Source organism: Myotis myotis, unplaced genomic scaffold (genome assembly GCF_014108235.1).
Source record: "Myotis myotis isolate mMyoMyo1 unplaced genomic scaffold, mMyoMyo1.p scaffold_m19_p_17, whole genome shotgun sequence".
NCBI lineage: Eukaryota > Metazoa > Chordata > Mammalia > Chiroptera > Vespertilionidae > Myotis > Myotis myotis.
The window spans coordinates 13,843,137-13,982,339 of NW_023416321.1; the positions used below are offsets into that span (position 1 = coordinate 13,843,137).

Consider the following 139,203-nt stretch of genomic DNA (forward strand, 5'->3'; position numbering starts at 1 on the left):
CCTGGGAGGTTGGCCAGACCTAAACTGATGGCTTGGGGCTTTCCCAGAAGCAACCTGCACAGGACCTCAGCCCCTGGGGAAAAATACATCTCAAATGAGGTAGCATTTGACCATTTGCTGATCAAATGCCCATTCATTGGTTTTACGTTATGAATATTCTTGTTAAAAGCTATGGAGATCAGTATTGGTTTATTACTGAAGATTAATGATTTTCCTTCTTCCCTTTTTTGGGTAGAGGCCTTACGAGTGTAGCCAGCATTTGGTGGGCCACAGCTGTGACAGACTCTGAGGGTGGGAAGGAAAGCTCTTTTAACTTTCTGGGCCCTTGACCATCCTGTGGATCTACACAGTTCAGAATATCAGGCCACAGAGGGGCTGGAGAAGAGGGGAAGATTAGATGCTAGCTTTTGCTCTGAAGATTTCAAGTTGAGAAGGGAAGTCGGTATGGGCTTCTTAATACAATTCTGCGGAGCCCCCAAGGTAGCCAAAACATGCTGCCAGTGACCTCTGGGGGCCTCGGAAGATAATGGCCCCATCAATCCACTTGGTACAACCCTAGCAGTTCTTGTAGGAGACTTTCCTCCTCCTGGAGCCCACCAGGCTGCTCCTCCAGACCCTGCTCCTCCTGGCTGAGCCCCTCCTTCGTGGGTCTAGGGGTGCCCATGGCCTGCAGCTTCTGAAACAAGCTTCTGCAGCTCTCTCTCTCTGCGTGGCTCATCAGGCTCAGGTTCAGGGCAAAGCGCCCGGTACTGGCCAGGCCGCGCAAGATCCCCAGCACCACCAGCCGGTCAGCCGGCCTCACATGATCAGCCAGTGCCATCAGCAGCTCCCCCAGGAGTCCGAACCCCACGTCCGTCTGGAAGAGGTGGCCCAGCTTGGGACCTCCGAGCTGCAGCAGGGCCTGGTAGCGCTCTGGCCCACGCCGCAAGTATCGCCGCCAATCACGGTAGAACTCTGCTGAGGTCGCGGGCTGCAGGAGTGTTTTCTCCTGGATGGCAAAAGCAGAAAAGGGAACCCAGAGCTTTTCCAGCTGCTCTATGACAGTGAGAGTGAGGGAAGCCTCTGGGTTCTCAGCTGAACTCTGCTATTGCTCTCTGAGCACTGGAAAGCCTGTGGTCCACGGCGGCCGCCTTTTCAGACGAGGGAGGGTCTCAAAGAACCCAGGCCTGGTTTGAGATTCTCAGTTGTACCAGGATATTCCTACTGAGGAATGTGAGAGTAGGGGTTTTCACTCTGAGCAGAGCAGAGGGGACGACTGAAAACCTCAGGAAGAGAGAAAGAACTCAAGGGGAGTGTTAAGGATCTGTCAGGCTAGGTCTCCCTGCCAACACTGCCATAGGATTGTTATACTATACACCAGGGGTCCTCAAACTACGGCCCGCGGGCCACATGCAAATACAAATATTGTATTTGTTCCCGTTTCGTTTTTTTACTTCAAAATAAGATATGTGCAGTGTGCATAGGAATTTGTTCATAGTTTTTTTTTTTAAACTATAGTCCGGCCCTCCAACGGTCTGAGGGACAGTGAACTGGCCCCCTGTTTAAAAAGTTTGAGGACCCCTGCTGTACACCGTATAACCCAGAGCGACCCCAACCTGACCTGTGAATGCAGGTTAAAGGACAGAGACCTGCCTAGCTCAACTTTCTGATTTGTTCTGCCCAATTTAACTCCCCTCACCATCCGATGGTTGTTCTTTCTGGGATCAGAGGCAGAAGCCTGCCTCTGTTGGGTTAACAGGAGAAACAAGGAGAAGGTATGTGTTGTAAGAAGACAGGACTGGAGCTTTACGGCAGAGAAGCCTGCTGGGCCTCACCTACCGGGGAGATCTCAGTGGTTTCGTCCTGAGAGGTCCTTCTTGGAGTAGTGTGACAGTTCCAGGGCACAGTCCTCTTTCCTCCTATCTTGTCCTTCCGCTCCAGTGGCTTGAGATGCGATGCAAGGACAATACCCCTGCAGGCAAAGGGCAGAGATGAAGGGATAGACCTGATGATGTCTGTGGGTGTGAGGTGGCTGGACTTTGCATGATAGAGGCTGAACCTGTTGGCAGGTCAATCTGACAACAGTAACAATAACAGCAGCAGCAGCAATAGCTGACAGCTTTTAGGTACTTCCCATGTCCCAGACATTCTCCTCAAAAATCTTACAGGTAATAACTCGTGTGATCATAGTAATGGTTATTCTCTCTTACGGATGAGGAATAGAGGCTCACAGAGGTTAAATAACTTGCATAAGAGGACACAGGTAGCAGAGGACAGGACCAGGACTAAGCCCAGAATTGTCTGACTCCAAAGCACATGCTCTTAATCCACTACAGTCCACCATTCCAGGGGGACCTGAGAAAAATGACATTGAGCCAACCTGAACTCCTCATAGGAAGCCACCCTCTGCTCCACGGCCCGAAACTTGGCAGCATTCTCCCTCTGGTACTTCTCATCAGCAGTAACGGCAGCCTGCAACTCTTTCTCCAAAGCTTTGAAGTCAATGATGTCATTCCTTTCCATGGCCTGTGCCTGGGAAGGAACAGAGAATGGACATCACTGGAAGGTCAGTAACAGGGGAAGGAACGTGGATTCTTCGCTGGCCCACAAAATGACCCAAAAGCACTCCGGACATCTTGTCACTTATATTGAAGGGTTTACAAAATCTAGTTCTCTACTTTATAGAGTTACACAGTGAGGGCGTGCTTAAGATTTGTTGTCACTGAAAAGAGACTGACTTTCAGTGTGGAGCTGTACCTTAATTTCGTATTCTGCCTCTAAGAATTGGCGCTTTCAGTGAGGAAGTGTATGGATCTCAGAATTCAGTCCCTTCACTCTTCCACATAGCGAGTTGCTGGGATTGAGGAGAACCTCACACAAAAGCAGAACTATGGTTAGCTACTCTTGAGCCCAGGGATAAATTTTCATCCATCATTAAATGTCTTTAATGAGAAAGAATACTTTTCACCCAAACCAAATACAATGACTGAGCAGGAAATCAAGTAGAAGGGGCTTATATGATCCCTGTCCCAAATTCCTCGGTCCAGCCCAGGGCTGGAGGACTAGGTACTGAGGAGACCTATTTAGTTCTGCCTCTGTACTTCTGTAGCCTCCATGTAGGAGGCCGATTGGCCTGTTCTACAGGGAGATCACCTATATGGGTTCTAGTTTTGGCGCTTGCTTTTACCTGTTGTGAGACCTCTTTGAGCCTCAGATTCCTGGTGCTTTGAGCAAGATGTTATGCCTGAGTCATCATCAACAGCCCTAGGGCAGGGTAGCGGAATGTCTGCAACCAAGCCTAGAGCCCTCCCTCTTCACCCCAACCAAGAAGGGGGCTGGGCTGGCCAGGAATTGAACTCAGATGTTCTGGCTCCTGTCCAGTTCTGAGCCCTACCCGGTCGGTGAATAAACAGAACTAACCCTATTGCTCCCCTGACTGTCACCCCAGCAGCCCTGGCCTTGGTTCCCTTGCTTTCTCTGGGGACGCTCAGATACTCCGCAACAGAACAGCTCAGTGCAGACCCGGCACAGCCGCTGTGGTTGCCTAGCAACTGCTCCCACAGCCTGCCCACGTGATCGGCTCGAAGGCCCCCTTTCAGTGTGGTCCCGACGCGCCTGATCAGATTCAGGCCCCTTCAGGCCCCACTCTGTTTAGAGTAGCCCACGCCTCAGTTTGGGGGCCTGCAGCTCCAGCTCTCCCGTTCCTGTGTCCGCGGACGCCATTCCTCCGAGCTAGTGCTCAGGCAGAGGGCTGTCCGCGGCAGAAACGCGACCGCGGCGTCTGCGGGGTCCTTCGGGGCAGCAGGCGCAGGCAGCGGCGCGGCGTGGGCCGGAAGCGCGGGCTCCGTCGGGCTGCTCGGAGGCTTTGGCTGAGCCGGAGGGAGGTGAGTTGACGCGCCACGGGGTGGGAGAGTTGCTCCGGGTGGGAAAGGAGACTGTTGTCAGATCTGGGAGGGAGTTTATATGCTATCGCCTCTTTTATTTTACAGATGGGTAAATTGGGGTGTGGAACGGGAAAGGAATGAAAGCGCCCCCTTCCCTAGGCAGGAGTCATTCTCTCACTGTTCAGCCCCCTCTCCGGCTCGATCTGTGCCATCTTCACTCCTGTGCCAAACTCGCTCCGTGCTTATTCCGTGTTCCTTTGCGAGCCTGCGTTATAGCGGGAAGCTGCAGTGAGGTTTGATGCCTGAAGTTACCAGTTTTGTGCAACTGTAGGCAAGCCAGCTATCTTCTCTGTGCCTTGTTGGAGTCATTCATTCATTCGTTCATTCAGCAAATACTTATTGAGGCCCTGTATTGTGCCAGGCACTAAGTGAAATGGAGTCCTCGCTTCAATTGTGGTTGGGGAGATGACAGTAAACGCATGTATAAATAGATTTCAGCTAGTGGTAAGTGTTAATAAGAATAAAACAGTGTGTATGGAGGACTTTTATAGAGTGGCAATTGAAGGTTTCGCAGAAAACGTGACATTTTCATAGAGACCTGAGTGAAATGAAGGAGCAAGGTATAAATATCCAAAGGAAGAGCATTTCAGAGGAGGATAGCCAGTACCATGGCCTTGAAGTAGAAATTAGCTTGGTTTGTCCCGTGAATGTCTTTATATAAACATTTCTGCTGTAACTTCATGGTTTTGGGAGAATGAAATTGGCATAGATGTGATAGCTCTTTGGAAGTGTAAAGAATCTCTATGCATATTTAAAGTTATTGTAATAGTTTATATTAGTTACTGGTCCTTGGGGCTCTTCTCTATTTTGTCTACAATCAACACTCTCAACAGGTTGCATTAGGGATTAACCTATTGCAAGAAATAACAGTATCTCAAAATTTAACATTCCATTTACTTAATATTTAACAGTGCCTACTTAGGCATTGTCAGGTAGGCGCAAAGAACACAGGGTTCCTGGATTTAAGAATAGCCAAAAATGCCCGGCCAGCATGGCTCAATGGTTGAGTGTCAACCTATGAACCCGGAGGTCACGGTTCAATTCCTAATCAGGGCACATGCCCGGGTTGTGGGCTCGATCTCCAGTAAGGGGTGTGCAGGAGGCAGCTGGTCAATGCTTCTCTCACATCATTGATGTTTCTATCTCTCCCTCTCCCTTCCTTTCTGAAATCAATTAAAAATATATTTTTAAGAAAGCAAAAAAATTGAGAGGGTTAGGGGGTCAATGGGGAAAAAGGGGGCCATCTGTAATACTTTTAACAATAAAGATAAATTTCTTAAAAAGAATAGCAGCCCAGCTTCCGTGGCTCAGTGGTTGAGTGTCAACCTATGAACCAGGAGGTCATGATTCGATTCCCAGTCAGGGCATATGCCTGGTCCCCATTGTGGGGCGTGCAGGAAGCAGCCAGTCAGTGATCCCCTATCATCACTGATGTTTCTATCTCTCTTTCCCTCTCCCTTCCTCTCTGAAATCAATAAAAATATATTTTTTAAAATAGCCAAAAAATAATGCTGACTAACATTTATTGCGTCTGGGACGCTGATAAATTCATGCAATGGAAATTATGCACTCCATTTTCCAGTTAAGGAAACAGGTTTAGAGAGTTGAAGTAGCTTACCTGAAGTTACATAGTTATTAAGTGACAAAGTTAGGACTCACATCCAAGTCTTCCAATTCCAGAGCCCAAGCCCTTAACCCATGTTCTGATCTATTTATGACTTGTAAGCTATAGAGTTGTTGGTGAGGGTAATCAGTATAGTTAACTGCCATGCAAAACAATTAAATACTGGTAAAGCTGCAGAAGACGATAGCAGCATAGGGGAGTGAGAAATTGAGGATCCAGAAAAGCTTGAAAGGGGCGGCATTTGAACTGTACTTTGAATAGAATTTCAGTAATTGAAGTAGAGAAAACCACAAGCTACGTATTAATTAAAAAGAGAAAACAAGTAACTTTACAATAGAAAAGCCTGTCAGACACCACTGTAATCAAGTGATTACAGTAACTTCACAATTAATGGGACAAATTAAAATCCGATACCACCTGATAGGAGATGCACTAAAAAGAACACAGCATCACCCTAGCCGGTTTTGCAGAGTGGATAGAGCATCGGCCTGCAGACTGAAGGGTCCCGATTTGATTCCGGTCAAGGGCACATGCCTGGGTTGCGGGCTCAATCCCCAGTAGGGGGTGTGCAGGAGGCAGCCAATCAATGAATCTCTCATCATTGATGTTTCTATCTCTCTCCCTCTCCCTTCCTTTCTGAAGTCAATAAAAACGTATCTTAAAAAAAAACACACACAGCATTACATCTGTGATGTCCCTGCTAGAAATGCATAACCTTAATCTAATCATTAGGAAACATCAGGCAAACCCAAGTTAAGGGACATTCCACAAACTTACTAGCCTGTAATCTTCAAAAGTGTTAAGTCATAAAAGTCAGAGAAAGACAGGAACTGTTCCAGAGCAAGACGAAAGGCATGACTGCTAAATGCAAACATGCAATCCTAGGTTGGATCCTTTGCTGTGCAGGACATTGTTAGAACAGTTTGTGAACGTTTGAGGGTCTGTGAATTAGGTGATAATAATGTGTCTGATTTTGATGGTTGTATTTGTTTTGTTCTGTTTTTGTTTATTCTCACTTGGGGATATTTTTTCCATTGATCTTTAGAACAGTGGAAGGAAGAGAGGGAAGGGGGAAAAGAGAGAGAGAAACATTGATGTGAGAGAGATACTTGATTGGTTGCTTCCCGCATGGGGATTGAACCTGCAACCAAGGTGCATGCCCTTGACCTGGAATCGAACCTGAGACCCTTCAGTGCAAGGGCTGACACTCAAACCGCCAGGGAATGTTCCTGTTTGTAGGAATCACACACACGACAGCAGTCGTTGGCAAACCTTTTCTATAGTAAATATTTTAGGCTTTCTGGGCCATATGGGCTCAGTTGCAGCTACTTAGCTCTGCTGTTACAGTGTGAAAGCGGCTATAGACAATATAAATGATTGCGCATGGCTGTGTTCCAATAAAGCTGTTTTTATAGGCATTGAAATTTGAATTTCATTAATTTTCACATATCATGAAATATTATTCTTTTGATTTTTCAACTATTTAAAAATGTAAAATTCTTGCCCTAGCTGGCTTCGCTCAGTGGATAGAGCGTCAGCCTGTGGACTGAAGGGTCCCAGGTTCGATTCCAGCCAAGGGCACATGCCTGGGTTGCGGGCTCAGTCCCCAGGAGGGGGTGTGCAGGAGGCAGCCGATCAATGATTCTTTCTCATCATTGATGTTTCTATCTCTCTCTCCTTCTCCCTTCCTCTCTGAAATCAATAAAGAAATATATTTTTTTTAAAAAAATGTAAAATTCTTAGTTTGAGGCTTTATAAAATCAGGCAACAGGCCAGATTTGGCCACAGGCCATAATGTGTCAACTCCTACAGTAAACCTTTAAGGGGTGATGAGGCATTGTGTCAGCAACTTATCCTATCCTATATAATAAAAGCTCAACGACCTAACCACAGAACGACTGGTCAACCAGTCACTATGACGTGCACTGATCACCAGGGGGCAGACGCTCAACACAGGAGCTGCCCCCTTGTAATCAGTGCGCTCGCACAATGGGAGCGCCACTGGGCTGACCGGGATGAGTGGCGCTCCCACTGCAGGAGCAGCCGCTCAGAGGGTGGGTCCACAGACCTCAGCTGACCGGGAGGAGCCGCACTCCCATAGCAGGTGGATTCCCACAGGCCACGCCCCCACCAGTGCACGAATCCCATGCACCAGGCCTCTAGTTCTCAGATAATTCAAGAAAAATAAAGTTATTTATACTAGTTTTGAAGCCTTCTGGTATTAAGTTATTTTTTTAAATTAGTATTAAAAGAAGAAGAGTATGTAAACAGACAATGAGTTGGTGTAATTGGAAAGGAAATGTGTGAAGGGATATGGTCAACTATAAGCTTTGACATATAAAGTTTATAAATTTGCATGTGGGGCCATGTTGTGGAGGCCTTGATTACCTTGTCTGAATCTAACTCCTCTTCTTGAATTTTAGCATCATGGATACTGACTTGTATGATGAGTTTGGGAATTATATTGGACCAGAGCTAGATTCTGATGAAGATGATGATGAATTGGGCAGAGAGACCAAAGATCTTGATGAGGTAAGACAAATATATTGCTTTTTTCTTCTCTCTCTGTTTAAAAACAAAAACACAAAACAATAAAGTACTGAATCCTCTATGCTCCCATAATATACCATGGTACATTATAATATGCCCTCCTGGGGTCTCATAGTGCCCTAAGAAAACTTAGCTACTAAAGTTCCAAAAGAAAATATAAGGTAGTCACCTTTTCCAAGTGCAGCTGCACTGGGAACTCCCTCAGAAGCTCAGGTTTTGAAAGAGGAATAAAAGCAGTAGAAAGAGAAAGTGCAGATTCCTATGACTCCCCTTCAGGAGAGCTATGGAGGATGAAGTCCAGAGTGGTCTGAGACTTGCAAAAGACACTGAAGATGCTCCTATGTTTTAGCAGTGTTCAAAACCAGAAGTAGGTAGGCCCACTGCTCATCGGTGGAGGTGTGACATTAATAAAACAGCAGAGAACCAGAATCACAGTCCTGGCTGCCATCTGTACTCTCCGTCAGGAAAAATGTCCTTCAAAGTAGAAACAATAGAAAAAACACTAGGAAAAGAAAATTGAAGCCATATATGTGAGGGGAAAAGAGAGCATCTTGGGGCCTTAGCTGTGTTCGAGTCTCCAAGTCCAGATGCATTAGGTCCTGGATGGGGGAGACCTTGTGGAGGTCACCTGAGAGCCACTGTGGTCATCTGTAAGAAACAGGACTGGCTGTGGTGCTAGAAAGTGAATCGGGCAACTCGTCCTGCTTTTCAGAGATGGAGATAAGGCACTGCATTTCAGAAACTACAGGCTAGAAGTGTGCTATGCATGCATGGTAAAAATTATGGAAGGAGTTTTAAAACAGATGACTTGAAACACTTAGAAAGCTTGTGTGAGTTTTATAAAAATTTCCTCTTGCCGAAACCGGTTTGGCTCAGTGGATAGAGCGTCGGCCTGCGGACTGAGAGGTCCCAGGTTCGATTCCGGTCAAGGGCATGTTACCTGGGTTGCGGGCATATCCCCAGTGGGAGATGTGCAGGAGGCAGCTGATCGATGATTCTCTCTCATCGATGTTTCTAACTCTCTATCTCTCTCCCTTCCTCTCTGTAAAAAATCGATAAAATATATTTAAAAAAAAAAAAATTTCCTCTTGATACAATTACTAGATTGAGATATAGGTCAGGTATATGCTGTGGATACTATATATCTTGATTTGAGCAAGGCATCTGATATATTATTTTTCTTATAAATCAGTTATTTTTTCTTAAAAATATTACTTTAGCCTGGCCAGAGTGGCTCAGTGGTTGAGCGTGGACCCATGAATGAAAAGGTTGCTGGTTTGATTACCAGGGTCAGGGCACATGCCCAGGTTGCCGTTTGATCCCCAGTAGGGGGTGTGCAAGAGGCAGCCAATCAATGATTTTCTAAAGATATATTTAAGAATATCATTTTAAAGCAGTGGTTCTGAACCTTCTGGCCCTTTAAATATAGTTCCTCGCCAAACCAGTTTGGCTCAGTGGAGAGAGCATCGGCCTGCGGACTGAAGGGTCCCAGGTTCGATTCCGGTCAAGGGCATGTACCTTGGTTGCAGGCACATCCCCAGTAGGAAGTGTGCAGGAGGCAGCTGGTCGATGTTTCTCTCTCATCAATGTTTATAACTCTCTATCCCTCTCCCTCCCTCTCTATAAAAAAAATAAATAAATAAAGTATATTAAAAAAAATATATATATATATATATATATATATATAGTTCCTCATGTTGTGACCCAACCATAAAATTATTTTCGTTGCTACTTCATAACTGTAATGTTGCTACTGTTATGAATCATAATGTAAATATCTGATATGCAGGATGGTCTTAGGCGACCCCTGTGAAAGGGTTGTTCGACCGCCAGAGGGGTCACGACCCACAGGTTGAGAACCACTGTTTTAAAAAGATATTATATACGTAATTAATGAACACATTCTCATTCAAACAAAATAGAAAGTATATTTTGATTCTTATTCCATTTCACTCCCCTTCCCAAAGTAACCACTGTAACTCATGACATCCTTGTGGAAAGTATAGGGCAGTGATGGTGAACCTATGGCATGCATGTCAGAGGTGACACGCAAACTCGTTTTTTTGGTTGATTTTTCTTTGTTAAATGGCATTTAAATATATAAAATAAATATCAAAAATATAAAGCTTTGTTTTACTATGGTGGCAAATATCAAAAAATTTCTATATGTGGCACGGCACCAGAGTTAAGTTAGGGTTTTTCAAAATGCTGACACGCCGAGCTCAGAAGGTTCGCCATCACTGGTATAGGGGCTGGGTCATAACAGGAGACAAGGTCACAGCCATTGAATAATTGGATGGAAAGAGTTTTGATTATGAGTCACTGCCAGAGCTCTTATGACATGCCCCGGGCATCTGTGCTCGGGCCCATCCTTTTCAACCTTCTTCTCAATGACTTAGGTAAAGATAAAGTAGTTTATAAAATTTGGACCTCACATAAGCTAATATATTGGATAACAGAATCTAAATTCAAAATGATCCCAACAAACTTGAATTGCAGGCTAAATAAAGCCCAAGAAATCATTCGTTAAGAATTTATAGAGCACTTATTATTTGCAAGGAATCATGAGGCAGGGAGAGCCAAGGCATTATCTCTGCCCTCCAGGAACATATGCTTGCCAGGGGAGATGAAGCACATACAAAAGTGTTTTTAATATGAGACAGGGAGGGACAAGAGCCGTTTAAGACATATTAACTTATATCCATGGTAATAGGATAAAAGGAGAGATTACTCCTGGTGGGATGACCAAGAAAAATATCGGAGGAAAGCACATTCAAAGTGAAGCCAAATAAAGGGTTGGCATCTCTAGAGACAGGAACTAGAATGATTAATGATTGTCTAGGTTGGGGCATGGAATCGGGAAGTGATGGCTGAATGATCTAAAATTGATTGCAGTGATGATTGCACAACTCTGAGTACACTAAAAAACCATAACATTGTGCACTTAAAATTGGTGAGTTGAGAGAAATGTGAATTTTATCCCACTAAAGCTGTTAAGAGCAACAAAACCATATAGTTAGGCTGTGTGTGAATGTTCTGGTCAAGGTCACCAGTGACCTCTGTTCTGGATCCAGTCCCCATCTTACTAGGCCTTTCTGTAGCATCTGACTAGCCCAGCTGATCACTTCCTCTTGCCTTGGCTTCCAGGGAATCCCCAGGTTTTCCTCCTCTTCACTGGCTGGCCCTTCTCAGTCTTTGCCGCTGGTTTCTCCTCATCTCCCTGACCTATAACCGTCGACAGGTCCCAGGGCTCCATTCCTGATACCTTTTCTCGGCCTATACTCGGTCCCCTGGTGATCTCATCCAGTCTGTCAAATACTTTCTATTCACTGAGGACTCTCAAATTTATATCTCCAGCCTGGACCTTTCTCTTGAACCTCAGCTTTGTACGTGTAACTGCCTTCTTGGCTTCTCTACTGGATGTCTAATAGGGCAGCGGCCGCCAACCGGTGGTCTGTGGACCACTGGTGGTCCATGAGTCCGAAAGATTGGCGACCACTGTAATAGGGCATCTCAAACTTAGCAGATCTAAGACCTAAATACTGAGCCTCCCCACCTCCCTATCCCCACCCCCCACCATTAGAATGCACTTTTTTTTTTAAAATCTCCTATTCCACCTCCCTGCTCCAACATCCCATGTAATATATTTATTGTCCTCGGGCAGAGAGGCTGTAAGAGGCCGATATTAAACTGACAGGAGCAGACATTGTGCTTGAACTTACCCAAAAGGCCACGAAGTGATTAGAATACACTTTTTTTTTTTTTTAATATATTTTATTGATTTTTCACAGAGAGGAAGGGAGAGAGATAGAAAGTTAGAAACATCGATGAGAGAGAAACATCGATCAGCTGCCTCCTGCACATCTCCCACTGGGAATGTGCCCGCAACCCAGGTACACGCCCTTGACCGGAATCAAACCCAGGACCCTTGAGTCCGCAGGCCGACGCTCTATCCACTGAGCCAAACCGGTTTCGGCAGCTTTTAATTTTTTTAATCTGTAAATTCTTTATTAGTTAAGGAATTACAAATGTGTCCTCATCCCCGCCCCCCCCCCCCCATTATCCCCCATCCCCACACACACACACACTCATGCTCTCATCCCCCTGTTGTCCATGTCCATTGGTTTGGCTTATATACATGCATACAAGTCCTTTGGTTGATCAGTGTGTTTAACATTTTAAGGAGCTGCCAAATAGTTTCACAAAGTGACTGCACCATTTTACATTGCTAGCACCAGCAGGAGAGTTCCAATTTCTCCGCATCCTCACCAACACCTGTTGTTTTCTGTAAGAAAGTCTTTTTCTAGAACAGTTCAGTGAATCTAAGTGAACATTTTAAAGGTAGGGGCTTATTCCCAGTTTCTATCTCTGCTTCCTGGCTTCTGCCCTTGGAAGGAATTATTTTCCCCTTAAAAGGGCGTGTTGTGAAAAGCCACTTGTTTTCTCCCATCTTGATCCACTTGTGACCAGTGGCTCACACTTAGGAAGGAGCTCGTTCGAATGAGCAGAGCCATCTGAAGCCTTGGCTTTATAGTCTTCTCTTTGTGAAGGATCTTGCAAGAGTAGAACCTGCCCCACTGACTCGAGCACAGAACTCAAAATCAGAGGCTGTCACACATGTGAAGTCATTGCTCTTAACTCGTGAAATGTCAGTTATTGAGCAGGAAGAGTGTGTGCCTCTTACAGCCTCTCTTGCTTTTAGATGGATGACGATGATGATGACGATGATGTAGGCGACCACGATGAAGACCACCCCGGGATGGAGGTGGTGCTGCATGAAGACAAGAAGTACTACCCCACCGCTGAAGAGGTGTACGGTCCTGAGGTGGAGACCATCGTTCAGGAGGAAGACACCCAGCCCCTCACGGGTATGTCAGGAGGCTCTGAGTTGTGAGAGCAACAGTGAAACTAGAACACTTCATTTCATAGCCATCCGCAAACTTGAGAATTCAGTGAATGAACTGATTAATTTTTCTTTACCTCCTTCAGGTACCATTTCTGGATTGAGAGTCACTTAACCCTGGTTTTTTGTTTATTTGTTTTAATCCTCACCCGGGGATATTTTTCCATTGATTTTTAAAGAGAGTGGAAGGGAGGGGGAGAGACAGAGAAAGAGAGAAACATCTATGTGAGAGAGACACATCAATTGGTTACCTCCCACACGAACCCCAACCAGGGCCAGAGATCTAGCCTGCAACCGAGGTACATGCCCTTGACTGGTATAAAACCTGGGACCCTTAGGTCCATGGGCCAACACTCTATCCACTGAGCCAAACTGGCTAGGGCAATCCTGTTTTAATATTCAATAAAACTCATAGCTTTTTTTCTAGGGAAATAAGAGTTATTTCTTCATTTATCTAATATCTGTTTAGGTGCTTGAAGACTGTATTTAAGTTCTCCCACCAAATAATCCCAACTCCTTGAACCAATCCTCGTGATGCTTATTTTCTAAGGAGCTGCGTTCTGTAAGTGCAAGGAGAGGTTTTGAACTGGCATTGACCTCAGCCTATATCCAGTCCCTCTCCCTGTGTCCCACAAAATGAAGTTCAAACTCAGCCCACAATTCTCCTCTACTGTCTTGTGCAAAACAGCATTCCCAGAACTTCCTCAACATCTGAGTGATCCTTGAAAATAACAAATTGATATCACATATCATGCATTCCGAAAGCTAAGCCTAATGGAACAGAGCTCTGTATTTTTATGTTTTCTGCCTACCTGCACATCATTACTTTTTTTCCCCCCAGAACCTATTATTAAGCCAGTGAAAACCAAGAAATTCACTCTGATGGAGCAGACGTTACCTGTCACGGTGTATGAAATGGAGTAAGTTGTAAGGCCTCTCAGCCTCTCTTCATGGGTAGTGTAGGTTCGTTATTTCATGGGGGTATAGGAAGTGGTTTGGGTTGAAGTAGCCACTGAATTTCAAAAGCAGAATCTCTCTCTACAATTTTCCAAGATTTCCTTTCAGTTTATATGGTTTCTGGGATATTTAGTTTCATTCTTAACTTTTCTCTTGGCTCTCATCCATATCTCAGCTGTTTTCTCTTCTTCCAAATCTCTAGTTTGGTATTGAAAGCCGTAGTTCTCAGAGAGTACTAAGTATTATAATTGTCAGTGTTGGGCCACCAGAGCCTATTTTGACTCAGCAAAATTGCTAAGTGTTTTGGAAGCATAACGATTCTATTTTGAAAAGGAGGGCAAAAGTAGGTAGGTGTACAGGGTGGGCAAAAGTAGGTTTACAGTGTGAGTATGTGAAACAGTTTATTCCCTCTTTTTTTATTTTTTTTTAATAATTCTTTATTATTGAAAGTATTACATATATCCCCCTTTCTCCCCCATTAACCCCCTCCAGCCCATCCCCCCATCCTCGCCCCAGGCCTTCAGCACCCTATTGTCTATGTCCATGGGTTATGCATATATGCATACAAGGTCTTTGGTTCATTACCTACCACTCACCCAGAAACAGTTTATTCTTGAATTATTATTTATTGATTATTATATTATTTTCCATACAAATACTGTAAACCTGCTTTGCCTAACCCTGTATGTATGGAATAATTTAGACTCTTCAAACTGTTTTTGCAAATATTTAAACTGATTAATTCACTTGCATGGCCCTCGTATATTAAAGTGTTTGTGGCTCACTATTAGATAATGAAGCTTTTTTTAGCCACATTGTCATCTCGTATGTTCAAAAGAGTGGAGTCCCTCATCAAATGTTCAGCTCACCTACCATCATTTAGACATTTTTGAAGCAACTTTTCAGTTATCTTCAGAACTTGCTTCATATTCCTTTCTGTTCTCAATGGTGATTATTTTAAATCTCCAGTCTTTGAAAGTAGACTTGATCTTTTTAAAGAGCCAAAGTCATCTGAAGGCTACTTACCATAAATAATGTGGGTGATAAGCAAGAAAGACAATGCTGGTTTTGGTAAAGATGGAAGTTCTCTGCTCCGCATTGTTAGATGCCGTTTGTTTTGTTAACTAGCTCTGATGACAGTTTTAAAAGAGAAACTCCCAAAGTTATTTTAAGTCCCTTTAGCATCAGTGGAATAAATGGATAGCATTCAGTCTGAAGATTTTGAAAGGGATAGTACTTGTTTATGTGTGTTAGTTCTGGTATTGGTTTTGTTTCTTTTTCCCCTTGCTTTCTAACTCTTATTATTTTGCTGTTGAAATCCTCGTGAGACTTTGCAGATTGTGTCACTTTCATGGATAAGTCTATTCCATCCCCAAAGCCAGAACTATGTAGGTGTAGAAATTCGCATCTGCCTCCAAGCACTGTTGGTCTGAAAGTTGTTCCTGAGCAACTAAAAATTCCTAAAACGCTTTTGCGCCCCTCCCCACTTAAAACCTTTTCAAATTTCCTTCCTCCTTTCAGTTTCTTGGCAGATCTGATGGATAACTCAGAACTCATCAGAAATGTGACCCTTTGTGGCCATCTCCATCATGGCAAGGTGAGAGAACTTTTAGCTGCTTGGGACAGGATTTCTCTTCGTTCCTGCTCATTTCTTCAGCCCTCAGCGTCATAGGTTGGGGTTTGAGCCCGTAAGGCTGGACCTCCTGACTCTGGGACCTCTGTGCTTATTGTGGAACCTCAATGTGAAATTCTAGCTTTTCCTAATCAGCATGCGGAGCCTGTTAGTAAACCACTTGCATGCCCAAGCCTTGTGTCTGCAGCTGGACAGAAAAGGGAAAAATGAGCCTTACTCTGATTTTATATGACTTTATTTCCCTGGGGATGCTTGTCCAAGAAAGATTGCATCTTTCATTTGAAAATAATCCTGTGGTTTCGGTGTTGATCCTTTGCTGTCCCATAATCCTCCTTGTTCTCTTCCTCCTCTCCTTATCCCTAAATGATGTGTTGTATTGGGAGCCGGGGGAAGAGTAGAATAGATTTTCCTCTGTGGTTGGCAGGTTTTAACCTTCTCTTTCCTTTCAGACGTGTTTTGTAGATTGTTTAATAGAGCAGACTCACCCGGAAATCAGAAAGCGCTATGACCAGGATGTAAGTAGAAGTTCTGTTGAGGGTTTAGGATAAGCCATTCAGAATATACAGGGGGTCTCTCTCTCCCACTCCCCTCAGCCTTCTCACTCACTATAAATAATGACGCCTTCAAAGTGCTGCTTTATGCTTGTAATCTCTATTAATTGCCTTTAAGAAAATAATTACAACTTTATCAGGAGCATAAAGAATATTAATCTGCAGTATTTTGAGATGATCCGTTCTGCACTTGGGATCCCTCCTCTCTTCTGATATATTCTGACTTTTTTTATTGTTGTTAATCCTTACTCGAGGATATTTTTCCATTGATTTTTTTAGAGAGTAGAAGGGAGGGGGAGAGACAGAGAGAGGGAAACATTGATGTGAGAGAGATACATCAGTTGGTTGCCTCCTGTTCGCACCCTGATCAGGGCTGGGGATCGATCCTCTAACCGAGGTACATGCACATGGCCAGGACCTTTCAGTCCACAGGCCGACGCTCTGTCCACTGAGCGAAACCAGCTAGGGCTTTTATAGCCACTTCTTTTTTCTTTCTTTTGTTTTTATTTTTTATTGATTTTTAGAGAGAGGGGAAGGCAGAGGGCTAAATAGAAACATCAATAAGAGAAAAACATCATCAACTGACTGCCTCCTGGGCATATGCCCTGACGGGGAATTGAACCAGCAACCTTTGGGTTCATGGGTCAATGCTCAACCACTGAGCTATACTGGCCGGCTATAGCCTATTTTTTCCTGTCATAATATTAAAAGCTTCCTCTATAAATATAATACAATTGGACTGTGTTGTTTTCATGATAAATTTACATGCCTATGAGTGAGGCCAAGTGTGGCTGCAAGTCTCAGTGTAATAATTGTTCAGTCTCTGCCAGATTGACTGTTTTGACATGGGCGGGTTCCATGAAGGCTGGATGGGTCTCCCTTTACCACGCTAAGAATTGGGTGCATTTGGTATAATTTAGTTTTCCAGCTATACCTGGTCTTCAAACACACATCCCAGAAACACACATGCAGGGGCATTTTCCATCTGTGAAGGCACTGGTCTCATTGTCTGGAATTTCTGTAGGGAGACCCTGCTCTTTTCATATATTTTCTTCCTGAGGCAGAAACCTTGAGTTGGGAAGTGGTGGGGGAAAGTTTGATCATTTGTGTGGGAGAGGAGTCTGAATTCAGTTGGTAACAACAGTTTATTTTTTTCAGCTATGCTACACTGACATCCTCTTCACAGAGCAAGAGGTAAGCTTGCTTTGGGAACTCTGACTGTTCCCACACCAGACCCAGCAATAGTTTTGTAGGGAGAATAGGGAGTCTTTATGATAACACTTCGGTCCATACCACAAACCCCTCTCTCACTCCCAGCTCTTTATCTCCTAGCTTCTACCTTCCAGTCATCCCAGGATTTCTAACTTAAAAGAGAGCTGGCTAGGCAAGCTGTAAGATAAAAGGGAGGAACCCTCCTGTCCTTGACTGGATTTGATGTGGTCTAATAGGGCAAATACTAAGAGATGATGTGTACGTTTGTAAGTTATGCAGAAGCCAACATGATTTTTAAAATTATGCTTAAAATCTGTAAGATGACTTCATCCATATGAAAAGGCCTTTCTGGGAGTAGCTTCTCTCTCTTTTTTTTAAACCTTACTGGGGATCAAGCCGGAAACCCAGGCATGTTCCCTAACCAGGAATCAAACCAGCAATCTTTTGGTCCATGGGTTGATGCTGAACCACTGAGCCACACTGGCCGGATGCTACTGTTGTTTCTTAATATATTTATTTGACTAGAGTTTAATAATTATTCCCTATTATAGTTTTTTTATTGATTTCAGAGAGGAAGGGAGAGAGACTAACATCAATGATGAGAGAGAATCATTGATTGGCTGCCTCCTGCACACCCCCCATTGGGGATCAAGCCCACAACCTGGGCATGTGCCCTTGCCTGGAATTGAACCTGGGACTCTTCAGTCTGCAGGGTAATGCTCTATCCACTGACCCAAACCGGCTAGGGCCCCTGTTATAGTTTTTTTTTTACTGTTTTTAGCCTAAAATGCCCCCGATTGTTTCTTTTTACTTACCTAATGCTTGGTTATTATTTTTGTTTCCAGTGTATGAGGAGGATAAAACTTGTTTTACTTTTTTGGTATTTGAACCAACCTCCCTCCCCAAATGCTGTTTAACATTAAGATATTTCATCTTCAAGGTCATTCTGGTTGGATGGCTAGATACAAATTATACCTACCACAAAGAGATAAATGCGTGTAATTTACTAGCAACTGGCAAACCCCAGGAGCAGAGTGAACCCCTCTTGTATAGGAAGAAGACTTGAACACTCTCTTTTTGTGGCTTTCAGAGAGGTGTTGGCATCAAAAGCACTCCTGTGACAGTGGTTTTGCCAGATACTAAAGGGAAATCTTACCTCTTCAATATCATGGACACTCCAGGTAGGACATTCCTTGACCCCTCTTTGCTTCTGACTAGTTAATTAGCAAGTGCTGTGCTCCAGGCTTTCCATTTGCTCCTCTCTTTATTCTTCTCTAGAATATTGAAATTTTAGGAAATTTTATTCATTTATTCACTGGAGCCTGCTCAGGCCCCATGCTGGACGCTATGGTAACAAAGGTGAGTCAGACATGGTTCCCCCCTCAGGCAGGCTCAGTCTTTTGAAGGAGATTATGGCAGCAGCACACCAACTGCTTGCTGGTGGGCACGCAGGTTACCGTGGGAGCAGGGTGCCTTGCCCCGTGTCTGGCTCTTTCTCTTTTGGAGAAGACCAAGTGGGGCAGAGTTTTAAACAGGAAAATTTGAATTTTAACAGGCTGGTCTTCCTTGCCCAATGCCCTCATACCTGTCAGCCCTGCCCCCCACCAGCATCTGGCCAGGTACTATCTCCCTTGCTCCTGGCCTTCCTTTGCTTTTCTCCTGCGGCCAAACTGTCTTCTGTTCCACAGAACTCTGCTTACTGCTGAGTAGACTAATGTGAATGTGAATATGTTATGCCCTCCTGGCTAAAACACTTTCTTCTTTTTGTGGGACCTCTGTATACAAGTTTAATCCAAGGATGTGACTCTACTGGTGGAATTTTATTCACCACAGATTGCTGTGGGGAGAAGGGGAAGGGAAACTGGGAGTTTGCAGTACCCCCCAGACCACCTACCAGTTATTGTGCTCATCCTGCCACCACACAAGTGGCAGCTTAGTGACTTAGTTGTATTTGCTTTACAGGACATGTGAACTTCTCTGATGAGGTCACGGCTGGCCTGCGCATCTCAGATGGAGTGGTGCTTTTCATCGATGCTGCCGAGGGCGTGAGTCTGGACCCCTACTCCCTGTTAGGTTTGCCCACCCACAATGCCCAGAGCACTGAGCAAGCTGGGAATCAGAGAACATGAGAGTCTGTGGGATTAAGGCTCATATTTGCTCTAAAACTAAGGAAATAAATGAAGTTCAAAATTAGTTCTCAGTCCAGGGAAGTTTAAAATGAATGATAAGGACCCATTGCTATTCAGAAAAATATAAAATGACAAATGTAAATAAAAGGAAGGGAGGTGAGCATATTCATATAAATGGATTTTAAATATTAATGAATGTTTTTAATCATAAGAGAAATTGGAGTTAAAGGACCTAGGGTGTCTTTTATATTTCTAAATTGAAAGATTAGATAAATTGGCTAACTTCATTCATGTTGTCATTAGTGAGAGAGCCAGCAGAGGGAGCCAGAATTGCCTTTATTAAATTGATTTTGTTTTGGAAAAATTTCAGATTTATTGAAAAGTTGCAAGTACAAAGAACTCAGCTTCATTTGCTTTGTAATTCTTTCTGTACGTGTATACGCATACTCACACGTGTGTGTATTCTTCCCTTGAACCATTTGAAAGTAAAATATTTCAGAATGTATTTCCTAAGAACAAAGACATTCATTTACATAACCATAGCACAGCTACCAAAATCAGGGACTTTAACCTTGATACATTTTGTTGTACAGATCTTTTTCTATAAAACTTAGTCTTACTAGTTGTCTCATAATGTCTTTTATAGAATTTTTTTCCTGGCATGCTGCATAGCATTTAGTCTTCATGTCTCTTTAGTTTCTTTTAATTGGTTAGAACTCTTCTGTTACCTTCTTGGTCTTTTATGAATTGACATGAAGAGCACACACCATTTATTTTGGAGGATGTCTGTTTGGGTGTGTCTGCTGTTTCCTCGTGATGATGTTCAGGTGACTTTTGGCAGGAATACTACCCAAGCATACTGTGTTCTTATTAGTCCATCCCATCAGGAGGCCCATGATGCCACCTTATCGCATTGGCGATGTTAACTTTGATCACTTGATTAAGGCAGATCTATCAGCTTTTTTCAATGTAAAACTACAGTGTTCCCCTTTGTAATACATAATTTGTGGAGGGATACCCTGAGTCTGGTATACATTCTATTCCAGTTTTTATCATTTAGTCATCATTCCTAGCTTGTTTTTATAATAATTGCAGGTGGTGATTGTCTGACTCGTATTATTCTTTCTGTATTTATTGGTTGGAATTCTGCTGAAGGAAGAGCTTTCTCTTCTCTCCGATTTGCTCATTTATTATCAGTGTGGATACATGGATTTTTATTTTACTCTGTGGGTTATAATCCATTGTTTTGATACTCTAGTTATCCCAGATTTGGCTAGTGAGAGCTCCTTCAGGCAGACTTCTTTATCCTTTTGACCTGTCCCATCCTTTTTTTAAAAAAGTACTTCCTTACTTTTAGGCACAAAAAGATGTTCTAGAACAGTGATGGCGAACCTATGACACGCGTGTCAGGTGACACGCGAACTCACTTTTTTGGTTGATTTTTCTTTGTTAAATGGCATTTAAATATATAAACTAAATATCAAAAATATAAGTCTTTGTTTTACTATGGTTGCAAATATCAAAAAATTTCTATATGTGACACGGCACCAGAGTTAAGTTAGGGTTTTTCAAAATGCTGACACGCCGAGCTCAAAAGGTTTGCCATCACTGTTCTAGACTCATCTTGTACTTTCCCTGCCCCAGTCCTTGGATCAGCCACTTCTCCAAGGAACTCTGACTCTTTATAGTGGGGACTGGTATTTAGAAACATCAGGACATGTTCCTCGCTACTGGGGTACGTTGCTTCTTGGTCCTTTCACTGAACACAAATGATATATATCATACATATCTGTAACTATTTTTACTCATATATTAGAAAATCATTGACACAGCAAAAATGAAAGAACGCATTCGTTTATCCTAATGCCTGCACTTCCAGTTTAGCACCACGGGTTCTTTCTAATTCTCCTGTCCCTTCTCCAGCACTGAGAAACCTGGCTCCCAACATCATCAGTGTATTTATTCGTGAATCTGCCTTCGGGCAAGATGCCATCTGATTGCACCCAGCAGTCTCGGTCCCCTCTTTTCCTCGTGCTTCCTGTTGTACAATAGCGCCCTCTTTGACTTCGCTCTGGACTTTCCTGCCCTCTTGGCTCTGACCGCCTGTGCCTCCCAGGTGATGCTGAACACGGAGCGGCTGATCAAGCACGCGGTGCAGGAGCGGCTGGCGGTCACCGTGTGCATCAACAAGATCGACCGGCTCATCCTGGAGCTGAAGCTGCCGCCCACGGACGCCTATTACAAGCTGCGCCACATTGTGGACGAGGTCAACGGATTGATAAGGTAGAGGGACCCTGGCAGTGTCCTCAGGGACTCTGATGTTTATAAATTTTAACCTTGAACTCTGGAGGCAACTTGGATTTCTTGGCGTGTGTTGATGAGCGTATTGGATGGGGCTAGAAGCTCACTGCATGGCTCTACAGCAGCGGTTCTCAACCCTCCTAATGCCGCGACCCTTTAATACAGCTCCTCCTGTGGTGGTGACCCCCAATTTCATTGTTACAAATTGAACATAATTAAAGCATAGTGATTAATCACAAAAACAATATGTAATTATATATGTGTTTTCCAGTGGTCTTAGGCAACCCCCTGTGAAAGGGTCGTTCGACCCCCAAAGGGGTCGCGACCCACAGGTTGAGAACCGCTGCTCTACGGGAACTGACTCCACAGCCTGGCTTCCTTCACTTTCTGCCTTAACCACTTGTGCACACATCTTCACACATCTTCAATTTTGTATTGTGGTCAGTTCCTTGAGCTCTAAAAACAGTCTCATCTTCACCTCATACCAGGCATGTAAAGTTGGGCAAATTACTTAAGCTTTTAGAGCCTCAGTTTCTGCTTCTGTAAAAGGGGATAATAATAATATTTGCCTTATGATATGGTATAAGAAATTAAATTGATATCTGATGGAACACGCTGGGCACAGTGCTTAGCAGTAACTGATCAGTGAATAATGCTAGCTGCTCTTACCTTATTAGCACTCAGTAAATGAGGGGGCTGTTGGCTGTTGTTTCTGGATATAGCTGCTTTATGAGATAGGTTTACAAGGGCTTACATTAATAAGTATGACATTAATAAGTATGATGGTTGGAAGACATAGAATACAGTATCAAGGTGGCTTTGAAGAATAGGTTAAAGGTGAATTAAAGACAGTTATCTGTAGGCTGAAGAATGTACTGGATGACTTCTTGAGGCCCCTCAAAGGGCCCAGGAAGAGACCATCCTACAGAGAGGACACCTCTCCAGCTGAGGATTGCGGGCACTACCTCCATGGCCAGAGACTGATTGACGTGCAGGAGCTTCTCTGGTTGCAGCACTGATTACTACCAGGGATACCTCCTCCCTGTCTCTGGAAGGGCTGAGAATGACTAGAGCCTAAAATAATACCAAGAATCCCAAATATGAAATGATAAACCTCTTCGGAAAGGGAGATGGGGTGGGATAGGACTAAATCCCGATCAGCCAAAATAGGAAGTCACGAAGTCATGTTTAAGCCTCTAAACAAGAAATAGCCATGTTAAACATATTATTTAGGAATATGGGGGTAAATGCTTTAAAAGCAGCTTTGAAAGAATTGAAAGCAGTTGCCTCTGGGGAGCATAACTTGGGAGTGAAGTAGGGGACTGCTCTTTATAATCCAATACTTTTATTTCTAAATTAAGAAACTCCATAAAACATTGTGTAGTAAGGATAGGGTTGTGGATTTGATCCCTGTACAACTAATTTTGTTATAAATATTAGTGGACTTGTGATGCTGTTGCTTCTGCATGACTTTTAAGACATAGTTCTTTTTAAATAATTTATTGTTGAAATTATTACATATGTTCCCTTTTTTCCCCCATTGACTCCCGCTTGTCCGCCCCGCCCCCCTCCACCCCAGGACTTAAGCACTCTATTGTTTGTGTCAATGGGTTATGCATATAAGACACAAAGTTTTAACACACATTTTTAAAATAAGCCCTAGCCGGTTTGGCTCAGTGGATAGAGCATCAGCCTACAGACTGAAGGGTCCTGGGTTCAATTCCGTCAAGGGTACATGCCGGGGTTGTGGGCTTGATCTCCAGAAAGGGGTGTGTAGGAGGCAGCCAATCAATGATTCTCTCTCATCATTGATGTTTTCTCTCTCCCTCTCCTTTCCTCTCTGAAATCAATAAAAATATATTTTAAAAAAATAAAATGAAAATAAAACAAGCCAAACAAAATAGAAGCAAGATCTTTAGGGCGGTGAGAATGGGGAGCAAAGTTACTTTTCTTTTACTCGTGCATTCGTTCATTTACACTGGTGTATGTCTATTTGTGTTTGTAAGATTGAGATTTCTCCAGAATGTACTTCTCTCCGATCGCATTAGACTCATTTCCTGTGTTCTAAGACCTTTGTCTCTATCCTCCAAGTTTTCCCTGTCTGTCCGGTGCAGTTAACTTCTCCAAGATCATGCAGTGTTCCCAGCTCTGGGAAGTCCGCTTGTTACTGTGAGTTAGCGGACAACTTCATCATGTCACTTTCTTGGGCCCGGCTGTTGGCAAAGCTGACTGTATTATGTAAGCCCAGTGGAGGGCAAGGGCTGGAGAGGCTGTGATACTGAGTCTCTGCCCTCTGCCCTTGGTGTGTGTCAGCCTGGCTGTGCACTCATGACCGTCTCTGTTTCAGCATGTATTCCACTGATGAGAACCTGATCCTGTCCCCACTCCTGGGCAACGTCTGCTTCTCCAGCTCCCAGTACAGCATCTGCTTCACTCTGGGCTCCTTTGCCAAGATCTATGCTGACACGTTCGGTAAGTCTGGCTGGCAGTCTGTCTCGCCTGTCTCCCCAGAGTCCTGTGTGTCTTTCCTGCTGAATCGTTTAGAAATTGGCTTCAATCAACTGTTATTCTCACATTTCGGGCTTTTTTTTGGCCCCTAGACTCTTTCTTTAGGCTCAGTGGTTTCCAAACACTAGAACAAGAAAGGTAACTAGGAAGAATGAAGAAAGAGCTCCTTTAGGAATAAGACTCTCTCCTAGAGGAATTATCTACGCTCACAAAGCCCCTTCAGATCTCTTCCCCAAAGATGAAGCCTCTAAAATAATAATAATAATAATAAAAAAAAAGATGAAGCCTCCCTCATTAGTAGTGTCTAGGCAGGTAGAAAGTTTATAGACCCACTTAAGAATTCATGATATGCAGTCAGTGCAGGTGATTCTCTGCTGCGATGCCCAGTTGAATGATCTTATAGGTTCGTGGAGCCTCGACCAGCTTCCCATCTCAAGAGGCTCCTGCACTCCTCTGTACCTCTCTGCCTCCTTCAGATTCCAGTAGGCACCATGTCCTGTGTCGTGTGTCAAATTCTGTGCTTCATTAGAAGGGTCATATTACCCTGTTTTTATTTTATTTTTAATCCTCACCTGAGAATATGTATCCATTGATTTTTTTAGAGAGAGAGGAAAGTAGAGAAACATCGATGTGAGAGAGAAACATCAATCGGTTGCCTCCCATACGCGCTCCAACTGTGGGTGGAACCTACCACCTAGGTATGTACCTTGACTGGCAATCAAACCCGCGATCTTCTGGTGCATGGGACGACACTCCAACCAACTGAGCCGCGCGGCCAGGCGGTCCTCCTGTTTTCAGAGCTGAGGGGACAGGCTCTGTTAGAGGTCTCACAGCTGGCAGGCGCTGGAGCGCCAGGGCTTCTGTTCCCGCCAGTCAGCTGTCCTGCCTCACACTCAGTGTGCATACGCTTGCTCATGTGAAAAAAATGGGTACATAAAACTTGGTCTTTCTTTTGAATATATGCATACATATTTACCACATTGTCATTGCAGAAAAGTGGAAAATAGAGTAAAATCTAGTCAAGAAAGCAAAATTCACCGATAGCCTCATTATCATAATCATTATAAACATTTTGTTAAAGTTCCTTTTTTCTCTGTTTAGTGTCTTAGGTAAATGAGGTCATATTTTACATACACTAACACAGGATAAATATTCACACAGCATTAGATCATAGCAATTTATTAAAGTTTATTTATAAAAATTATTTTATGTAACTGCCCATTGGCCCACTGTATAGATGTACTATAACTTAACAATTTTCACATTATTAGGCATATATTTTTGTTGTTTCCAGATGATTCTTTAAAAACAAAAAAGGATAAATGGACAATAAGTGAATTCATCTGAACAGGATTCCAGTTTATGTTTCTGGATGTTTTTGTATCAGCATGTAAAGCAAAATCCAAGACCTTTTCTATAATTATAATGTATTAGTGATTCGATTTCTGATTGAAAATGGAGAGCCTCAGGAGAATAATTATCCTTAGAAGCCACTGTTATGAAGGAGCCATCTCTGTGCTCCAACATTGTTATCATGAAAAGCCATGTGTAGACTTTCAGAAAGTCCGCCTGGCAGGAATGTCAGAGATCACTGAGTTTTTCCCCTTCATTTACATGTGGGAAAACTGTGCCCGGAAGTTATTGATGGCATTAGAACTAGACTCTACTTTGGTACTTTTTCTGTCTATCGCCCCACACTGCCAAAATTGATACCATGTCCTCCTGCTAGGAATACCACAAAGCATGATGAATACTCTTTGACTTCTAGGAACTTCATCCTGTGGGTACTGGATGGCAGTTGGAAGGTGGTGTGGGCTGAGCTCCAGGTAGCTGCGGTAGGGAATTCAGAAGGGGAATAGGCTCCAATGACCTAGGGGTCAGGAAGGCTTCAAGGACATGGGGCTTAAACAAGTGGACAGTAGGAAGCCAGGAATTCCAGACTTACAGGGTTGGGAAAGGAGTGCAAAGGCAGGTGGTGGTAGCCCAAGGCTACCTCTTTCACCCAGGAGAAGAGTTGGAGTAAAACTGCTGGCAGGTAGGGTGGGACCACATTGAAGAGGGTTTGGAATGTAAAGTTAAGGAATTTAGACTTTACCTGTAGGCAGTTAGGAGCTATTCAGTATCAAAGATTGGGGTGGGGTAATGTGTGCAAAGTTGATGGAAGATAGGCCAGACACAGGAAGGGATGCAAGAAGGGACACCTGTTTAAACATCTCTTGCCAATACTCAGGCACAGGATTGTACGTATTGGGTTAATGTTATCTGTGAGACTGAGAGGGAGGATATTAATTAGAGAGATGTTTGCTCATTATTTCAACTTTTATTCAACTTCTGTTAGGCACTAGGCCTAGTTCCTGTGAGTACTCAAGCAGCTCAGTCCAGTGATTATAATACAACATATGTTGAGTGCAGTTATGGAAGTGTGTAAAAGGCAGGGTGGTTCACAGAGGAGGGAGAGTTTCAGTAACTAATAATGTGGTAATTAACAAAGCGGTTTGAGCCTGGATGAAGTGCCAGTGGTAGCTGAAAGATAGGAAAGTTTGAAGGGGAATGGGACTTTCAGAAAAAGGTGATGAATTCTTTTTATGCCATCTCAAGTGAGAGAGAACAGTGTCTGGGTAGAAATATCCACGAGGTAGTTGGTGATATCAGTGACCTATTTGAATGTTATAGGAGTTCTTGACTCAGAAAATCTTGAATTTTAAAGGCCACAGTTGTTTGGTTCAGTCAGACCAGGATTAGCAGTTGGAGTCAAACTAAAAGTATTGTTAAAAGATGAGACAGCCCTGACTGGTTTGGCTCAGTGGATAGAGCGTTGGCCTGTGGACCCAAGGGTCCCAGGTTCGATTCCGGTTATGGGTGCCAGAAACAAATTTTAAAAAAAAAGAAAAGAAAAAAAGATGAGACAAAGATGTGGCTCCGTGGTTGAGCGTTAACCTATGAACCAGGAGGTCACAGTTCAATTCCCAGTCAGGGCACATGCCGGGCTGTGGGGTCGAGCAATGATTCTCTCTCATCATTGATGTTTCTATCTCTCTCTCCCTCTCTGAAATCAATAAAAATATATTTTTTTAAAAAAAGAAAGATGAGCCGAAACCGGTTTGGCTCAGTGGATAGAGCGTCGGCCTGCGGACTGAAGGGTCCCAGGTTCGATTCCGGTCAAGGGCATGTACCTGGGTTGCGGGCACATCCCCAGTGGGAGATGTGCAGGAGGCAGCTGATCGATGTTTCTCTCTCATCGATGTTTCTAACTCTCTATCCCTCTCTCCCTTCCTCTCTGTAAAAAATCAATAAAATATATTAAAAAAAAAAAAAAAAAAAAAAAAAGAAAGATGAGACAAAGGTTGGCTTTGTTGTTTTCTTTCCAGAAGGCTAGGTACCTGCCTTGCGGAGGCTTGGGGCAAGTCAGAGCCATAGTGTGACACTGCAGCTGGGAGGTTGCCCACACTGGCAGCAGAAGAGAGCTCCAGTGGATCGGGAAAGAATGCGGGGCCCACTGGGCTCCACTTGTGGAAGGGAGGGTGTTTAGGTGCAGACGGAGGATAACATATAGGCAGTTGAGCCTGTTCCATCAAAGGAGGAATAATAACTGTACCCTTGTCTGCAGCTCAGTCCTATGCTTGCTGGAGATGGATGCCACCTGGGTGCTCGTTTTGGCTCCAGCATAGCCTTGTCTTGTCAACTTTGGGCCCGCCTTGTCCTTTGTGTCTCTGTGTCCTTGTCTGCCTGCCTGGGTAGAAGGAAATGTCTGGACCTTGGAAAGAAAGGTGCTAGAATTCCTCAGCTACAAACCACCTGTGGCACCGGAAAGAAAATTCTGAATCATAGTTTGCTTTGCTAAGTAGATTGTAATTGTATGGTTCTCTTACAGGTGACATTAACTACCAGGAATTTGCTAAAAGACTTTGGGGTGACATCTACTTCAACCCTAAGACGTAAGTAGGGTGTGGGAAGTGACACTAGAGGGGTTATCCATTTTCCCAGGAGTGAGGACAGACAGGAAGAGTTCTGAAGATTCAAACCTACTTTTTCTTAGACGTGAGCTACCATGTTTCCCCCTCTAAGAGAGCTGGTTTCATGAGCTCTGACAAGGTGAGAGGATGTTTCAGCTCAGTGCAGGCACTCATGAGAGTCATATCCATATGCCCTGTCAGGAGTCTGGACATGTTATGCTCTCACACACACATTTCTTCCCCTTGGCCCTGCTCAGAACTTGGGAAATACACCCTGAAGGTCAGTGGCACTGACTTCTTCCTGGATCACCCATAACTCTTGTTTTATCTTTAGGCGAAAGTTCACCAAAAAGGCCCCAACCAGCAGTTCACAAAGGAGCTTCGTGGAGTTTATCTTGGAGCCCCTGTATAAGATCCTCGCTCAGGTAAGGGTGTCGGGCCACCTGGGTTAGGTCTGCCCCTCTAAGCACAGGGTGAACTTGGACTCCTTCCTGCCCCTTGACCTGCTCAGTTTTGTATTGCTAAGTCTGAAGATGGTTGGTCACCAGTCTTCTGGATCTGGAACACTATAGTCCTCTAAGTGCTGTGGAATTTAGAATGAAGGGGCAATGTACGAAAGAAAGAAAAGGCACAACCTAAACAGATTTGTGCAAAGATTTTGACTATTTAAAAGAACATGACACTTGAGAATTTATAATTTCAGTTACGGAGATTTAACTTACAGATATAATTGTGAAAGTCCTCCAGTTTTTATATATATTTATTTGTTAGGGCATTATTTATAACAGTAAGGAAAAAATTTAAAACCTGGAAATCAGTTAAATGTTCTTCAGGGATAATCTGATTAAATGAATTCTGGTACAGCCCATGAAAGGAAGTATTTTGCAGCCATTAGAACAGCGGTTCTCAACCTGTGGGTCACGATCCCTTTGGCGATCGAACGACCCTTTCACAGGGGTCGCCTAAGACCATCCTGCATATCAGATATTTACATTACGATTCATAACAGCAGCAACATTACAGTTATGAAGTAGCAACGAAAATAATTTTATGGCTGGGTCACAACATGAGGAACTGTATTGAAAGGGCCGGAGGGGTGAGAACCGCTGCCTTAGAAGGATGGCAGCATGGGCTTGTATTGAATGCCTCTTCTGGGCACATATGTATGTGATGTTTGTCAGATTGAACAGGAGGCACCAGACAGTTAAACGTACGGGAGGCTCCAACAAAAAGAGTATAATGTTATATTTGTATGAATTTGCTCCCTAAAAGGCAGAACTAAAAGTAATAATTTTGTACAAGAATTTCCATACAGTTATAAAATATGCAAGTGTTGAGTAAGTACTGTGCACAGTGAACACACGCACATACACAAAATGTGTGTGGTCATTCCAACTTTAAAATAGTGAAACATAGCAACAAGACAAAAATAACATGATTCAAATTTATTAGTGCTAAAAAAAAACACTTAGTATCTTGTGTCAGGCCGGAATGGATTAATAAAAGAAATTTATAGAGTCTGTCTTGGTAGAGACCTTGAGTCTGCTGAGGATGGTTTAGCTCGGCCCTGCCTGACAGCCGATGGAATGCTAGGTGACCTTTTTTGGTTCCTTCCAGAGCAGCGATCCTCTCAGTCTGAGAAGTCTCTAAATAGGGGCAGTTAAGGGACTGCCTGAGTGGAAAGAGATGCTGCTTTTCAGACACAAGGGGGCAGCACTGATAACTCATCTGAGAACTCCAGGTTTATTGGCTGGTGTGGGCATTTACCAAGCCTGCTTCACCCAGGGTTGGTACCAAAGGTTTTCTTGAAACTAAATTGTTCTTGCCAAAAGCTCTCCCTTTAGACAAGAACCTAGTGCAGTTACCCTTCAGATTGCCCATTGGCCTTCCCTTCTCCTCCATAGCACCACAGTGGGGCTACCACTACTGCTGATGTGTCTGGTATTGTCACAGGTTGTAGGGGATGTGGACACCAGCCTCCCGAGGACCTTGGACGAGCTTGGCATCCACCTGACCAAGGAGGAGCTAAAGCTGAACATCCGCCCCCTGCTCAGGCTGGTCTGCAAAAAGTTCTTTGGCGAATTCACAGGTAATGAAGAGCTCATGGCCCCCTTAACGTCACTATCATTATGTCCTGCCACATGTGTCGGGGGAACTTTTCCCTAACCCACAGTGGGTCAGAGATCTGAGGCCCTTAAATAAGGTCAGGATACAGAGCACCTGGGTTTTTCCTAGCTGCTTTCCTTAGTGGGTGGTACCAAGAATTCTGTCTTGGAAAACAAAAGCAATTACATTTCCCTACCAGGAGGAGCATGCAAGTAAAGAAATGGGGAAGCAGATACTGAGGTTCTGGTATTTTTGCCAGGGGACCGTCAGGAAAGTGGACTCATCGGTGATGTGCAATAGTGGGAAAAGCACCAGGCGAGGACTTGGGAGACCGTTTGTAGACGCAGATTTCTCTTTCCCCTGAGCTTGTTTCTTCTGTAATTTAGTTACACAAAAGGCAGGTGATATAGGAGAATGAGCCCTGGACTGGTTAATGAAAGACCTGAGTCTTGATCCTGCTCTTCCGTAGGATGTCCCTGGGCCAGTCATTCTATGACTGATTTCTCATCTGTAAAATAAAGGCGAGGAAAAGGTGATGGCAAAGAGGCCCCTCAGCCATTTCTGAGTCTGAGTCTAGTGGGATATAGGTGTGAGTCTGCAGAGTGCATCATTTTAAGAGTCACTCTGGGCTGGCCCTCAGTCTAACATGGAGACACCACTGAAAGCAGACATGCCTACCCCAAGGTGCTAATGGAGCTTCTTTTTTGCATGACTTATTGACTGTTAGAAAACCAGGATAACTTACTGAACAGAAACATATGCAATGTTTGCCAAAGGGGGAGAGATGGGGCCCTTACTGTTCGGTGTAAGTGTGCAGTAAGTGCTTACATTCAATAAAAGGTCATGGATTGATAGAGATACTTGAAAATCTTTGTCAGCTGAGTTCCAAGGAATCACTGAGACCTGCTGCTTGTGCTTCCTGGCAGCAGTGTGACTCCAGCCTTTTAGCATCATACGCCCAGGAAATAGGGTATCACTTCCCCCTAAAATCTGAGTGGATGAGTACGTCACCACTCCCCCTCCACCCCCCGTGAGGGTGTAGAGTAACGGCCTTCTCTCCTCCACAGGCTTTGTGGACATGTGTGTGCAGCATATCCCTTCTCCAAAGGTGGGCGCCAAGCCCAAGATCGAGCACACTTACACCGGCGGCGTGGACTCCGACCTCGGCGAGGCCATGAGCGACTGTGACCCTGATGTAAGGGGATGGAGCGCCCCGGCAGCTCTCTGAGTCTTCCCTCCTGTGCAGGGACAGTGTTTTCTGGTTACAGGAGTAATACCTTCTTCCCCCTTTTTTGCTTGCCCTCCACCTGAGCACAGGCAGGCCTGAATTCAAAGCCTGATGTTACTGCTGCTAATGGTATGATCTTGGCAACATTATTCAGTCTTTCTCAGCCTGAGGGTCTTGGTATGTGAAATGAGGATAATAATAGGTGTGGTCATTATGAGAATTAAGTAAGATTAAGCAGTGTTATGGTGCCTACCGGTTATTAAAGATGCAACAAATAGTTGCTAATCTGATCAGCCCTGGCTTTTCTAAAACTCTTTCCCAGCCATTCCTTCAGCAGTCTAGTTTCTTAGCATAAACATACAGCCAGTTGAGAATTGTGAGTTAAATCTTTGGAGGAAATTTGGGGCAAATCCGTTTTATAATCTTGCAAGTTAACAGTGCCATCTGCCATCCTAAACCTGCTTTCTCCCCCTATTTCCCTCATCTCCCCAGAGAAAAGGAAAATAGCTTTTTTCTCCTATGCCTTTGACATCTATTAATAAGCAGAGAGAAAGCGTGGTTGGAATTCTCCTAGGAGGTCGACACATCTAGGTCTGGACTACCTCATAGAGCTCATGTCATTGCTATGAGGGGAGGCACTTACCTAGAGAGTGTGTGTGGCTGAGGCTGCACTCTGTCCCCTCCTCCAGGGTCCCTTGATGTGCCACACCACCAAGATGTACAGCACAGATGATGGAGTTCAGTTTCATGCCTTTGGCCGGGTGCTAAGTGGTACCATCCATGCTGGGCAGCCTGTGAAGGTGCTGGGGGAGAACTACACTCTGGAAGACGAGGAAGACTCCCAGATATGCACCGTGGGCCGCCTTTGGATCTCTGTGGCCAGGTACTGCTAAGAGGGCCTCTCGGGGCCTGCCTGTCCGCCATACGAACTCCCCCGGCAGCCGCAAGGGTGGTCCTCCCCGGAAACACAGTTGCTGCCTGGCTCCCTCCAGCAGGGGCTAAGTTGACCCTCCCTCAGCAGATCTATTGACTTCTAGTTCTTACTACCCGACGTGGCGAGGGCCAAAAGGCAGCTATTGTTGGGATAATGCCCAGAGCCTTGCCTTTGTGTTTGGATGGCTTACATTAATTTTTATAGCAGCATTTCTGTTTTTACTCATCTTAATCCCCTCTTCCTCTTCTGTGTTCCTTAAGTCACAACTGTAATGTTTCTTCCCAAGAGAAATTGTTTCCCAACCTCCACTGGTTATTCTTTAACCCAGAGAGAAGACTTTGCCGGATTCCTTGTAGCGTCCTCATCTGCAGAATAAAATTTAGCTTGGGCTTCTGGGTAGCTTGTCGGCTCCTAAACGTAGCATCCCAGCTAGGAAGCAGAACTGGGCAGTCCTGTTCCTCTTGTGGCTGCTGCGCCTCGCCAAGGCCCCTTTCCCTCCTCCAAATCCACCCCGTTCACTGGAAGGCAGGAGAAAATCCAAAAGCTAGGACAGCTGCAATATGTTCTGTGGTGCTTTTGGCATCTCCTTACATCCCATGCCTTTGAGAGCGGCTTGCTTACCACCAACATCCAACTGGAATTAGGTTTTCCTGTCTGTTCCTCATTTAGTCCCTTATACTTCTTTTCATGACACTTACCAGTTTGTAATGACATATATGGGTGGTTATGTGACTGATTGTTTATTGCACCCCTCCCTGCTAGAATGTATCTGTTCGGCTGACCACTGCTCCTGGCTCAGGGCCTGGCACACAGCGGGCACTGAGTACATTCTTATGAATATTCTGCCCAAGTGTCATTGCTGCTTATTGGATGTTGCTCCAGGTACCACATTGAGGTGAATCGCGTTCCTGCTGGCAACTGGGTTCTGATTGAAGGTGTCGATCAACCAATTGTGAAGACGGCAACCATAACTGAACCCCGAGGCAATGAGGAGGTAAAGTTCTCAGGAGGCCACAGCACATGTGAGCTATAAGCAGCAGAATGGGCAGGGACTAACTCAGAGTCACTGCCATTTCCTGGTTCCAGGCCTCAGCCCAGGCTCAGCCTTCTAGATCTGAGCCTGCTGGAGTCTCCCTGGAGTGTCTGCTCAGGTGCTGGGAATTAGGAGGAAGGCCTTTTATTCTTTCCCTTCTCTCTGTTCTGCCAAAATACACAGCAGTGAATGGCCCTTCAGGTTGCCTTCAAGCAGCCCCGAGGCTCTTGTTTGGAGAAGAGTCTGTCCCTAAGTAGGTCCTCAGCTTCTCTTACGTCCACACTTTCTGCGCCTACTCAGGCCGGGTGTCCTCACTCCTCTGCATTTTGGATCTCAGGCTCAGATTTTCCGGCCCTTGAAGTTCAACACCACATCTGTTATCAAGATTGCTGTGGAGCCAGTCAACCCCTCGGAGCTGCCCAAGATGCTGGACGGTCTGCGCAAGGTCAACAAGAGCTATCCGTCCCTCACCACCAAGGTAGCCCGAGGCCTGCAGCTGCCACGCCCTGCTTGCCCCCCCTGAGTGGTCTGTGCTGCCTACTGCTTCGTGCCCATCGGGTGCCTCTGATTTGCTGCTTCCAACGGCCTGTATCAGGACTTAATCCCTGTTGCTGTCATTTAAAGGCAGGATGAGACCCATGTTGCGGGGAGGGAGGGTGACACTTGTGTGTGCAGCGTTCACAAGTGTATAGATAGGAAAGAGATGTTTCTTGTAGAGACACTTTGAATTAATTTGTCCAGCCGATAGAGAGGAAAAAGTGAGTCACTCTGACCCTTCTACACTCTTGGGCCTGCCAGCATACCTTTCTGAGTAGTTGGCCAGGGCTAAAAAAAAAAAAAGGTCAGCTTATGTCCACAGACATAGGGCATGGTTTTCTCTAAATTTAGAAGATGGTAGTAAAATTGGTGAGCTCATCACATCCAGTAGCACTGTCCTGAGTGAGCTGGGGTCTTGAGGACTTACTCATAGGTCACTGATCCTTCTTGAAGAGGCTGGAACCGACAGTGAGCAGTGGCTGTGTGTGATCGTGGATTCAGGCACCGCCTCCTGGGTTCCCGCCTTGATTCTGTGTCTCTCTGCTGTTGCTGGCACAATAGAGTCCAGGCTGTGAGAAGCAGGGCTGTTGCATTTCAGGTGGAAGAGTCTGGCGAGCACGTGATTCTGGGGACTGGGGAGCTCTACCTGGACTGTGTGATGCATGATTTGCGGAAGATGTACTCCGAGATAGACATCAAGGTAAAGCAGCAGCCCCTTTCTTTCTTGAGTGCCTTGCCTGCCAGGAGGCTTGGCTCACAGCTCCAGGCTGATTTTACAAGCAACTAAACCCTAGATTCCCCTGGAAGGCCCACGGGAAGAGGGGTGCCCTACCAGAGGAGATCGGTTTCAGAAAAGCGTGATCTGTTGCTCCCTAAATGGGAAGGTATTTGAGATCTGGTTTGCCCCCTTTTGCAGGGTAATTCTCAGTGTCATGCGTTTAAAGTCAGTGCTCCCAAGCCAAAATTATTCTTGGTTATTTGTTTTAAAAAAAAAAATAGTTGGACAATTAATTTGTCTGTGGTGATTAAAGCTCAGAGTATATAGTTTCAAGGTGAGAGTGGGCCTGGCTCTCCTGGATTCATTGTCAAGCCTGACACATCCCCTCAGTTAAACTGCCCTTTCATGGCCTCGGTGTCCCAGTTGAGAGACACATTTTCTCCAAGGCCCTTAGGTGGTGGGAATGAGTACCCTCAAGTACCCCTCTTAGATTCTTCTACTGATGTGCCCGGGACTGGTGCTCTATAACACGTTGGGTTTCCCAGGTACAGGCCAGGGCCAGTGGGAGCTTCAGGGAGAAGTCCCAGGCAGAGAACAGAAGGGGTGTTCCCCAGGAGGTCTGTAGTACCCGCTCTGACGGACCTGCAGGGTGATTCAGTGAATGGTGGAGGGACGGCTAAATGGATGGTGAAGGATACCTTGGGGGACTAGTTCAGATCTGGATTTGATCCCATGTACTTTTGACTCCAGAACATAGATACCGCACTACACTGAGTTTCCGCAGGCTTCTTAGTGATGGCAACTTTTAGCTGCGATTGTATTTGTCACTGATGCTGATTAAGAGGGGGGGTTCTCACAGGGGTAATGTCAAGGGGCCCTCGGAATTCCCTTTGGCAGGAGGTCATCCTTCCAACAAAATGAGACCTTGCCCGGTAATTTATCTTGTTTCCCAACAGGTGGCTGACCCTGTTGTTACCTTTTGTGAGACTGTGGTAGAAACATCCTCTCTCAAGTGCTTTGCTGAAACACCCAATAAGAAGTAAGCTGGGGGTCATAGTGTCCTTGGACTGACACTCTCCCCTCCCCACCAACTCCACCACAATCACAACACTGTGGAAATAGAGACCCCGCAGTCTGGGGATGGGGGTGCTTAGAATACTTGAGTTTAGCCCAGGCCTCTGATCCATTATGCCTTTGGACACGATCCTATGAAGTCCTTTGCGATAAGACTTTCTATGCCAAGATGACTTGCAATTGTCACTTCTCCTTTCTATGTAAATGTTGCCCCAAACCTACTTTCATAAAGATTCACCCTAGCTGGTTTGGCTCAGTGGATAGAGCATCGGCCTGCGGACTGAAGGGTCCTGGGTTCAATTCCGGTTAAGGGCACATGCCCGGGTTGTGGGCTCAATCCCCAGTGTGGGGCATGCAGGAGGCAGCCGATCAATGATTATCATCATTGATGTTTCTGTCTCGCCCTCTCCCTTCCTCTCTGAAATAAATAAAAATATATTTTAAAAAAGAGAGAGAGAGTAGTAGATTCTAATGAGAGAAAAAAGATAAGCTCCTTTGGCTTCCTCGGCTCCTGTGGTTTCACTGATGTCATTGCCGTATCTGTTCCTTTGTCCCCCTTTTCTTAGAAGTGACCCTTCTGCTAGTCCTGCTCACCCACCTCGTTACTCATTTCCTCTCTCACTAGGAACAAGATCACCATGATTGCTGAGCCTCTTGAAAAGGGCCTTGCTGAAGACATCGAGAATGAGGTGGTCCAGATCACGTGGAACAGGCGAGAACACAGCTCTCATTCCAGGGCTAAAGGGAGACAGGGCAGGGCACCAGAACTTACTGCTGGATCTCTAATACCCCGCACTCTTCTGGGAAGTCACTTGTTTCTCCCACTTTGCTGTCGTCCTGGGCACAGTGTGGGTGGGGTGAGGTGACTGTCTCCAGAGAGGCAGGACTTTACAAGAGCTGGCTGAGCCCTTCGTTGTCTCCTCCTTCCCCAGGAAGAAGCTGGGAGAGTTCTTCCAAACCAAGTACGATTGGGATCTGCTGGCTGCCCGTTCCATCTGGGCTTTTGGCCCTGATGCCACCGGCCCCAACATCCTGGTGGATGACACCCTGCCCTCTGAGGTACAGGAGAACTGATGGGAGCCTTGCGATGGTCTGTTAGCTCAAGTGGAAGAGACGACAAAGTGTCCTTTTTCTCCTGGAAGTGTTTTGTGTCTTCTGGTGAAGGAGACTGTCCTCTTACCAGCCTACCTGCCTTCTCCTCCCTCTAAACTCTGGCTATTGCCAGGGTCCCCACTAAAGAACCCTTATGTTCTGTGCAGGTGGACAAGGCTCTTCTTGGCTCAGTGAAGGACAGCATTGTTCAAGGTTTCCAGTGGGGAACCAGGGAGGGACCCCTCTGTGATGAGTGTAAGTCTACCAGTTTCTCCGCCTCCCCCACCTGAGTCCTCTAGGGCCCTTGCTCCTGGGTGTAGGCGGTGGGGTGGGCTCATCCTTGGGACCTGGCAGGACACGCAGCAGGGCCATCCCATGTCCTGAGCCTGTTTCCTGCCTCTCTCCCTCCCTTTCCTTTGCCACCACTTAGTACCTCCTAGAAATGAAGTCATTGCTAGTTGACGTTCGTTCCTCATTCCTGAGAAGAAATAAGTTCGAGGAGCTGTATCAAAAGGAGGATGGGATTGGAGTGATTTATAGACCAGGACTGGACTTAATGGGAACAAATACGCAATTCCTAGAATTTCTTCTCTATCCAAAAATAATTAAATGTCTGCAGAAGAAGCACGTAAACTTCTAGGGAACCTTTATGATGTCTGAAACAAACACTATAAATGTATGCTTGACTGCTGACTTCTTTGCTCTCCTATCAGAATACCCAGCTGCAGGGCAATTTTGTACCTTTTCTTTTGTGGCCGCAGATAGCTGTAGAGCTACAGGAGGCTCCTCGCTGCTCTGGCCGTGAGCACTCCTTAATCAACTGTCTATCTCCTTTTCAGTGATTCGAAATGTCAAGTTTAAGATCCTAGATGCAGTGGTTGCCCAGGAGCCCCTGCACCGGGGCGGGGGCCAAATCATCCCCACGGCCAGGAGAGTCGTCTATTCTGCCTTCCTCATGGTAAGTGAGGGGCTCTGCTACCCCAGGGCATTAAGTCCTCAGCCTTCCCCAAGCTGAGGAACCCCTTCTTGTTGCTCTGTTGCAGGCCACCCCTCGCCTGATGGAGCCTTACTACTTTGTAGAGGTCCAGGCCCCTGCAGATTGTGTCTCCGCTGTTTATACTGTCCTGGCCAGACGCAGGTGAGCAGCCCCGCACGTTAGGGAGACACAGAGGACGGGCAGAGCAGGAAGTCACTCGGCTACCATGGAGGGACCAGCCACCCACACGCTCCACTCCTGAAACCTAATGAGCTGATTTCTTTCAGAAGGAAGTAGGAGTAGGAATGAGGAAATCCCCAGCTTTCCTGCAGATTAAGATTTGAGATTCCTTATTGGGCAGCCCTCCTCAGAGAGCTCCTGGGGAAAGTTCTGTAAAACCTTACGCAGCAACGTTCCCACTCTGGCCCCGAGGTTGCTCTGCGTGGGCCTCCACAGTGTGTCAGACAGAGACCCCAGCCCCTCTGTCTCCGGCAGTGCGTTCACAGTCATTCTTTAGGGTAGCTCCGGTTTGGGGTGCATTTGAGGGCAGATGGCTTCTCTGCTTTTGACTCAGCCCTTGTTGTTCTGTCTCAGGGGGCACGTGACTCAGGATGCACCCATTCCCGGCTCCCCCCTCTACACCATCAAAGCTTTCATCCCGGCTATCGACTCCTTTGGCTTTGAGACTGACCTGCGGACTCACACCCAGGGGCAGGCCTTTTCTTTGTCTGTCTTTCACCATTGGCAGGTGAGAAAATGGTGCAGGCTGGCCGGCTTGGCCTCCCACCTGTACGAGGCCAGTCCTTTAGGACCCGTTTCCCTTCCAAGTCCTGACTGAGATTTTCCAACCTCCTCAGAGTCCTGCTTCCAGACCCAGATAGAGGGCTGCCTGGACCTTCTGAAACCCCTTTGCCTTTCAGATTGTTCCTGGGGATCCTCTGGATAAGAGCATTGTCATCCGCCCCTTGGAGCCACAGCCAGCTCCTCACCTGGCCCGGGAATTCATGATCAAAACCCGTCGTAGAAAGGTGTGTGTGCCCTCAGACCTATCACCAGCCCGCAACCCCTAGGGGTTTCAGCAGGAGTTTTTTCTCTCTTCATTTCTTACTCTTGGACCGATCTCCCAAAGACTAAGCGATTTACTGTACAGCATAGAGATGCAATCTGTACAGGCCTCAGGCAGTCAGACCTGCTCTCCAATGACAAAGCCCTAAAGGCAGGGCTCCTGAAACAGCCTGGCTAACAGTCCACCCCCCCCCCACCACCACCACCACCACCACCACCACCACCAGCTTCCTACTCAACCACAGGTCTCCAATGGCCCCACCTCATTCAGACACCACACAGGACTCATTCTTTGATTTGCCCCCACCCTCTGCAGGGCCTGAGTGAAGACGTGAGCATCAGCAAGTTCTTCGATGATCCTATGTTGCTGGAGCTCGCCAAGCAGGATGTGGTACTCAATTACCCCATGTGAATGTCAGGGCTCCTAGCAGCTCCTGCTCCCTGCAGTGGGCTGCAGCCTGGACTGGAAGCTGGGACCTCATGTGACTTGGACTCCATGTGGTCAGAGTGTCTGGGAGCTGCTGTGGCCGTCTTGAACAACCCAAGAGCCTCCAACCCAGAGCCCAGTGAGGGAGGCCCATTCGGCCTCCTGGTTCCTTCTGTGGCCTGTGCCTGGCTCTATTCCCAGGGAACAGAGAAGAGTCTGGCTCAGGGAAGGAGGAGGGGATGAAAGTGTTTAACCCCAGGAGGCCCTGTCCTCAGAATTTACATGGAATTTTTTTTTACAAGTCTGACCTTAGACATGGTTTATAAGTGAATAGAATATTCTAACCTCTGCCTTTCTCTATTGCTTTCATTCAACCCTCCACCCCCTCTCCTCCAGCACAGTCCAGTCCTGGCCCTTGGGTTCTAAATCTATGTCGTCTCCCATGAGGCTTCACTGCCTCTGCTTCCAGCTGCAGCCTTCTTCCTGCCTGGGTCTCCAGGGAAGCAGCCTTCTATTTATTTATTTTAAATATATTTTTATTGACTTTTTTTACAGAGAGGAAGGGAGAGGGATAGAGAGAAACATCAATGAGAGAGAAACATCAATCAGCTGCCTCCTGCATACACCCCCCTGGGGATCGAGCCTGAAACCAAGGAACATGCCCTCCACCGGAATCGAACCCAGGACCTTTCAGTCCACGGCCCAACACTCTATTGAGCCAAACTGGTCAAGGCAGGGAAGCAGCCTTTTAATCCAGTGTTCCCATGAGCGTGGAGGCTACTAATGCCCCCACTCCATTCCTGGCGTCCTGTCTACCATGCTTTTCCAGGTGGGCCTGAGCTGGCTTGGGAATTGTTGGGTTTCTGGGATCGGAGGTCTACTGCACCTCTCTTTCTGCCCCGCTGAGAGTTTCTGTTGCCCTGAAGTTCAGAGCCACAATTCTGATCTCCAACCCTTTGCTCTAAGCTCCCCCACCAGCCACTGCCAATCCCTTCATCTTCTATCCCAGGTGAAGAAGAGACTGTCAATTTTCTGCAAAATTCCTTTATTAGGAACATACCAGGGATTGCTGTAAGAGGGTCTGACTGCCCTCGGCTGTAGAAACCTACTTCTCCCCCGAATCCTGTGTTGCTCTCTTGATATAGTCTCTGTACATTGTGTACACAGCACCTGTGTGAGGGAGAAAGAAAATACCCCTTAGCAGCGAAAGCTCCACCCAGCCTCTGATTCCCAGGTGTCCCAGAGAGGAGCAGCAGCTGCAGAGCCCCCGGGGTCTGGCTCCAGCCCATCCCTTGAGAGCCCAGCTTTCTGCCCGAGGGCTCAGCAGCTGCCACAAGCACCTGACCACACAGCCTGGGAAACACCCCTTTTGACAATTTGCAAAGCATTGCAAGTGCATTTCTATCTAAGAAACCTCACGGCAACCTGTGATTCAGGCCAGAGGTGGTTATCACGTTACACATGGGGAAACCAGGGATCAGAGAAAGGGATTTGTCCACTGTCATACAGCCAGTAAGTAGCTGTCTGCCTTTTGATCCAAAGAGGAAGAGACATTCAGCCTCTGTCTGGGTGCATGGTTTTTCTCACCTCTGGACAAACTGCCATGAAGCAGACCACATTGTCCCCACAGGCCTGGGACAGGAGATGAAACGGAGCCCTGGCAATGTCTCGGTATGGGGGCTTCACCAAGGACTTGATACAGAACCTTGTATTGGGAATAGGGCCTGAGATCACGGTCCCTTAACTGTCAGAACTCCCAGCTCTCCTTCTGTGACGCCACTCACCTAGCATGATGGCACCCACAGCACAGGCCTGCGCTGCCACTCGGGTGTGAATCAGGTGTATGGACATCTTGGTGGAACCGCGAGCCTTCAGCCGGTAAATCCTGTATGCTGCCACCACTAGGCAGCCTCCTAAGCCTGTAGTCAGAGAACATGGCCCCTGGACCTCATCTACCAAGCACATCACTCTTGATGAGAGACACTAGGAAGACTGGGCATCTGGATGAGCAGCTGCTCTGGTGGGCGTGGGAGGGTTATTAGACCACTGAGTTTTCTTCTGGATGGCATTTTCAAAGTAGCTGCCCCCTCCAGTGACTCCCTGCCCCCACATACAAACAGCCCATCATCAGGACTCCCCTACCCCCATTAGGCCCTTCTCCAACCACCTTGGCTCCCACATCTGTTACAGCTGTTTTCCTACTTTCCCAGGGCCTAGAGGAAGGAAGCCCTAGGGGACCCCAAACCGCTCCTTCCCCTCCTGACTGGTGTTTCGCTATATCCCGTGCACTCAGTTGGCCGCCACCTCCCCCCAGCCAGACTCCCTCGTTTCATTGTAAGGCCGTGTCCCTTTATCTTCTGGCCCCTCTGCTACTGGTTCACTCTTCTAGCTGTTGATGGTTCAGTGGGTAGGACCAATGGAGTTCTCTGCTTCGTTCTTTGAAAGGACTGGGAGAGATGTTCTCTAAGAGAAGGCCCCCCATCCCTTCCTCTCCCCACTCACCTATAGGCACCAGTGGAGACTCCCTGGTCTTCCTCAGGAACTTCTCAGACACGCTGTCTTCACCTTCGGGTGGCACCCACCAGCCTTTGTTAGCGGACATGATCCTGCCCCCAGATGTTGGCAGCAGGGTTCCCAGGCTTCAGCCCAGTCCTAGAAGGAAGCACCCCACAATCAGGACTCCAGTGCTCCTCAGTTTGGGGTGGAAAGGAGAAAGTTGCCTGCTGAGACCTCCTCACCATTCCCTACACAGCCACTACTTAAAAAGATGCCCTGCTTCAGATGGCTGGACCACTAGCGCCATTTCTCAGCTTAATTTCTCTCTTCCCTAGCTCGCTCTGACTTCACCGTTTTCTCTGCTTCCCCTTCCCCCATTTGCATCCCTGTGGGTATCGTCCTTGGGCCAAGAAAAGCAGCTGGAAAAATCCACAGATGAGGGTGGGACGAAAAGGCCTTGAGCCTTGGGACCACCCCCCCTCCCCTGGTCTTGAGTTTGTGACAGTTACTCCTGAGGGATCCACAGAGCAGGATCCGGCCCCAGGGAACCAGAGCCATCCCGACAGTTACGCCATGGTTACCCAGCCACCAGAGCCGGAGATTAAAGCGATTGGACCTGGATTTGTGATTCTTGAGCATACGTTCCAGACACCTCCGTCCCTGGGCGGTGACCTTGTTCTACTCGCTAACCCCTGTAAATGTCTGCTCTGATCACAACTTCGATGGAGTCCCAGCGTCCTGGTCCTTAAACCAGGGGTTCTGCCTGTGGGCTGCTTTCTAAGTCTAATCATGAAACAAACTCCCTGCTTGAGGCAACTTCTATACCTAGCTGTCCCTCCTGTCCCCGAGGAGCAACAACCTTGGGCCCTATAGGTCCTCAGCATGCTGGTGCTTACCGCAGGAGGTGGCCTGGACGTGGGCTGTGAGCAGCCGGGCCAGGGCTCAGCGTCTGTTTTGAACTGGCCAAGAGCCGATGATGAAGCTGCCACGACGGGGTCAGGGAAGCAACAGCGGGCTTTATGGAGACTTTGAAGTCAGGAACGGAGAGGGGAGGAGATAGGACAGGGCATCGGTCTTAACCCCCGATCTGCTGAGCTTCAGGATGGACTCCAGGCACTGGAGAGTAATGAAAGACCAAATGGAAAAGGGCCCTTCGCCAGGTTTAATGTTTTAATTCTCATGGACATAAGTGGCCGGATCAGAGATGGACTTGATATGGAGAACAGAGATGGAAATAGAGAGGCAAGGACGGGGAGAGCTCCTGGGTTCTTCCTTGAGTTATACGGCCTCAAATAATCTTATGAACAATGTGAGATATAAATTTAATGCTCCAATTGTGGGAGGCAGGCTGTCTGGTCTTGGTGTCAATACCTTCAAGGATGCTTTCTGGACCAAGGAGATTTGTTCAGGAGTTTGAAGCAACTGGGACTTCCCTCACATCTCCAGAGCTCTTTATACTGCCTGGGGGATTACAGAAATGACAATTACCAGCATTGGTGCCTACTCTGTTTTGGTATTTACGTTTCAAACCTCTCTACTATATGGTAAGGAGCAGTTTGTTTACAGACCAGGGAACTGAGCTTCCCCAAGGCTAAATGGTTTGTCCAAGGGTACACAGCTAGGAAATGGCAGTGCTGAGATCTGAACCCAGGTCTGGCTGGCTCCAAAATGTGTACTCCTATTGTCCAGTGGGTATCCCTGGACAGTTACTCTGCTTTGCAGTGGCTGGCCAAGCTGAAAGCCTCACCAGGTTGATACTGAAGCTTAGGAATGCTCATTGATCCTTCACCCTTGATTAGGAAAAGAAAAGTACCTTATGGCTTCCCAGAGGGAGAAAATGTGGGATACACTCTGGAGAGTCCCCCTTCATCCCAAGCCTTTATTCCTTCCCTAGATTACTCTCAGCCCCAATGTGTCTGTCCTAACGGAGCTTTTCTGCACTGGAAATTTGTCCAGCAGCTGATGTCTCTCTCTCCCCAGCACTCACTGCTCTAGGAAGAGACCCAGGGTCACAGCAACTCCCCTGGGCCTTCACATATCCCCAGCGTCCATGGGAACTCTCCTCCCAGTCATTCACACACTCTTCCATGCTGCCTTTCCTGATCCCAACAGTGGCCTGAATTCTCAAGAGGAGGAGGATCCTGTCCAGAGGTGGGGAGGGTGGGCGGAAATGTCTGGATGAGACGGCAAGAGTCAAGATCAACTCCTAGCCCTTTAGAGAACAGGGACTAAGCTCTAGAGAGTGAAGTTCAACTTCTCCCTGTTGAGATCATGTTTGATGCTCCATAGCATCCCAGCCCAGAACTGAGAAAATAATAATAGTTGCTATGATTTACTGAGCACCTAGGAACCAAAAAGTGTGCTAATGGCATTAAGTAGATTGTTTTACTTAATCCTTACAATAACTATGAAGAAAGTACTATTACTATTATTCTCCCCATTTCACAGATGAACAAACTGAGGCTTGGGTTAAATGTCTTGCCCAAGATCACAGTGAGAAAAAGATCCAGACTTCTCACCATTCCTAAAATCAAATCTCACTACTCTGGACTAACAGGAGAATGACTGTAAAGTGGAGAGGAAGTCCTGAAATAGAAGAAAAAATTTATTTTCAAAAGTTTCTGAGAACACACAGAAATCTTTAAGGAACAAATTTCTGGAGCATCCTGCTTTAGTACAAAGATAAGATAAAATTATGATAACATTTTTGTTAATATGCCAAGTCTTTAATAATTATTTTGGTTTCAGCATTTCTACATTAGTAATTTGCTTAGTAAACTTCTTCCTTCCAGATCAGGTTCCACCGATAGAAATTCTATTTTTCAAGGCTTTAAATGAATGATGCTGACAGACTTAGTAAGGGATCCAGAGTGTAGGCCGGAGTTAGATGTAGGGTCAGTTAGCTGCTTGACCAACCACCCTCTAAATACTTGGCCTTCTGCCACTCAATTTCTGTGAGTCTATATCATCTGTAAATGGACATAGTAGGTACCCATAGGATCATCGTAAGGGTTAAATAAGATGATTGTTAGAATGCCCCCGAACACTGCCTGCTCCCTCTCTAGAAGGAGAAAGTGGCAGGGAATGGCTAGCAGGCTGGGAGAGAAGTGGCGAGTCCCTGATAACAGATGGGAAGGGCACATGTTCTGGATGGTCCACAGTGCAGCACACCCTTTCCTGTCCCTCTCCAACTCCTCCCTGCCTCCTCTTGCTGGGCTTCCCCACCCTGCCTGTAAGCTCCAGGCTCCCTATTCTGCTGGGGGAGGAAAAGGGGAGACTAGGACTTGAAGCTCCACACAATCTAAGGCACAGCTGTGCTATATATAGCTCAAGGGAGTTGAGTGACTAGACAGGGGAAGGGAGGACGTGCAGCTTTTGCCTTGAGCTCTTGAGCTCCAGAGCGCTGTGAGTGGGGGATGACAAAGAATGAACTGGACAAGGAACAGAGGGTGCTCCAAGTTGGGGTTGGAATGGAAAGAACCCAGGCTGAAGGGGGGAGTCGCAAGGGAGAAAACAGGCCATATACTAGTGTCTCCAGGACTAGAACGGCAGAGAGTGGGAACAGGCAGGGGCAGTGGAAGCTTCCAGATAGGTGTCGAGGCTGAGGCAGCCTCTAAAAGTGCCTGAGGTGGGGAGGGGTAGCACCTCCTTCTAAACACAGGCACTGAGTTCCAAGGACCTTGCAGCAATTGTCCAAGGACAGTCCCAAGAGCCACAGGCCTGGGGCCAGGAAAATATTTTTGGTGCCCACTATCTCGGGGCAGGCCGGGCTTCCGGTGGCCAACAGGGAGCTTTCTCAAATCCGACCTCTCCGGGGAGACCGCTCACATATTTGAAGAACTTCTAAGAGGGTGTGGATAATGGTGATTAGAAGGCTGAATCAGACTGAGGGGATGCTGATGTTACAGAAGAATCATGTCTTGTGAAGGAACATGTCTGAACTGCAAAAGACACCAGTAGAGACCACTCTCAGATGACGAACGGATGATGCAGAGATTTGAACTGTTTGGCGAAGGTCCTTGTGTTGGGTGCTTTTGAATACCCACAGACCCAGCTTCCTCTCAAGCACACTATGGGAAGGATCTACTTGTTAGGTCTGATCAAGCAATTGAATCGATGCCCCTCCCCTGGGAAACTGACCTTTAGATCATTTCGCAGCTGACATTCCCTTTCACTCAGACCACATTCCATGTGCTAAAACCAGTAACTTTCTTTTTTTAAAAAAAAAAATATTTATTATTATTTTTTTTAATCCTCACCGAAGCATCTTTTCCCTTGATTTTTTAGAGAGCGTGGAGGGGGTGAGAAGAGAAGGGGAACGAGAAAGAGAGAGAGAAGTCAATGTGAGAGAGACACATTGATTGGTTGCCTCCTGCTCACACCTGGACCAGACGGAACCTGCAACTGAAGTATGTGCCCTTGGCTGGGAATCAAACCCATGACCTTTTGGTCCGAAGGTCGACACTTTAACCACTGAGCCAAACCCGCCAGGGCAAGGCCGATAACTTTCCCTTTGGGACTTGCCCAGGATCTGGACCACCCAGAGAATTCCCTGCCTAAAAAGCCCGCCTAGAGACCTTTATTTTTTTTTTAATTATTCTTTTTAATCCTCACCCGAGGATATTATTCCATTGATTTAGAGAGTGTGGGAGAGAGAGGGAAAGACAGAGAGAAACATTGATGTGAGAGAAACACATTGATTGATTGCTTCCTGCAGGAGCTCTGACAAGGGCCCAGGCCCAGGAAGGAGCCTCCAACTGAGGTGCATGCCCTTAGCTGACGCTCTATCCACCGAGCCAAACCGACCAAGTCTTGCCCAGAGTCCTTTAAAATCTCTGACTCCCTGTCCCTGGGTGCTGGCAGCATTTTAGGTTTTCCAGATGACCTAATAAATTTATAATTCTCTACCCCTTTTGGCCTCATGGGTACCTCTTTCCGAGACCCTAACACTACTGTCTTGACAGCCTACAACAGTGGTTCTCAACCTTGGCTGCACATTAGAATCACCTGGGAATCTTTTTAAAATCCTGATTTCTGGGCCTCATCCTCGGGAAATTCTGTTTCTTTGTTACTAATGTTGTGGCCCCACCCCATAACAAAGAAACAGAATTTCCGGAGGATGAGGCCCAGAAATCAGGATTTTAAAAAGATTCCCTGGTGATTCTAATGTGCAGCCAAGGTTGAGAATCACTGCTTTACATACTCATTTAATCCTTACAATAGTCCCAACAGGTCGATCTCATTATCCCCATTTACAAATGAGGAAAGCAAAGCTCAGAGAGGTAAAGTAACTTAGCCAGGTCACACAAGTAAATGGCTGAGCTATTTAACCAATAATGATAACCACTATAAACCACGTGACAATAGGAAATGAACAATAATAACTAATAATGTAATTTCACGTACATCTCATCATCTCATTCTCACACCATCGTAGAAATATGAGTAAGCGAGTGTAATTGAAGTATGGTAGCAACCATTTCAGGTGGAAACTGTAGTTTAACTCTAACCCTGTTGTTTGGCTTAACAATATAAAAGTTACTTTGATTTTCTAAATTGTATAAGTCATCCCATTCGATTGAATGCCTTATCGATTGAATGACTATTCCATTGATTGTTATCATACTGGTCTTAGAGAGCACATTCTACTGTACCTGGAAACAGGACAGCACAATTACCCTAAATTGTTTTAGTGGCCACAGGTGGTGTGTTCCAGCTGACTTAGTGGTCCCGAGACCAGAACAGTATAATTACTCTAAATTGTCCTGACAACTCAGTGGTCAGGAGACCCAAGGGCTCTAGATAATGTATTTCTGTCGATTCAGTGACCCGAGACCCGAAACTGTAATTAACATGCTTAATTCTGCTTCTATAATCTGCTTTTTTGGGGAGCCAGGTGCCACATTCCAAACCCTGGGATATAATCAATACCTTTGTGATTTTTGCCTATATAAATCTGATTTGCCACCATCTTATGGCTATGAGATTTGGGAATGGCCCCTCATAGTCCCGGATTGCAATAAATGTGTGACTCTTTAATTCGACTTCTTGAGGCGTCCTTCTGTGATTCGCGGGGTACATTACAACAAATCAGCTGGACAGAGGGGGCTTCTGAACCCAGGGCCTCCCAGGCCCTTCTTCCCACCCCAACTCCAGCACCGACTTTCCCTGCTCATTTGCAAGTAAGCTGATCTTAATTTAAAAGTCAGCATTAATGCACAAGAAACTGCTCACCAGGCTCTGGGAAACACTGTTAGGGGCTTATTTGATTGTTCCTTCTATGCTACTTAAAATTGCCCTAACGGTTAGGACATAACCGGTTTGGCTCAATGGACAGAGCATCGGCCTGCGGACTCAAGGGTCCCAGGTTCGATTCTGGTCAAGGGCATGTACCTTGGTTGCAGGCACATACCCGGTAAGGAGTGTGCAGGAGGCAGCTGATCGATGTTTCTCTCTCATCGATGTTTCTAACTCTCTATCCCTCTCCCTTCCTCTCTGTAAAAAATCAATAAAATATATTAAAAAAAAGAAATCAATAAAATAAAAAGAAAATTGGCAATGGGGGGATAAGGACACATATATAATACCTTAATCAATAAAGAAAAAAATCAAGCTAAAAAAAGAAAAAGAAAAAGAAAATTGAGCCCTGGCTGGTTTGGCTCAGTGGATAGAGTATGGGCCTGCGAACTGAAAGGTCCCAGGTTCGATTCAGGTCAAGGGCACATGCCCAGGTTGTGGGCTGGATACCCAGTGGGGGGCTTGCAGGAGGCAGCTGATCAATGATTCTCTCTCATCATTGAAGTTTCTATCTCCCTCTTCCTTCCTCTCTGAAATCAATAAAAATATATTTTAAAAAATTGACAAAAAAAAATCTGCTTCAGCAGTGTAATCTCTCACAGGTTAGCTGGAACTGCTGGGGATTATGGGGAGGAGTTACGTTACTAATACTCCGCCCGCTCTCCCCCCATTAGTAGAGTCATCAAGAGCTTTTTTAACAATTCTCTTTATGGGCGGGGCAGGCGGGGCTTCCGGTGGCCAATAGGGAACTTTCTCAAATCCTACCTCCCGGGGCCTCTGCTCCCATCCCCCTGCACAGAAGAATCTGCTCTGAGCCTACCAGCCAAGTGGAGACCCTGGAAAACGTGTAATGGAAACAGTGACACACTGCAGTCTTCAAGTTGACCCTACAGTTCCCAAACCACAAAGCCCCAGGGTGAGTCTCAAAGTTCTCAAATGGGTTTTGATCTTTTCCTGCCTGGGCCCCATGTGAGTAAAAAGCAATGTTCTCACAGCACTGGGCTCCGCTAATCCCTGCCAGAGGCTGGAAACTAGACCCATTTCCTGGTATGAAACCCGATTTTCTCTTTCTTCCCTCTAGTAGCCTTTCTGTGCTAGGAATGGCGAGCCCTCCTTCACTCTTTCATTCTGCGTATACTTTCTAAGCACCTGCTAGAAGGGGGGTTGGATGCTGTGGCCCTGCCTTCCAGGAGCTCTCATTCTAGCAGACACCTGGGTTTGCTCCGGACTCTGGTCTGAAAATCCTCTGGCTTAGGTTTCTGGCCTCAGTTTCCCACCTGTAACTGGATTAAGGATGTCACTAGCTGGCAGGGTGACAGAGGAGCGAAAGAAGAGTCCGGAGTAGGAGACAAGAGCCTTCAGTTATACTTCTGGTTAACTCTCTGCAGGTAGAACAGCTTAGCTCCTTGGGTCTCATTATTCCCATCTTTAAAGGGTGGCTCTACCAGAAGAGAGACAGAACTGCAAGCTTGGTGGTGTGGGGAGGGAAGAAACTTTCCTCGACCCTTTTAGATTCTTTCAGCAGGTCTAATAATCAAATAGACGTGAGACAGGTTAACAAAGCAGCCAAATTTAATTATGTACGTACATATGGGAATCTCACACGTGGGAGAGTCAGAGACCCCCACATAATTAAACAGGAGAGGTTCAGAGAGAGAGAAGGGAAAATTAGGTCTATATGGCATGCTGAGCTAAAGGTGAAGTAACGCGGGGGAAGGTCATTCGCAGGACAATAAGCAAAGCAGATATTCAGTAATTAAAAGTTTGCCCTGCCCTATGTTTAGGTCATAAAAATTTATTTCTGGTGATTATTATTATTATGGGTAATGCCCCTAATTTAAATTTAAGGGAGAGGTAAAAGTTTCTTGAACCCCAGGATTTTGACTGCCTTCAGCTCAAACTAATTCACATGTGAAAGTGGCACATCTTGGGGAGGCTAGTTTTGAATCCCTCCAGTAGTAAGGGTGAGACAGGCTAATAAGCCAGGACAAGTGGGAGAGAAAAACTGACAGTTAAACAGCAGTTTGCAGCCATCTAGGACATCTAGACGGCAAGCAGTTTGCAGTCATCTAGAAAATCCTATCTTTCCTAAACAGGACACTTAAGAGTAAATGGTTTGCACTTTTCTTCAACCAGAGGGTAAATAGCTTAAATCATCCAACTTAGGGAGACAGACAGCAGAAATCCAATTAATGCCACTTGCCAACCACACCTGAGGACAGATGCAATTAAGAGAATAAACCTGGCCCGGCTGGTGTGGCTCAGTGGTTGAGCATCAACCTATGAACCAGAAGGTCACAGTTTGATTCCCAGTCAGGGCACATGGCTGGGTTGCCGGCTTGCTCCCCAGTGGGGGGCTTGCAGGAGGCAGCCGATCCATGACTCTCTCTCATCATTGATGTTTCTATCTCTCTCCCTCTCCCTCTCTGAAATCAATAAAAATATTTTTTTAAAAGAGAGAAAAAAACCTAATTTTGGTACCTCAGCATAAAGGGGATGAATATTCTATTAAGATCCTCCCCTAAGACCTTCCCTAAATGTCCAGCCTTTATTATTTTATTTTATTTTTTTAAATGCCCAGCCTTTAAAACCCCATAAAACTAAGGTCCAATGCTTGCTCTCCCTTTGGGGAGCAGCCCTGGCCATTCCCTGTCCCTCCTTCCCCCACAGGCATGCAGCTCCTAAGCTCTATGGACCCCAAGAGACTTGCAGCCAGGGGAGAAATGGGCAGCAGCAGCTCATCCCTGGCTACTCCCTTGAACCTGTCCCCAGTGTCCCCTTTGCCCTGACTCCCCAGGGAGCTAAGGCAGTCCAGCCTAGGCTCTCCTGTTGCTTCTTCTATGCTAAGTCCTTTCTTGTTTTCTGTCCCCAGCTTTAGTAAAAGTTCCCTCCGAGTCACCTGGATTCGTGTTGCAAAATTTTTCCTGCACAACGGAAGCCAAGAACCCACACACTGCCGGCCAGCCCTAGGCAGGCTGCTCAGGTCCCCTTTCCTGTAACAAGGTAACAGATACAGAAAGTGTGTCCTTCCTAAGCTCCATGAAGAATGGGCAAAGCTATGAGATGGGAAGCCTTCCCTGGCAGATTCATCGATGAATTGATAAGAAAAGTAGTTAATAAATATTTGATAATAGATTATTTATACATATAATACATAATACAGGGTGGGGCAAGAGTAGATTTACAGTCATTAATATGGAAAATAATACAATAATTAATAAATAATAATACAAGAATAAATTCTGGCCCTGGCTGAGTAGCTCAGTTGGTTAGAGTATCTCACGATATACCAAAGGTTGTAGGTTTGATCCCTGGTCAGGACGGCACATACAAGAATCAACCAATGAAAGCATAGATAAGTGGAACAATGGAGTGATATTTCTCTCCCTCGCTCTCAAATCAATAAATTAACAAAAAAAGAGTAAACTGTATTTCACATACAACTGTAAACCTACTTTTTGCTCCACCCTTACATATTTGTTTATATATCTTCTTTATACACAGGGGTGGGCAAAAATAGGTTTACAGTTGTGAGTACATGAAACACAAGTTTATTTTTTTTAAAAAAACAACCTAATCATGGATGTGACATTTCATTACTTTTCTTTTTTAATTGGGGTCACATTGGGCAGAGTATATTCTTATATATTTTTCCATGTGAACAACTGTAAACCTACTTTTGCCACCTCTGTATATGCTATATATACTAGTTCATATATAATCAGATGTTTTAACACTATGGTAAAGTTTTTATTGAACTCCTAATATGCCACACAAAAGTGTACAGCTCAGACGTGGCAGCTGAGCACATCTGTGTATTCAAGCATCCAGACTGAGAACAGAATAGGACTAGCCCCCAAGAAGCCCCTCACGTTCCCTTCCAGTAACCATTCTTCCCTCAAGTTTAGCTACTACCCTTACTTCTAACAGCACAGGCTGGTTTTGCCTGTTTTTGAACTTTATATAAATGGTTTTGTGAGATTTATCTGTCTTATTGTGTATGCTTGTAGATTGCTCATTCTCATCGCTGCATAATGTACCCTTGTGTGAATATCATACAATTTATCTACCCCTTCGACCACTGATGGGCATTTTAGGTAGTTTCCAGTTTTCTGGCTCTGACAAATAGTGATGCTATTAATACTCCAGTACAAGTATTTTGGTGAACATGTATACACATTTCTGTGGAATTCCCACGGAATTGCAGTTATAGTGTAGCCACAGGTTCAGCTTTAGTAGATAGGGCCAGTTTTCCAAAGTGATTTGTACCTATTTATACTTGGTTGAGTAATATGTGAGAGGTTTAATATTTCAATCAGCATGTACAGTGATGTGTTTTACCTGTTACTTCTGCTAACATGTTCTTTATTCAAATTTTCATAAATGTACAGTCTTCACACTTGTCATTTTAAATACGTTTGTAGAGGTAATGTGATAATGAGGGGCTGGGGGAGACTGGGGCATGGCAAGAACAAGAGGGACGAGAACTTACAGAGTTCAAGCAGCTGAGTGGGGGCAGCGCCTGCCCTGGATAAACAGATGTTACTCAGAAGTAGCTGCCACTTGGAAATAGAGGCTCAAAGTGAGCAACTTTTTTTTTGACATTTTTAGGGAGAAGCCAGAAATACAGGCTTTTAAAATTTGGCGATTCATTCATATTTTGGGAAAACATCGTACTGGCCAAACAAAACTTTGTCAGTAGGCCAGATAGATGCCTAGCCCTCAGGTTTCCAACCTCTAGACTAGCTGTTAGGGCTCCACACGGCTTTCAGGGTGGAGGTGGGCAGTTGACTTGTAGCAGGTTGCCTCACTTGCTAGAGCTTAATTTCCTCTCTGGTCAAAAGGGAAAAGTAAACGCCTATCCTTTTGTCTAGTGATGGCCAAAAGAGGAGATTTCGGAGTGTGGGTGTTGGGAGTTGTCAAACACTATACAGAGTACTTCCCCATCTCCTTCCTACTCTTGTTTCACACTAACTCACTCTACTTAAAGTATTTGAGAAATTTTCAGATTTCTACCAGGGAGTTTAAGGCTGGAGATTCCTGCCCTAGCTGGTTTGGCTCAGTGGATAGAGAGCTGGCCTGAGGACTGAAGGGTCCCGAGTTCCATCCCCGGGTTGTGGATTCCCCGGTAAGGAGCGTGCAGAAGGCAGCCAATCAATGATTCTCTCTCATCATTGATGTTTCTCTCTCTCTCCCTCTCCCTTTCTCTCTGATATCTATATCTATCTATCTATCTATCTATTTAAAAAAGAATGGAGATTCCTAGACTTTTAGGAAGGCTAGGCTGCTGGGACGCAAAGGGTTAAGAGGAAATGGCCCATTAGGGTTCCGCTAACCCGAGGAGTCCAGGACTTCAATGTATCTAGAAAGCCACTACTCAGCGGGCTGGGATGGTGAGCTCCGCAAGGGGCCTGATCCTCCAGCTAGCAGAGCATCCTGCCTGCGCAGGACCACGGCCCCGCCAGCTCGGGGACACTCCGGGACGGCGGGACCCACTCGGATGCCCAGGTGAGGGCGCGTCCTCACCGCCACTAGTCGCCCGCTCCAGGGGAGGGTCGTGCCGACCCTGCGAGGGCTGCTCCGTCCCAGGTGCAGACTCCGCGCGGTGGGTTCCGCCCGGGAACGTGCCGCCCCGGTCCCGGCCGCAGAAAGTTAGGCGCGTGCCAGCCCCGCGCGCTCCGGGCCGCCCCCTCCCGCGCGCGCGCCACGTGCCGCACCCCCCTCCCCGGCCGGCCGGCGGGACGCCCCCGCCCCCCTCGCGGCGCGTAGTGCGCAGGCGCCTCCCCGCGGGTCCGGCGGCGGCGGGAGCGGCTTTGGCCTCGGCAGGAGCCTGAGGTGGCGGCGACGGCCAAGGAGGAGGAGGAGGAGGAGGAGGAGGAGAAGCGCGGGTGGCGGCGAAGGCGATGGCGACGCGGGGCACATGAGGCGGCGGCCGGCGGGACGGGCCGAGGCCCGGCGGCGGAGGAGGCGGCTCCGGGGGACCCCGCCGCCCGGTGAGGGGCGACCGCCGGGCCGGCTGAGAAGGGGCGGGATGGGGACGGGAGAACTTGTCTCGGGAGGCCCGGGCCGGGGAAGAGGAGGGGCTCCGCCGAGGGGTTCCCGCCAAGCCCGAGGGGCGGCGGCCCCCGCCGTCGCAGGCGCGCCCTCCCGCTTTGTCCCGGGCGCGCGGTTTCCAAATTGGGAGGGAAACGACTTGGGGGTGGGTCTCCCGGCCGCGGCGGCGGGAGGGGAGCGGGGGACCGGGGCGCGCACTCGGACGGCGCTCGGCCGTGCTCCCCATCGGCGGGCGGTTAGGGGCGCAGGGCCGCGCCGGCTGCTCTTTGTCTCCGGCCGCGGCCCCGACGTGTCCCCGGCGGCTCGGGTTCGTTGGCCGCGGTCCTCCCGCGGGTGTTTCGGGGGGACGGGGCGGGGGCGGGGACAGCGGAGGCTTGCCGCTTGATGAACACGTTTTTTTAAACTTCGGATGGTTTCTCCCCACTTTTGGAAACTTTGGGCGACTGTGTTGGCTTTGTGTGTTTTTTTGTGTTTTCCCCACTTCCATCTCCAGATTCCAAATCTAAGGGAAGGCGCTCGCGCTGTGATTGTGGGCAGTTGTGTGGTTGGCCGCAGCGTGTGGAGCCTTGAATTGAAAAGATTTTGCGTAATTGTGTGGTTGAGCATTTCGGTTCTCCCCCCCCCCCCTTGTTTTTTTTTTGCGATTGTTCCTGAGATTGGTGTTACTTTTTCTTTGCGAAATGGGTGAGTGTGGCTTTGTCGTCCGTCAGAGTTTTTGTTCGCGGAGAAGGGGCATGGTTACAGGTTTCTTTGTGCTCGTGCTTTATTTTGTGAGCATCAGGGTCGGAGAAGTTAAATTAGAATACGTTCTTTTTTAAAAAATTCTTTATTAAGGTATTACAAATGTGTCCTCCTCCCCCCCCCCAGTAAACCCCCTCTCCCCCTTAGAATACGTTCTTGTAGGCGGTATCCTGTCCGCCTGGCTAACTGCAGTTGTGCGTTGTGTGTACATTGAAGTGAGTACGTATTGAAGTGAGTACGTGAGAAAGCGCCGTAATTTTAATTCCCTGATGCAGGAGGATAGCATATCTGGAGTCCATTAACTTCTGTAGAAAAGGGAGTTCGTAATGTAATTTAGGGGTCACATCCTTTACCCCCCACGAGGGGGGTTTCGGTATTAATATTCCGAATAAGAGCTTAGAAAGATAAACGCATTTTCAGGGCCCCTGACTAAAAATAGTTCGAGTTGTGGTTATGTTTGCTAGGGTTTTCTGGTTTCATTTTTTGGAATTTAGCATAGAGTTGTATATTAGAGTTGCTTTGGATTTCTTAAGTGCAATGTCATGGCGGAATTTAAAAAAACATGAAATGACTTTTCTGGGTAAAAGATAAAAAGCTCTGTCTGGTAAGCAGATCTGGGTCTTAGTGTTGGCCAGGTCTTTGTGGACAGTGTTGTAGGCGAAGGGCATTTTGAAGAGAATATATGCCAATTACATGAACGCTCTATTATTTGTCCTGATTTGTAAATGGTTTAATCTTTACTACTTGTCTTAAACTGTTGTGCATTTTCCTAAGCATTTCAAGTATCCTTTCTAAAAGTCAGTGCTTTTAACTGCTTTTTAGGTTGTGTGACTTTCGAATTGGCTTTCTACTTACCTAGGTGCTTACCACAGTTTTCTTAAAAAGAAGCAAAGTAACTATCTATTCAGTTCATGAAGGTAGACTTTAGTTTTAGTCTAATCCAAAGGATTTAGAAAGTCAACATTTCTTGAACATAACAATCTTACTTACAAATTCGGTTATCCCTTAATAATTATTTTTTCTTATTTCACATTCTATAAATTAGCCAAAGGAAGGGATAATTTGGTAATTGAGATCCTAGAATACAAAATACATAATTAATACAGAACCTCATTCTCTTAATATCTAGTTTGTTCCATGCCTAAATAAGTGTAAAGTGTTAAGTTCCAACATGTTTTTTTTTTAACTTGAAGTTTGTTCACATTTTAAAATAAATGAGGTATGTCCTTTTTATTATTATTATTCATCTGGATAGTTAAATGCAACAGGGAGGGTCTAATTCTTGTTTCTGAACTCATGCTTTCTTCCCCCTCCCCTCCCTTTTCAATCCTCATCCGAGGATATTTCCTTCATGGATCCTCAGAGTGGAAGGGGGGGAGCAGGAGAGAGAGAAACATCAGTGTAACACCAATGTGAGAGACACAAAGTTATGTTGCCTCCCGCATGTGCCCCGACCTACCTGGATTGGGATCAGACCTGCAATCCAGGCACTGCCTCTGACCAGGAATGGACCCGCAACTCCTAGTGCACCAGCCAAGGCAACTCATGCTTTTCCTGTTGCATAGAAACATTATCTGGCTCCTGCCCAGAATATCCGATAAAAAGTCAGAGAAAGGATGGGATTCCTTTTGATAGATTTTAGCTGATATCATTAACCTGAAACTTAGACATAGAAACAGTTTGGGATTGTTAATATCAGCTAAGTGCCAACAATTGTTTTTCAGAGTTTAGTCTGTGTGGTGCTATTTTCTACAGCTCTCAGGAATGAATGACCAGACGGCACTGGCATACATCCTTGAGTTGCAGAGATTGCACTGACTGACAGCACTTGGGTTTATCGGTCAGACCTGTGGAATGTGTTGCCCAAAGGTGTGTGTGTGTGTGTGTGTGTGTGTGTGTTTCCCCCCCCCAAGACAAGGATGAGATCTCTTTGCACATAACACTCTATTTCTAAAGAAATGAAGTGTTCTGTGGAATGAGTAGAGCCCTCAAGTAAAGCTTGTTCTTTGAGATTATGTTGCTGTAGCACCAGCACAATTTCGACAGAAGTATTCTGGTGCCCACACATTCATTCAGTGAACCTTTCTTTTTCTTTTTCCATCAAGTACTTATGTTAGGCACTAAATTAGATGCTGAAGATTCAAAGATAAATACTATGTGATTTTTGTTCTGAAAATGCTTATAGCTTAACATTGCTAAAAAGGGTTAGCAGTTGGGAAATTATCTAAAATCTTTGAAATAAAAGAAATGTATAAAAGAGTAAGTTTTGATGCTTTATCTCTATAAAATGGAATCAAGTTCTCATACCTCTGTTCTGACCCTCCAATCTCTAAGACTGTATTCAAGTCTCAGATAGTTAAAAAAGGTTATTTTTTATCTACGTCTTTGTAGGAGTTATCAGTTTTAACTGAATTTGTTGTTACTTTGAGTTAACATTTCCTTTGGGAATGTTGAGAGTAAAGTAGATCTGGACTCTGTTTTTAGGGAATTCTGTTTGACTCATTCTTGGACGTTAGTTTCCTAATTGCCCATCCAGAATGGGTGTTTATTTAGATTCAAAAATTTCCCTCCTGAAATAACTTTGTCCTCTTGGGTTCTAATTTTCCCTCCTTGCTCTCTGGGTGTTCCTTCAGGCTGGAGGGTGGGGAGCATTCTTTTATCAGATCTTTAATTGTTCTTTCTCAAGTCTTGGTTCTTGGTCTTCCTCTCTTCCCACTCTCGTCTTATCTATGTGGCTTCGGTTACTGTATATATTTTGAATATGCCTCAATTTTTATCTGTAGTTCAGATCCTTTTTTTGATCCCAGCTGTCTGTTCAACATGTCCACTTAGATATTTAGTACTTTGAATTGAGTTGCCCCAGACTGAGCTCTTGATCTTGGCTGCAAACCTAGACCTTCACTGTACCCTGTTTTATTAAGTGGCTCTGTCAACAACTTACTGAGCCCAGACTCTTGCCATTTCTCTCCACCGCTGTCTCTCCATCTTGGTCTAGGCCACCTTTTCCTAAGTCTGTTATAGTCCATTCTAAATGTTTTCCTTGTTCACATTTGTAAAAAGAGAAAAAGTAATATGAAATATTTAAGACAGAAAAAGTAATAATACTACAATAAATACTTGTGTGCCTACCTTGCAGCTTAACAAATAAAACATTACCAGTACAGTGGAAGTCTTCTGTGTTTTCCACCTGATTCCATGCTCCCCACCACCTCTACTGTAGGCTTTTTAAAACCAGAGGTCATTGCCAACTTGAATTTATTATTCTCTTGCATTTCTTTATCTTTTACTATCATGTATATACCTCAAGCCATATATAGCAAGTCCTCACTTAACGGCAATAGGTTCTTGGAAACTGCAACTTTAAGCAAAACAATGTCTAATGAAACCAATTTTACCATAGGCAAATTGATATAAACAAGAGTTAAGTTCCTACATATTTCTGGTCACAGAAACATCACCAAATTTTTAAATACTCAAAACACTTCTAATATTAAACATTAAACTGTGAGCTATACATACATTTAAGAAAGATTAATAAAAACAAAGTCTTTTCATCTTTCAGCCTGCTTATTCCAGTTCAGTGTCAAGGGTGGCCTGATCCTATACCCTAAGCTCAGGGCAAGCATCACCCTGGACCAGGATGACCTTCCATCACAGGGTGCACCCCTACACACCCCACACTCACTCAGACTGGGACCATTTAGAGTACCAGGGGTGGGCAAACTTTTTGACTCGAGGGCCACAATGGGTTCTTAAACTGGACCGGAGGGCCGGAACAAAAGCATGGATGGAGTGTTTGTGTGAACTAATATAAATTCAAAGTAAACATCATTACGTAGAAGGGTACGGTCTTTTTTTTCAATAGTTTTATTCATTTCAAACGGGCCGGATCCGGGCCCGCAGGCCGTAGTTTGCCCACGGCTGGTTTAGACACACCGTTTGCCTTATGTGCACATCTTTGGGATGTGAGAAGAAACCAGAATACCGGAAGTAAAATCCAGGCAGTCATGGGGAGGAGCTGCAAACGCCACAGACAGTGGCCCCTGACAAAACCATGTTATTTAAGGACCTGCTATACCCTTATCTACTCTTCACAGCCTAGAGAATTATCTTTATAAAACAGATTTAATCAAGTCACTTATCTGAAAACTCCTGTTGTTTCTTTTACCTTCATTTAACAAGGTGTGATCTGGCCTTGCCTACTTCTCCAGCATCATTTCTTTCTTTAAAAAAAATTTTTTTAAATTGATTTTAGAGAGAGGGAGAGGGATAGAGAGATAGAAACATCAATGCATCGGCTGCCTTTTATGCCCCCTAATGGGGATTGAGTCGGAAACCCTGGCATGTGCCCTGACCAGGAATTGAACTGTGACCTCCTTGTTCATGGGCCTACGCTCAACCCACTGAACCACCCTGGCCGGGCTCCAGCATCGTTTCTTTGTACTTTCTTGTTATGTATGGTCTAGCCATACCGATTTTTTTTGCTCTTCCTTGAAAGTTCAGAGCTCACCCAAGGGCCTTTGTACATGCTGTAGCTAATTCCTCTGTCTGGAAGGCAGCTATTCTTCAGAATGTGCTTAAGTAAGCACACCTGCAGAGAAACCGCTGCGTCTCCTCAGTTAGGTTAGGGGGCCCTACAAATACACTCTCATAGCACCGAGCACTTCTGTTTTGTAGGCTTTATCACAATCTTTATTTGTATAATGCTTATTTCACCACTAGACTATACTGTATATTCTGTAAAGTCAGTATTAATGTTTATCTTGGGTAGGCCAGTATCCCCAGCACCTAACTCATAGTTCATTATATATTCAACAATTATATGAGTGCTTACTAAAAATTTTATTTTTTTAAATATTTTTATTGATTTCAGAGAGGAAGGAAGAGGGAGAGAGAGATAGAAACATCAATGATGAGAGAGAATCATTGATTGGCTGCCTCCTGCATGCCCCTCACTGGGGATCGAGCCCACGACCCGGGCATGTCCCCTTGACTGGAATCGAACCTGGGACCCTTCAGTCCGCAGGCCGATGCTCTATCCACTGAGCCACACCGGCTAGGGCTAAAATTTTATTTTTTATTTGTAGTTGCTGATTATATTATAGTAACCTCTGACAAAGCTTTTGTTCTAACTAGGAGCCTCATGATGGTGCGGGTGGGGGTGTGGGTGCGTGAGCGCTTGCTTTTTTCCCCCCCATTATTGCTTTTAGAGAGAGTGGAAAGGAGGGAAAAAGGAGGAGGGGGAGAGAGAGACATTAAGGAGAGACGCATGGATTGGTTGCCTCCAGCATGCGCCCCAGGGAAGGAACCTGCAACCCAGGTACATTTCCTTGATGGGAATTGAACTCAAGAACCTTCATTCCCTAGGCCGACACTCTAACTACTGAGTCATACCTGTCAGGGCAGTTTTTAGCAATTTTAACAGACCAAAAAATACAGTGATCACCTGTGGTATGGTGTATACAATGGGACTCTTGCCTCACAGGAAGATAATCACAGCTAGGCTTAAGTAGGCTATCAGATGACATAAAGAAATTGAAGATTAGGTGTGTTTTTTTTCTTGACAGACTGCACCTAGTTCTAATTTTAATTTCTTCCCAATTGCTGGGCCAACGGTTAGTATAATATGTCCCAAGAAACCACACATATTCTAGTTATACATTAAAGCTGACATTGACAGTTTTAATTGACTTGACAGTTTTAATTGACCATTTAATTGACTTGAAAAAAAATTGTGTTTTGGAGTAGGTAATGTATTATGTAGTCACAATCCTAAAGGTATAAATGGATATACAGTGAAAAGTAAGTCTTCCATTGTTCTCTTTTCTTTCAGTCACACATTATTTTTCTGCTAAAGCAATTACTGTTTACCTTTTTTGTAAATTCTAGAGATAACAAACCATATATTTACTATTCCCCCACACATATAAGTGTTAGCACACTATACCTACTGTTCTACAGCCTGCATTTTTCACTAATACACGTTAGTTTCATATCATTACAGATAGAGCTATCTCATTCTTTTTTTTTTTTTTTAAATATATTTGTATTGGCCCTAACCGGTTTGGCTCAGTGGATAGAGCGCCGGCCTGCGGACTGAAGGGTCCCAGGTTTGATTCTGGTCAAGGGCATGTACCTGGGTTGCGGGCACATTCCCAGTAGGGGATGTGCAGGAGGCAGCTGGTCAATGTTTTTCTCTCATTGATGCTTCTAACTCTCTATCCCTCCTCTCCCTTCCTCTCTGTAAAAAAATCAATAAAATATATATTTTTTAAAAAAATATGTTTTTACTGATTTCAGAGAAGAAGGGAGAGGAAGAGAGAGATAGAAACATCAATGATGAGAGAGAATCATTGATCGGCTGCCTCCTACAAGCCCTCTACTGGGGATCAAGCCTGCAACCCGGGCATGTGCCCTTGGCCAGAATTGAACCCGGGACCCTTCAGTCTGCAGGCCGATGCTCTATCCACTGAGCCAAACCAGCTAGGGCAAACTGTCTCATTCTTTTTGACAACAGATGGGCTGTAATTTGTTTACCCAGTTCCTTACTGATAGTCTTTATATTGTTTCCAGCCCATTATAAACAGTGCTGCAGAGAATATTCCTGTATATTATTTTATATATCTGTTAGATAAATATAGAGAACCGAAATGCTCAGAGACCGAACCTGAAACCTTGGCATATTGGGACAACGCTCTAACCAACTGAACTACCCTGACAGGGCCTATGCAGTCTTAAAATAAAACACTGAGCCCACATAGTATAGCAAAAAGATCATTAGGTCCTGAGTTGTATTCTAGACTTTACACCTAATTGGTATGCAAGTCATCTTGATCTTTGATATCCTCTTCAGTAAAATAAGGATGTTAGTCTCATATTGTGGTGTCAAACAATGAGCCACTGCAGGCAGAGTAGTTGAAAGATAACCTAGTTTTATCTGTGAACTGTAACTAATACTAATGGTATGTGTGACCTTTTCAAATGTATATGCAGTTTATTTATAGTAAATAAACTCAGCCCTAGCCGGTTTGGCTCAGTGAATTGAGCATCTGCCTGAGGACTGAAGTGTCCCGGGTTCGATTCTGACCAAGGGCATGTACTTGCAGGCTCAATTCCTGCCCTGGTCGGGGCGTGTGCAGGAGGCAACCAATTGGTGTGTCTCTTTTACATCAATGCTTCTCTCTCTCTGTGTGTCTCTCCCCCTCCCTTCCACTCTCTCTTAAAAAAAAAAAAAAAATCAATGGAAATATATCCTCAGGTGAGGATTAACAAAGAAAAATTAAAAAAAAATAAACTGCAGATTTATTTAATTTAATTTATTTATTTTAAAAAATATATTTTATTGATATTTTACAGAGAGGAAGGGAGAGGGATAGAGAGTTAGAAACATCGATGAGAGAGAAACATGGATCAGCTGCCTCCTACACCACCCCTACTGGGGATGTGCCCGCAACCTAGGTACATGCCCTTGACCAGAATCGAACCTGGGACCCTCAGTCCGCAGGCTGGCGCTCTGCCCACTGAGCCAAACCAGTTAGGGCTGCAGATTTATTATGATAGAGTTTTATCTTTCTGTGTTTTCTCCAAATACAGATAATAAACATATAACTACCACTATATAGGGCTCTAGAGAAATCTTACAATTTACCTAAAGGTCCTCAGACTCTATAAGTTGGGGACTACTAGCCTAGGCAATCGCTATTATTTCTGCAGTTCAACCAACTGAGCCAAACCGCCTGGGCTGTCTCAGTTCTCTTATTGAATTGTGCACTCTATTATACTTGAACTTGGGAAAGAAAAGAAGATAGAAAAATATGTTTATGATTTGAACATGGGAGGAAAATTTATATACATAGCTTACAAAGCATTCTACTGAATAGATTTATTTTGATTACCAGTTAATTATAGTTACTAGTTCAGTGAGAAATTTTAAGCAGACACATATTCTTATCCCAACAGAAGAACCCTTGATATGAAGGAGAGAAAATGAAGTGGAATGATTAGGACAGGAAGTATGAGTTTTGTAACATTCTCATATGTCAAGTAAACATTTATTTTACTATTTTTTAAAAATACGTTTATTGCCCTAACCGTTTGGGTTCAGTGGATACAGCATCAGGCCGAGGACTGAAGGGTCCCAGGTTCAGTTCCAGTCAAGGGCATATATCTTGGTTATTGATTAAGGTATTACATATGTGTCCTATAACCCCATTGCGCCCCCACGCCCCCCGGGTTATTGATTTTTTTTTACAGAGAGAGGAAGGGAGAAAGATAGACAGACAGACAGAAACATCAATGATGAGAGAGAAGCGTCGATCAGCTGCCTCCTGCATGCCCCTTATTGGGGATTGAGCCTGCAACCCCGGCATGTGCCCTAACTGGGAATTGAACCGTGACCTCCTGATTCATGGGTTGACGCTCAACCAATAAGCCACACCAGCCGGGTTGCAAGTAAACATTTAATAGAACTCACTTGTAATGGAGAATGGTAGGTTTTTGGTGGCTGTTTGAATAATCTATTTATCAAATAAAGGTAACCCCTTCCAAAATATTGAATATCAGACACTCAATAACCAGCAGGTAGCAGTGGCAACAATGATATATTTCAAGTAAATATTGGTATACTAATTTTCTATGTTGCTTTTGGACCATTCGAGAGTGAGTCTCTAAAGAAATTAGAAGAGCAGCATTATGATAGTAAGTTGCTATATAAGACATCATGTCAGGGTACTACTATCTTTTGATATATTCTTACAGATTAAGAATTACCCTCTAGGCTCACCCTTTACATTTTAATCTGGAGTAGAATTTAAAGTTCTGCTTGGATCCCCTTATGCAAGTGGGTGTAATTGTACCAAAGTTTCTGTGAGATAGTTAACACTTCTGTGTTGTATCCATTACTTGGTCTTTATGAATATATGCAAATATTATGAAATTTGTACCCTGGCCTACTTTTAAATTTCTCTCGGGGCTTTTCCTGCATAGTAAAGCTTTGCCAACTCCATTATTACTTGTTTTTTGTAGAATATACTAAAAAGCAAATAAAAGAAAAATTGTCCATAAGCCATTGTTAATGAGTATTTCTACTCAGGCATATTATTTTATTGGTTTTTTTTTGTTTGTTTTTGTCTTTTTACTATATAAAAGCTTTTTCCCACAATGATGAACTATTCTTTTTAAAATAAGTCACAAATTGGCAGGCTTTATTCAGCTGGTAAGATCTCTAGCTCAATATTATTATTACTAGTGGCCCAGTGCATGAATTCATGCACATTGAAAGGCAATTAATTAGAAGAAATATTTTAATATCGCTATTTGCCCTTTATAATAGAAGTGTCAACCAAATTCACGATCGACAATGACAGATCAAAACACACGCATGCGATTGGCGCCAGTGAGAGTTTTATATGTATCGTGCTTGTGTGCGTCAATTTAGCCTTTTATAGATATAGAATAAACTTGCTTAATTAGACCTGCTTTCTGATTTAGCTAAACTTTTTCCAGCCCAGTGAAGCACCCCAACTTCTCTTTCAAGTCATTGTCAGCAACACGGCAGTATATAATATCAACACGAAGCAGATTATTATTGTAGATCACACAGGGAGAACAAAGGGTAAAATATTTCACTGCAGCAGTGTTTGACTATATTCTGCACAGTGAGAAAACCTGGAGTCATTTTCAAGGCCCACCATTTCTTCTTTTCAGTTGGGTCAAGTTTCTAAGCTTTCTAAATCTCCGTTTTCCAGCTAATGAAAATAAAATAGGATTCCACCATGTTTCCTATCTACCTACTCCAGGACTTCTGTGAGGATCAAATGAGATGAGGCATGGAAAAATGCTTCATAGACATTTGGTTAAAGTGTAAATGTTTCCACCTGGTATAAAGCAAGTCGTGTTCCTGGGATGAAGAAACTCCAAGGCTAGTTGGTAAGGAGAGGAAGCCAGGTGTTGCTATGTGACATCATTACCTGGAGCCCACAGCCACTGTTTCTGGGCTGAGCTGTGGGCTGCATTTTGTGCCATGGGGTCTCGGCAGCATCGGCTGCAATTTGGTGGGCTGTAGTTCAGGGGTGGTGGCGGGGCCTGTGTCCCACTTGGGGGAAACTGAGTGTTGCTTTGTTGTCGCCAGATCTGTGGTGCTATTTTCTCTGTAAATGGCCAGCGTGCATCACAGCAGCTCCTGTGTTGAGCATCTGCCCCCGGTGGTCAGTATGCATCATAGCAACCGGTTGGACGGTCAGACACTTAGCATATTAGCCTCATATATATAGATTATTTTAAAATATATTTTTATTGATTTCAGAGAGGAAAGGAAAGGGAGGGAGAGAGAGAAACACCAATGATGAGAGAAAATCATTGATCAGCTGCCTCCTGCATGCCCCACACTGGGGATTGAGCCTGCAACCTGAGCATGTGCCCTCACTGGGAATCGAACCATGACTTCCTGGTTCATAGGTCGATGCTCAACCACTTAGCCACTCCAGCCGGGCATTCTCAATATTATTTAAATGTGGTTTTTAAAAGATTATTATTGTTATTAGTTGTCAACTTAAAAAATAAAAGAGACTGCAGGTAGGAGTGTAAGTTGATATAACCCTCTTTGGAAAAGGGCTAATTTACTAAAGCTGACATATACATATCCTATGGCTAGCTATTCTGCTTCTAGGTATGCTACAGAAATGCATTCATAAGTTCACCAGAAGACATATGTGGCATGTTCATAGTAGCATTATTCATACTTGCCCCAAACTGGAAACTGCTCAAATACTATCAACCAGCAGTGAATAGATAAATTGTTATGTATTCACAGAATGGCACTACAGTAAAGCAAATGAATAGACTAGAAACCAGGGCCCTGGCTGGGGAGGAGCCAGCAACCAAGGTATGTGCCCTTGACCGGAATCGAACTTGGGACTCTTCGGTCTGCAGGCCGACAATGCTCTGTCCACTGAGCCAAACTGGCTAGGATAAAAGAGTCTATTTTTTATGATTCCAGTATAAGAGTCTATTCTGTATGATTCCATTTATATAAAGTTCAAGAGCAGGTTACACCAGTGGGTCTTAGTGTGGTGTGATACTGTTCCCCAAGGGACATTTGGCAGTGTTTACAAATACCTTTGGTAGTTACAACTGGAAAAGGCTAGGGATGCTGCAAAACATCCTACAGTATAGGACAGTCTCCCATAAGGAAGAATTATACAAAATGCCAACAGTACCAGAGTTGGCCCTGGGATAAACTATGCTGTTAGAGGTAAGGATGGTGGTTTCTCTTGGGCATGAAGGGGCATGATTGTGGTTCTGAGAGGTTAGTAATATTTTGTTCTTGATTTCAGTGCTGGTTACATGGGCGTGTTCTGATTGAGAAAATTCATTGAGCTGTACACTTATATTTGTGTGCATTTCCGTAGGTATTTTAGACTTTGATTAAAAATTTACCAAAAAATCAGACTTCACATAAGAATCCAGGTTGAAGACTTCTTTGGGAAGATATGACAGTTTGTTAACTCCATTGCTCTAGCCAATAACCCCCTTTAGTTGGTGCTTGTGTTCTCCAGGCCCCATTTTCCTGTTCAGTTACATTGTATCACCTCACTGGTATCGAGATATTTAAAAAATGTCTTAAACAGCTTTATTGAGATTTAATTCATACCATACAGTTTGCCTATTTAAAATTTATAATTCAGTATTCCACAAGTTGTGTAGCCCTCACCACAATCTAATTTTATATTTTTGTTCCCCCCAAAAGAGACTTAATACCTATTAGCAGTCATTTTCTATTACTCCCCATCCCTAGTAACCACTAATATACCTTTGATCTCTATATAGTTACAGACATATCTTCTGGAAAGATTCTACCAGACCACCCTTGCCATCATTGTATGACACTGCTTTATTTTTGTTGCAAATTTGTTGTTGTGAGCCTAGTCATATTGGAATTATTATACATTTATTTTTATTTTGTCTTAGATATATTTTCCTAGACGATCATTGTTCAGACAGTTGGTTTGACCTAAGCTTAGTTTGGGACAAGTGTGCCAATACTGTTTTTGTGTGTGTGTTTTTTTTTACATGAAGACAGTACCACTTACGATGTATTGTGAATGAATGCATTATCCCAGGTTCTCTATACTTCTCCAACTGGTTCCTGATGGTACTTAAGTTCAAATAGAGTAACTTTTTGCCAGCACAAATTGACACTTCAGCCCACAATAGTGTATTCTGTTTCCTTATTGGTTCATAGAGCCAAGATTTTAAACTACTTTTTCCCATTAGGTTTTATAATTTGATTCACAATAAAGTATATTTTATGTTTCTTAAATATTGTCCATAGCTAAGAGCTCTTTTGAAAAACAAGTTGTTTTCATGTTTGTAATACATAAATTACTGTTTGCTAGTTAGCTGCCATAATGCTTTTGCTTAGAAATTGTCACTAGCTAGTTATTAAACATCTATTATCACTCATGCAGAATTAATTTCCACTTAAAATGTTCCACTGAAACAAAACTTCATTGTAAACCCTTTAATTGATTCCTTGTCTCTGCATACAAAGCAGCCTCATTCAGGAGTGTGAGTCACTAGCACCATTCTTAGAGGATTGCTCAGCTCATGATCTGGGAGGCCCAGATAATACTTTAGAATCATGATGAATCAATATTGAGACTCTTTAGTCCAACCATAGATTTTCTAGGATGACATTTGGGAAATGCCTTCTTGAAAATTTGACATTTTACTGTTGTTTGATTTCACTGCCATTACTTCGCTTATTTCCATATACATAGTCTGTTGGTTGTTTTATGAATTTTATTCTTCTGGAGTGATTTTCATTAAACGTTAATAGAAGGGACCTTAGAAATCATCGAATCTGATATTCCCCACTTATTTCACAAATGAAAAAATGGAAATATTTACTCCTGAAGCACATGTTTAGAATCTTTTGACTCCTAGTTCAGTGCTTGCTCTGTTTGTTTCACAAAATTCAAGGTTAAGAATCCCTTTTTAAAATATTAATTTTAGTTCATCCTTGATTTTGTTATTTAGAAAAGAAATTAAGATTTTAAAATATGGTCTACCTATTGTAGGTTTTAGGTTTGTTTTGTGTTGTTGTTTTTTAATTAGAAGAAAATTAAAATTTGGCTCTGACCTATTTGGACTTGGTTGTTGTATTTGCAAAACATTTAGAATAACGCTAATTTTGAAAATTTTAATTTCCTGATTATAGGTTAATACAGGGGTCCTCAACCTTTTTAAACAGGGTGCCAGTTCACTGTCCCTCAGACCCTTGGAGGGCCGGACTATAGTTTAAAAAAAAACTATGAACAAATTCCTATGCACACTGCACATATCTTATTTTGAAGTAAAAAAACAAAACGGGAACAAATACAATATTTGTATTTGCATGTGGCCCGCGGGCCGTAGTTTGAGGACCCCTGGGTTAGTTAGTGAGCCTTAACAATTGACATGGGACAAGTTATGGGAGTCTTTTTAGCTGATCTGAAACTCTTGAGAGTTTTTTGGTTTTTTTTACATGAGTCTATTAGAGAGACTTTTCCAAACACATATATGAAAGTGATATTTTGGGATTGGAAAAAATGAATCAGATAAACTGGAAAGTAAAACATTTCCCTGAGAGTTACTATGCTATAAAAATATGTTTCAACTTCAACAGATGAGTTCAGTTACCTTCCTCTAGTCGTCTGTTGCGTAGCATATATAATTGTACATTAAAAACCTCTTGAACACAACTGTTGTTTTTAGAAAGTATAAACTTCCTATAAATTACCAGATTGCTTTTTAAAATATATATTTTTGAGTTTTTTTTTAAAGAAAGGGGAAGAGAGATAGAAACTTTGATGAGAGATTACATACAATGGATTATTATCCAGCCTTATAAGGAAGCAAATTCTGACACATGCTGCTACAGCCTGGATGACTCTTGAAGACATTATGCTAAGTTGGCCGGAAGACTGGAAGGTCTCTGGTTCAGTTCAGGTCAAGGGCACCTACCTTATTGCAGGCTCAATCCCCGGCCCTGATCTAGGTCAATGCAGGAGACAACCAATCAATGTGTCTCTCTCACATCACTGTTTCTCTTGCTCCCTCTCCTCCTCCCATTCTCTAAAAATCAATGGAAAAAACACTGAGGATTAGCAAAAAGCAGGCAAAATTGGATGATCTTAGGCAAATTTTATAAGCTTTCTGGACCTCATTTATTCAGTTTTATAAGGGATCTAATTTGCTGTCACCCAGTAACTCAGTTGGTTAGAACATCATTCTGATATGCCAAGGTGTTACGAGTTTGATCCCCAATCAGGGCACACACACGAGTCAACCAGTGAATGCATAAATAAGTAGAACAGCCGAAACCGGTTTGGCTCAGTGGATAGAGCGTCGGCTTTCGGACTGAAAGGTCCCAGGTTCGATTCCGGTCAAGGGCATGTACCTGGGTTGCGGGCACATCCCCAGTAGGAGATGTGCAGGAGGCAGCTGATCGATGTTTCTCTCTCATCGATGTTTCTAACTATCTCTCTCCCTTCCTCTCTGTAAAAAATCAATAAAATATATTTAAAAAAAAAAAAAGTAGAACAACACATCGAGGTTTCTCTCTCAATCTCTCTCTCTCCCTCCCTCCCTCCCCCCCCCCTTCTTTCCTTCCTCTCTCCCTCTAAAAAAGCAAAAAAATAAGAATAGATAAAATGGGTATAATTATATAATCAATCTCATTAGGTAATTCAAATAATGTGCTTTACATTTAATCTTCAAAAGTCCAATGAGTTCTGTTTTACCAAAAAATGCAGTAACTTTGACTTGGTTCTGTTGAGGTGTAACTGATAGAAAAACTCTTCAAATATAAAGAATTTTGGAGGGAATTAAGTAATTTATTACCATGTTGATGCCAACTAATTTTTTTTAAATATAGTTTATTGATTTTTTTTACAGAGAGGAAGGGAGAGGGATAGAGAGTTAGAAACATCGATGAGAGAGAAACATCAATCAGCTGCCTCCTACACAACCCCTACTGGGGATGTGCCTGCAACCCAGGTACATGCCCTTGACCGGAATCGAACCTGGGACCCTTCAGTCCGCAGGCTGATGCTCTATCCACTGAGCCAACCCAGTTAGGGCTAATTTTTAAATTCTATTTTCTAGTGCAAGACAAGGCAGATAGTAATTTTAGTTATTTGGAAAATAGACTAAAAATAGCACGTTTGGTTTCTGTCCAATAAATGTTATGTAAGCAAACATAATTTTCTTCAGTATGTGTTTTGTGTGTTTGTGTGAATCCTTTTGAATGATGGGCTACAGTGAATTGCAGTGTTCTTTATTTTAAAAACCATCCTACTGCCCTGGCCGGTGTGTCTCGGTTGAGAGTTGTCCTGTGCACCAAAAGGTTGCCGGTTCGATTCCAGGTCAGGGAACATACCCCCATTGCAAATTTGATCCCCAGTAGGGAGCGTGCAGGAGGCAGCTGATAGATGTTTCTCTCTCCCACTTCCTCCCACCCACTTTCTCCTTTTTTCTCTCTCTAAAATCAATAAAAAAATTTTTAGCCCTAGCTGGTTTTGCTTAGTGGATAGCGCATTGGCTTGCAGACTAGGGTCTCTTGGGTTCGATTCTGGTCAAGGGCACGTGCCCGGGTTGCTGGCTTGATCCCCAGTAGGGGATGTGCAGGAGGTAGCTGATGAATGATTCTCTCTCGTCATTGATGTTTCTATCTCTCCCTTTCCCTTCCTCTCTGAAATCAATAAAAATATATTTTAAAAAAATTTAAAGCCTTCTTTGAAAAAATAACTTCTCCATCTTTTCATTTATTCAAGCCCGGCCATGTAGCTTAGCGGTTGAGCATTGACTCATGAACCAAGAAGTCACTAGTTTGTCCTAGCCGTTCTGGCTCAGTGGATAGAGCCTCGGCCTGTGGACTGAAGGGTCCCAGGTTCATTTCCGGTCAAGGGCACATGCCTGGGTTGTAGGCTCCATTCCCAGCAGGGGACATGCAGGAGGCAGCCCAATCCATGATTCTCTCTCATCATTGAAGTTTCTCTCTCTCCCTCTCCCTTCCTCTCTCTAAAAAATCAATAAAAACATTTAAAAAAAATGTTTAAGAAAGAAATTGATATGACTATATAAAAATTATAAAATTTGACGGAAGACAATAAAATGAGGTGTTTATGTTAAATGTCAAATGGTTAATGTCTCTACTATATTAAGACTACATTCTCCAGATAAATGGGCAAAAGGATAGAACTAGTCCTCAAAGGGGGCAATATGGAGGATGTGTATCCTGCTGTATTGAAAACATACACATTTCTGTAATTTTGCACGCAGTACAGTAGCATATCAGACTGCTGATGAGGTTGAGGTGAAGTTGTCATCATTTGTTGCCAGGCATCATAAATTGCTAGGATGTCAAATAACAGTATAAAGCAAGAACCATGCAGGTTTGCATTTCTTGGGCCTAATAATACCACTTCCTAGAATTTGTAGATAAATCCAACCAAAGCTTAAAGGATACACTCAAGAAGATACTAAGTGTAAAAGCACATATAAATCAGCTGGGGCTTTCCTAAACATTTGAGTGTTTGGCACTCATTCCCCCATCTCTCACCAGCACCTGTCACATGTTCCCACATCGTTTTCCATTCATGGATGGAGAATGGAAGTGGTTTTTATTTTTCATGAGAGCAATTTGCAGGTTAATTGTTGCTCTTCTCTCCCTGCTCTATAACAAGTCTGTTTGGAAGCCAGAGAAGACTATGTCCTGAATCTTAGGCCTCTGATAGCAGAGCAAAAAAGGAAAGGTTTGGTATTAGTGGAGCAAGAACACAAGGAGACCACACAGTTCTGCTTAGAAATGTTAATTCCAGAACCCACCGTTCTCATTCCGTTTCCCCCCCATCTCTCCCACCCTCCTCCTCTCACCTCCCCCCATCCTATTGGAACATATGCTCTGTGATACTTAAACCATTTTCTTACTGCTTGCGAGGAGAGGAAAGGGAAGAGTATCAAAGAAAAACCCACTAACTCCGCAGTGGATAGAAACAGCGGCGATGCTGCCATTGAGTTTAGGAAGCCCATGGTTATTTTAGAAAGTTGTCCACTCCCATTTTATGCTGGAGCTAAGTCACTAAGTACATCATTTATGCTCAAGATCTGGATAATAGGTGCTATGGCACTAATGAATGCCATGGAAAATCAGGGTCTGAGGTTTCAGCGTTTTCTAGGCCTACAGCATAACGTATTCAATGTGTACTGTGGGGTGTGTTTAAATAGCTGCTTTATAACTTATATAAACCTTGAAGAGCTTATCACCAACTTCTCCTTCCCTCCCCAATGTTAGACTATTGTATGAGATGCTGAACTCTTTTTTTTTTTTAGATCCTCACCCAAGGATATGTTTCCATTGATTTTTAGAGAGAGTGGAAGACAGAGAGAAATATTTATGTGAGAGAAACACAGTTGTTTGCCTCCTGCATGTGCCCCAGCCAGGGCCCGGGACAGGTAGGAGCCTGCAACCAAGGTACATGCCCTTCACCAGAATTGAACTTGGGACTCTTTGGTCCACAGGCCAGTGCTCTATCCACTGAGCAAACTGGCTAAGGCCAATGCTGAACCCTTGAAATTCTTTCATAGCAATAATTATTTTAAAAGATATTTTGTATGAATGGAAGTGTAGAGGAGGAGTTTTCTAAGCAAGTTACAATTGCTCTTTCATGATCTTGGCATATTGGGACAAATAGAATTTGTTGATTATTGATTTTTTTGGCTCAGGAAATGCTTTAGATGTGGTGTTTGGGGGAAATCTGAGTCTGAACTTGTGAGTGTGAATAATTATGGAGAAACCTAATTTACGTCACCATTTGATGGTTGCATATTATTTACCTCCTGCTTTGTGGTTATAGTTTATGTATTCAGTAAGAGGAGAAGTGGCGAACTCAGATATATTGGCTGAAAGTGGGAGTGGTACTTGAAGTCCTTGTTAGGGTCGCCAAAGGAAGTATGCACAAGGCTGAGAGTGGTAAAATTTGTTAGGTCATGTTTTGAGACCAAATGGGCTGAGCCCCCATGACACCAGCACCCAGGCATGGGGAGTCAGGTTTTAAAGGACTGTGGGCAGGCTTTTTCGGGGAACTCTGTGGATGGGTCCAAATCCTGGGAAAGTCCAGAGGGGAAAGATCATGGTTTTAGCAAGTGGAATGTAGTCTAAGCAAAAGGGAATGTTGGTTGTGAAGTGGTCTAAAGGTCAGTTCCCAGGGGAGGCGGGTATCTATTCAATTATTTGATCAGCCCTAACAATCCCATGATGAGATCTTTGTGTGGTCAGATTTTGTATTAAATCTTGATACTTACATGTTAGGTGCCTACACTTCTTTTTCTCTTTTTCACTGGTCTTTTGAAAATTGTTCTGAGGTATTTTTTTCTGTATTTAACCCCCCCCCCAAAAAAAATATTTTTAATCTATGAACATATGACACCCAGGAATTGTTTAATTTTCATTTATTAAATTAATAAATGAACAAAGTTGGCACCTAATGGATGAATCTTGGCCATAGCTATTCAAACTTGGCAGAACTTGATAATTAGCAAAAATTTGTCTTGGATTTTTGTTTGTTTCATTTTTTGTTAATCTTTCCCAGAGGATATTTTTTCTGTTGATTTTTAGAGAGGAAGGGAGGGAGGAGGGGACAGAGAGAAAAACATGGATGTGGGGGAGAGACATTGATTGGTTGCCTTCTGCCTGTGGCCCCAATTGGGCCAAGGATCAAACATGCAGCCCAGGTAGGTGCCCTTGACTGAGAATCAAACCCAAGACCATTCTGTGTGTGACGCTCTAACCATTGAGCAACATGGGCCAGGGCTTGAGGTTTTCGTTGTTTTTTACCACAATACAGATGTGGCTGTTTTCTAGCAGTTGAATCTGTAAATCACCTTCTGTGGGACAAGTGTGTCCCAGTGACTGAGAGCCAGCTGTTGGGTGTTTTAACTAAACAGCTGGCTCCTAGTGGGCAGCTCAAGTCCCAGTGCGAAGTATTGACTGCTCCAGGCTAGAGCAGGAATAGAGCATGCAGGGAGGATTTTCGCAAGGCCTTCAGCGACCAGTTTAAATTGGTTGAGATTTTTCTGCCTTGGTTTTTTTCCTATAGCTGCCCAAGTTCTACTTCAGATTTTCATGAATGACTCATCTTCCTGTCATATTTTCTTAGACTGCAATGACTTAAGACTCTTGGGGTCACTGCTATGAAGTTCATCCTACTACATCTATTGGGAGGAGAAAGCAGTAATATTCAAACTCAAGCTTGTTTCCAACTCATGCTGATTGATTCCTGAGTGATTATTTCTTCCTGAAAATGACATTTTAGTGATTCATTGTTTTCTGTGGGAGGAAGCTTATGACCTTTTTTTTCCCCCCTTTCCAGAGGGAGTCTGGAAAAGTTGTAAGCAAGACATCATTTCTGTAAGAAAATTTTGTATAACAGAAGTTCTGGATAAAAGGTAAAGTGCATTTAAACTTCTTTGATGATGTTGATAATCACCTATAATCTGCAGAAGTAAACGGAGAGGGAAGAAGAGAAGGAGGAAAGCTAGGTGTACTTAGTGTCAGGGGTAGCATTAGGAATTTTATGTGCATTGTCCTTTTTAGATGGTTTTTACCGGGATTCTAGACATAGTTCTAAGAATCTCAAAATAAAACTATCCTTCAAAATGCTGTTTTAAATGCATTTGCTTATTGGTTGGATGTAATGTCCTCACAATTCACTCTGCACACATTTTCACCAGAAACATAATACAGAGACATAATACAGGATCCTAGCTAGGGAGTGTGTTCCTAATTTCTTCCTGTCTTATATTGGTTCTTGATCATTGCCAGTTATTTGCAGCCATACCATCTTTTAAATTATTTTTAATACTTTGTCACCAGGTCTTATCATACCTGGACCAAATAGTTTATTTCTTACCTATATTTCATAAAGTTCTGAAAGCCTCTGTCTGAGAAATACATCTGAAATTATAGCTATAATTTTACCTTTTAAACTAGGGAAGATGAAAGCAAACCAGACTTAGTTTGGTGGCACAAACAAGTACTCATAGTCTGAGATGAATTGTCCTACCTGAGGGTAGTAGAATGAGATGCTATTTATTTTAACCATCATTCTAGTGTGAGCCTTGAGGTTAGATTTCAAGTATGTCGAAAAGTAGTTCCTAAAGATTTCAGTAAAAATTTAAATTAAGATTTTAATATTTGCTGATTTTTCCTTTGGTATTTTTCCATTTTTATCAGGGCAAACCAGTTCAATCACCATGAGTTGGAGCTTCCTGACTCGCCTGCTAGAGGAGATCCACAACCATTCCACGTTTGTGGGGAAGATCTGGCTCACGGTCTTGATCGTCTTCCGGATTGTCCTTACAGCTGTAGGAGGAGAGTCCATCTATTACGACGAGCAGAGCAAATTTGTGTGCAACACAGAGCAGCCAGGCTGCGAGAATGTCTGCTATGATGCCTTTGCACCCCTCTCCCATGTACGCTTCTGGGTATTCCAGATCATCTTGGTGGCAACTCCCTCAGTGATGTACCTGGGCTACGCCATTCATAAGATTGCCAAAATGGAGCATGGCGAAGCAGACAAGAAGGCTGCTCGGAGCAAACCCTATGCCATGCGTTGGAAACAGCATCGGGCTCTGGAAGAAACAGAGGAGGACCATGAAGAGGATCCCATGATGTATCCAGAAGTCGAATTAGAAAGTGAAAAGGAAAATAAAGAGCAAAACCAGCCTAAACCCAAGCATGATGGCCGACGGCGGATTCGGGAGGATGGTCTCATGAAGATCTATGTGCTGCAGTTGCTGGCAAGGACCGTGTTTGAGGTGGGTTTTCTGATAGGGCAGTATTTTCTGTATGGCTTCCAAGTCCACCCATCCTATGTGTGCAGTAGAATTCCTTGCCCGCATAAGATAGACTGCTTTATTTCTAGACCCACGGAAAAGACCATCTTCCTTCTGATAATGTACGGCGTTACAGGCCTCTGCCTGTTGCTGAACATTTGGGAGATGCTCCATTTAGGCTTTGGGACAATTCGAGACTCACTCAACAGCAAAAGGAGAGAACTGGAAGACCCGGGTGTGTATAATTATCCTTTCACCTGGAATACACCATCTGCTCCCCCTGGCTATAACATTGCCGTCAAACCAGATCACATCCAGTACACCGAGCTGTCGAATGCGAAGATCGCCTACAAGCAGAACAAGGCCAACATCGCCCAGGAACAACAGTACGGCAGCCACGAGGAGCACCTCCCCGCTGACCTGGAGACGCTGCAGCGGGAGATCAGAATGGCTCAGGAGCGCTTGGACCTAGCAATCCAGGCCTACAATCACCAAAACAACCCCCCTGCTCCCCGGGAGAAAAAAGCCAAAGTGGGGTCTAAAGCTGGGTCCAACAAAAGCAGTACGAGTAGCAAATCAGGGAATGGGAAGACCTCCGTCTGGATTTAATCTTGGCTGGGCTTAAAACTTGTGCTCTTCATAGTTTATGGTAAGCAGCGGCTCACTGAATAATGACTTCCACTGAGTAAACATTTGGCTCTGCTTATCTTCAGGGATGCTGTTGGCTTGTGATCCAAGCTCAGGGGACTCTGAAGGCGGGGCTGGGACAGAGGAAAAGGAAGGGAAACATAGTGTTCCTGGGCACATGTTCCAGCAATAATACAGTTGTAGACTGTACATGTGTGTCTTCCAGATCTGGAAAAGAACAGATATATTTAAATCATTCTTGTTGAACAATTTTTGTATGTACAGTATTATGGAACTTTTTCTTTTTTTTAGTATGCGAACTTTTTTTTTGTACTTGTACATTGGACCACTGTAGTTATACTTTTATATTAAAGGGGGAAAATCCTAAGGTAATGCCTATTAGACTAGTGTTATTACTTTGTTCAGCATGTTTCTATCCTGGGTTTAATGTTTTTTAATAGACGCTACACCAATAAAAGTGCCTCTCGTGATGCAGGGATAATTTCAAATATATGAGGAGGAGGAGGAGGAATCAGTTTTCAGTCTTAGAAAGAACGTCCACAGTAGAAGGAGGTTGAGATCTTAACTTGAGAAATCTTTGAATCTCATTCATGTGCCCAGAGTTGTATCTGTCTTTGAAAACCTATTTGTATTTTCAAAGGAGATAAATGATTCACTGCAGGATTCCTTTAAATATCAAGCATTGCCGGGATATGCTTTGATGTATATCATTTAAGTTCTTTCAAAAGGCTGGTACTCCCAGTTCTGTAGCGGTGTGGAGACTGTCAGGAGTCACTGAGATTCCTCTACCACAGCGCAAACCACGCCTGCAAAATGAGCCCTAACAGGGTGTTTAGTTGTGGACCTGTTTGATTTGCCTTAAATCTCTATCCAGAAACCTGCCTCTCTCTAGTTTAAGAAACCAGTGGTGGGTATTTTCTTTATTTGTTAACATTAGAAATACAAAAATTCCCTTGTAAGCTAAGAATACTCAAAGCTCCTTGTGCTGCATATGGTGGAAGGCCTAAATCCGAATTCCTCATTTTTTATAATTTACCATGGAACTTTTATAATTTGCATACTTCTGCCAATGTCGTTTTCTGCCTGGAAGACCAGTCAGACCGGGGATTTTATCTGTAAATAGATCTAAAGAGAATTCCAGTATTTATTCCCTACAAATATATTTGTAGGCATATTAATTTGTCAGTGACAAACATTAATGTCATGTGACACTCATATTTTGCAGTATTTTATTGCCATTTTCAAATTGTATTATATTGGAGAGCTTTGCTCTCTTGTCAGGTTCACATCGTTTGTCTTACAGTTGATGAGCTTCTGAGTAAGAGCTTGTTGAAGATTTCAAGGAAGGGACTTTTGCTTCACTATGGAAATTTCATTTTGGATATCTCACTCTTTTCCAGCAGGAAGCTGTCATGAGCCACCTCTGACTTTGAAATTCTAAAAGTATTGTTTTTTTATGTCAATTTTGAAATGAGAATCCTAAAACGGCACCTTGGTGCTGTTCTTTCTTTTCTTTTTCCTTTGTTGATCTCCATTGCATGTCTCCCACGCCTACCCCCAAACAAAAGAAACTCAGTAGAAAATTTAAGCTTATTTTCTAGCCATGCATTTACCTTTATTTTGCTGATACACACACACACACACACATTAATAATTTTGACCTAGAGAAGTTTCCCAGGATCTCTAAACATCTTAAGCACAAAGTAAGTTCAGGTGAGACTGAAGGGAAAATTTCGGAAAATTATACATGTATGTATCCTGGATAATTAATAGATGTGCAATTTCCTTCAAACTAAATGTATAATAAGGAAATTAAAATAACTACAAAAGCAGGCAAGATGGTAAATACCTAAGCCTAGCTAAGATAAGGAACTATCAATTACCTCTTAGTTACTAGAGCTTCATGCAGATGTCGTCATTGAAGGACGGAAAATGCACACACACTCACATCTGTCTCTTCAGAGCCTGAAGAACAGCATGGCATTGCCAGCAGAAAGGTTTGAAAGTGAGGAGAGGGAGGGAGTCAGGCGGAAATGCCAGGCCGACATTTGGCGCCAGAAGTATCCATTGTTCCTACAATTGGTGCCCCTGGCGTTTCTCTTGGTTTGTTCTGGTGAGGATGTTACCTTTTGTGTCTGGATAATTCTTCACCTTAAAGTATGTAGAGAAATATTCACATGTGCATACACGTTTAAAAACCCATATTTATTCTGTCACTAAAGTTTTAATTGGGACATGGGTTTCTCAACTCTCACTTCTTTCTTAGTATATTTCTTTCTGCCTTTGAACATAAGAGTTTGCCAAAGCCATTTCCCCCTAATGACATCTGTGAACCCACATTAAGAAAATGGCCCTGTCAGTGTCTAGGTTAATCCATTGATTTGGTCTACAGTGAATCTATAAAAATATCATTCCAGTTATTGTCCTAGAACTTGCAGGTATTTGTATGAAAAGTGTGTCAGCATTTTTTCTTGTCAGAATCATATTCCTTTGAATTGCCGTGTAAGACATGCTCTGTCATAGGGTATTTGCTTCTCTAGACAGAAGTTGAGTGTTTAGTTCTTCACATCTGAGAATCAGGAGACAGTCATGTTTATATACCTTAGCATACTGTTGGGTTTATTTAGATGTGGTGTGTCCTTTGCTGTCTTCCTTAAAATCTGTTATCCAGAGAGATTTGTAAAAGGAACAGGCTTTTTTCTTAGTTTAAATTTGAGGGGATAATTCGGTAACATTTTCTCCTACAGAAATGTTAATGTTCGTTTTGTGGTTTCGAGTTTGCTTCATGACTTAGTTTTGCCTGTTTCGATATTTCATTTAAAACCACAAGTGTGCTCTCATTTAAAGTCAGTTTTTCTGGTAATTTTCCTTGACTAATGTCTAATGTCTGTAGAATTACTTTGATAAAAATGAACTTTGTCATCTAAAATCTTTCTGGAGGTTAGGACTACTAATAGTCTTTTTAAAGGGCACCTATATCTTTAAAGAGAAAAAAAAAATCATCATCAGGTACCTTAATTATGTCATTTCTTCTTGGTATGAAATGAGGCAGTTCATTTTACTTTTCCAAGTTTCAGGAACCACTTTCCTTTCAAAAGTGTTATGCAGTAGTTGGACTGAGCCTGTGGTAAAGGTATCAGAAGACCAACTATTGTTATTGGTTATTTATCTGAACTTAAAGCTTAAAAAAAAAGTTGAAAAGAACTGTGATGGTAGTAAGATGTCCGTCAGTGCTCTTTATCACAGGAATCAGTGAGGGCTTAAAATACTTGCTCTAGGCAGTTTATACCAAGAATGGAAGTAAACGTTATTCCCGTGAGTTATACCTATGCTTTACCCTTAAGCTTATGAATATCCATCTTTATGCTTCCTGTCTCATTTAGGGGACAGTATACTTCTAAAAACAATACCTATACTTTATGATAAATTTTAGCCAGCCAGCTTTCAGTAAAAGGCAAATACGTTTTACTTGAACCTTCTTTAAGAAACACCTTTCTGTGAAGGAAAGGTCTTTCCTGACTGAAGAAAAGTACCTGAAGTCAAAGGTATCCAGTTGCTGGTCATTTTAATAGGAAGGTTCCCAGTACTAGGTGATCTTTATAGAATCATGTAATCTCATGAAGAGTCTTTCCACCTGAAAATAATAACGCCCGCAGCTATACAGTACAGAGTTTGGAAAACAAATTGCAACTCACCTGTGTATCACACGTCTAATAATTCACAGTCACCATCAAGTATTAGAATCATTAAGTTGAGCTGCATGCTTTTCACTCATTCTGGCCACACATCATGGAGAGTTTAAAAGATTTTACATGTTGTCGCGAATGCAATTGTGTTTTGAATAATGTGAAGTCAGTTTGCGTTGTGCACATTTCATGTTAATAACCGTACTTTCTGAAAGAAGCAATCCAGAGCATTCCAGAATCCAGGAGTTCAAACAAGAGGAAGTCCTCTTCCCAAGCAAAATCTCTACAGAAATAAAGGAAGTAAGAGTTGTGCACTTCGGGGTTGGCTTGTTGAATCAGCAAAAACGTTTGGCTGTCTATGCTTCCAAGATTGGAAATCTTTTTCTTTATTGTACTCTCAATTGTGTTTTCTTTAATAAATCTCTTACAGAAGTCTCTACCTCAGGCACTAAGTGTCAGCTATGGTTAGGGTATTGAAACTGAAAAACTTAGCTAGGACTTCCAACTTTTTAAGATAACTTAAATGTAAACAACTGTTAACCAGCAATCTCATATCATGTGGCATGCAGTTTGGATATCGTATGAACAGCTAAGGATTACCCATTCTAGTGCCAAAGATCACTCGTTGCTAATTTTGTTTTGTACAGTTGATGTAAAACTTTATGGTTGGGGACAGACTCTGTGCTCAGGGCCTTGTCTCTAGAAAGATTTCTTTCAGTCCCAAATGTTTTGTCAGTTCCAAATACAGTTTAGAAGATTCACGTGTGGTCTGTGCATCTTTTCCCAAACTTGAAAACTCAGCTGCCAGGAAATGCCATATTGTGGATATTGCCCCGTTCTTTGTATACAATAGTACTCGAGAGCTCAATGGTTTACACAGAAAACATGATACCGAAGTCTGTTCTCCTACATCCACCTGTACGTCGATCTCCGTGGGAATGCATGAGCAGGAAGCATTCCCAGTAGAGGTTTGAGCTCAAGAGATGCCTTTTTTCACAGCTGGTAAGCACTCCGCTGGGATTGCTGTGGCCGAAGGGGTCTGTGTATTTGTGGCATCATGATGAGGGTAGGTGGCCTTGTGTGCGAGGAGGTCCAGGCACAGAAACACGCCCTGTCTCTGGCTCCCTTGGTTTCTCAGGGCCTTTTCTCCGAGAGGAGTGCCTTCTGGGAGGGATGCTCCCCGCAGACATAGACCAGTCTTGGTAAACCCAATGTACCTCCTGAGAAGAGAATGTGGGAGAGGTCGGATCTATTGCAATAAAGTCCTCTGTTTCCCTGGATACAGAATGGCTGACCGGTAGTTGATGATGAAGCCCACCCTCAGCAGCACAGACTGTAAACTCGTTAGCCAGCCGTGTTTGGTAATACGTACACCTCCGAGCTGCTTGGAAACAGTTGGAGCAGTTAGTCACTGCTGGTTTTGAAAGTGCATTTTTGGGTCAGATTTACCATCAGAACAAAGACTCATACCTGGAAAAGGTGTTGGCATCAAAGGTAAAATGTGTTTGCTACATAGGATTTAAAACACTATTTCTAAGTTGTAAGGGCCTACGTTAATACACAACACTTTTAGGGTTTGCCTCCTTTAGTTATCTCAGATTGGAAGCGTGTTACATGGGGGCATGAGGAATAGGGACCTGGAGGCGGAGCTGAGAAGAGTCCAGGTCTGCACAGTGGTCGCCCGGTGCTCAGTCCGGCGTGCTTTGCTTTTTCCCAGTGAGTGCAGAGCAGCTGTCTGGGGCTTCCTCACGGAGGGAGGGAGGTTCTCTGCTGGGTGGACCTTGCTGGGCTGCAGCGTTTTTTTCCGAATGTGACTGTTGGACCACCTGTGTAAGAAGTAACAGGAATGCTGATTAAAATGTAGGTTCCTTGGACCCATCTCAGACCTACATAATCAAGATTAATAAGTTCTCTAGATGATTAAAAACCCTTTTTAGTATATAGTTGAGTAACCATCCCTGGAAGATAGTCATTGCGTTACCCAAAAATTATCTTGGTAATTCTTCCATTAAGGTTTGCGAATAAAGGGGACAGGGCCCGACCGGCGTGGCTCAGTGCTTGAGTGTCCACCTATGAACCAGGAGGTCAGGGGTCGGATTCCCAGTCAGGGCACATGCCCGGGTTGTGGACTCGATCCCCAGTGTGGGTGTGCAGGAGGCAGCCAATCAATGATTCTCTCTCATCATTGATGTTTCTGTCTTTCTCTCCCTCTCCCTTCCTCTCTGAAATCAATAAAAATATTTTTTTTAAAGGGGGGAGAGGTGTTAAGGGACGATGACATGGCAACAAGCGTTTGTCACCAGTTGGTTTTCTCTCCTGGCCCGCTCGATCCTGAGGAAATGGTGCGTTTCCTTGCCCTGTCCTTGACGTGCTGTGCCTGTTAAACTAGATTCGGGCGGGGATGTGGAAGAACCTAAGGAAGCCCCCTGGTGCCTCGAGGAAAAGCTGACCGGGTTCCCTCTTCACCCTCGGCTGAACCTCCCGCACGTATCCTTGTCTGCTCTGCTCCCGGGGCCAGCGCAGAGGGCACGGCTGGCTGACAGCCTTACACTCCAGGCAGAGCAGAACCAAGCAACTGTTCATAACCGGTTTCCGTGCGTACATAACCAGTGACCTGAATGGGACCTGACCATGGGGAAATGGCACAGAACTGGATCGCTTTTTACATTTTATTTTTAGTTTCTGTAGTCCTGTGGAGGCGAAGTTTTACCGTCACGCTGGGAACACTGGAAAAGACTGAAAGGAAGCTCCTTTGGCCTGGCTCTTTTTTTTTTTTTTAAACCCTCACTCGATATTTTTTTTAATTGATTTTTAGAGCAAGTGGAAGGGAGAGAGAAAGAGATTGATGTGAATGAGACATATCAATTAGTTGCCTCCATGAGCCTGGACCAGGGCGGGGATTGAACCTATAACCCAGGGACATGCCCTTGACCAGGAATCAAACCTGAGGACCTTTGTGTGCAGGCTGATGCTCTCACCACAGAAACACCAGCCAGGGCATGGCCCTTGTTTCTTTGAAAGCATGTTGCAGCTGTGGCTTCTGCCCAGCAGGCAGAGGCATGCCAGTGGTTCTCAACCTTCTGGCCCTTTAAATACAGCTCCTCATGTTGTGACCCAACCATAAAATTATTTTTGTTGCTACTTCATAACTGTAATGCTGCTACTGTTATCGTAAAGTAAATATCTGATATGCAGGATGGTTTTAGGCGACCCCTGTGAAAGGGTCGTTCGACCGCCAAAGGGGTCGCGACCCACAGGTTGAGAACCGCTGTAGACCCTGTACCCGGTGCTTTTGAGAGCAGTGACAGGCCTCCTTAAGACGACTTCAATGGCAAAGCCCTGGGAACAAGGTAAGTGCAAATTGTCGACGGATTGCTTGCTTCACATTCAGAGAGGGTCATGGTCATGGATGAGGATCTGCAGCGCTGGAACCAGTCGTGATTATAGACCTGCTTGTGATGTGGCTGTTTAGTTCCAGTGGTTTGCTTCTGGGGGCTTGTTGACTTAGAATGTGGGGTGTGTGGCCATTCAAGCCAGCTCTTTGGAGTAGTGGGCAGAATTTTCCAAATTCTGGGAAATTGCTAGGAGGAAGGATAGATACAAGGTAAGGGCATGTGGGGGAGGGTTCGGGTGGTGGTGGTGGCGGTGGTGTGGTGGTGTTTCTGTGCGGTAAGTGGGACTGTGGAATGCCATAGCACAGCGAGGCACTGCTGGGGAAGGTTGTGAATAGGTCAGCATAGGTTGGCCTGGAGTAGGTGTCCTGGGCAGGAGCCCATTACCCTTGACTTGGGGTCGCCAGATAAGATACAGGCTGCCTGGTTACATTTGAATCTCAGATCAACAGTGAATAATTTTTATATATTATGTGGAACACACTAATATTTTTTAAAAAAACTGTTGTTTATCCAAAATTCACATTTAACTGAGTGTCCTGTATTTTTATTTGCTAAAACTGGCAGCTCTGGCCTGGACCGTGTGGCTCAGTTGGTTGAGCGTTGTCCCAGGCACCAAGAGGTTGCAGGTTTGATTCCTGGTCAGGGCACATGCCTGTGTTTCGGGCTTGATCCCTGGTGGGGGGTGTGCTGGAGGCAGCTGACCAATGTTTCTCATCATTGATGTTTTTCTCTCTCCCACTCTGGGTAAATGTTGTCTTTTTAAGGGAAGATTTTCTCTTTTTTAAAAATTTTTATTTAATGATTTTAAAGGGAGATAAAGAGAAACATTGACCTGTTCCTACCTATTCATGTGCCCATCGGTTGACCCTGAAGTGCCCTGACCAGGGATTGAATCCACAGCGTTGACAGGTTGGGATGATGCTCCAACCAGTTGGCCAGGGCTGTATTTTTTTTAATCACAATTAAAAAATAATAAACTTAGTAAAATAAAATGAAAGAATTTTGATCAATACTAAAGGATATAAAAAAGTGAAAGTCCTCCTCATATTCCTTTCTATTCACACTCCTCAGAGGTAATCGCTGTTTAACATTTCTTTCCAGAAGCATTTATGCACATACAAGCATATCCATGTGTCTGTTCTTTGCTTAGCAAATATTTATTCAACAATTAAATTACCTTTAGTAATAGCAGGCTACCGGACCCCAAATCCAAAATTAGAGGCACCAAAAGTAGAGAATGTACTTAAATTTAACTTCCTTTAGTGGGAACACAGAAATTGGACAGGAACGTCTACTGCTAGTATTCATGAAATAACTGTCCATAAACAGAGCTTACGCACCATAACACAGACTACGTAAAATGAAATGTAAGCACTCTACAGCTTTTTCTAAGTTCTTAAAATTACAGGGAATAATTTACAGACAATGTGCCCTTTTTCAGGGTGTCATTCAATGACTTTGGTGTCTTTTTTAAACACAATTATCATTGCCTGCTGTTTTTCTGGTTATTCTATTTTAATGACTTTATTTCTGGTTATGAAGGTATTATTACATGCTCCTTATAAAAGAAAACAACTTGGATAATTCAGAAAATAAAGAGAAAGCAAAATACATCAGTAATTTCCCAGTCCCTAGAAAGCCATTGTTACCATTGTCTCTTTTTAAAAGCACACATGCATTTATTCATCCAGAAACACAAAAGTATGTAGAAAATAAAAATGGCCCACAATTTCCATGCTCATCTAGACAATCCTTGTTGGATTTTAAAAATAGCCCTGGGCCCTGACCGGTTTGGCTCAGTGGATACAGGGTCTGCCTGCGGACTCAAGGGTCCCAGGTTCGATTCCGGTTGAGGGCATGTGCCTTGGTTGCGGGCACATACCCTGTGGGGAGTGTGCAGGAGGCAGCTGATCGATGTTTCTCTCTCATTGATGTTTCTAACTATCCCTCTCCCTTCTTCTCTGTAAAAAATCAGAATATGTTTTAAAAAATAAAAATAAAAATAGCCCTGGCCAGTGTGGCTCAGTTGGTTGAGCATCGTCCCTGTGCACCATTTAGATTCCCCTGGCTGGGGCACATGCCTGGATTGGGCTCAGTCACTGGTAGGGGGCATGCAGGAGGCAGCTGATTGATGTTTCTCTTGCAAAGTGAGTGGAAGGGAGAGAGGGAGGGAAGGAAAGAGAGAAATGCTTCAACACATTGGTTGCTTCCTGCATGTGCCCTGACCGGGACCGGGGATCGAACCTGCAATCCAGGTATGTGCCCTTGACTAGGAATCAAACCTGAGACCCTTCGGTGTATGTGCGGGGGGTGGGGACATGCTCCAACCATTGATCCACACCAGCCAGGACCAATTTTAAATTTTCTGGTAAACAATCTGTTGCTTTTTTGAGGTGTGTTTCCTATCATTGTAGGAATTCACACAAAGGTCGGTGGGGGGGAGGGGGGGCGGTTTGCAGGAGGAATCAAGTGAGATGTTGATTCTTTCTTAGGATCTGCTCTTCAGATTCCCCAGTTCTGTCTGGATGAACAGGATTCTGGGCTCCATCCCCTTTTCAACAACACTGACTATTAGGACTTTTTCTTTATCTCATTCTTTCCGCCTAAGTCTCTGGAGAGTCTGGGCAAGTATTTTAGTAAGTAAACACTGTACGTCTGACATTTATGAAATACTCAGAACAGGAAGAACCCATAAAAGTCCTGCAAAGGGGCGGTTGGCCCTTGTGTTGGAGCAGCGGGCCTGTTCTCCCTCAGCGCTGCTGTCTCCATTCTGGGCCGCAGAACGGCCTGCATCCAGTGAGGGTGTGTCGGGGGTCCCGCACGGGGCTCCATGTGAAGACTCTGCGGAGGAGGCAGGGATGGAAAGCAAGACGGGGTGCTGTGATGCAGCTGCAGAAAACAAGGCCCTTACATGTGGTCAGATGAGTGTTCCAAGCAAATCGTTCAAGGGGACGCACCTTCTCAGACTGCGTTTCCTCACCTGTGAAGTGGGACTAGCAATAGGGAGGGTGAGGGTCCCCTGTGATGCTGGGTCGGTGCCCAGCCCCCAGGCAGCCCCATAACTAGGGGTGTGAGTTCTAAGGCATCACAGAGGCGGGTGCCTGGTGCTGGGAGAGTGAGGTTTCCACTGATACATCTAGAAAGGCTAGGAAGGAATCTAGTTGGATCGGGAATATAATCCACATTCTTTCTTTGGATTATTCTTCCCGTTGTGCAGCTGGAAAGAAATTTCCACAGGGACCACATGCCATGGGGCATGTCTCAACTGCAGCTGGTTTCCAAACCCCAAAAATCAGTCAAATTCCAGATTCAACGCCCGTTACACAGAACAGCTGTGGGCCAGCCAATGCTATGCTTACTTTTCCCCGCTCCTAGCCCAACATACAACCATCTAGCCTGCTTTAGTCTTAGGTGGCACTGCTATTTCTCACTCAACAAACATTAAACACCACGAATGTTGCCGGCACCAGCTTACTCGCTGGGAAGGTGACACCGTGAAGGGCAGCCCTAGCCGCCTGTTCATGGCCCTGACGCTGCCTGTGGCGGGTAGAGCGGCTCTCACCAGCCAGAGTGCTGAGTGCCCTGTGAGGATGTTAGCAGACACAGTGGGGGTGAAGTCGTAAATGAGGACAAGGTCCAAGGGCGAGAACCATCAAGGAACCGAAAGACATCCCTAAGGTTGGAACCGAAAGGGGAAGATGGGCCCAAAATGAGCTGGAGAGGCAAGTAGGGGACAGACAGTTGAGCCCAAGCTCCAGGGGTGAGGAGGGACTGGAGAGGAACAGCCGGAGGAGTGGAGTGACCGTTGCTAGGGTCCAGATGGACAAGGAGATGCATTTGGAGGTGGCAACCTTGAGAGTTTGCCCCAAGGACTGGATGAGAGTGGAGAGCGGCCAAAGCGTTTGGACAGGTTCAGGCCTGGGACTAGTGAGCGGGCACGATCCTCTCGTGACAAAGCCACGTGCAAGTCCCGGCGCACTTACAGCCAAAGGCTATGGCTGTACCTAGTGAGCTTGACCTTATGGTCCGAACCTGTGGTCCCACGTGGCTGAGTGATACGGGCGGGAGGTGCAGAAAGTAAACAAAGCTTGACCAGGTGCATGTAATTGAGTAGATTCGAAATCCGCGAGAACCTTGTAAACATCTTACCACGCCCTTACTTTGCCTCCTGGAAACTGCTATAAAATAATAAAATAAAGACTCTGCAGGCCGCGGCGCTCTCTCTCCATCAGAGAGGGTAGCATTCCACCCAGACACAGCTCTCTTCTCTGGTCTTTCTTAATCCTTCACCGCCCCCTCAGGCTCACCGAACCCGGCTGTGCTGGGCGGCACAGATGAGTGATGAGGAAATGTGATGGCCCCAGGCATTTCTATCAGGAAATGTGGCTGTGCCCTGGCCGGTTTGGGTCAGTGGATAGAGCGTCAGCCTGCGGACTGAAGGGTCCCGGGTTCAGTTCCGGTCAAGGGCACATGCCTCAGTTGCAAGTTCCTCCCCGGCCCTGGTCGGGGCACCTGCAGGAGGCAACCGATCGATGGGTTTCTTTCACACTTATATTTCTCTCTGTCTTTCCCCCTCTCTTCCACTCTCTCTAAAAATTAATGGGAAAATATCCTGGGGTGAGGATTTTAAAAAGAAAGAAAAAAAGAAAAGAAATGTGGCTGTAAAGATGTGGGGCTGGTGGCCAGAGGGTGGGTTTTGTTTTTATTTTTAAGGCCGGAAAGGTCTGGGCTATGGGAAGGAGGAGATAGCAGGGGAGAGGGTTGGTAGGTGGCAGGATGATGTCCTCAGAAGGTAGGAGGCGCTGGGGTTCAATGTAGAGGGGAGGGGTTGACCTTTGGGGGGAGGACCCAAGAGCACTGGTAAGAATGCAAGTGGGGCTCCGGCACGGCCTTAAGGGTGGGTTTTCAGACTGAGAGTGAAGTGGGGGGGAGAGGTTACCTGGGTGAGTAGAGGTGGGGTGGAGTGAGGAGGGTGGACTTCAATGGCCGGAGAGGGAGGCACGCCCACCAGGAAAGGCGGGCGCCCCTGCGTCCTTGCTGTGAGCGCCCAGTAAAGGCTGGAGACGACAGTTTGGTAATGATGCCAGTCTGGGCAACCCTGAGGGTCTCTCCCCCGAATGCAGCCCTGCCTCCCACCACCCCACTCCTGTGCTGAAGTCCTCAACCAGAAATGACCCCAGATGACAGAGTGACAGGTGCCTCATGACCAGATGCAGTTTCCTGGGATGAGCTTCCTACAGTCCTCAGTGGAGACCTGGGACAGAGGCCTTGCCGTGGCCTCTGGGGTGATGGTGGCTCCTCATTTCGGAGGCAGCCAGGCTCCGGCTCAACCTGGAGGAAGTTCCTGGGGTCAGGCTGGAGAGGGGCAGACAGGGAGTTTATTTTTAAACCCAAGTGGGCACTACAGCTGCCAGGGAGAAGCAGACGGTTCTTGAGGAGAATAGAGATTGGCAGCCGGTCAGACACTTGTCAGGAAGCCTGTAGGCTGCCAAGTGGGCAGGGGTTCAGGTGGCAGAAGGCCAGGGCTGTGCACGAGGGGTCGGAGTGGGGGGTGGGGCAGTTAGGACTTCAGAGCCCAACCGAAGCGTTGCCTCAGAAGGCAGTGGGGCCCCCGAGGGAGCCCAGCGGCCAGGGCTGCCCGAGACAGCACAGGGCCAGAGTGTGCTGGACGCTGCCGTCCTCATCCCTTCACCCGGGCTCGGTCTCCATTCATGGTCAGATGGCCCTGTGAAGAGCTCTGTGGAAGAGCAAAGGGCAGTCAGGCGTGAGGGGTGTCAGGTCGGCATGCTGAGGGGGGCTGAGGGGCACCGTGTCCCCTTATAAATAGCCGGGCTGGAATGCGGCCTGTGACAGGGTGGAAGGCTCTCGCCAGCGCTCTGCGTGGAGGAGATTCTCCACGGCCTCCTGGGCCCACCCACCTCCTGAGGCAGGGAGACCTGTCTCTCCCAAAGGTCCAGGGACGGGCCCTCCTGAGCGCTTTGCCCTTTGCTAGGGCTGCCAGGGCACGTTTCTGGAGCGTCACCAAGGATGATCTCCAGGCCGTCATCTCTTAGGACTCTTAAAGGACACGATAGCAACAGCTTGAGCCATGACGCTAACCAACCTGCTGTCCTGCCTTCGCTTTCAGCCCCAGAAGGCCTACCGGGCCCCGGTGAACACTAGAGGGGTTCTGGGTGTGGTGGGCGGTCCTCCGGGACCTGTGTGAGGTGTATGCAGGTCTGACTCTCTTAAATGTACCTGTGGTTTCTCAAGAAATGAGACTGAATCTCCACCTTCAAAGACCAAACGTTGAAGCTGTCACTGACTCGCCCACCAAGTCCTTTAGGCGGGAGGAGGCTTCCTCTCTCCTGTTTTCCTTTGGAAACGGTTAATGGAAATCTTTCATCTACAGCAAGTTCCTAAGGGAGGGGGGAGGGGGGCAGAGCCTCATTCAGGGCCGGGCACATCTACGTCTCTTACTAAGTCAAGTTACAATCCCCCCCTCCTGCCCAAGTCACCCTGGCTCCCCGCTTGCCTTCTAGAAAGTACACACAGATCCCCTCTGCCTTTAATGAGGTCTTGTCCGTGGCAGCTGATCCAAATCTTTCTCGCTATGTCCTCTCTTCTGTCCTGCCTTATTTCAGTTTCCTGGGCTTAGCTATTGCTACTGAATAGCATCAGTTATTGTAGACTCTAGACTTAGAACCTATCGCTATCCAACATGGTAGCCACCGGCTGCATGTGGCTATCGAGCACTTGACATGGGGTCCTGGCCCTGGGGCGTGGGGCTGTGACCGGGGAGCTTCCAGCTGCTCATTCTCCCCAGGCCTTGCCGGCTGCCACTATTTCTCGCTCCCAGTATCTCCTCCCTGTCCCCACCTCTCACTTATCTTTCCCCTGAACCAGCGGGACTCCCAGAGCCACAGTCCCCCAGGCCCAATGTGGTCTGGAGGGAAAGAGGAGAATAATACCCTCCTGGCTCAAACTGGGTCCCCAGTGGGGAGGAGCGCTCGCCTTGCCCAGTTCCTTCCGGCCCCGGGTGCAGCAGGAGGCAGCAGAGATGGGAGAACAAGTTCGCTGTGGGCCCAAGAGCACTGTGCCCTGAGTGGGCAGTCTCAGCCCCCTTTCTGGGGTCTGAGAGGTGCGGACGGGCCTCTCCGGTCTCCCACCTTTTAGAAAGATGCTTTCCAATTCACTTCCCGGCAGCTCTGCTTTGAAACCTGCGGGCCGTTATCTTAGGAGCGAGAGGAAGCGGAAGGGCCAGACCCTCCACCCAGTCTGTGTCTATTTCCTGGCTGTGGATGGAAAAGTATGTCCTGCCTCCTGGCCTCCCAGCGCCCAGTCCGAGGTGCTAACTTCCTGCTTCCAGTGCCCACCCCCCACCCCCTCCACCATCACATATCATCACCCTCCCTCCGGCGCCAGGAAGGACAGGGAAGGGTCCCCTGGTCACAGTGCGGTCGCTGACGCAAAGGAGAGACGCAGGTTGGTGTGAGCCCCCAGAGAGGATCTTTAATTGATGTTTCTGTCCCTGCCTCCCCACCCCGAACCCCAGGTGACATATTTACAAGATGCTATATGCAGCCTCTAATCGTCCCTGGGCGCTGCCAGGGTCCGGGCAGGAGGATGCAGACAGCTGGGAGCCACGAGGACTGGTCACAGGAAGTCTTAAGTTCTCCACCCCCTCCACCCCCCTCCCACCCCCCATACGCACACAGTCATGTCCGTGTGTGCAGAGGTATTCACACTTGTGCGGAGACGCGGCTCCAAACGCTTGTGCCGGATGCATCGGCCACCTGTGCGCACGTGTGCACCACTAGAGGGCGCCTTAAGGTATCGCAGCAAAAGTGCAAAACCCAACCCTCGCCCTCCTGCCCCAGCTTGGGGGTGCTGGTGTAGCAGGACTGGCTAGAGGGGTACCCCACACATCCTCCTTGCTTGGGCAGTGCCAGCTGAAGCTCAATATCGAGGACCCCACTGTCGCCGCATCAGCCACCCAAAGGGTGTCCTTGGGTCTCAGTTTCCAGTTTGCCCTGAGGGGGGTGCAGATAAGCAGGGAGCCATCTCCATGATTCCCCTTCAAAGATGCCCCAGAAGCAGAGGGACTGAAACAGGCAGCTCAAAGGCCCGGGGTGTTCAGGAATCCCTGCGGAGTCAGGGTGGGTACCCCTGGGGGGAGGGGCTCCATTCATTTGTGGCTTTCATCCATAGGTAGTTTGACCCCCATCTTGCCCCTGCCAGCCGGTCTTCAACAGTCAAGGAGCCAGAGCTCCTCTGTCCCAAGCGAGGGTCACGAGGGAAGGCCATGGGCAGGACTTGGTTTGGAGGAGGACTGAGGAACTCTGCCTGGCCTCCACCTGCCTGTCACTGCAGTGGGCGGGGCGTCAGAGGACATCACGGGGGAAACAACTGTAAACTTACTACTCGGCCCTGGAATTGGGTAAGGAGTGGGGTGGGTTTGACAGGGCCTTGAGGAATTTTCTAGAAGCTGAGGTTCATACATGAGACCTGCCTTGTCCTACCTCCTATGCGCATCACAGGCAGAGCCCCTGGCCCTCCAGGCACTGGGCCACCTCTGGCCTTCCCTACTTGGGAGAGTCCTCCCAGGAAAAGACGGCCCATCCTGGGACCTCTGCGCCACACCAGGGGGCACCTAAACCCTGAGTCAGCCCCACAGTCACCCTTCTGGAAAGGGGGAAGGTGCCATTTTATTTCAGGGACTATTTTGTAGACCCTCGAATGCATGCATCCTGGCAAGGACAGCAGGATGGTCATTTTAGAATTAAAGACAATCTGGGACATGTGGTCGCCGTACCCATAACCTAGGCGTGGGCACGGAACAGGCAGCTTTGGTTTGAATCAGCACTCAAACTTCTCTCCAAGCTCAGCAGGGCCGAGAGGAGGGAGCAGCAAGGATGCCGGCCCCTACCTGGCTTGGGGACGTCCGTGTTCAGTGAGAAGACCCCGGGTGTGGTCATCCCAGGGGATGGCCATGCCTCAGTTCCTCCAGTCCCCCCCCCGCCCCCCCCAGGTTTCAAAACATCCCACAGCTGCCCTGGCCCCAGCACCCCCAGAGTTACATTCATCAGTTAAGATTCAGTTTTGTTTTGTTTTTTTAAAGTAGATGTCAGCCCCCTCTCCCCAAGTCCCAGAAAGCTAAAACCCTGTCCCAGCTGCCTGGCTTTGAGGAAGGGCCATCCCAGGCCATGCCCCTTGGGGCATCCCTCTAGCCCTCCCTCCCCACCTGAGCTGTGGCAATCTGATGATGGAAGCTACATTCACACAGGGAGAGTTGGTGTGCAAGGCCAAAGCCACATGAGGTGGGGGGGGGGACCACGAGGGCAATGGCCCTGGCATGGTCCACCCTGATGGTGTGAAGGGCAGGGCCACAGCCCCCCACCCACACCCCTGTGGGGCCAGGAATTGGAAGGCTTGGGCCCGGAAGACATCGCATGGTGCCTCCCTCCATGGCTGGGAGGAGGCAGCCTCCTAGTTCATGGCTGAGATGTGGGCGCCAGGTTCGGAGGGAGGGTGGCACTTAGGCACCTCCGGACCTGGAAGGCAGACGGGGCATGGGGGCATCATATGAGGGGGAGCCCAGAGACAGACTCCTCTCCTCACCCCAAGCCGGGGCCCTGGGGCAGCAAGTCAAAGGCTGGCCAGGGAGGGGAGCTGGCGGGAGGTCAGGCAGGGGTGACATGAAAGACAAAACAGATGGGATGCAGAGGGAGGCTCCCTTCCAGGGGGTGGGGGCTTAGGAGAGCGGGGGTGGGGGTGGGGGCACAGCTCCAGCGTCTCCCTGGCCAAGAGTGGTGTGGCCATAGGAAGGGCAGGAGCAAATGGACCTGAGGGGATGTTTGGGCAAGAGGAAGTGGCAAGGGCAGGCTAAGGACGTTCCTCTCCCACCCCTGCAGGGACAGCAGTGATGGTGGGGGTGGGGGAATCAGCCCTGAGCTCCCATCAACAGAATGCGAGGTGACAAATGAGATGGAGACAGGGACAGCGGAGGGATGACGTGGCCAGCATCACACTGCCCCCTGCTGGGTCGGGTCATACCTTCCTCGTCGGATGTTTCTTCAGGAGACAAGCAAAGGACAGGCAGAGAGAGGAAGGAAAAGAGGCCATTTGCGACCTCCTCCTCTCAGGGAGGGGCCTTCAGTTCTCATGAGACGCCCTGCCCCTGAGACGGGCCAGGGCCCTGGGGCCTGGACACTAAGGACAGGCCCAGGGAGCGATACTGGGTTTGAGTCTTGATTCTGCAACTAACTCACTGGGTGACCCTGGGCCCCAGCCCCCTCCTTAGCTAACACTGAGGGTGTCAGACCAGCTCCAGGGCCCCGACTCAGGTGTCCACCGTCGGCTGGGTGGGGCCTAGAGCGGGAGGACACGGCCCGTCTTGGGCAGCGCCGCTCAGGAACTCTGTGGCTGGATCACACTGAGGCTCAGTGCGGCCCAATTGTCTCATTTTTCAAGGGAAGCTGGAAATCACATTGTTAATGTCAAATCTCTGGGTTTTTTAAATGTGAGCAACTAATGTGTGACCGTGACGTGTGAGCTCTGACTTAGCTAATCGCTCAGAGAGGCCCCCTCCGCTCCAACAGCCTGGGGTTCTGATAACCCCCAGGACACGAGGGGATGTAGGGGGAGGCGTCTCTTACTTAAATCCCCAGCCTGTGCCGCCCAGGACGATGGCTGCAACGAGCACAGCCCCGGCAATGGAGCCAATGATGATGTTGGTGCCGCTGGGACCTGAGGAGGAGGGCGGGGCTCGGTTGGCAGGGACAGGCATGGCAAACAGAGAAGACAGAGCCCCCCCTCGGCCAGTGCCAGCCTCACCCTTATATCTCTCCGTCTCCCCCGTGGGCGGAGATGTCGGCAGGGGGTTGTGAATACTGCAGTCTTTGCCCGTCCAATCTGGCTGGCAGATGCACTTCCCTTCGTTGCTGCAGACCTGGGGGGGGGGGGGGGGTAGGGCCAGTCACGGTAAGCAGGGCCCTGTGCCCTCTGGTAAGGTTCTCCTGCCATCCCAGGCCCCCAGGCACCCACCCCGTGGTGGGAGCAGATGCGGCGATCCCCACTGCCCGGGCAGGTGCTGAAGTTGAAAGCAGAGGCTGGCAGGCAGCGATGATCCAGGCACAGCATGTTGGGCCCACAGGCTGTGCCGTCCTCCACGTAGCTCAGGTCTGAGCCATCGGCCAGCTGCACATGGCCACCCCTGGGGAAACAGCATAGCCAGCCTCCGCACATGCCCCCACCCCATCACAGCTGCAGCCTCCCTTCCCCAGCCAGGGTCCCAGCCAGCACCTGCAGTCCAGCTCCTTGCCCTGGTGGTAGAAGGTGACACTGCTGATGTCTCCTCCTAGGTCCCCCAGCCGAGGAGCTCCGGAGATATTGACGCAGAGGAGGAAGCCACAGAGCACGTCCCTGGTGGGTGGTGCGGAGACAGTGAGTCCCGTCTGACCTCTGATCCAACTTGAATTTGCCTTCTCCCCACACGCTGATTTTTTACATAGTCTCCCATCGGGACTCACAGGCACATCTTAGAACAGTGATGGCGAACCTTTTGAGCTCGGCGTGTCAGCATTTGGAAAAACCCTAACTTAACTCTGGTGCCATGTCACATACAGAAATTTTTTAAAAAATATATTTTTATTGATTTTTTTACAGAGAGGAAGGGAGAGGGATAGAGAGTTAGAAACATCGATGAGAGAGAAACATCGACCAGCTGCCTCCTGCACACCTCCCACTGGGGATGTGCCTGCAACCAAGGTATATGCCCTTGACCGGAATTGAACCTGGGACCCTTCAGTCCGCAGGCCGACGCTCTATCCACCGAGCCAAACCGGTTTTGGCAGAAATTTTTTGGTATTTGCAACCATAGTAAAACAAAGACTTATATTTTTGATATTTAGTTTATATATTTAAATGCCATTTAACAAAGAAAAATCAACCAAAAAAATGAGTTCGCGGGTCACCTCTGACACGCGTGTCATAGGTTCGCCATCACTGTCCTAGAAGAACCTACTGTTCCATCTCTGAAAACAAACAAGCAAGCAAACGAAAAAACAAAACCAAACCAAACAACCCCCGGCCCCAGAGCTGGGGAGACTCCACCGGGAGCCTGGCAACTCACTGCTTATTGCACTGGGCCCAGCCGGACCCCTTGCGCCCACAGTTGCCACGCTCTGTCCCCTCCACGTTCAGCTTCTCATAGCAGAAGCGATCAGCAGCCACTGTAAGAAGGTGATGCCAGGTGTCACCCCAGTCACAGAACCCACCCAGCACCTCAGGTCTGCACCTCCAACACTATGGGTGACCCCCGGTCCGACGGGGACCCTGAGAGCCTGGGGAGCCACACCTTTGGTGGAGGGCGTATTTAGCCAGAACCTGCCCCTCTTCAGACTCTTGATTCTGGGTCCTCCAGAGTCCCCTCTCCCACTCCTAGCCAGACCCACCGTGGCCCCACAGGGCTTGGCACTGCCGGTCCCGGGTTTTGCAGCGACCTCCGTAGCAGCGGCCCTAAGGGATTACAGGAGACAAAAGGGACTGACATGCTGCCTGGTCAGAGCGGAGACAACAAATTGTACTGAGCCCCCCACCATCATACCTGTTCATGATCACAGTAGTAACCGTCCAGTTTGTGTAGGTTGGGGGGACACTGCAGAGAGAGGGGCTGGACTGAGCAGAGCACCCCAGGACTGAGAGGCGAGGCTGGCCCCAGGGAGGAAGGAAGGGGTGGCCTAATGCCCCCCAAGTGGGGCTCATGTTCAGGGTTCTTCCATGTCAAGAACAAGGAAAGGTCTGGATTGGAACTCATATGCACAGATGGCAAGTCCTGTAGCCTCTCCGGTTTCCGTGTCCAGCACCCACTCCCCAGGGCTGGGAGAACTAAATGCCTGGCACGTAAGGAAGACTTAAGAGATGTTAACTAATATTACCACCCACTCCGATCCCTAGCGCACACCAGCACCGCTGCAGGCGCTGGGAACGCCAGTCAGACTACAAATACTGGTTTATAATGGGAAGATTACAGCCAGGAGGCACGAGCAACCCGTTTCTCAGATGAGGAAACTGAGGCTAATCAGCGGCGGCGACGCCAGCAAATGGACAGAGGGGTGCGGAGAACAGTCGTCGCCCCGACACAAAACGACAGGATGAGAGGCTGCCTCCCCCCGGGGTTCTGCAGGGCCGGGCGGACCTGACTAGAGTCGCCAGTGCAGGTCTCCGCGATGTCGCACTCATTCACGGCCTCTCGGCAGGACACACCCCGCGGCTCGTACTAAGGAAAGAAAAGATGTGTTTCAGGGCTCAGGCAGGGATGGCCCCCTTCCCCAGGATCCTGCCCCCCCAGATCTGTACACCGCCGCCCCCCCCCCCGCCCCCCACGGCTCTTCTCGCTCCGCCCCACTCAGAGCCGCTCCCAGGCCCGATCTCGGCTCCGCCCCGCCCACTCCTCGCAGCCCCGCCTTTAACAGACCGCACGCCCCGCCCTTCTCCGTCCCCATTGGCGCTTTCTTCGCGCCAAGCCCCGCCCATTCAGTTTGCCCGCCTCCAGCTTATCCGATGGTCAGCAGCGGGGTCCCTCCTGGTCCCGCCCCCTTCCCCCTCACCTTGCAGCGGCGACAGCAGAGCCCGTCGCTGCACATGGCGTCGTGAGTCAGGGTGCACTTCTTGCAACAGTTCCCGCCCGCTCGGCTGCACTCCTGAGGGACGCGGGGAGAAGGGCAGGGAGCCCGGCGAGCCCGGACGCTCCCCACCTAGGTCCTCCCTGGCGCCCAGCCCCGAGTTCCCCGGCTGCCACCGGGCACAGGCCGCTCACCTGCACAGAACCGCAATCGCACTCCTCCCCTGCCTCCACGAAGCCGTTTCCGCACTCAGGGGGGTCCAGCAGCTGGACGGGACGGTGTGTCAGGAGTCGGACTGGGACCCGCCCCGAGCCTCGCTCCCACGTTCCCCGCCCGTGGGCTGGTACCTTGAGGGGCTTGTTGAAGAGGCAGCTCCCGCCGCCCTCCTGCAGAAACTGGTTGTACTCATCGATGCTGCAGCGCGAGAACTTGCGGGGCAGGTAGAACCTGGGCGGGCATGGGGGGCCGATGCCATGGTTCCCGGCCCGCGCCTTCCCTTCCAGCTCAGCCCCTTCTCAAGATTGGGGATGGGCTGCACCTGGGACTCGGTCACCCCCTCGCGGAGGCTGAGGATCTCTGTGCACGGAGACTGCACAGAAATCCTCCCTCCGGCCGGTCCCCTGCCTGCAAGGCCTCCGAGAGTCAGAAATTGCAGCGCCAGGAGGGAACAAGGCTTTGGCGCCGCCCCGTGGCGACAGTGGGCACTACAGCCTGGTTAGTTTTGGTGTCTCGCAGGGAATCTGGATCCCCCTGTGCAGAAAACTGGGTTTCTTGGACTCCTGAGTGGTCCCGACAGCTGGACCTCTTGAGCCCACCAAGTCCAGACTGTCACCCAGTGCTCTTCTGGGATTCTCCTCGTCCAAAGCCTTCCCCTGATTTGTTCCCCCAAACTCACCCAGTGTCCTCCATGATGCAGCCCAGCCAGTTGTCTGGACACTTGCAGTCCCCTAAGAGGTGAGCCAGGTGTATGTAAAGAAAGGCGGATAACCGCTCCCCCCCCCCAGCCCCCACGGACACCCTTTTCACTTCTGGAATTGCTGGGTGGGGGTCTGGGCTGGTTATGGGGCCATATGGGGTCTTCCTTGATACCTGCTGAGCTCCGGTGTTTATTCCACATCATGCCCAGGTTTTGCCCCAGCGTCTGGGCCAGGGTCACTGCCATGGCCCCCATATTGTCGTACTTGGGGTGAGATATATGGAGCACAAAGATGTTAACATCCCTCCAAAAGGCACAGGACTCATGCCCTCAGCCCTCCCACCCCTACCCCAGCTGTGCCCCCACACTGCTCACCTCATTCACACCCCCACCCCTGGACAGAGAGCAGATGCCTCCCACGTAGGCAGCCCCACTACTGGTGCTCTGGAAAGTCCTGCCCCTGCAAGGGAGAGGGTTGTCAGGAAAACCTCCTGCCCTTCCCAGAGTGGCTCCCATGGGCTGTGAGGGGCAGACAGGGAGCCTCCCCAACCAGAGACCCTCCTGGGGGAGGTCAGTATTGCCCTTCACACCAGCCTGTGTGGTCTCAGGCAGACCCTTTCCCCTCTTTGGGTTGTTTGCCCATCAGCCAAATGAGAGGGTCTCATTAGATCATCTGTAATTGCAAGGACCTTGCATCAGATTCCCGCCCCCCCCCCCCGCCCCCAGGAAGGGATGCTGGGACAGTTTGAATGGGAGGAGATGGGCAGAAGTGACCAGGGATAGGGAAAGGGGGCATCAAGTTAAGATGCAGGGGAGGATGCCCAGCCTGCTGCAAGGGGCTGGGGGCAGGTACAAGATAAGACCGACTAGTCCCAGACCCCGCATGATCTCCTGGCACAGAGCAGGTGTCAGTAGCGCCAAGCACCGCAGACACCAGCAGAGGCTGGCAGGATGCATGGGGTGGGGGACTCACGAGAAGAGGTGGGTGGCATCGCTGGGCTCAGGCAGGCCCTCCCGCCGATAGACCATGAGACGGGCCAGGGTCTCCAGGAGGTCATCCTGCACCTGGATCTTGTCCCCGTCTGCCCACGTTTCCATGGCAACCAGCACTATCCGGGTATTGAGCTGTTCCTTGTACATCTGGGCCCAGATGGGAGAAGATGGGGGGAAAGCTGGAGGGTGGGGGTGGGTGTGGGGGGAATAAGGCTGGAGGAGGGCTTCAGTCTGTGCTTCCAGGAAGTGGGGTTCAGTGGCTGGTAGTGCCCTCGATGGCTCACCCCAAGGATCTATGTGGCTGGTGGGGGGTTTGGGGTGAGAGGGAGGGGAAGGCGGGCTGCTCACCACATCGGCCAGGTTCACCACGGACTTGGCAAAGTTGCTGGTGAGGACCACGGACTGTCGCATCTGCTCAAACTGGAGGAAGAGCGGTGGAGGGCCAGGCTGCTTCTGGCCTCCCCCCCCCACCCCCCCCGGAGTCGCCCGCAGCCTGGGAACTTACCAGCTGGTGGTCGTTGATCACGATCAGCTCCACATACTTGGTCTCACTGTGCACTGTAGGGTGGCCCCGGCGGACCTGGGGGGTGGGTGGGCACTTGGAATCAGTCCCCTCCACGCCTGGCGTCATGGCCAAGCCATGGACAGACTTAGGGGCCTGGACTCCATCCAGGGACAATGCCAGCCCCCACTGGCAGGGGTACCATTCCACCCCAGCCTTGATAGGAGGGCAGGCAACCCCTGTTAGCCCACCGTGGGGACACAGGGAATGAGGTGGGGGGCTCCCTCCCAGAGATGGCGCCCTGGCCCCAGCCACATCAGTCTGAGCTCTTTGCCCCAGCCGCGGCTGGGGGTGTCCTCCTGCTCTGGACCACAGCCTGAGGTCTCTGCAGCCCGAGGTCTGTGCGGGCCCCGTACCTGCCTTTTCCTTCTCAGCCTCGGCCGGTCCGGAGGAGCAGAATGGGCAGGGGCGGCGAACAGGCAGTCTGGGGGATGGGAGAGGTGAGGGGGGGCACAGCCGGCCCCCTCCCCAGCCCCACTTTTCCTCCTTTACCTGGTTCCCTGCATCCAATGGGGGCTGGGAGGAGCGGGGTCCGGTAAATGAGGTGGGGATGTGGTCCCTGTAACGAGGGGAAATTAGTTCTTGGGAGGCTGACTAGGTCTGCTCTGAGCCCAGCTGGAGGGGGGACAGCTCCACCCTCCCCGCCCCCGCCCCAAGAGTGACCCAGAACTGGCCAGAGCTCCCATGTCGGATCTGATCTCCCAGATGCTCAGATTCCAGGGTCAAGACCTGGGGGCGCCCTGAGAGATAGGGGCAAAGGACACTAGAGCCCAGTGGAAGGTTCCTTGGGGGACAGCGAGGACACTGGAGCTGGGGGCAGGGGAGGGAATCAGAGCCGGGGTCACCGAGGGCAGTGAGGCTGAGGTTACCAAGGGGGGAGGAGGGGACAGTGACAGCCATGAGGATGAGCATGGCAGGGCTGTCAGAGGGAACAGCGAAGGCTCACCCGGGGGGCTTCCCGAGGCCCGGCCATCTCTCTGGGCTCCACGATGTAGGTGAAGTTCCCGTCCGAGAAGACCCCACTGCAGAGAGAGAGGCGCCACAGCTCCCCACCACCCCAGGCCGGGGCTGGAGGCTTTTCCCGGCCGCCCAGCCCCTCCCCATACTCACTGCAGCCCTTGGCAGGTGGAGAGAGCAGCAAAGGAGTGGGGGTTCCCTCGCAGCCGCCCCTGGTAATAGCAGTGGTCTCCGGCCCCCTGGAGGAGCAGCAGAACGTTAGCGGACATGCCCCTGCCCTGGCATGAAGGCGGGAGGACAGGTGCGGGCCCCTGGAGGAGCCGCGTGTGCAGGTGGCTGCAGGCCTGGGGACACTGGGTTTGACGACTGTGCTCTACTCCTTTTTTTTTTTTTAAATATATTTTATTGATTTTTTACAGAGAGGAAGGGAGAGAGATAGAGTTAGAAACATCGATGAGAGAGAAACATTGATCAGCTGCCTCCTGCACATCTCCCACTGGGGATATGCCCGCAACCCAGGTACATGCCCTTGACCGGAATCGAACCTGGAACCTTTCAGTCCGCAGGCTGACGATCTATCCACTGAGCCAAACCGGTTTTGGCCGGGCCCTGCTCCTAATTGGCTGTTTCACCCGGGCAATTCCCTAGCCCTCTTTGGGCCTCCGTCACCTCACCTACAAAATGAGGAAGCTGGACTACATCTGTGGTTCTTAACCATTTGTTAGGGCTGATGCAGGGACCCCAGGCTCCTTGGAGAAGGATAGCATTCATATAGGACCTACTATGTGCCACACAATTTCACACAGAGTGTTCACAGATGCCATGCCTCCGTGGACCACCCCTGGACACCTGGTCTGTGTCTGAGGAACTGTGAGCAGCATGTGTCCTCCTGGCCCAGCTCGTGGGTCAGAGGGACCAGCAGCCCCTCCCCTGCTTCCTGCAGAATTACTTGTGCTCCAGTTACTGAACAGGCTGGGGGGTGGGGGGGGGGAGGCTATTTATAGATACTCATTCATCTTGGCTGGGTCCCGGGGCCTCCAGGGCTGGCACCCTCGTATCCCAGGCAGCCAGGGATTCCCAGGGCCTTGGTGCTGAGCGAAAGGACAGCTCCCCAACAGCCCCCTCCCAGAATGCCCGGGCAGGGAGCAGTGAGGGTGCTTGAAGGCCTCCATGCTGGGCAGAGAGCTGGCTGGGCTCAGGCCTCTGGAGCTGGGCAAGAGGAGCACAGGGCTCCACACCCCCTTTGACATGCCACCCCGACTGCGACCCTCCAAACCTCAACCTGGAGAGAAACGGAAGGTCCGGAGGGGCCAGGCCCATCCCAAGCGTAAAGGACACCCCTGACCCCATCTCCGTGGTCTCCTGTCCTTCCCAGAGTCACTCACCGTGCTACGCTGGGTTGTCCCCTCGCGGCTGAAATGGCGCTCCACGTATTTGGAGGAGAGGAGGTGGCTGGAGCAGAATGGGCAGGAGGAAGGAACGGGTCACTGGTGGGTCTGGGCCGGGCTCGGTCCCGCCTCAGCTCAGATCCAGACCCCCTGGCCCGGCTCAGTCTCCCCACCCCATCCAGCCACCCCATCCATCCATCCATCCATCCATCCATCCATCCAGCCAGCCAGCCAGCCAGCCATCCAGCCATCCAGCCAGCCAGCCACCCCATCCAGCCAGCCAGCCAGCCAGCCAGCCAGCCACCCCATCCATCCATCCATCCATCCATCCAGCCAGCCAGCCAGCCAGCCAGCCAGCCAGCCATCCAGCCACCCCATCCATCCATCCATCCATCCATCCATCCATCCATCCATCCAGCCAGCCAGCCAGCCAGCCAGCCATCCAGCCACCCCATCCATCCATCCATCCATCCATCCACCCATCCATCCATCCATCCAGCCACCCCATCCAGCCATCCATCCAGCCAGCCATCCAGCCACCCCATCCATCCATCCATCCATCCAGCCAGCCAGCCAGCCAGCCAGCCAAGCCCAGGCCATGCCTGCTCCCCGCCTGTAGCCCCTCCTCCCAGGCTCAAGGCCACACTCACTGGTTCAGCTCCAGGTCCAGAGTGAAGTTGGAGTTGAAGGCTGGGATGACGAAACTCACCTGGGCCAGGTGGACAGGCTGGAGGTGGGGAGAGGACAGAGGGAGGGTCAACCTGGGGAGGCCTGAAGGTGGGAACTGGGGAGTCAGGGGAACCCCAGGACAGGGAGTAGCCCTGGGGAAAGGAGGACCCAGTCCAGCCGCCGTGGGGACCGTTGATTGTGGGGGAAGATGCTTTGCACAAGACCCTGTTCCTTCCCTGGGGAGTGTGCACACCTGGGCACAGCCCACTCTGCCGTCTGGGTCAGGGCACGGTGTGCAGCGGAGGGGGCAGGTGCCAGCCCACCGTCTCTGGGGCCAGTCTCGGGAGCAGCCAGGATGGAGAGGGCAGCTTGGCCTGCTCACTGCCTCAGGCCAGGCCTTCCCTGGTGTTGGCAGGGCCGCCCCACCCTCAGGTGGACTAAAGAGAGGCCCTCAGAAGTATTACAGGTAAGGGGCAAACAGGAGGTGGGGTGCAGTGTGACCCTGGGAAGCTGCTGAAGTGGGTGCCTTCCTTCCTGCCTCCCTACCCCGGCCCAGCCTCAATTTAAGGAGGAGAACCTTGGACTCTGCAGACAGGGGTGGAGTGGGCTGGCGTTGGTCACGGGGCCCCTGGCAGCTGGGGTGATGGGCTGATGCCATCCTGTCAGGACGAAAGAACTTGGCTCCTGTACCCCAAGTCCATTGCCCAAAGCGGCTCATCTTTAATATTTCAATCCCATGGTTAATTTTTAAACACGGAAGTTTTCCTGATAAATTTTTCAGAGGGGCCTGTGCAGTGGGGCTGGGAGGCTCCAGGTTGTCATGGCAACGCACCAGACCTGAGCAAGCTACTGTGGGGGTTGGAGACTCCAGGCTTGAAGCTAGTGTGCCCAGAGGGAAAGCCACCCCGAGAGAAGAGGGGACAGGAGAGTTTGGGCTGAGGGGGAGTTGGCCTCCTCAGCTGCCAGATCCCCACCCCAAGCCTCAGGTCCTACAAAGATCGGGAGGTACGGGAGCGCTGGAGCCTTCTTCCTCCTCTGCCTGTTTAAGAAGACTGGAATCCAGGCCCCCAGATGAGGGTCCCACCACTGGGCCATAAAGAGGTGAGGAATTTGTGCCCTTCTTTTGGGAGGAGCAGGTTGCAGGACAGAAGGAAGCCCTGAGTCATGAAATCCCGTCGTCCCATGCTAGCTGGCTTCCTCGTCAACCACCTAGATTTCCACTGAGCAGTTATTATGTGCCCGGCACTGTTCCAAATGCTTTACAAGTCTTGTCATATTTGATCTTCCCAACAACCCAATGGGATAGATACCACTGGTTTCCCTATCTGACCGGGAAACAGCCACAGCGATGCTCACTGACTTGCCCAAGGTCACACATCTAGGAAGTGGTGGAGCCCGGCTGGCGGGGCTCCGTGGCTGAGCGTCGACCTCTGAACCAGGAGGTCACGGGTTGCTTCCTGGTCAGAGCACATGCCCAGGCTGCAGGCTCGATCCCCAGTGTGGGGCGTGCAGGAAGCAGCCGATCGATGATTCTCTCTCATCATTGGTGTTTCCAACTCTCTCTCCCTCTCCCTCTCCCTTCGTCCCTGAAATCAATAAAACTATATTTAAAAACAAACAACAACGAAACAAAGAAGTGGTAGAGCTGGGATTCAAGCCTAGCAAATCAGCTTCTAGGGCCATCTGACCCCAAAGGTGAGATCAGATGGAAATGGCCCGGGTCCATGAGAGACCCTGGGAGAGGGGGTGAGGTGGGGGGTCAAGGGCCAGAGCTTGGGTAGACAGCCCTCTGAGCCTCCAGGACACTGACTCACCCCATCCCAGGCTGACTGAGGCTCCAAGCTCCATTCTGAACCCCTAGAGCAGAGGTTCTCAACCTGTGGGTCGCGACCCCTTTGGGGGTCGAACGACCCTTTCACAGGGGTTGCCTAAGACCATCGGAAAACACATATACAATTACATATTGTTTTTGTGAGTAATCACTATGCTTTAATTATGTTCAATTTGTAACAATGAAAATACATCCTGCATATCAGATACTTACATTACGATTCATCACAGTAGCAACATTACAGTGATGAAGTAGCAACGAAAATAGTTTTATGGTTGGGGGTCACCACAACATGAGGAACTGTATTAAAGGGTCGCGGCATCAGGAAGGTTGAGAACCACTGCTCTAGAGCATCAGTCACACTTAATAGAAAGTCAAGGACAAGTAGTCACTGCTTCCCTCTCCTCCCCACTGGCCTGGACCACCTCTGCTCTGCCCAGCCCCCGGGGCGGGGGGCGGTGAGAGGAGGGAGACCAAATAACTCAGCGGGTTTGTCGTTTCCCACCCAAACAGGGGGTGGGGAGACAGGAGCTTATCCCTCTCAGAAGGATGAGGAGGACCAGGCAACCCCACCTCGGTCCCCAGGATCTCTGTACCCCAGGCACCTGGGAAGGGGGCTCCTGCTGGCACCAGAGTCCTCAGACTCCCCAGGCAAGCTTTAGGCCCATGCTCGATCAAAGCCAAACTGCTCCTGCCCGGCCTGCCTCCTGCCCCTGACCTGCCCCTGACCCCTCACATCATTCCCCGGGAGCCCCTCCTGTCCCCTGTCACCCTCCCTCCCCTGGGCCCAGCTCAGCACAGCTGGTGACCGGCTGGCGAGGCCTCGACCCTATGGCCTGCTCTTGCTTCTTGCTCCCTTGCTCCCCGGCCATCCGACTCTCACGTGCTGCGGCTCATTTGATCTCAACCTGCCCAGGATGTCTGGTGCTCATCTTACAAAAGCCAGGCAGAGACCCAAGGAAAGGCACTTGGAGGCGACTGGCCCAGGGCCACGCTGGGGAGGTACAGGGTCAAGTCTCACTCTCAGGCTGGAGTTGGTGCCACGGCAGCTGTGGCCACCTGGCTGGAGTGACATGCCCTCCCCAAGGCTTCCCTGTCGCCGGCTCATCCGGCCATCTGACACTTGCTTGCACCCGACCCGACACAGAGTGAAGAGGGAAGGAGGCAAAGATCCCGCTGAAATCCCAAAATACAAATGCGGAGGCCAGGCCTCCACCCCAGACCAACAAAGTCAGTCTTGGGAAGGGGGAGACAAAGGATCTTTAGGGTTCCCTAACGCCCTAGAAAATTTGAACACCCAGGCACTGTCCCCCAGAGAGTCACCCTGAATCCTCCTCCAGAACCGCCACCTCCTGCCTCGACCTCCTCTTCCTCACCCTCTACTGCACCCACCAGCCCACAGGCAGTGGTTCTCAACCTTGGCTGCACATTAGAATCACCTGGGAATCTTTTTTTTAAAATATATATTTTATTGATTTTTTTAGAGAGGAAGGGAGAGGGATAGAGAGTTAGAAACATCAATGAGAGAGAAACATCGATCAGCTGCCTCCTGCACACTCCCCACTGGGGATGTGCCCACAACCAAGGTACATGCCCCTGACTGAAATCGAACCTGGGACCCTTGAGTCCACAGGCCGATGCTCTATCCACTGAGCCAAACCGGTTAGGGCTGGGAATCTTTTTAAAATCCTGATTTCTGGGCCTCATCCTCCGGAAATTCTGTTTTTTTCTTTCTAATGTTGTGGCCTCACTCCATAACAAAGAAACAGAATTTCCGGAGGACAAGGCCCAGAAATCAGGATTTTAAGAAGATTCCCAGGTGATTCTAATGTGCAGCCAAGGTTGAGAACCACTGCCCCGCTGCTCCTGGCCGTTAGGCAGTTCACATCTCAATTCAGCTTTTCACCTGGGTGACCATTAGTCCCTGGAGCACAGGCTGCACCTGCCTTTTTCCCTGCCGGGGCTCATCCGAAGGCCTGAGTGAGCTGCTTAACCTCTCTGAGCCTCAGTTTCCCCGTCAGTGAAATAGGGTTGTCGTGAGGATTAAATGAAAGCTCCCTTTTAAAAATATATTTTTATTGATTTCAGAGAGGAAGGGAGAGGAAGTGAAACATCAATGATGAAAGAGAATCACTGATAGGCTGCCTCCTGCACACCCCCCACTGGGGATCGAGCCCGAAACCCAGGTGTGTGCCCTTGACGAGAATCGAACATGGGGCCCTTCAGCCTGCAGGCTGACACTCTATCCCAGGGGTGGGCAAACTTTTTGACTCGAGGGCCACAATGGGTTCTTAAACTGGACCGGAGGGCCGGAACAAAAGCATGGATGGAGTGTTTGTGTGAACTAATATAAATTCAAAGTAAACATCATTACATAAAAGGGTACGGTCTTTTTTTTTTTTAGTTTTATTCATTTCAAACGGGCCGGATCCGGCCCGCAGGCCGTAGTTTGCCCATGGCTGCTCTATCCACTGAGCCAAAGCGGCTAGGGCAGTGGTCGGCAAACTGCAGCTGGTGAGCCACATGCGGCTCTTTGGCCCCTTGAATGTGGCTCTTCCACAAAATACCACGTGCGGGCGCGCACGTACAGTGCGATTGAAACTTCGTGGCCCATGTGCAGAAGTCGGTATTTTGTGGAAGAGCCACACTCAAGGGGCCAAAGAGCCGCATGTGGCTCTCCAGCCGCAGTTTGCCGACCACGGGGCTAGGGCATAAAAGCCCTTTTTAATGTGTTATTATCACAAGGATTTGTAATAATAATAAGTGAAAAGAAGGAAGTGTAAATGGGCTTTGAGGAACTGGCTAAACTGCATGAGCTGGCTGGCGGCAGACGGGAGGAGCCAGAGAAGCAGGGGCCCATCTGGGAGAAATCCCCTCCCCCAGCTGCAACTCCCCCCAGCTCCCCAAGATGCAATGAGGCTCCACTTATGATCAGGCCGAGGGCGTCCCAGATAGAAGAATTGGATGAATTTCTGATAACCAGATCTGGCCTAAATTTTTGAGGACAGAGTCACTCCCTTACAGGGTCATTAGTCCCTCTGAAGACAGACTTTGGACAGCTGGGTCCCTCTAGGCAGCCAGCAGGGAGGTCAAGTCCACAGGCCTGAGTCTGGCCAGAGAGGCAAGACTCCTGTCCACATGGCTCCCCTGAACCCTGCCCAGAGCCTGAGAGGTAACCCCCAAATGCCCTGGCTCCTGTTTCTGACACCCAGCCCTCACGCCAGCACCTGGCCCCAACACTCAGGAGGGAGGCCAGGCCTCACAGATGTTGAGCATCTGCTCTTGCCGGATCCTAGGCAGGACACCTGTACACACCTCCTCTCTGATCTTCACAGCAGCCAGGCCAAAGTGGAGCTGACTATGATCCCCATTTTATGGATGGGGAAGGTGGGGTTCAGAAGGCAGCAGTGGCTTGCCCAGGCCATGCAGTCAGAAGTGGGGGGAGCTGGGACTCCCCGAGGCTGTCCTGCTCCAAAGCCACAGGGGCAGCCTTTCAGATGGGAGTTGTTTAGCCTCCTGCGTGAACGCTCCCTCTGCCCAACCTCACGGCAGTGCTCAGTTCACAGGCGTTGCCGGAGGGCTTCCAGGGTGGCATTTCCCGTAAATGCTGGTCTGCACCGTTCTCAGGGGAGCTCAGCCCAGTGACTGAGGTCCCCGCCCCCAGCTGGCTCAGTTGAGGGTCTGCCTCCTGGGCCTGGGACCCAAACAGCCCTGTTCTCTTGCCCACACCCTGCCCTCTCCTTGGTTCGGAAGGAGCTGGGTTTCCCAGGGGCAAGCACACCCCACAGAGCAGTTTAGTGTGGATTACAAGGGTCCCCCTCAGAACGCAGCAGCCTCATGGGCCCACTGATTTCATTCAGCCCACTTGCCGGGCACCCCGTGCTCCGAACAACCAGCCCACTGGTCCACTGTGGCCCTGCTTGTCCTCCTGCCTCACCCCCCAGCTGCAGGCTCCCTGTGACCACAGGTTTCTGCACTTCCAGAACCCTACACCTCTGGACAGAAGTGAGGTGCTGAGAGCAGTTGCAGAGAGGAAAATGGGTCCCCTGTGCCTCTCTTCCCTAGACCCCTGAGCGAGAAGCAGACAGTGCGCTGGTTAAGAGTGCTGCTCTGCAGCCCAGCCGGTGTGGCTTAGAGTTTGAGCCTCAGTGGTCCCAGATCCCTTGCTTCTGACTGCATAGCCTGGGCAAGCCAGGAACCAGGAGGTCACGGTTCAATTCCCGGTCGGGGCACATGCCTGGGTTGTGGGCTCAGTCCCCAGTGAGGGGAGTGCAGGAGGCAGTCAATCGATGATTCTCTTTCATCATTGATGTTTCTCTCTCTCCCTCTCCTTTCCTCCCTGAAATCAATAAAAAATATATATTTTTAAAAAAGAGTGCTTCTCTGGGTATCAATCTTGACTCTGCTACTTCAGTGCTGTGTGACCTGGGGTAGTTACTTCACTTCTCTGTGCCGGTTTCCCTGTCTGTGAAACGGGAATAATAATAGCAACATCTCCTGGAGTTGTGATGATGAAATAAATTAATAAACGTAGCCCTGGCCGGTGTGGCTCAGCTGGTTGAGCATTGCCCCATGCACCCAAAGCTCACTGGGTTTGATTCCTGGTCAGGAAACATGCCCAGGTTGGGGGTTTGGTCCCCTGTCGGGTTGGGGTCCATAAGGGAGGCAACCCATTGATGTTTCTCTCTCTCCCTCTCCTTCTCCTTTCCTCTTTCTCTAAAAATATCAATAAAAATATTTTTAAAAATTAATTTTAAAAAATTAATACACATAGAAGAGTGCCTGCCCCAGTAAGTTCCCAGTACGTTGTAACTTCTCAAGCTTCTAATTCCTGCCTGGTCACCTCCTCCCAGTCCCCCCTCACCAAAGCCAGGAGTCCTCGCACACCGAACCCTTTCCTGTCACCAATTCCTGGTAGTGGTGGGCTGAGACTATCATCATCGCCGTCCTGATTTTACCATGGGCTCAGAAAGGTGCCACGACCAGCCCAAGGCCAGAGCAGGCAGCACTCCAGGACCCACCACGCTGGCCCTGCCAGCCAGCATGTGCCTCCACACTCACCACATGACCCACAGCAGATGGAGATCTTGCTGCTGACCCGTCCCCTTGGTTGGCCTGAGGTCCTGAACCAGTGCAATAACTTCGGACAAAGCCCAACGGCGCCAGGGTGGGGCATTCCTGCTGGGACACTTGGGCTCAAGGTTGCACTGTCTCCACCATCAGCCCCGAGGTTGAGGCCACAAGTGCTCCAGGGAGAGACGCCAGGTGGGAGATAGAGGTTTGCAAGGACTCCTTCTGGTCGGGGGGAAGTATCCTGGACGCGTCCTTTGGTCTCCCTTGGCCTTCCACCTTGCATTGGGTGGGGCTGGGACCTGCTCTCAGTGCCAAAATCCAGAGTCCCTGGGGGCCTGGGCATAGCGGGTCTTGAGAAAAGTACTCCACTGCTTGAGATCTGATTGACTTTGTTTCTTTTGTTTGTTTTTCTAGGATCTGATTGACTTTGGGCAAGTTATTTAACTTCTCTGAGCCACAGTTTGCTCATCTGCAAAATGGGCAGACAAAAGTTACCTGCCTTACGGACTGGTGAGAATTCCACCTGAGGGAAACTGAGGAACAGAGAAGGCCAGCCTATGAGTGAGTTCCCTGGGGGGGCTGCAGTGGGGTAAGTGTGAAGGCTGAATCCCAGAGAGCCTCTCCCCCCTGGAGGTGGCCACTGCCTCCCAGATCCACAGAACCCTCCACCCCCACCTCCTCGGACAACCCCGTGGGCAGATTCAGGCTTGGTCCCTCATACACACATCACACATGTCACCCGCTCACCAGCAAAGTGACACCCAAAGAGACTCTCCCCCTCTGCATACCCAGTCCATTCAATCCAACTGGGCCATACAGCTCTCCCCGCACTCACAGGCACCACCATCCCCCAGAGCAGCCCCCTTTCTGGTGGACTGTGCTGACGGAGCACCCACTCTTCCTCCCTATTTAGTCCTATGCTTTCTCTCCCTTTGTCCTCGGCCCCACCTGCAGCATCACCCTATGGTCCTATCTGGACATCCCCCAAAGCACCAGACAGGAGTCCTGGCACTCAGGCCCAGCAGTCACCTCCTGGCCAACACAGCCTGGGGTGTACAGTTCACAGGTGGGGGTACACCAGGGAAGAGAGTCAGACTAATGGCCACACCCAGCCAGGACACCCCATCCCTGGCCTTGGGACCATCCCTACTGCCATCTACCACCTCCAGGGAGTCTGGGTAGGTGCTGAAGGCAGCCTCCACCCCTTTCCCTCCCACCCCCCACCTTCCACTCCCCCATTGTCGCCCCCCACCCCCACCCCACCCAGGCCTGCCGGCTCAGGACCATTAACTCCCCTCCCCCCACGCCGCACTGCCCTGAGTGATGGTCCATCTATTATGCATGCTGCCTTCCTGCTCCATTCCATTTCCCGAGTGCCGCCCCTGCACCCCCACAGCCCCTCCACCCCCCCTAAGGGCTTTTAACCAAGTACATTAGGCAGGGCCAGATGCCAGTCTGACAGATGTCCACAGTTAGCCTCCGTTTCCCTCCGTCCTCCCTCTGCCCGGCCCAGTTACCTCCCACCACAGTTACCTCCCACCACTCAAGACTTCAGTTGCCCAAACGTCCCAGCCTCCTCAGAGCCTCTCCTCTATTTCTGCCAGCCCTTCACCAGCCCATCCCGCCCTCCGCCCGCCCCCGGTGGCCTGGCTAACTTTCAGCTTTGAGCTCCTGGAGAGCTGAGGCAAGGCGTGCTGAATGAATATTCCATCTGGGTGATTATTATTCACATGATATTAATTAATTATTAATTGCAATTAATCTCCTTCATTCCTAACCTTCCTCTGGGAGGCAGGAGGGGCCTGGCAACTGAAAGGGACAGGGGGTGGTGGCATTTGTGGGTGTGCTTGTTGGGGCCTGGAACCTTTTTCCAAGGCCCCACCCTCAGCGAGGGCAGGAAGGAGAACAACATGCCTATCAGCGCAAGGGGGAAACTGAGGCAGGAGCGAGCACTAAGCTGTTCTGAAAAATCCCACTACCAGTGGCTGTGGCAAGAACCCAGGAACCCTGGTCCCAGGCTCTTCGCTGCTTCTCCCTGCCCTTCCTGCCCTCCCCAAGGCCCGTTTGGAATAGAACCACTTGCTTTGGCAGGAGAGGAGTGGGGGCTGGCAGAAGGCTGACCAAGACTGGACTGAGCCCTGGCATTTCAGTCCGCTGAGGGCAGGGGATCCCCATGATGATGGAGGGGCCTGGAGCGGGGCAGGTGGGCGCTCCCACTAGTGGGCTCCACGGTGTCCATGGTACAAAGGGAAGCATCAGGAGCCAGCAGCCTGGGAGGCGCCCAACCCTTGGCTGCCCCTGGCCTCCCTTGGGCTCTGAGGCCTGCTCCAGCCCCCTGGCCTCCCCGCTCAGCCCCACTCACGGGGCCACCGGGTGCCTCCTGGCGGACCCTGGTGTCCAACTGCTGCTTCCGGACTTCTCCCCCGGAGCTCTCCCCCACCAGGCGGCTGGGCTCTGTGACCTCAGGCACTTCTGGGCCCCACAACTGAGGTGCGACCCTCCAACGCAGAACTCCAGCAGGACCCCAGGTCCCAAGACCTGGGGAGACAAGGCCATAGGTGTAGGCAGATGCCCACCGTGGGGCGGGAGACCTGGGAATGGGTTGGGCACCCCCACCCTCCACGCGGGCATTGCCCTGGGCGGCCTGGGGGACCAGACATGCTGCCCTGCAGAGGGAGAGTCCGAGGGATGGGGAGGGGGCCGGAGCTTCACTCCTGCCAATTGTCACGACTGCCCCCCGCCCCCCCCCCCCCAGCCCGCCGAGACCTACAGAACCCGCCGGCCAAAGGCAGGGGGATGGCCGCGGGGGGCGGGCCAGATGGGGACAGGTGGGTGTCCGCGCCTCCCTCCTCCCCCGCCCCCGCCCCCACCCTCCCGCGCTCCGGACCGGCTGTCACCCCGGCACTGCGGGGAAATGTGGCTGCAGCGCCAACCGCCGCAAAACCCGGGGGGGGCAGGGAGGGCGCGGGCCGCGGCGGGGGTCGCTCACCGGGCGTGGGCAGCAGCGGCAGCAGCAGCAGCGCCGCGATCGCCCAGCGCCGCAGCCGCCTCATGGCTCGTTCATATCCTCCGGGTCCGGGGGCTGCGGCTGAGCGGCTCGGCGCGGGCGGAGGCGGGGCGCGGGCGGGGGCGCGGGCTGCGGAGCCGCGGGCGGGGGCGCCGGCCGGCCGGGGGGCGAGGCTGGCGGCGGCGGCGGGGAGGGCGCCCGGCTCAGGCTCCGGCCGCGGCCATCCCGGCGGGGCGGCGGGCCGGGTTAAGAGCCGAGCGGCGAGCACGTGAGCGGAGGGCCCGCCCCCGCCCCCCGGCCCCCCCCAGCCCCGCAGGGCCCGGGCCACCGCGACGGGAGGACAAAAGAGGCGCCGCCCCGGGGCCGGCCTCCCCGCCCCGCCCTCCCCCGGCAGGTGCAGGGCCGGGCGCACCGTTTCCCATCTCGCGACCCCCTCCTCGGCGATCGGTCCCGGAGCTCCGAGGACCCGCAGGTTTTAGGGCGAAGGCGGCAGGGTCCACAGGAAGCCCCGGGCTCTGACCTGGGGACCCCCCGCCTGGGGACCTGGGAGATGGAGATGCGGGGGCGTGGCTGTCCCCGGCCCAGGTTCGCGGAGCAGGTCCCTGTGGAGTCCTCCCCACCTTCGGTCCAGATCCCTTCCCATCCACAGGCGCCTTTTCCCGCTCAAAGAGGACCCTGCCTCCAGGAGGGCTTCAGGATTTGCTGTCCCTGAGCCACCCGGACAGATGGCCCCCGAGTCCTTCACACGGGGCATTGCAATCCTTCCCCCCAAACATCCTATTAACTGGCCAGGTCACTCACATGCTGCTGTCATGCCCCATTTCTGCCCCTCCCTGTCAGCCCAGATCTTGGAGGAGCAGAAATACCTGTGGAGCCCCCAGCTTTCCTTCTCTAGCCAGACCAGGTTGCCTTGCCTGCCAACCACCTGCCCTACCAACCTACCACTGGAACTGCCCTGCACCCCCAGCCCAGCTACTGGGGCCCTGGGCAACATGGGTCCCTGACTGGGGGCTGGGATCTCTGACCACTGCTAGGGATCCCAGGAGCCAGAGACTGAGATGAAGTAGAGGTGGTGGAAGTGGGTACCCCCGGTGAGGACCCCCTCTGACCTTGTGCCCAAAGCCAGAGACTCCTTGAACCCACCCTGGGAGACCACAGGTCACTGAGGGATAGGAGTGGAGGCAGGGAACCGTTCCTGGGTCCTCTGCTTTCCTGAGGACCCAGGGCCTCCACCAGGAATGGGGGAGCTGCCTGCGGCTGGTGACAGCCCCCCTCATTCTATTTTAGGCTCAGGAGAGGTGAGAAGGCGATTTCCCGGGAGGCACTGACATCAATGCTGGGAACGGTGACTCTCCCCTTCCAACCACCTGCCACTCCAGACGCAGAAGCTCAGGAAGGCTGAGGCCATTGTTCCTTCACGCTGGGAACCTCTTAGGGGTGAGGGGGCTCTCGGAGATGAGGACCTACTATGCGACATTCCCTGACAATTACCCAGGAGGGAGAGACTGGGTTCCTCATTTTACAGATGGGGAAACGGAGGCTCCAAGGGGCTGCTGGAGCTTCCCAACGTCATACAACTAGCTGGTCAGAGGTGCATTCCATACCCAGGGCCCCACTCCTCTCTGGCCCACTCTGGCCCCACCTCTGCCTTTTATCTTGGATCTAGAGGAGACTGGTCCCTCTATTCCCCCTCCTCCTCCCCACACACAGCACCAGGTGCATCTGTCCTGCCCCACCTGTGCCATGGTCCAGGGCCAAGTCAGTAAGCCCTGAGCCGATGTGCTCCCAAAAGGATAGGTGGGTTTGTCATTTCACAATGGAGGGCCCTGGGCGTGGGGGAGTGTGGATCCCCTCCTTCAACATGCCCAGGACCACACAGCAAGCCCAATCTGTGGCCTGGGCCTCCAAGACTGAGGCACATCCCTACCATGTGTGTCCCGGGTTCCTTGTTGGGGAGATCTTCCTGAACCCCCAGAGTGACTTCTGGGCCAGCTCCAGTGGAGGCTCAATCTTATGGTCCTTGGCCCCCGAGAGTTCCTCATCTTCCTGAGTTCCCAGCTCTAAGCAGGCATCTTGGCCCTCATCTGACCACATCCCATTCCTCAGCCAGAGGCCCCCCATCTTGTCTTGCATGTCAGCTCTGCCACAAACGCATGCCTTTCCCAAGTTGGAAGCCGTTTCAATTCCCTCACGCACCAAACCAGGGTCCTGGGGGGAATCCCAACCTAACCCCACCGCGATGGCGGGCTCCTTTGGCCCCTGTGCCCACTGCCTGTTTCTCCCAGGAGAAGGGAGAAAGTAGAGGTTGGTGGTCACTGTTTCTGTCCGATGTCACCCTCGGGGTCACTCCTGCTGAGGAAGCCGTTAGGCTCTGGTCCCGACCTCCCTTAGGCCCCACTACCAGTTCTGGGCCTCCTTCCCCTAGTTCTCCCCACCCTGTAACCGATTCTTCCCTCCAGTGTTTCTGCACAGGGGCCACGCTGGGTGGATGTGGAGCCAAGACCTAGCTAGTCTAGCAGCTGCAGGTAAGGGGTGGGGGTGGGGGTGGGGTGGATTCAGCTGCCTCAGTCCTGGGGCAGAGTGATGGGCAGTGATTCCTGCCCACGGAGGACGTTCAGGCCCTGAGCCCAGTCCGTGGGGCCTATAGCAGAGACCACACCAGGCAAGGGGCTGGGATTTCATCCTGGCTAATGGCTGTGTGACCTTGAGCAAGTCTCCAACCTCTTCGAGTCTCAGTTTCATCTGTGAAAAGGGGGGTAGAAAAGCCCTCCTTCACAGTGAACTGATGAGCCTCAGAGAGGCTGGTGCACAGAAGGGGCTCACACCATCCATGTTGACCTTAAGGTGCCAAGGAGAAAGCCCAGGACCCAGGGGACTGCTTTATGGCTTGGGGGCCTAGGGGCCCTCTCTACCCAGAGCATGGAGAGACTGTGCCTGGTGACGTGATACTGGTGGATGGAGAGCAGAAGTGCCCACAGTATTGGGACAGGGGCTTCATTGTTTTCACCCAGATCCCAGCGCAGTGTCTGCCCTTTCCACCAGTGGAAGACCACTCCTGTGATTGAATATTCCTCCGGGGAGCCTCATGCTCCCCCGTTTTCTGACCGGCCCCCTTCTTTAGTCTCTGCAGCTCTTGCCTCAGCAAGTTGGAGGCATCCAGGTGCCAAAATCCTGGGGGGACACCCATCCTTTGAGAGCTTCATAGTGGCACAAAGGTAGTCATGCCCCTGAGGGCCCTGCATGCTATGGGAGGGTGTGCAGGTTTCCTCGCCCACATCAGGGATCCTCCGAGAGTTCTGGGAAACCACCCCAGAAAGTGGGGACCCAGGGAGGGGGTGACTCACAGAGCCCTAAGCAGCTTCATCCACAGGATTACCCTGGAGATGAGGATGCGAGTCAGAGAACCATCCAAGGTGGGAGATTAGTGAAAATGAACCTATTGAAATGTCTAGGAGGGAGCTCACAGGTGTGTGTGTGTGTGTGTGTGTGTGTGTGTGCGCGCGCACGTGCGTGCACACGCGTGTAGGTGGTGGTAATGCTAGTTTACTGAGTGTTCACAGTGTGCCACCCTCTGGCCCAGTACCTCCAACGGTCAAAAAGTGGCAGGATCCAAATTTGAACTCAGAACTCGGCCTGAAGGCTTACACTACAGGATTCATAGAGAATATGGAATATAAACTTGAAGAGAGGGGCATTCCAGGTCAGAGACCAAGAGCAAAAGACTCACTATGGTTTGAGACACAAGCGGATCAGCCTGCCTGGATGGGGTCCGGGCGGAGGGGGAGGGGCCATGGCAGAGAACACCAGGAAGCTGGGTGGGTGTGAGGAGAGGACGGTCAGCAGGGAGTGAATAGGGGGACGTGGGACTGGTTGGAGTGGCCGGCCGAGGGGGCAGGTGTTAGCGAATGCCAGGCAAGACAGGACAGCGGGAAGGGGAGCCAGTCTTGGACCAGGAATGAGTTACTAGGTAAGTGGGTCTGTGTTGGCACCAGGATGGGAGGGGTGTGAGGGATTGGAAGGAAGGACCCTTGAAATCATGTCCTCCAAGCCCCTTTCTTAGATAAGGAAACAGGCTCATAGTGAAGGGATTTGCCCAGTGAGTGCGAGTTGGGGTGTTGGCAACACCTGCCTTCCCATCCAGCCCAGGGGAAGATTAGAATTCAGGAGGTCAAGGCCAGAGCTACCAATTCAGGTCATAACTTGAAGTGAAAGAGCCCGTGTCTAGGCAAGAACTAGGATCCCAGACCCTCTTCTGGGGAAGCAGTGAGGCTGGAGGGCTCATTAGAGCGGAGTGACTCGGGGCAGACACCGCAGGCCTATGCTGACTGGGTGCACTTAGTAAAGAGGGGGAGGCTGGAGAGAAAGGCGACCAGGCTAAGCTGGGGCTGCTAGGAATAGGGAAGCCAGGGTTCAAGCAAATGGGAAAGGAGAAAAGAAACCTGGCTTTGGTAATTAGCAGGTGATCCAGTGACCTTGGAATGGACAATGCCAGCGGTGCTCCCATGATGGAGGGCTGGAGGGGGAGGGAGGTGCAGAGGCGGCGGCTGTGGCTATAGACCAAGGAAGTAGCCAGAGAACAGGAGGGAGCATTCCTCGAGCTACTGGATCAATGCGAGTGTTTTCCAGGCTGGAGCTTTCAGGGGGAGGGAAGGAGAGCTGGGGAATCTGGGGAGGAAACGGACGGACGAGGCCAGCAGGGGTGGGGTGAACACAGGCTTGGCCTGACTTGGGGGTGGGGGCGAGGGACACTGCTTCCTTTGAGTCAGAAGTTGAAGAGGGACTGAGTGGGATGAGGCAGAGGCTGCTGAGTGTGAGCTAAGCTCACTGGTTGAGAGGGAGGGAGTAGGAGGCTTTAAGCCCCCATGTCAAGGAGCCACTGAGGGGCCCAGGATGTCAAGTGGCACCTTTCTGTCCTGGGTCCCCTCTACGTTTCTATCCTGGAGGCAGGAACAGAGACGGAGCTACGGTGAGATGGAGCCTTGGGGCTTGACCTGGTTGAGATGCGATATCCAAGGTCACAAGCGGTGAGACGGGAGGGGAAAGTCACACAGTTGGATGTGAGGTCCTGGGCAGATGGTGACAAGGGTGTCAGAACCTGGTGTCTGCGAATAAGCAGCAGGTGGATGTGTCAGAGACAAGGTCTGAGAAAGAGGTGGGGGACCCTCTCACCAGGGCGGCAGGATCATGGGAAAGGCACTGGGGGACGAGGCATCCCCATGTGTCACATCAGGAACCAGAGGAAGCCGTTATCTAGGCCCCGGGGAAGGGGAGAGGGCCCTTAGCAGGGTCCTTGGCAGAGCAAAGGTTCCCGGGGACGGGGTGCTGAGCATGCCCCCTCCAGGCCGCCACTCAGAGAACAGCAGAGCCCAGTGAGTGACCGGAGACTGACAGGCGCAGGCCCACCTGCCCTCAGCCCTCGGGGGCTAGGCCTTGGGGGAGCGTGGCATTCACACAGGCTCCCTCCCGTGCAGGAGGCTCCTGGCCTGCTAGCCAGTTACTCTGTCCCCACCAACTGGGCCCTGAGCCTGGCCTCAGGTCGCTGGAGGGCAGAGGAAGGCCCAACACTGTTCTCCAGCCCCGTCTCTTAGCTATTTGTTATTAACGAATTTATTTACAGTCCCTGAATCAAGATTGATTGTGAAGTTTAACAGGAATGGCATAAAAAGGCCAAACATGGCCTCTGTGAGGGCTGCGCACACACTTGCTCTATTTTCAAACTAACAGGCCCTCACCCGCGGCTGGGCCCCCACTTCTTCCTCCAAAACGAGAACAGAATAGCACCAGGCTCTGGTAGCTCCAACACTTAAAGAGACAAACACACAGAAGCAGAGAAGGGTGAGAAGAACCACAGTACAAAATGTAATAAAAAAAATGTGGCCCAAAAATCGATAGCAAACTCATCCCCATCTCCAGATTAATGGCTCGGCTGAAAAGAAATGGGGGGAGGTCCTTGGGGAGGGAGGAAAGTAGGGGATGGAGACGTTGGCAGGTGAACCCCGGGGTGGGCAGCCCAGACTGAGGCAGGCAAGAGCCGAGAGGGGTCTGTCTCCAGAGGGGCATCTGGCCATATCTTGGGCTCAGGGGAAAGGTCAGTGCTGGGCCCACTCCGAGTGCAGGGAGGGAGCTCGCGGAGTGCAGCAGCCGAGCCCCTCCTCTGCTTCTTATGTTCCTGAGATCTGTGTGCACAGCGTGGGGTGCTGGGGGAGGGGACGCAAACACAGGCTTTTGGAAAGCAGGAGAGAGCCACATGCTTGTGAGAAAGGAGGGGGGGGAAACACCTACCCTGGGCTCTGCGAGGGGCAGGAAGCCAGGCCAGGGTCCTGCTGCTCCAGCTTCTTTGTCATCCCTTCCTGTGCCAACCTTGCCTCTGCCTCCTGGCAAGTGGGCAGCTGGCTATGGATGGACTAGCCCATCACAGGTCACTGCCCAGTCAGGATCATGGCTGGAGATCTGGGTAAGAGAGGGCGGCCCTCAAGCTGACTCTCTTGGTTCTACCTGAAGACTGGGTGGGTGGAAGGACTCGATGGGTCCACCCTGCACTTGGCCATGACAACAGCTGTTCACTTGGACTTCAAAGGCCAGGCTTCAGGCTCCTCTGGCTCCATCAGGGAGGCCCTGGTGTGCTGCTCCTCTGTGTATCTGGGCTGCCCTGGCTGGGTGAGCAGCAATCAGCAGGGGTATAACTTATATCTGTGCACCTGGCCCTCGAGTTGGGAGCTGTCCGGCCCCATGAAGAGCTGCGTGCCCCAGGGGACTCACAGGAGCAGTTTGCTGCTGGTGCTGGGACACAGGGAGGCAGGGAGCTGGGAGAGGTTGGCTCCCCCGCTGGCAGGCAGAGGGAGGGGGAGGTAGCCTGGCTCTCTGCAGGTCCTCCTGGGGGTTACGTGCCTGCAGCTGAGTGCAGGTGGGCTGACAGCTGGCCCGGAGCTGCTGAGCAGCTGGGAAGTTGGTCAGTCTGCTGAGAGCCGAGGCCAGGGGCTGCACCCTCAGAACCCTCAGATCCTGGGGAACACCCTCCTCCGGGCCAGGGGGGCTGTGTGGCCCAGAGCTCTGCTGGCCTGTCTGAGGGCTGCCAGGGCAAGGGGTCTGGGAGGGAGAGGCTGGTCTGTGGGTCGCACAAGGGCAGGGGGGAGGTCAGAGGCCTGGACTCAGGGCCTGGAAGGGGAAGGGAGAAGAGATGCCTAACATCAGTTGTCCTGGTGCCACAGGGGCTGAGGGTTCTTGAGACAGAGAGTGAGGCTTGTGGCCAGGAGACCCCTGGCCTCTTCTCGGCATTGCCACTGGGGAACTGAACCTTCCGCTTGTGGCCGACACGTGCTGGTTCTGGGCCAGGGGAGAGGTCTGCAAACTCAGAGCTGGTCAGGAGGCACCGACAAGTAGGGCTTCTGGACAGCACTGTCCCTGAGGGGTCCACAACATCAACTGAGCCCCCCAGGTCTTGGCAGCTTGTTACCAGTCCGAGCATCTCACCAGCCCCCACACGTTCAGATGGTGACTTCCTGCCGCCCACCGGCCCATCCTGTTCGTGGATGCTGGGGATCTGGGGGCCGTCTTCCTTCCTCCTCCTGGGAGATGCTGCCCCGCCATAGGAGGGCTGGCTGGGAGGCACCGTCTCAGGAGACAGAGGGTCACGATCCGAAGCCGGGGAGCCTGGCTGCCTGTGGGGACAGACATACCCTGTGGGCCACAGGCTCAATTCCAAAGCAGGCAGTAAGCTGGGGTCCTCCCGGGCCGGGCTGCGGGCAGGGTGGGGTACACATGGTGCTACCCTGCTGGGGTTTAGGGTGCTGAAGAGACCTGCCTGCTCTGGGGCCCTGTGAAACGCTCGCTCTTTGGGTCTGACCGGCAGCAGTGGCCAGTGCTGTCTGCACCCCTCTTGGCTCTGTGGCCTGTGGTCAGGGATGGCCCGAAGTTAGAGGCTGTCCCATTGAATGACTTCCCAGAGGAGGCGGTGCCCTTTGGCAGCTGGAGGAGGCAGCACAGAGCCTGGCCGTCCAAGCTGGGCCAGGAAGTGAGGCTGAGGTGGAGACCTGGGCTGAGAGGGGAAGCCACAGCTCCTTGGTGGAAGCTCGGAGAACCCTGGAACTCCACGGAACCCCTGCAATCCTTTTCCGGGGGTAACTTCTAGAGGCAGAAAGACTTGCTCTTCACCCACCCAGAGTCCCCGCTCCACACTTCTAGACGGCCAGACAGGCACATGACCAGACATGGCCGGGAGTGTGACGGCGGAACGCTCTCTCAGCCCCCACAGCTGCGGCAGGGCTCACGCTCAGGAAGGGAGGGAGCTGCACTCTGGTCTGGCTCCAACCCAACTGGCTACACACATGGAGGTCTTTCCCACCACTCACATCTAAAGTGAACCAAATAGGAGATTGGAAAGAAAGGTGAGGAAAGAGAAAATAGCATAGCCTGGCCCATGCTGCCACCAACCTGAGGTTCCTTCCCACCTAGAGAGGCAGCATCAGAAGAGTGAGGGCGGAGCCATGCCCCCCCACCCCCACCCGCCCGGGGCAGGGCGCTGACCTGGGGAGGCTGGCGAGGAAGGGGATCTCCGCAAAGCTGTGGCTGAGCTGGGCGATGATCCGATCGACTTCTGCATACGGGTGGGCTTCTAGGGCAAAGGCCTGGTGCTGGGCACTCTGGAGATGCTGTCCGGGGGTGAGAGGAGGCACAGGCGTTAGGCAGGGGCAGGGGCCAGCAGACCTCCAGCCACACCAGGGAGCCAGGGCAGGAATGGTTCCCAGAACAGTCTGGGAAGCAGGTGCTCGGTGGGAAGGGGCTCACCCCATGGAGCTCCTCAAAGGCCGCCTGGCAGCACTCGCAGTAACCGCTCTTCCTCCTGGGCGCGGTGCGGGTGGCTGATCGTGGGCGGGGCTCTCGGTCCTTGGGTCCTCTGAGGAGGGGAGGGGGGAAGGGGTCACTGCTGGGGCCCTCGGAGCAGAACTGTTGCTCCAGGGCCTGGAGCCCAGGCCAGAGAGATGAGCTGAAACCGCCACAGAGCTGGGCAGGCGCAGGCAGGCCTGCCTACACTTGGCACCACTTGTCCAAGGATGGCAGGGGCGGCGACGAGGAAGATGAGACCTCCCATGGGCACCCTGTCCTAGCTCTGCCCTTTCTCCGCCCACACATCTCAAACCACAGGTGAGAACGGGTGGTGGCGGCTGACAGCGAGAATCCTTGGAAGAGCAATTCCAGCTCTGTGCTCACACCCAAACCCTCGTTCATTTGCCCTAAAAATGAAGGGGACAGGCCTCCACAGTAACAAGGGGCTGTACTGCCTTTGACCTCCTCCACCTTAAATGTCCCCTGAGTCGGTCTGTCCCTCATGCTTACTTGTCCCTTGCACAGCTGCCATCTTAACTGAGGACTTTCAAATCTCTTTCTCAAACCTGACTCCTTGTCTGAATTTCAATCCCGTTTTTCTAATGCCTGTGGGCCATTGCTATGGGCAAACTCAACAAATCTAAAATATCTTCCTTTAAGGACTTTCAAAGTATGACACAAAATCCAGGAAACACAGGAAAAAATAGGAAAAAACTGATAAATTTAACTACATGCAAATTTAAAAAATGTATGCACAGCAGAAAACAAGCAGTTAAAAGACAACCCACAAACTGGACGAAATGGGGCCCGTGTTATTTATAACTAACACTATAGCACAGGGCTCATTTCCCTACTACATGGAGGGCTCTTTACAAATCCATAAGAAAGTGATCAATAACTGAATAGAGAAATGGGCAAATGATATGCAGAAGATGCACAGAAAGAAATACAAATGATCAAACAACAGACTGAACCTCATTCATAGAGAAAAACATGACAATTCTAATTACACCGAGATCACGGTCTTGAATCTATCAGATTGGCGTAAACCAACAGGCCTGACAGCTCTCAGTATTAGCCATGGGGATGTGGAAACAAGCTCTCTCCAAGGGGGCTGGGGGTCAGAGTGGTTGCTGGCATCATCTCCATGTAAAGCAATTTGGCCATTTATCAAAATTATAAATGCAGGCACCCTTCGACCCAGCATTTCCACTTTTAGGAATTTACTCTGCAAAAATACTTAAACAATCAAATTTTCTTTAAAAAGACTATTCACTACAGCCATGAAAGGGAATAAGGATGCTGTTCAGGTACTAATAGGAAATTAATCTAAGATAAAGTGGCAAAAGCAAGATCGAGCACAGCAAATATTAGGCTGCTCTTTATGTGAGCAGAGGGAACAAAGGACACGATGTACTTCTGTGCACATAAGCCATCTCTGGAGAGAGACCCATGATCTGGAGATTAGAGGATGGTGGTGGGAGACTTTTTACTCTAAACCCTTTGTAATGCTTGAATTTTGAACCAAAATAATCTTTTATTTTTTAATCCTCACCTAAGGATAAGTTTAGAGAGAAAGGGAAAAAGAGGGAGGGAGGGAGGGAGGGAGAGAGAGAGGGAGAGAGAGAGAGAGAGAGAGAGAGAGAGAGAGAGAGAGAGAGAGAGAGAGAGAGAGAGAGATTGGTTGCCTCCTGTACGTGCCCTGACTGGGAATTGAACCTGCAACCTTTTGGTGTCTGGGATGATTTTCCAATCAACTGAGCCACCTGGCCAGGGCCAAAATAATCACTTTTAAATTTAAAAAATTAAACATTTCCTCCCAGATTTCACACACACACACACACACACACACACACACACACACACACACACACACAGACACGGAACCCTGGCCAAAGTCCTCCGTATGCTTCTCATGTGCAGGTACCAAAGCTTCATTGTTTCACCATCTTTTACAATCTCGGCTGCTCTGCGATCCCCAGGCCACCTCAGGTCTAGCACCACCTGCCAGCCCAGCCCGCAGCCCCCTGGCTGGCTCTCTCTGGTATCCCTGGCGCCTTCTAGGAAAGATGTGAAGGGCACCTGAGCTTCACATCAGCTCATTGTTTCTTCCTCCCTCTGCCTACTGCCGCATTCCGTTCTTTTTCCTCCCACTGCACTACTTCCTTTGTCTGCTGGTGGGACCTGCAGGCTCTCCTTGGCCCTGGGTCCTCTCGGCCTGAGTCTGCTCTGTCCTGTTCTCCTGGTCTATGAACTAACAACTCTGTGGCCCGAAATTAGAAAGGGTCCGAGAAGGCATCTAGACCATGCACCAAGCCACGTTCTTCTGCACTTTGGTCAGTGAAGGCTCACGTCACACATCTGCAGAGCGGGAATACCGAGAAGCCTCTAAGCCACTCTGATGTGTATCAAATCGCCCAGGGAGCTGGTGAGGATGCAGCTTTGGGGCTCCATAATCAGACTGTGATTCTGTAGGGGGGAAGTGGGGTCCAGAAGCCATTTTTAATGGGACCTCAGGGGGCTCTGATTGAAGGTGGTCTATAGACTTGAGTTTCAGAAACCAGCCCATTGTCCTCTGGACACCAGTCAAATTCTTCAGTAGGGCTGGAGGACACCAAGGAAAATGAATGAACTCTCCTTGTGTCTCTCTTCTCTGGGCTAAGTTCCCAGAATAGACTTCGCCTAAGGAGCTGACACATGGCCATTCCCAAATCTGAGCAGCAGGCCCCCGAGGGGAAGGACCTTGGCCTGTAACCAGCCCTTGTTAATCAGGAACCAGAAAGACCCACCTGGTATGGCGCGAGCTGCCCGGGATCGTCAGGGCCTCAAAGGGACTTGCATCTTTGGGTCCCAGAAAAGAAATTTCAGGAAAGGATTTAAACTGATGGTGGAAAGGACGAAACTTCCTGAAACACAGAAAACTTCCACTTTGACTATAGTGGGGAAGGGAAAGGGTGAGGAAGGGGTGCCAGCCCAACTCCCTGGAGTTCCATTCCTGATAAAGTGGGCTCTCACATGCACATCTTTTAGGTTCTAGAACAAAATTCTCATCAGCCTTACTAGGTGAAATTAATACTTATGCTCTCCCTGTCTACTTTCTACTGCCTCATCGGAATGCTACAGCCACCCCGAGCTCTGAGCTGAGTGGAACAAGTGGGGTAAATGAAGCCCAAAAGGTTCAGGAACTTGCCTAAGAGCTCACAGCTAGTATGTGCCAATGCCAGACCGGAAGCCACATCTCCCGACCCTTCCATTGTTTCTCGACCCTAGAACCATCTTTGGGGACTCCAGCCTCACAGAATCTAAATGGAAGGATGTTTGAACCACGGCAGTGATTTCCCTGCTCCATTAAGAGCAACACTTGCTCTGGGCTGGTCCTCGGCACCCTCTGCAGGGGAGCGTTCTGAACAGAAAGGAGGCCCCGTGCAGGCTCCGGATAGTCAGGGTACTGGGTGGTTTTGGTGCTCTGCCTCAGGTTGCTCACATTCAAGCTCGGAGCCAGATCTGATCAGGTGTGGGCACTCAGCAAACCCGTGATAGAGCTGCGGGCACCCCGTGTTTGGTGCCACGGCCTGTGCTCCAGGGGGAGTGCAGCCATGGTTCCTGGGTGGTACTGTGAGAGCCCTCTGGCCTCAGGAGTGCATTAACAGAGTTCTTGGACCCTTAAAGGGAAAGGGTGCCCTCCACAGCCCTGGCACCCCATTTCTTTCTCTTCAAAGTTGTTTTGTTCCTGCTTAGGAGGCTGGAAAGGCTATGAGGCTTTGAAGAGCACCTGGTTCAGAAGAGCACATCAAAAGAATCACAAGAAACCTCAGCTCCGCCCAGATCTCCTCTGTTGCCCATGATGCTAAGGGCACGCAAGTACGTGTACCCCCTCCAGTGACAGTGGCATCACCTGTGACTGCCACGTGCAGGGAGATCCTGAGGCACTGACAATATCTCTCAGCTGCCGTCTATGAGTCATGACTACTTCTATTTAACTGCTTGTGAAGGGGCTGGGATTGACAGACATGGACCCCATCCCACCGGAACTGGACAAGATAGCACCTCATTGCCATCCCTACGTTCTTTCCACTCATTTCTGGGCCACCAAGACCACGCCTGTACTGTGTGCAGGGCCTGGAGGATGGGCAGGCATGCCAGGCTCCCGGGGCTGGGTCTCCAGCTGCCCTACATGAGGCTGAGGGGCCCAGAAAATTCTGGTCCCAGGTCCAGATGAGCTTTTTCTTTTTTCAAAACCCTTTTCTTTTGAGAGAATTATAGATTCGCATGGACTTTGATCTAGTACTTACTGAAGAGTCAGCACTAACCCAGGTGGCTAACAGCTCGTCCGGTTATCATCAATGGACTCTCCCGCTCCAGGTAAAAGGGCCCCAATGGTGGACAGGGCAGCGTGGAGAGGGTGCCAGATGGCACAGTTAGGACACCTGGCATCTAGCCTCAGCTGAGGTTCATTAATCAAGTGGGAATGTGCAAGTCCTTCCTTTCTCTGACCTCAGTTTCCCCACTAGGAAGAGGATGGACTCTCTCCCACTGAGAGCGGTCATGAGATGGCATGTGCCAGGAGAGGGCCCTGCATGCAAAACAGAAGGGTTTCAAGGGCAAGGGAGTCCCAGCACCACCCCAAGCACCTCACTTCAGCCGAGATGACTGCACTAGCCCTGCACTGGGTCTAACAACCATTCAATAGCAAGTGTCAGCATACACCTAGGAGTAAATGAGATCATAAAAGCAGAGCATTAGAAGGAGGTAATTCACACACAGGGCCATTAACCTCCGACTCATACCAAGGGGAGTGCAGGCTGTGCAGTGCGCCCTCAGAGGCTCCCCCTGGTCTATGCGAGACTTCTCCACGATGGGAGAAAGTGGCTTCTGGGAAGACACAGGTGCAGGGCTGAGGGGCTCCATGACCCCACGTCAGCTTGGGATCTGGCCTCCGTGTGGGGCTGGTGGGGGTGAGGGGACAGGGAGGAGCCCCACTCACCTGCTCTCATCTTCGATTTTGAGGAACGGTGCCTTCAGTCTGGCCACTGGAAAGGAAGAGGGCACACATTAGCCACCTGTCTGCTCCAGTGCAGGGCCCGTGCGGCGCACACAGGAAGTGCCGAGAGGCAAGGCCCAGCCAAAGCCGAAGGGGCGCTCAGAGCTGGAACACGTGCTGCCCCAAGGTGCGCCTTTCCACTTGGGAGACGTGAGGCCCCCTCTCCATCTCTCCCAGCCTCCGCCCGGGGAGAAAGAGTTCCACTATTGGGGGCAGAGGCTGCAGGGTGTGCGGGGTCCTGGCATGCCCTCCCTCCGCAGGACAGAGCAGCCACCTGCACGTGGCTCCTGGAGGCTCTAACTGACCACCAGAAACCGGGCTGAGCGGGAGAGACCCACCTGCTGCTGCTTTCTGCTAAAAGCTGCTTCCGGACCTTTCCTCCCCGTGCCAGAATTCTGAGGGGCCTGCGAACACGCCCGGCAGAATTCCCCATGAGGACCCGGGTTTATTTCGGGGCGGGGGGAGGGGGCAGGGAGGAGCAGAGAGGGAGAGAACTAAAGAGTGTTTAGAGATCTTAGCAGAAGGATGGTAAAAAAAACCCAAAAAAACATCAAAGGTGAAATCTGGTTCATGAACAAAATAGGGCAAAGGGGTTCTGGGAGGCCAAATTTGGAGTCAGTTCATCAAGAGATCCATCCCCTCCTGGCTGGTTAGCTGCACGGGGCACCCAAGCTCGTCGGCATCGAGAAGCAGTTCTACCCTCCCAGGGTGACCAGAGTCCTGTCAAAGGGGCTGGAAGCCTGGGCAGAGCTAATAGCCACCAAGTCTCCAAAGAGGATGGCACCTCACAGCTTCTAGACCCGTTCGAGAGGTCACCAGTGCCCAAGCAAAAAAAGCTGCCTGTCTCCCAGTAATTACTTCTTGCGGGGCGAGTCCTTGTCTAATTAATGGAGACAGTTATTAAAGTCAATTCCCCCACAGGTTTCCTTGAATTTCGAACATGAGAGGTGCCAAGTGACTTTTCTTAGCTCCTGCTTGTGCTCGAATAAATGCCACTTAAAGAGCATCTTTGGGAGAAACATCCAGGAGGAACCCCCCTGCTGTCCAAGAGGAGCTGGGAGCCGGGCCTGTCAATCTGCCTGTTTGTCAGCTTCAGGGAGCTGGCATTTCTGAAAGTGGGAGGCAGCTGTCCAACTGCCCACTCCGCACTGAATCAGAGGAAAAGGATGGGGAACTTCAACTGATGGCCGGGGCCAGCCAGAGGGCGCGGCAGCCAGCGTGGCCGCAGGGGGCCTTGGCTCGCCGGAGCAGCCCCAGCCCAGCGGCTCTAGATGTGCTCATGGATGCGCCTCCTCTGCCACTGTCCTCTCCAAAGCCCAGGCCCCGGAAACACGATGGGACAGCACGACCTGGACTTGCTTCCTGCCGCAGAAAAGTGAGCAGATGCTGCCACAGAGGGAGTCGCAGGGAAGCATTTAGGAAGGGAGGGACTGAAATTAGATGAGGAACAGCTCCCACACTGACCTTTCCGTGTTCTTGACTCTGCGGGACACGTTCCCTAAATGGAAAGGGAAAATAGGTTAAGGGGGTCGGGGAACCGGGCTGGTGAGCTGAGTGGCTGTGAGTCTGCCCCACTTTGCTTCCTGTCATCAGCTGGGTTCTGAGCTAGAACTGACCCGAGTACAATGGCTCCCTCCGCCTCCGCAGGGGCACAATGAGCGGTGAGCATTGTGTGCGAATCTCCAGCTGACTTTGTGGAGCGAGCTGTGGGCCCCACAGGCCTGTGACGGGAGGAGCACTCATCACCTCCTTGGATGTGGCACAAATGGGCAGGGGCAGGTAACAGACCCGACACAGGGTAGGTGCTCAGTAAATGGCAGCTGCCCAGCCGGTGCGGCTCAGTGCTTGAGCACCGACCTATGAACCAGGACAGGACATCCCGGTTCAATTCCCGGTCAGGGCACATGCGTGGGTTGTGGGCTCGATCCCCAGGAGGGGGCGTGCAGGAGGTAGCCGATCAATGGTTCTCTCTCATCACTGATGTTTCTATTTCTCTTTCACTTCTTCTCTGATATTAAAATAAATAAATAAATAAATAAATAAATAAATACATGGCAGCTGGTCAGGTGGATCCAGGCCATCCAGGCACGCTGCCAATACAAGCCGGTTACAGGACAAGGGTGAAGACAGTGCCTTTTGCTTTCCTGTGCCCCCTGACTGGTGGTCAAAACCAACATTTAGGCCAAGGTCAAACAAAGCTAATATTAAAAACTAAACGGAAAAAAATAAGGAATCATTTAGGGTTGGAGATGGGGCAAGATGAGAGAGCCAGTGAATCCATGACTGCAGACCTCCTCCAGGCCACACATCCAGGGCACAGACACCCAAAGCAGCCTTCCACATCCCCTCACATATCAGCAGACGGTGCCCAGAACTCACTCCAAAAGGCTCCCAAGCATCTACACAAAAGCTTATTAAGTGAACAAAGCCAAGTAAAAATACTGTGCGTTTGCATAAAAGGGAGAATTTTTGTACGTGCACGGAGTCCTGGAAGGATACCTGGTGAAATGTTCATACTGCTTATCTCAAGGAGGGCGGTGGCTGGTGAACAGAAGTCGGAGACATTCACCAAATACCTTTTCCAACTGTGACAATGCAAATCTATTTATCATCATCACCTATTCTGCTTCCCAGAGACCCCTAGACCAGAGGGTGCAGGGCAAGGGGCGCCGAGGCTGAGTGCTCCCCTGGGTGTGCATGTGGTTTACTCCTGCTCTTGGTCCTGCTCCTAGATGCTAGGCCCTGAATGGACCTGCAGGGCTTAGTCCTTCCTCAGATTCTGGCCGGGTGAAAGCTCTGTGGCTTTAAGTTAGTCCGGGCTCTCTGGGTATGATGCACACAGTTCTAATTCCAGCAAAGGAAGGAAAGGCCAAACCAGAATTTGGACTATAGCAGCTATTTCAAACCACACCTCCCACCCCTGCCCCCACCCCTGCTATCTGTAGGCTCATTCCCAGGCCAAGAGACGTCCCCAGAAAGGCAGCCTGGCCAGTAAGCCATGGGCATTTATGTTTTCTGTAGGCCAGGACTGTCCGAGGCCAGGCGGCACTGAACGCCTAGTGTCACAGGGGATCTGCAGGGAGACGAGGACCCCAGGGATGAGCTAACCGAGAGGCTGCACTCCTCTCACTTTTCCCAGAATGGCCAGGAGCAGAGGCTTGGGTGGCCCATAGATTTACTAAAGCTGTCAACAGTTTGCACACCGTCCATCTGCCTTCAGTTTGGCAGGATGACCTACCTCGGGCTTCTTTGGCCCTTGTTTCTTCACACATAAAGCATCTAGAGAGAGCTGCTGCACGCGCATCATCATTTCTGTGGAGAAAACAGAGGGCCGTGGCTAAAGGCTTCCACTCCTCATTTCCCCAGCAAAGCCCCTTCCTGGGGACTAGTCTCACCAGGCCTGGCACATTGGATCACGCCAGCCTTGCCTGCCCCCTTCTGGCTACATGTCACCTTTGCACCTGCTGAAAAAAGAAATGGCCGAGTCCTCTATCCTGGAAAAGGACCTAAGCTGGCTTCATGCTCTTTTGTAGCACTGAATACAACTCCTTTTCTTAAAAATCCTCATCCGAGGAGGATATGTTTATTGATTTTATTTTTTAGAGAGTGAAGGGGGGTTGGAGGGGGGAGAGAGAGAGAAACATCGATGTGAGAGAGACACATTGATTAGTTGCCTCCTGCATGCGCCCCGACTGGGGCCAGGGATCCAGCCTGCAACCAAGGTACATGCCCTTGACCTGGAATCAAACCCGTGACTCTTCTGTCCGCAGGCTGACGCTCTAACCACTGAGCCCCGGCCAGGGCAGTTTATTGACTTTCTATCTCTCCGGCAGATCAGGCTGGATCTGACCAGCCCCTTCAAGGATGAGAGAAAAGGCAATGTGCAGTGGAGCTTGATATGAGGGCCAGTCACTGCCAGCCCACTCAGGACAGCTGTTCTGGTGCGAATTTATTACAACCTGCAAAGAGGAGTGAGGCAACCCCATAAAGAAGAAAGAACATGACGTTTAGTTGGGCCAAACCAGGCTGGAATGTGGACCACACTACTCACTCCTGGTGACTATGGATAATGTACTTAATCCCCTAAGGCTCAATCTTCTCATCAGTACGCTAGGCAGAGGACTGTGGTGAGGATTAAATGAGGTTAATTCCTAGCACAGAGTAAATGCCCGGTAATTGGTCATGGATGTTAGGGTTATTTCCTTATTTGTAAACAAGATTACTACGTTAGCTTGAGGCGTGCTGTTGAGTGGGCTAAACAGGACAGCATCTTCTAGTACATACACTCTGCTATTGTTACAGCTGGTCTCCACACCCTCCCACCTTTGTGGATCAACACGGTAACAGCATGCCTGGCTTCCAGCCAGCTTACAACTCCGATCCCTCTAAAAGCAGACATTCCCAGTCAGTCACCAACTCCGCCCTCTGTAGGAGCCCTGGGCAGAAACGGTACCGTCCACATGCAGAATCTTCACTCCCCAGGAGCGGGCATTGGTCAGGAGGCTGCTGGGGCTCCCGCTGCCTCCTCCGCTGCTGCTCCCCTGGAAAGACGAAGCAGAGTCAGGCAGGAGCAGGAGCCGCCACGGGGCCTGAACACTACGGGACAGGTCGTCCTGGCTTCCGGGGGCTCTGGGTCATCCACATGGAGGGATGTTGTGGGGAAGAGTCTATCCCAACCCTCCATATGGGCTGGCCACATCTGGAGGGGATGGATTGCTGGTCTACCCGCACACTCTGCTCCGGCCACCCTGTGACCGGGAAGGAACACATGCTTATAAGAGAGCTGCTTGTTGGGAGGGCCTCTGTGAAGAAGGCTCACAGTAAGTAATGCATACCAGTGACGATCACCATCACCCAGCAGGAAGCTATGCTGGCCACACTTTTCCTGCCCTGCTGCCCAAATCTGACATCACCCTCCCTCATCACAGCCAATGCACCCAGCCTCATGTCACTTTAATGACTCCTCTCACAAGATCACGTTAATTAATTCCTCTCCTGCCACTTAACTTGAATGGTTCTGGGTTCTCACAAAAGGTATAAACGGCTACTTTGTAAAAGGTTTACGGTCTGGCCCTGGCCGGGTAGCTCAATTTGTTAGAGCACTGTCTCGATACGCCAAGGTTGTGGATTCGATCCCTGGTCAGAGCACATACAAGAATCAACCAATGAATGCATCAACCAGTGGAACAACAAATCCATGTTTATTTCTCTCGCCCCCTCCCACCCTTCCTCTCTCTCTAAAGTCAATAAATAAATTTTAAAAATCTTTAAGAAAATAGGTTTACAAAGTCTAGCTTCACATCCCACAGCATCCCTCCAAGATTCTCTTGGTAGACTCTGAGTCGGAAAAATCAAGGAGTCAAATCCTGGCTCTACCACCGACACCCTAGGTGACTCTAGACAAATTACTTAACTCCTCCAAGCTCCACTTCTTCATTTGTAAGAAGGAAACAACAATACACCTCATAGGTTGTGTGTTTTGTGTTAGTAGAGCCGACCCTTGAACAATGCAGAAATAAGGGGTTCTGACCCCTGTGTCGTTGAAAATCCACATAACTTCTTTTTTTTTTTTTTTTTTAAAATATATTTTATTGATTTTTTACAGAGAGGAAGGGAGAGAGATAGAGAGTTAGAAACATCGATGAGAGAGAATCATCGATCAGCTGCCTCCTGCACATCTCCTACTGGGGATATGCCCGCAACCCAGGTACATGCCCTTGACCGGAATCGAACCTGGGACCTCTCAGTCCGCAGGCCGACGCTCTATCCACTGAGCCAAACCGGTTTCGGCCACATAACTTCTGACTCTCCAAAAACTTGTCCCTTGGTATTCATTGGGGATTGGTTCCATGACTTGCCACAGATACCAAAATCCATAGATACTCAAGTCCCCTGTATAAAATGGCATAGATCAATGAATACAGCTGGCCATTCACACCTGCGCACTCCCAACCATGGATCAAAAACAATACAGGCATTTACTGAAGAAGAAAAAAAGCCCGCATGTAAGTGGATCTGTACAGTTCAAGCCTGTGTTGTCTGAGGGTCACCTGTACTTCAGGAGAACCTTGGGACCCTCAGCTCACCTGATTTCTGATGGCCTTCTGCAGTAGCTCCTTCCCTCTGCTCATAGGTACCTGACAGGAAGAGAAGAGCAATGAGATATGTTATATAAACCACCCGTGCAAAAACAGATATTTACACAGGTGCTGGCCAGGAGTCATGTCTTGGAAAGCTGGGAGCAACCACAGCTCAGGAGGGGCCGAAATGAGAGCCTAGAACCTTTTGGAGCTCAAGGTAGAGCCACACCCAAGTTCAGATCATCCATGGGTAGCTGTGGCCTGGACCCTGGTGGAGAAGGGCATTTTGAATTCACCAGAGATCAAAGTGTTACAAATGTTCTAAGACTTCCCTTTAAGGGTCTCCGCACTCTCCACTGATAAGTGTAGGCCAATTCCAACAAGCCCTCTCTGGTTCAGAGGACCCTCCTATTGTTTCTGAACCCGACTCTGCAGTCCCATAAAAAGGGACAGTCTATCTATATATAAAAGGCTAACATGCTAAGTGTCCGACTGTCCAACTGGTCGCTATGATGTGCACTGACCACCAGGGGGCAGACGCTCAACACAAGAGCTGCCACTTTAACCATGCTACAACATGGATGAACCTTGAAAACATGCTACGTGAAATAAGCCACAAACAAAAGGACAAATATCAGTGATTCCACTGACATGAGGTATCTAAAATGGGCAAATTCATAGACAGGAATTGTAGGGAAGGGAAACGGGAAGCTATTGCTTAATGGTTATAGAGTTTCTGTTTGGGGTGATGTTTTGGAAACAAAAAAGTTGTGATGGTTACACCACAGTGTGAATATAATTAATGCCAATGAACTGTACACTTAAAAATGGTTAAAATGGCATATTTTTATATACATTTTACTACAATTTAAAAAAATCTTTAAAGTTATGGCTTGAAGGAGTACCTCTGTCTGTCTTCTGTAATATGGCAAAAACAAATGCTAGAGCTGTGGGAGTGGGACAATGGTTATCCTATATAAACATGTAAGAGAGACACATCTATTGGTTGCCTCCCACAGGTGCCCTGTCCGGTGCCGGGGATCGAGCCTGCAACTGAGGTACGTGCCCTTGACCAGAATCGAACCTGTGGCACTTCAGTCTGCGGGGCCGACGCGCTAACCATTGAGAAAAACTAGCTAGGGCTCCACGAGGTTCTTACCAAGTCTACGGGTTTCTGTGAAGGCCTGGTGAGGCTGCCCTTTGGATTGGCCATGGACGGTGTTTCCACGCTGACCTCGCTGGGGCTGGAGCTGGAGCAGCCTCCGTGGCTTGTCCCACTGCTCTCTGCCTTCGCCTCCCTGCGGCTGGACACGATGCAACTTACTTCTTTGCTCAGAAAACCCTCAATTACCTGAAACCAGATCACAGAGGTGGCTGAAAACCAAAGGCAGATGTGGAATCATCAATACTGAGAGGTTGGAGAGGAAATCTTGGCTGCTAGAAGTTCCAGAATCAATGTCTTTAAATAGACCAAACGCAGTTCTGCACTGGGTCCCCAAGTACACATCGTCCTGAAATATAAAAGCTGGGGTAGCAATGCTTATAACAGACAACTTTATTTATTTTTTGTTAATGCTCACCCGAGGATGTTTTTCCATTGATTTTTTAGAGAGAGTGGAAGGAGAGGGAGAGAGAGAAACATCAATGTCAAACCCCAACCAGGGCCAGGGAACCTGCAACCAAGGTACGTGCCCTTGACCGGAATTGCACCCGGGACCCTTCAGTCAGCAGGTCAACACTGTATCCACTGAGCCAAACCGGCCAGGGCTGGTAGACAGTTTAATGGCTGTACATTCCTCCCATCCCAGTGTACCCACTCATTTGCAATGTGACTTTGCTGTTCTTTCTATCAGGAGGTAGAGGCCTATTCTTCATCCCCTTGAATAGGATTCCTGTTGTCCAATACAATGGTGTAAATAATATGTGTGAGTTCTAGAGCCTAGGCCACAAGAGGCCTTGTAGCTTCTCCCTGAGACCACTGAGTACACTGGCTGGTCTAGCTTACTGTATATGCACACGATAGTATACATTCATACAATGCAGGTAAGACGCTTCTCGTATGTATGAGAAGCCACAGAGGCAGCCAGCACCAACTGCCAGATGTGTGAGGGAGGTCAGCTTGGTCCTTCCAGCCCAGCTGCCCCTCCAGCCAAATGTAGCTGCAAGAGACCACCAAGGCAACCCAGAGAGCAGTGAGAAATAACTTGTTTTAAGGCCAAATCCTGGGGTGTTTTTGTTTGTTTTGTATAGCAAAGCCTAAATGATGGGAAAGACTAAAAGTTCAAAATTTTGGAGCCAGCTGGGGTGTACGACGGTCATTCAGTCCATCCCCACTGCTGAGTCTCTACATCCCTGAGATTCTGTTAGAGTGACAGCAAAGACTCTCTGCATTCTAAGTCTCCTCCAGCAGTTTCCCCAGTGACCCACCGCTCTTGGGCCAAGCACGATCACCTATTTTCTAAACACAAGAGCTGTCCATGCCCACCCTGACTACAAGTTCCATATGACATACACCTGCTTTAAAAAGATTTTGAAGAACTCAAACACAGCAAATGCTCTTTACCCAGAGTTGTTCACCACAGTGTTATTTGTAAGAGCTCAGATTTAGAAATAATCTGAATGGCCATGGGGTAAGTTAAGTAAATTAACAATCTACTCAAAAGAATATTATATTCTCATTACAAATAATGCATATGAGGGACAATAATGATAGGGAAGTGCTCATGTTTTAAGGTTATGGGCAAAAAGTTGGTAATAAAAGTATATTTATGATCATAGCTACACAGAAAATAAGCTTTTTTTTTTTTTTTTTAAGGGTAGACTACAGAAGTAGATAAAAGGTTGCCCAGGGCTGGGGGTATCGAGAGGAAATGGGGAGACTGACATGGGCCGTAGTTTCTTTCTTAGGGTGATGAAAATATTCTGAAACTGACTGTCTAATCACACTTGGCCATCTCTGTGACTATACAAAAAACCCCACTGAATTATTCACTTCAAATGGGTGAACTGTATCTCAATAAAGCTGTGAAAGAAAATGAAAGAAAGGGAAAAAAACTCCAGGAAAAAACAAATACATCAAAATGATGGTTGTCACTTGCAGCAGTTCCATGTTCTCTAACATTTCTAGAATGAGCAGATATTGTTTTTCTTCTAATTAGGGGAAAAAAATTAACTTTATTTTTAAAAGTGGCTTATACTGAAAATTGCTTTGGAAAAATGTAGCAATACCGCTGAAAACACCTGGAAGACAGGTATAATCCTTCTCCAGCTCCTGCCCTACAGCCCGGGGATCACAGGCGAGAAGCACTTTACATACCCCACCCAGCTGCTGGATTGCCTCGGTCAAAAACTGGAGAGTCTTGCCAGCAGGCAGATCCAAGTAAAAGGACTTTCCAGAAAAGGGCTGCTGCCTCCTAGCATCTGGGGAGCTCTTCTGGCGTTTTTTCAGACAACCGGAAACTCCCAGCTGAGCCCCTAGGAAACAACAACAAAGAAGAACAAAGTGAGAAGCTGGAGATGAGAGAGTCCTGTAAGTTGAGCAGCTCTCACCGACAGCCTCTGTGTGGTGTATTAGTGTTTAAAAGGCAGAAACCGAACAGCATATCTGTCACATTCCAGCACTAAAACTAGACGATACTAAAAGAGAGGGGAGGAGAGTAGGAGGGAAGTGACTAGGTGCTAAAATAGTTAAATAACTGAGTGTGTGTGTGTGTGTGGGGGGGGTGTGTGTGTGTGTGTGTTTAAGATAAACTTAATACTTTATGGTAAAAATAACCGTGACTATGGGTTTAAATATGCATGGTTGTTCAACCAGGACTCCCCATCTGTCTGCCAATCTTGTTTATAGTATCAGACTAAAAGCTTTTGTTTGACCTCTACCGTGAATTCCTAAATGATCCATGACATCCATGAACACATACAACACTTACACACAAACCACTAATAATTAAAAAAAACCCAACAGGGCTAACATCTCTCGACCTTTTCCTCCCAAGAGCCTCTGGGGCAGGAGGAGCATATTTGACCTTGCATCCCTAGTTTTGACCTGTTACCTACCTAGGTCCGGAGCCCAGAGCCTACTGTCAGCCATTGAACTCTCCAGCTCAAGGCAATGGTCCCTGAAAACGAAGGACAAAACAGCTGAAGCAGCCCTGGCCTGTGTGGCTCAGTAGGCTGGGTGTCCTTTGGTGCACAGAGAGGTCGCCGGTGATTCGCAGTCAGGGCCCACACCAGGTTGCGGGCTCGATTCCCGGTAGGGGGCGTGCAGGAGGCAGCCCATCGATGTTCCTTCCGCTCACATTGATGTTTCCTTTTTTTCACCCTCTCCCTTCCTTTCGTTCTAAAAAAAATAATAATAAAATAAATCAATAAAAATGTTTAAAAACAAACAAAAAACCCCAGCTGAACCACCTTCACTAGCCTACGACCTTCCACCACCCCTCCCCCCACCCCCACCTCACCTCCCAAACCCCGCACAATCCCCAAAGCGGGTACCAGGAATAGCAAGCTCAACTCCATCCCTACCCACATCCCATCTCAACTCCGGAGACACCGTCCAGGCAATGGTGACCTCGGTTCCTCCGTCCCCTGTAGAGCTCTGTCCACTCAACTCCTGTGGCCCCTCCTGGCCCACTACCCTCCCCAGCTTCTGCATCTCTCCGCTCCACTTTCCGACCCGTTATCCTCTCTACAACTCTTTTAAAAAATACATTTTTAAAAATTGATTTCAGAGAGGAAAGGAGAGGGAGAGAGAGAAACATCAGTGATGAGAACCATCCATCGGCTGCCTCCTGCACGCCCCCTACTGGGGACCAAGCCCACAACCCGGGCATGTGCCCTGGCCAGGAATAAACGGTGACCTCCTGCTTCGTAGCTGGACGCTCAGCAGCCACGGGACCACGCTGGGGGGCCCCTCTACAACTCTTTTGACCCCTTTTTGCTTTCCTTCTTACCCCTTCTCTCCTACCCGGCATGCGTACCCCTTTCCCGGTTCCCCCAAATATCCGGCTTTTCTCGGCCTCCGTGCTCCTCCTTCAAGGCCGCTCTATTACCACCGCGGACCCCATGGGCTCATCCCAGCCCCGGAGCCGAGCCGGGCCTGCGACCACAGCAGGTACCACCCTCCCGGTGCCTCCGCCGCCGCTTCGTTTTAAATTTCCTCCCGACTCCGCCCCTACAACGATGTAATAGCGCTGAGACTGCCCTACGGTGGCCCTGGGAGGACAACATTCTTCCCAGCGCCCTTCGTTTTTTCTTCCGCTTTCTCTCTGGTCTGTTCATCGGCTGGAGATATTCTGAGCCTTCACAGCCAGCAAGCTGGGCCCAGCTCGCTTCTTCACCCAAGCTACTTTGAAACCCCTAGGACTTGGATGATGAATAATAAGAGGAGCCTGAGCATGTACAGCTTATTAACCTGTGGGTCACGAACGATGAAAATACACCCTGCCCATCAGATACTTACATGACGATTCATAACAGCAGCAACATCACAGTGACGAAGTAGCAACGAACATAATTCTATGGTTGGGGGTCGCCACCACATGAGGAACTGTACTAAAGGGTCGCGGCACTAGGAAGGTTGAGAACCACTTCATTTAACTTAAATGAAGATTTCTCATCTTCACATCTTTGACCCCTTCCCTTTCTCTACTTACCCATCCAACCAAAAGTTTCTCAGAAGAGGTGTCTCCATTTCTCACCTCCCATCTTTTCCACAACTCATCAAATTAGACTTTGATCCTCACCTCTCCTATAAAACTATACTTACGCAGGTCAACTGGGACTTCCATGGTCCCAAATTCTATGGTTGTTTTGGTATTCTCATCCTATCCGACGTTTAGAACACTAAAACAGACTCCTCTTCCTCCTTGAACATTTTCTTCTTTTTGCTTCCATTTCTACCTTTTCCACCTTACTTCAATGGCTCCTCCTCAATTTCCATTGCTGGATCCAAAGGTACTGTTTTGCCTATAAATGTTGGAGTAGCCAAGGCTTTATTTACCCTTAGCCTTAGCCCTGGGTCCTCTTCTCTTCCCTATTAACACTGTCTAAATGACCTCATGCGACTCCATGGCTTTATAATTCAGCCCTATGCTAGTACCTGCAGAATTTCTATCCCAAGTTCTGACCTCCCCCCTGATCTCTAGACTTATATATTCAAGTGCCTATTGGACATTTCCCCGTGGATATCTAATAGGCATCTCATTCTTAACATGTTCAAAACAGAACATTTTCCCCACGGCCCCCCCTCCCAGTCTTCCCCATCTCTGTAAATGTTCCTTAGTTGCTCAAACCCAAACCTAGAAGTTATCTTTCAGTACTTTCCCTTATCCCCACCCCCACTCTAAAAACAAGTTCTACCAACTCCAAAGTACATCTTTAGACCACTGCTACTACCCTAGTCCAGGCCACTATAATTTCTTGTCCAAAGTACTGGGTCAATTTCTAACATTACTTCTATTCTTGAGTAGCTTCCTATCTCTCCCCAATATAATCCATTCTTCATGCACAATCAGAATGTTCTTCTAACATTTAAAAATATATTTTTTTTTATTAATTTCAGAGAGGAAGGGAGAGGGAGAGATAGAACCATCAATGATGACAGAGAATCATTGATTAGCTGCCTCTTGCA

The 139,203-nt window shown here is 48.7% G+C and overlaps 6 protein-coding genes across 14 annotated transcripts; 2 read left to right on the top strand and 4 right to left on the bottom strand.

The window, feature by feature from the left end:
- Nucleotides 1-506: 506 nt before the first annotated feature.
- Nucleotides 507-3,506, bottom strand: CCDC103 (coiled-coil domain containing 103). 2 transcript variants are annotated; one of them, XM_036340002.1, is made up of 4 exons: nucleotides 3,400-3,506; nucleotides 2,360-2,511; nucleotides 1,819-1,951; nucleotides 507-988 (listed from the first exon to the last, which is right to left on the bottom strand). In XM_036340002.1, exons 2-4 carry the CDS (start codon nucleotides 2,500-2,502, stop codon nucleotides 536-538), a joined length of 729 nt encoding a protein of 242 aa, XP_036195895.1. In that variant the 5' UTR covers nucleotides 2,503-2,511; nucleotides 3,400-3,506; the 3' UTR covers nucleotides 507-535. The 2 variants fall into 2 exon arrangements, with proteins under 2 accessions (XP_036195895.1, XP_036195894.1); XM_036340001.1 differs by having other exon boundaries at nucleotides 3,167-3,506.
- A 221-nt stretch (nucleotides 3,507-3,727) lies between these two features.
- Nucleotides 3,728-39,783, top strand: EFTUD2 (elongation factor Tu GTP binding domain containing 2). 2 transcript variants are annotated; one of them, XM_036339999.1, is made up of 28 exons: nucleotides 3,728-3,863; nucleotides 7,971-8,079; nucleotides 12,800-12,965; nucleotides 13,842-13,920; nucleotides 15,479-15,554; nucleotides 16,040-16,105; nucleotides 17,300-17,335; nucleotides 18,444-18,534; nucleotides 19,316-19,398; nucleotides 21,599-21,765; nucleotides 24,131-24,255; nucleotides 28,163-28,226; nucleotides 28,579-28,669; nucleotides 30,198-30,333; nucleotides 31,418-31,545; nucleotides 32,268-32,461; nucleotides 33,395-33,506; nucleotides 33,883-34,023; nucleotides 34,681-34,782; nucleotides 35,757-35,839; nucleotides 36,500-36,586; nucleotides 36,807-36,933; nucleotides 37,134-37,221; nucleotides 37,806-37,924; nucleotides 38,010-38,104; nucleotides 38,537-38,690; nucleotides 38,863-38,970; nucleotides 39,324-39,419. In XM_036339999.1, the coding sequence occupies exons 2-28, from the start codon at nucleotides 7,975-7,977 to the stop codon at nucleotides 39,417-39,419; spliced, it is 2,919 nt and encodes a 972-aa protein (XP_036195892.1). In that variant the 5' UTR covers nucleotides 3,728-3,863; nucleotides 7,971-7,974. The 2 variants fall into 2 exon arrangements, with proteins under 2 accessions (XP_036195892.1, XP_036195891.1); XM_036339998.1 differs by lacking the exon at nucleotides 3,728-3,863 and having other exon boundaries at nucleotides 7,975-8,079; nucleotides 39,324-39,783.
- Nucleotides 39,784-40,253: 470 nt separating this feature from the next.
- HIGD1B (HIG1 hypoxia inducible domain family member 1B) lies at nucleotides 40,254-42,977 on the bottom strand. Of its 2 annotated transcripts, none has more exons than XM_036342010.1 (4): nucleotides 42,173-42,340; nucleotides 41,937-42,086; nucleotides 41,219-41,353; nucleotides 40,254-40,604 (listed from the first exon to the last, which is right to left on the bottom strand). In XM_036342010.1, exons 2-4 carry the CDS (start codon nucleotides 42,034-42,036, stop codon nucleotides 40,540-40,542), a joined length of 300 nt encoding a protein of 99 aa, XP_036197903.1. In that variant the 5' UTR covers nucleotides 42,037-42,086; nucleotides 42,173-42,340; the 3' UTR covers nucleotides 40,254-40,539. The 2 variants fall into 2 exon arrangements, with proteins under 2 accessions (XP_036197903.1, XP_036197901.1); XM_036342008.1 differs by lacking the exon at nucleotides 42,173-42,340 and adding an exon at nucleotides 42,827-42,977 and having other exon boundaries at nucleotides 40,256-40,604.
- A 5,753-nt stretch (nucleotides 42,978-48,730) lies between these two features.
- On the top strand, nucleotides 48,731-80,994 carry GJC1 (gap junction protein gamma 1). Of its 4 annotated transcripts, XM_036341442.1 has the most exons (4): nucleotides 48,731-49,143; nucleotides 51,100-51,230; nucleotides 74,435-74,510; nucleotides 75,298-80,994. In XM_036341442.1, the coding sequence occupies exon 4, from the start codon at nucleotides 75,318-75,320 to the stop codon at nucleotides 76,506-76,508; it is 1,191 nt and encodes a 396-aa protein (XP_036197335.1). In that variant the 5' UTR covers nucleotides 48,731-49,143; nucleotides 51,100-51,230; nucleotides 74,435-74,510; nucleotides 75,298-75,317; the 3' UTR covers nucleotides 76,509-80,994. The 4 variants fall into 4 exon arrangements, with proteins under 4 accessions (XP_036197335.1, XP_036197337.1, XP_036197336.1 ...); XM_036341444.1 differs by lacking the exons at nucleotides 48,731-49,143; nucleotides 51,100-51,230 and adding an exon at nucleotides 53,613-53,735; XM_036341443.1 differs by lacking the exons at nucleotides 48,731-49,143; nucleotides 51,100-51,230 and adding an exon at nucleotides 54,141-54,220.
- Nucleotides 80,995-91,414: 10,420 nt separating this feature from the next.
- ADAM11 (ADAM metallopeptidase domain 11) lies at nucleotides 91,415-112,730 on the bottom strand. Of its 3 annotated transcripts, XM_036342062.1 has the most exons (27): nucleotides 112,611-112,730; nucleotides 111,984-112,159; nucleotides 102,699-102,775; nucleotides 102,046-102,112; nucleotides 100,814-100,899; nucleotides 100,650-100,725; nucleotides 100,196-100,262; nucleotides 100,060-100,127; nucleotides 99,647-99,721; nucleotides 99,490-99,561; nucleotides 99,122-99,288; nucleotides 98,524-98,608; nucleotides 98,322-98,412; nucleotides 98,128-98,179; nucleotides 97,580-97,679; nucleotides 97,427-97,498; nucleotides 97,218-97,310; nucleotides 96,806-96,886; nucleotides 96,215-96,265; nucleotides 96,063-96,126; nucleotides 95,741-95,840; nucleotides 94,912-95,031; nucleotides 94,654-94,822; nucleotides 94,444-94,558; nucleotides 94,266-94,356; nucleotides 93,664-93,681; nucleotides 91,415-93,161 (listed from the first exon to the last, which is right to left on the bottom strand). In XM_036342062.1, exons 1-27 carry the CDS (start codon nucleotides 112,672-112,674, stop codon nucleotides 93,146-93,148), a joined length of 2,313 nt encoding a protein of 770 aa, XP_036197955.1. In that variant the 5' UTR covers nucleotides 112,675-112,730; the 3' UTR covers nucleotides 91,415-93,145. The 3 variants fall into 3 exon arrangements, with proteins under 3 accessions (XP_036197955.1, XP_036197956.1, XP_036197954.1); XM_036342061.1 differs by lacking the exon at nucleotides 91,415-93,161 and having other exon boundaries at nucleotides 93,404-93,681; XM_036342063.1 differs by lacking the exons at nucleotides 100,650-100,725; nucleotides 100,814-100,899; nucleotides 102,046-102,112; ... (1 more) ...; nucleotides 111,984-112,159; nucleotides 112,611-112,730 and having other exon boundaries at nucleotides 100,064-100,127; nucleotides 100,196-100,209.
- A 5,520-nt stretch (nucleotides 112,731-118,250) lies between these two features.
- On the bottom strand, nucleotides 118,251-137,706 carry DBF4B (DBF4 zinc finger B). Its single transcript, XM_036342026.1, has 13 exons — nucleotides 137,525-137,706; nucleotides 136,629-136,911; nucleotides 135,889-136,046; nucleotides 133,732-133,923; nucleotides 132,579-132,629; nucleotides 130,946-131,033; nucleotides 129,731-129,804; nucleotides 127,957-127,990; nucleotides 126,436-126,481; nucleotides 124,241-124,357; nucleotides 121,413-121,521; nucleotides 121,152-121,276; nucleotides 118,251-120,286 (listed from the first exon to the last, which is right to left on the bottom strand). Exons 2-13 carry the CDS (start codon nucleotides 136,660-136,662, stop codon nucleotides 119,509-119,511), a joined length of 1,806 nt encoding a protein of 601 aa, XP_036197919.1. The 5' UTR covers nucleotides 136,663-136,911; nucleotides 137,525-137,706; the 3' UTR covers nucleotides 118,251-119,508.
- Nucleotides 137,707-139,203: the final 1,497 nt, after the last annotated feature.

Coding starts and splice junctions, on each gene's coding strand:
- CCDC103 (XM_036340002.1), bottom strand. CDS start 2,502: ATGGAAAGGAATGACATCATTGACTTCAAAGCTTTGGAGAAAGAGTTG. Junction 1,952..2,359: donor GCTTCCTATGAGGAGTTCAG/GTTGGCTCAATG, acceptor CTTTGCCTGCAG/GGGTATTGTCCTTGCATCGC. Junction 989..1,818: donor AAACCACTGAGATCTCCCCG/GTAGGTGAGGCC, acceptor TTTGCCATCCAG/GAGAAAACACTCCTGCAGCC.
- EFTUD2 (XM_036339999.1), top strand. CDS start 7,975: ATGGATACTGACTTGTATGATGAGTTTGGGAATTATATTGGACCAGAG. Junction 21,766..24,130: donor GAGGTCAACGGATTGATAAG/GTAGAGGGACCC, acceptor TCTCTGTTTCAG/CATGTATTCCACTGATGAGA. Junction 35,840..36,499: donor GCTGAAACACCCAATAAGAA/GTAAGCTGGGGG, acceptor CTCTCTCACTAG/GAACAAGATCACCATGATTG.
- HIGD1B (XM_036342010.1), bottom strand. CDS start 42,036: ATGTCCGCTAACAAAGGCTGGTGGGTGCCACCCGAAGGTGAAGACAGC. Junction 41,354..41,936: donor GTCTCCACTGGTGCCTATAG/GTGAGTGGGGAG, acceptor CTCTGACTACAG/GCTTAGGAGGCTGCCTAGTG. Junction 40,605..41,218: donor TGTGGGTGCCATCATGCTAG/GTGAGTGGCGTC, acceptor TCCCTCACACAG/GTGCTGTGTACACAATGTAC.
- GJC1 (XM_036341442.1), top strand. CDS start 75,318: ATGAGTTGGAGCTTCCTGACTCGCCTGCTAGAGGAGATCCACAACCAT.
- ADAM11 (XM_036342061.1), bottom strand. CDS start 112,674: ATGAGGCGGCTGCGGCGCTGGGCGATCGCGGCGCTGCTGCTGCTGCCG. Junction 96,266..96,805: donor GCACTGGCGACTCTAGTCAG/GTCCGCCCGGCC, acceptor CTCTCTCTGCAG/TGTCCCCCCAACCTACACAA. Junction 93,682..94,265: donor GGCACAGGCTGGGGATTTAA/GTAAGAGACGCC, acceptor TGTCTCCTGAAG/AAACATCCGACGAGGAAGGT.
- DBF4B (XM_036342026.1), bottom strand. CDS start 136,662: ATGGCTGACAGTAGGCTCTGGGCTCCGGACCTAG. Junction 129,805..130,945: donor GAAGATTCTGCATGTGGACG/GTACCGTTTCTG, acceptor TTTTCTCCACAG/AAATGATGATGCGCGTGCAG. Junction 124,358..126,435: donor AAAATCGAAGATGAGAGCAG/GTGAGTGGGGCT, acceptor TCTGTGTTTCAG/GAAGTTTCGTCCTTTCCACC.